The sequence below is a fragment of the Paroedura picta genome, chromosome 1 (assembly GCF_049243985.1).
Source record: "Paroedura picta isolate Pp20150507F chromosome 1, Ppicta_v3.0, whole genome shotgun sequence".
NCBI classification, from domain to species: domain Eukaryota; kingdom Metazoa; phylum Chordata; class Lepidosauria; order Squamata; family Gekkonidae; genus Paroedura; species Paroedura picta.
Genome location: NC_135369.1, coordinates 108,943,922 through 109,082,123, shown reverse-complemented (window position 1 = coordinate 109,082,123; position 138,202 = coordinate 108,943,922). Strand labels below are relative to the sequence as shown.

The 138,202-nt window shown below is 43.9% G+C and overlaps 1 protein-coding gene and 1 long non-coding RNA gene across 6 annotated transcripts; one reads left to right on the top strand and one right to left on the bottom strand.

The window, feature by feature from the left end:
* Positions 1 to 23,996: 23,996 nt before the first annotated feature.
* Positions 23,997 to 125,588, bottom strand: SGK1 (serum/glucocorticoid regulated kinase 1). 4 transcript variants are annotated; one of them, XM_077352254.1, is made up of 14 exons: positions 125,317 to 125,588; positions 92,701 to 92,916; positions 65,420 to 65,495; positions 30,014 to 30,089; positions 29,303 to 29,378; positions 28,868 to 28,972; positions 28,353 to 28,436; positions 28,105 to 28,236; positions 27,666 to 27,778; positions 27,259 to 27,382; positions 26,800 to 26,895; positions 26,345 to 26,500; positions 26,145 to 26,234; positions 23,997 to 25,284 (listed from the first exon to the last, which is right to left on the bottom strand). In XM_077352254.1, exons 1-14 carry the CDS (start codon positions 125,383 to 125,385, stop codon positions 25,117 to 25,119), a joined length of 1,581 nt encoding a protein of 526 aa, XP_077208369.1. In that variant the 5' UTR covers positions 125,386 to 125,588; the 3' UTR covers positions 23,997 to 25,116. The 4 variants fall into 4 exon arrangements, with proteins under 4 accessions (XP_077208369.1, XP_077208388.1, XP_077208397.1 ...); XM_077352273.1 differs by lacking the exons at positions 65,420 to 65,495; positions 92,701 to 92,916; positions 125,317 to 125,588 and adding an exon at positions 35,598 to 35,742; XM_077352282.1 differs by lacking the exons at positions 65,420 to 65,495; positions 92,701 to 92,916; positions 125,317 to 125,588 and adding an exon at positions 32,144 to 32,391.
* LOC143844728 (uncharacterized) lies at positions 30,587 to 91,571 on the top strand. Of its 2 annotated transcripts, none has more exons than XR_013234122.1 (3): positions 30,587 to 31,937; positions 66,051 to 66,133; positions 90,223 to 91,571. It is a non-coding gene; the product is annotated as an uncharacterized LOC143844728 (long non-coding RNA). The 2 variants fall into 2 exon arrangements; XR_013234115.1 differs by lacking the exon at positions 66,051 to 66,133 and adding an exon at positions 39,440 to 39,523.
* Positions 125,589 to 138,202: the final 12,614 nt, after the last annotated feature.

Here is a 138,202-nt window from a genome sequence, read left to right as displayed (position 1 = left end):
GGGTTGGAAATCATCGAAATTACAAGTGGTCTCTAGGTGACGAAGATCAGTTTCAGTGGAGAAAATGGCTGCCTTGGAATATGGTGGAATTACCCCCTGCTGACATAATTCCCCCCCCCCCTCCAAACCTTGCTCTCCCAAAGCTTCATCCCCAGATCGCTGGAATTTCCCAACCTAGAGCTGGCAACTCTAAAGGGGAACTGAGCTCTATATTTGGGAGATCTGTTGTGATTCCAGGAGATCTGCAGGTCCCACAAAGAGGATGGCAACTCCCAGAAGTAGAAAAGGAAGCAGGGAAAAGGGAGAGACTATGGGGGCTTTCAGGAAAGTAAAAAAGGAAATAATGGGGCAGGGGAAATTGAGATGCCTCCAGCAAGTCCTTGTGGATTCCCACTTGTTTAAATTGTATTCTTTAAATTGGTTGTTTGGACATTTCTGTAAGCCACTTTAAGTCCATGGCAGAGGGGCAAACAGCACAGAAATGCTTTGATAAGTATTTTGAAGATCTAAATAGTGGAAAGGCAGGATAAAAAATATTTGAAATAATTCAGTGGATTTACAGGTGGTTCTTATAGCATCGGTAATGTGTGATGATGCCCTTGTCTTTGACATTTTCATTTAACACTATCCAGAAGTGTTGAGTGGTAGGCAAGAGATACATGCAGATTAAATATGTTATGCAGAATACCAGTAAACACCAGCCTGTAAATGGTATGTGTGCTTGAATTTCTCAACATGTTTGGGCTTGTTGCTGCTTAATGACTGACTATTGTTCATTTCAGTTGACTAGTTTGTGAATACTACCCTTGTCTCCTTTAGCTTTCACCCCTTGTATAGCAGGCGGTTCTATCCCCTCCCACTAACAGTGTGTATATACAATATTATTCTGCCTTTTCTGTGCAACTGGCACAATAAAATAGTCCACATCATTTGCTACATTTTGTGGTCTTTGAATTACTTTTCATTATTATGTGTGTGCCTATTTAAGACACTTACAAACATCTCATGTACTCAAGGGCTCTTATAGCAATACAATAGTTTTTTGTAACACAAGGAGCTTCCATTGTTCATACAACACACTGCCAGCTTAAACAAGAAGGGAACATTTCCAAATAAACCTGTGTTTGTTTCCTTTGGATGAGATAATACAAGGGATGCAATAACAGGGGTGGTTAAAGTGCTGGGTAGGAGTGGGGAGAACCAGGTTCAAATTTCTTGGAATACGCAAGATCTGCAGTGTGCATGAATCAATAGCAGATGAAGAATATCCTACAAGGGCCATCAGATGAGATGTGTAGTTAACATATTTAAATTAGGAAGCTCATAACATTTTTCAGGTAATCTCCACCTGTGTCCTGGTTGGCTCCATTGGAGACTTCCTGCTCCTTTGAGCACACTTCCTCTCTGCTTTCACCACACAAGAATTAGCCAGACTGCTAGGTACTATGTCTCTCTCTCTCTCTCTTACAAAGTTGTTTCAATTCTCCATAAAGCTATGTATTCTTTAACTAGCCAGTGCTTCTCCCCTTGGCATATATAACTGCTGCCAACAAAATTCACCTCAGGTCCTTAGGCTGCTTGCACCACAGTCCTAAGACCATTTTGGTGGGACTAAACCATACTGAATAGACCTGAGTAGCTTGACATAGCACTATGATTCTTTCTTCTGTAACCCATAAGGCTGTTGCAAGGATAAGATGGGATACCCTAGGCATACTGTCCTAAGTGCCTAAGAGGAAGGGCAGAATAGAACTGTGATAGACTTTTGACACCTTTTCTAATAGTTACATTATTTACAAACTAGGGGCCAAGCCTGTTGCATTCAGGAATACAATGAGTACTAGATTCGGGGGTGTGTGTAGAAGAACTCTACAGATAGCCACCCCCTCCCCACAGGACCTGGAAAGGCAGCAGGCAGTTCTCACATGGCAGGGATCTGCAGCCTTCAAGCCCCAGAGGGAAATGAAAGGAGGAGGAGGTGGTCAGGGGTGGGGGACAGAAGGTGATTGGCTGGTTTCTGGCAAGCTGGTTGGTGGAGGAGGCACTCAGGGGTTCCTCCTCTGACAGCCACCCTGTAGGTACTCTTCTTTAGAGCTCTGTCCTTCCCTCCATTTCCTGAACATTTTCCTTTTCTTTCTTAGTTCCTCTTGAAGTTCTCTGTTCTTCCAAATAGGCTTCTTAGAGCTCCTGCAGTGTTTTCGTCTTTCTGGGATAGTCATTGATTGAGCATGGATTAGCTCTTGTTTGAGTAGCGCCCACCCTTCACATGCTCCCTTCCCTTCCAGCATTCCCGTCCATGGTATGACACTCATCATGTCTCTGAGTTTATTAAAGTTTGCCCTACGAAAATCCAACCTCTGCGTCTGGCTACAAGCTTCCTTGGCTCCCCATCTCAAAAGGAATTCTATGAGGACATGGTCACTTCCCCCTAGGGTCCCCACCTCCTTCACCTCATCCACCAACTCTTGCCTGTTGGTCAGTATTAAGTCCAGTATGGCTGATCCTCTTGTGGGTTCATCTACCATTTGATAAATGAAATTGTCAGCCAGGCAGGTCAGAAACTTGCATGACTGAGGACGCTTCGCAGAGTTTGTTTCCCAGCACACATCTGGGAAATTGAAGTCACCCATGATGACAAGGTCCTGCCGCTTGGATATTTTCTCAAGCTGCTCACAAAGTGCAGCATCCACATCCTCTCGTTGGTCAGGCGGTCGGTAGCAGACACCAACCACCACACTGTTTGTTTTCCCCTCACTTATTTTTACCCAGCCAGCTACTTCCCAGTCTTGCATCGTGCGATTCTGGTTAAGGTGGTTGAAAGGGCCACCGTGGACTAGCTCCTGGCATTAGGCTTCCGTCCTGGCAATAGGGTGGAGACAGTGTTGGTCACCTTGATGGATGATCTCCAGCGCCAGCTGGATCAGGGTGATTCATCCATCCTTGTGATGCTAGCTCTGTCAACTACATTTGATATGGTCGACCACAAGTTGCTGGCCAGTTGTCTTGCTGAGGTCAGGATTCAAGGGAAAGCCTTTCAGTGGCTGCACTTCTTTCTCTGGAACTGGACACAGAATGTGGCTGTGGGGGAAGAGTTGCCGTACTCCTATAAACTCCATTGTGGAGTACCTCAGGGGGTGGTTCTTTCCCCCACATTATTTAACATCTTTATGCACCCTCTGCCTCAGCGAACCCAGAGCTTTGGGCTGGATTGTTACCAATATGTGGATAACACTCAGCTCTATCTCCTCATGGACGGCAACCTGGACTCCCCCACCCAGATACATTTGCCAGATGTTTGGAAGCCTTAATTGAATGGTTAGAGCAGAGTTGCCAGAAACTCCACCCTTTCAAGACAGATCTAGCATCTGTTTGGGCAGGAAGGCAGTAGGGGTGCAATTGTGGCTGGGCAGGTAGGCAGTAGGGGTGCAACTCAACATCTCACCCTCAGCTAGGAATTTGGGAGTAGTCCTGGATGCCTCCCTGTCTATGGAGGCCCAGGTCACCAAAGTAGCACACTCAGCATTTTGCCATCTATGCCAGGCAAAGCTACTAGTGCCCTATCTGTCCTGCTTAGCCACAGTTATCCATGTAACAATCATTTTCAGACTAGACTTTTGTAACTTGCTCTACACAGGCCTACCCTTGGCCTTGACTCAAAAATTGCAGCTGGTGGTTGCAAAATGTGGTTGTTACGGTCCTCACAGGAACATCTAAGAGGGCCCATATCCAACCTGTGCTGAGGCAGCTGCATTGGTTGTAGGTTGCTGCCTGGGTCCAGTACAAGGTTTTGGTGTTCATCTTTAAGGCCATTCACAGCATGGGCCCCGCATACCTGCAGGACCACCTTATGCCTCTCCAGGGCCTTAAGTTCAGCGGGTATGAATTTGTTGGGGGTCCCTGGCCTGAAGGAGGTTCACCTGGCCTCAACCAGGGCCAGGGCCTTTTCGGTCCTGTCCCCTACCTGGTGGAATGAACTCTTGGGAGAGTTATGGGCCCTGTCGAAGCTTTCACAGTTCCTCAGAGCCTGCAAAATGGAGCTCTTCTGCTAGGTTTTTGGTTGAAGCCAGGGCAATGAAGATTGGGGCCCCTCACATAGGTCATCAGCTCCTCCTAGGAAGATGTTCCCTGAGAATTGCTTCCAGTTGATCTGTGAGCCTAGAAGGGGGAGAGAGTTTCGCCACTGAGGGACTTAATTGGAGATTTTAATATTGTTGTTATTATAGGGTTTGATATCTGTATTGTGAACCACCACGAGCTTTTTTGGGACTGGCAGTATAGAAGCTGAACTATGAATGAATGAAATTGAGAAACTTGTAGGAGAATACTTTAGCCTTCCAGGACATTCAATGGGTCTCCCCAATTAGCTATTTTATTGCCCAGGTATTTTAGAAATAGTGTGGGAGATTGGGTCAGGGAACAGGAACTTTTCTGCCTCTTCTGGACAGCAGGGAACGCTAGTTCTGGTCTTGATTAACTCTGAGAGCAAAACAAATTTCACATTAAGTTATATGATTCCTTTTATCCAAAAGCTTTTCAATGAATACTGAGCAACAGACAAGCATGTGTGAAGGAGTAGCTTGATTCTTTTCCTTGCAACCATTTGTTGTCTTGAAGCTACCTTCCAGTGTTTTTATATCTTCTTTATCTCTTTTCTTATTTTTGGAAAACAGCTTAGAAAGAATGCTAAGCAGATAAATGGGCAGCATAGTCCCACTGCCTCTTCTTCTCTGTCCAGTGGTCCACTCAACTTCTTTGGTTCTTCTCATGGCTTCTTAATTTCATATGCAGGAGTTTATTTCAGACGTGTGTCATAGCTGGGAAATTCATGCTTGGTGCGGTATTTTTCTTCTTGAGGCAGACAAAAAAAAAGAATTATGGTCCTCCACATAACATGTACTTTGTCATTTACCTTAGTCAGATCATCCAGTTCCTCTCTGTAATTATCAGTACATCTAACCAATATTTTTTAAAATCATGTTGGAAAGAAGACTATGCAATGAATAGCAGGAAGTAGCCATTATAGTGAGTCACTGTAAATAGCAACCCAGATTCTCCTCAGGTATCCAAGTTTAGAAAAGGAAGACAAAGATAGCTTAAAGAGATTGTGAAAGCTTAACACATTGTTCCTAAGAAAATGGATATGAGGTGTGTGTTTTCTTGAAAATCAGTTCTATGCATGCTTAGAGGCTCTCCTTTCTCCAGTCTGAATGGGGGTGGGGGAAATAATCCCAAGCATAATAAAGGCAGTACAGTTTCCCAGCTATGACACACGTCTGAAATAAACTCCTGCATATGAAATTAAGAAGCCATGAGAAGAACCAAAGAAACTGAGTTGCCAAGCACAAGCTTTGCATGCTAAATGTCTCAGGCTCCATCTTTGGCACTTCTAGGTACAGGAATTTAGGCAGCAGATCTGGGGGGATCATTTCCTTTTTTAAAATATATGTTTTAACTAGTAATCAAGCCCGCTGTATGAGTAATACAGCGGGCTCTAGGCACCCACTAGATTGTGGGAGGTCCGTCGGGCGGCGGGGCCTCCCCCGGGCGGCGGTCATTTGGCGGGCAGGGAGCCCCCAGCAGCCGCGCTCCGCGCGACTGCCGGGGGCTCCCTCGGGCGGTGGCCTGATGCGGTGAGAGGCGCTTTGCGCCTCTCGCCGCGTCAGGCCGCCGAGGTCTCCCTTGCGGCCGGCAGCAAGGGGAGGAACTGCGAGCCACGCGCAGCACGGCTTGCGGCTCGCAGTTGCTGGGGCTGGGAATCGGAGGGACCAATCGGCAGGCGCTGTGCGCCTGCCAATTTGTCCCTCCAATTGTCTGTTCTGAGGGAGGGTCCAATCCGGCCCCTCCTCATCACGGACACATCCTGCCTTAGAACCCCTTAACCATTTATTTAGTCCGTGGCGCCCGCGGCACCACGGGTGGTTTAAAGATGATATAAGAGCATAATATAAAGGTTATACATTCACTAGGGCAGTGGTCCCCAACCTTTATTAGGCTGGGGACCGGCAGGGCATCAGGCCGCGCCCGCGGGGACCGCGCCCGCGGGGACCGCGCCCGCGGGGACCGCGCCCGCGGGGACCGCGCCCGCGGGGACCGCGCCCGCGGGGACCGCGCCCGCGGGGACCGCGCCCGCGGGGACCGCGCCCACGGGGACCGCGCCCACGCTTCTGGCCGCGCATCTAGCCGCGCCCGGCCGCGCCCGCGAACCACGCCCGCGGATTGGGCCGCACCCGGAAGCCACGCCCGCGGATCGGGCCGCGCCTGCAGATCGGGCCACGCGGGCGCGGCCTGCACGGGCGCAGCCCGGCCCCGATTCCTTCTCCCCGCCCTCCCGCAGTAAGTAGCTTCCCGGGCCGCAAGCTTGCGGCCTGGGAAGTTTTTTACTGCGGGGGGGCGGGGAGAGGGAGCTGCGGCCCGGTGCCATGGCCTTCGCGGCCCGGCGCCGGGCCGCGGCCCGCAGGTTGGGGACCACTGCACTAGGGGGACCATTTTCTTTACCTGAAGGTCAGGAGGGCCACTGCCAGTCAGAATATATGCTCAGCTAGCTGACCAACAGTCTGAATTGGTATAAAACGTCTCCATTGCTATGCCTATGCATCTACTCATAGATTCATAGTGCTTACTTTACTGCCACCCATTTTGGAATTATGAGCCTTGAAGCTTTTTAAAAAAGTAAACTTGTTCCCTATTTTTTGGGAGGGGGGTTAGAGAGGCATGCTTTGTGTGTTAACTGGTGGGGAATTTTTTTTTTTTTTTGCTCTGCCAGGAAGATTTATCATGTAGTCATCGCTCCAAGCAGTTTGCTTCAAAAAAAAAAAAAAAAAAGGCCCATCCACAGGAGAAGTGAAAGGGAGGTGGATGCAAGGCTGGGCACTGGAGGCAGAGATAGCACTACTTCGGCTCTACACCTTTCCTTAGCGTGTGTTTGTTGGTTGCTCTCCTCTCGCTCCCACAACTAGCGCTTTAAAATGGATGATGTAGCTGCTGGTTTGCTGCTGGGATGCTGGATGCTGACGATATGTAAAATTCTAAAAATATTACATCAGCAAAAGGTAAACCTTTTACTATATTTTCCAGGTGCAGAATGGCTCCTGGTGTTACCTGAAATGTATGTCTGGAGACACATGTTAAGTGGGGAATAGCTTGCGAGAGGCCAGATAACTTAGCTTTAGGATCAAATTGCCTTGGTTTACCAGGTAATTATCCCTTTAAGAACTCACAGCAGGCAACAGATAAAATAAAATAAAATAAAACAGTAGTCTTTATTTAATAGAAATTTAATAGAAAGTAAAAAAAATAGACCAGCATATAACAGATGCAATAGCAATCTATCAGGTGGTGAAATCAAGGATTGAAAGGAATGGAGTCAGGGGAAGTGGGTCAATGGACAGATATATTTACCAATCTGGGCAAGGTAGGAAGGCAGAGCAAGACAACACGATGAAATGATGGGTGATCTAAATGGATCCAAAGTTCCAGAGTGGCAGGCAATCAGAAAGTGGGAGGGGGAGGGCAGATGTCCAGATAGCAATTTGGCTTGCCAAGGAATGGGGTTCTATACTCTGCTATCAAGGTGTATGTGCTTGAAACTGCATGTACACAATGTGGGCTTTCTCAGGTGTGAGACAGTAGGGAAATAGGTGCTGATAGGCTCAGGAGATGGGTATGGATGTGTGTTGATGGCTCTGAAGAAACCATCAGGGCACAATAGGAACATTCCAGGGGCTTCCAGCGACTAGCTAGCTGGATGGGGGAAATTCCCTTCTGGCAGATTGGTTTAGGATGAGTTAGAGGTGTAAGACAAAGAGTTGGACCAGGAAGCCTCTAGGCAAACTGGACTCTGCCAGCAATAGAATGGAGTGTGGGTAGGGGGGGATGAGGAAATGTAGAACCCATCGAGGTCTGCAGTTCAGTAGCATCTGTTGAGCTGAAATATAAAATGGAGTCTGGCCAGGCCTGTGTCCTGGCTGACAAAGGTGCCTGGCTTGGCTTGAGCCTAGACTGATGGTGGATGCTATGGTCCATTGGGCACTGTGTGCCAGTCCAGCGATGATGGGTGCCATTATACATAACACTGGGAATGTGTCCTTCTTTTCTCAATGTATATGTACCTAGTCCTGAGATTTTATAATCATGCCCAATATGGCAGTGGGTTTTTTAAACAAACAAACAAACAAACACTAAGAACATGAGCTTTGACCAAAGTCTGTGTGGTGCACTCAACTACATTTGCCCCCCCCCCCCCATATCACTTTTTCTTTGTGTTCCTTGCTGTTGTAATTGCAAGAGCCACTCTACCTTTGAAAATCATTTAAGCCAATTGTTTTCTGTTAGTGCTGAAGCATTCTCCATGCACAGCCTATTTCTTAGTTCCCAGAGTGACCCCAGCTGGTCAAAGTGAAACATGCAGAACTATTCAAATCAGAACAGAGGCGGAAATTCAGTGTGCTACTGATAGAAACACCTAACAGGACATTGACCAATAGCAGTTAGCAGAGATGGAAAAGCAGGTCTCACATTTGGAATACAGACAACAATATCTTGCTAATGGGAAGATTTTATCCCCCCCCCCTAACTGATGAATTCATTTGGGACTTGATGGCACAAACATCAAAAACAGCACAAGGGAGCTTATGCAAGCAGACAAGTCTTAACCCATTTCATTTTTATTTTTGTAACTAACCGTCTGACCATTGCCCTCAGTGTGTAATTCTAGCACATGAGCACACATGGAATACATTCTAAAATAAATGTATATGATTGATATCAACTAGCAATCAGGAGTAGTTCATCAATGCCTTAATGTCTGCAATTTCTGAAGCATGTGTATGTTCTTCTTTAAGCGCAGAGGCGCACACATGTTCCTGCATTGTAATACAGCAGAATCCTGTAATGTCAGTACAGATTGGGACCAAAATGCAACATACAAAACCTACAAATTGGGACACAGTTTCCTGACCTGTTCAAGTGGGGACTGTTCATGCAGAAAAGCCTCTTGTCAGATCTCAGAAATTAAGCAGAGTCAGCCCTGGCTGGTATTTGAAAGGCATTCTACCAAGGATTACCAGGCTTGCTACACAGAGGCAGGCAATGGCCTCGGAACATCTCATCTAGAACATTCTACAGGCCATATGTTGACTGTGACTTGACCCACCCAAACAAACAAACAAAAAGCCATTAGAGGATTTAACAGGTTTCTATCAGGAAAAGGCTGCCCTCTTTTTCTTATTGCTGCAGTGCCATGAAGTTCGTCTGCATAAACTACATTTTTAGATAATGAACTTCCATTAAAAGAAATGCAACTTGACTATATGCACACTCTGCTCTTCCAGCAGGCTCCCGGAAGACCCTCAAAATCCTGTGTTCTATTCCTATAACTACCCGTGCTCGCCTTGTCATTCTGTCAATCAAATTAACATTCCCCTGTAGCTTGATTTCAGTTTTAGAAAGAAGTTAGGAGGCCCAATCATGGAATCCTGCAATAACATGCAATTCAGTCTTAAGCTAATGTGTTTGAAAACTAATATATTTAGTTTGGCTGCAGCTCTAATATATTTAGATCTGGCTGCAGCTCTGGCAATTGAAACAAACCCTAATTTTTATCTGCATAATAAAGAGTTCTATAGGATTTCAGGGTCAGATGTTTGCAGCCGTAATTTGAATGGACGATTTTCTTCCAAGAAAATTTAATTCTAATTTTTACAGTCTTTGGGATTATTCTAAAGGAGGAGGAGAATTGTTATACTGTTCATTAACAAGGGTTTTTCTTTTTGGGAGGGGTAATTTCTTTTAAACTCTAAAATAATAGTTCTACAATAAATTTAAAGAACTATTATTGAGAAAATAATGTTTTGTGAAATGACCCACTGCCACTCAGGAGATGGAAAAAATGTTCTCTCGATTGCCAATTTGCCCTTTATGTTAAAACTAGGGGCAAAGCCCGTTGTATCCAAGAATACAACGGGCGCTAGAGCTTGGCAGTGGGAAGAGGAAGGGGAGGAGTTGTCCAGTCTGTAAGGGCATGGGGTCGAATGTGTGTGTTATGTGGGGTGTGGAGATATGGTTGTCAAGAACCTGTGGTGTGGACTGTTCGTTGAGTGTGGGAGAGGACTGACCTTTGGGAATTGTGGCATAGTGGTTACAAATGAGCTTTCTAGAGCCATGTCCTCAGATATGTGAAGGGAAAATCAGACTGGAGACTCTTCTTAGGGGGAGATTACATGGCAACCAATTCCTCCCAGTTCTGCGTCATTTCCCTTCTTGTGTGAGCTAGGCCACATTCACCAAAATGCCCCTCTGCCCTAATACACAAGGGGTAGTCACAGTACACAGGTGTCCACCCTTTTCCTTCTTTTCCATTTTTTTCACTGTTGATAAAATGTTATGTGCCCACATGCTTCTTTCACTGTTGCTCCTTAGAAGAACAGATTTTTGTACCCTATTGCTTACTACCCAAAGGAGTCTCAAAGCGGTTTACAAACACCTTTTCCATTGGTCTCTCTACAATAGTCAACTTGTGAGGTATGTGGGGTTGTGAGAGATCTGAGAGAACTGGGAATGGGACGCAGTGACCCAGCAGGCCTCAGGTGTCTCAAAGCATTTTCCAATCGTCTTCCCTTTCTCTCCCCATAGCAGACTCCCCATGAGGGAGGTGGGGTAGCAAGCCTCACAGGGAAGCTGGCAACCCTAAGAGGAAGACTCTTTTGTGCATCTAACCCCGCCTTTCTCATGATGTGCTCCACATATGAATTAAATAGGCAAGGTGACAGTATACAGCCTTGCTGAACTCCTTTCTCAATTTTGAACCAATCAGTGATTCCAAGTTCAAACTGCCGCACCATTGCACTCATTTCTCATGCTAGCAAAGTTATGCTCAAAATCCTACAAGCTAGGCTTCAGCAATAAGTGGACTGAGAACTTCCAGAAGTACAGGCAGGTTTTCGAAGAGGCAGAGGAACTAGAGATCAAATTGCCAACATACACTGGATCAAGGAGAAAGCTAGGGAGTTCCAGAAGAACATTTACTTCTGCTTCATTGACTATGCTAAAGCCTTTGATTGTGTGGAGCACAACAAATTGTGACAAGTTCTTAAAGAGATGGGAATACCATCTGTCTCTTGAGAAACCTATATGCAAGTCAAGAAGCTACAGTGAGAACCGGGCATTCCTTGGCAATGCCCTTCTTTGGGATTGAAATGTAAACTGACCTTTTCCAATCCTGGGGCCACTGCTGAGTTTTCCAAATTTGCTGGCATATTGAGTGTAGCAACTTTACTGCTGCTACACTCAATATGCCACTCACCTTTATTGAGTGTAGCACCTCTACTCATGGCATATACAAGGGATTTAGCCAAGAAAATAATGTTTGCTGGCCTAGAATCCATTAAAAACTTAGTAAGTGAAATATCTAGAAGAAGCTCATTTTGTTGGCATATAAATGGTTTGATCAATTTATTTCTCGCCTTCTTATACCATAGACATTCAAACTGAACATGCCTCACAGTTTCTATTACCTCTAAACCACAACAGATAATGTCTATCTGAAAACACAATGCCTAATATACAGCCAACAGAAATCAAAGATGGGAGCACATTTAATGTTGCTATAACTTAAATGTCTTCTCTTGTGAGGGGAATAGTGCTCAATGTGGCAAAAACGTAACACAACACGGGGGATGGGAATGGTGGCCTAGGATCACTATTGGAGCAGTCCAAAAACACCTAGTTTCTTTAAATGAAACAAAGTCTTCTGGGCCAGATAAATTGCATCCAAGGGTACTGAAAGAACTTGCAGATGTAATCTCTGAACCTCTGTCCATTATTTTTGACACTTCTTAGAGAACAGGTGAGGTGCCAGACCATTGGAGGCAGGCAAATGTTGTCCCCATCTTCAAGAAAGGGAAAAAGTAGGATCTGCGTAACTATCGACCCATCAGCCTGACATCTGTAGCTGGAAAATTTTTAGATCAAATCATCAAACACTCGGTCCTTAGCAGCTAGAACTGAGAGCTGTGATTTCTAAGATACAGCATGGGTTTCGCAAGTTGTCATGTCAGACCAACTTTATCTCTTTTTTTGAGAAACTGACTACCTTGCTGGATCAGGGGAATGCCGTGGACATAGTTTATCTGGATTTCAGTAAAGCTTTTGATAAGGTTCCACATGATATTCTTGTTGACAAGTTGGTAAAATGTGGGATGGATCCTAATTCTGTCAGGTGGATCAATAACTGATTGACAGATCGTATCCAGAGGGTACTTGTTAATGGTTCAGCATCCTCTTGGAGAAGAGTGACAAGTAGAGTAACCCAGGGATCTGTCCTGGAGCCTGTATTGTTCAACATATTTATAAATGATTTGGATGAGGGATTAGAGGGGATACTTATTGAATTTGCAGATGAGACTAAACTAGGAGGTGTAGCAAACAAAACTGAAGACAGAATCAGAATACAGGATGATCTTTATATATATATATATATATATATATATATATATATATATATATATATATATATATATATATATATATATTTCATAAAGGTAGAAATATAGAAATAAGACAGATAGTATAAGTTGTTAATACAAAGAACAATAAAATATAGTCTTCATTTGTTACACTTAACCCCCCTCCATTAAGTGTCCCCTCTTAGTTAAGCTTTGAGTTTAGGCTGGGAGGTACTGCGGAGATATACTTAATAACATAGATTCAGCTTACATAGGAAATCTATGAAGCCACATTAACTACACAATGGTATGAACTTTTGCCCAAAACTTATACACTTTTTCACATTTCCATCACATTTGAAAAAAGAAACCTACTTTATCACCACATTTCCAGCATTTGTTAACATAGTTTTTAGCAATTTTAGCAATCACTTTTGATGTCACATACCACCTATAAAACATTTTATACTTAACACAGTCAAAGAGCCTTCCTGAGAGATATTCAACACCATATTTTCAGATTTGAATTAAATACTTAACATTGAACATTTCTTGTAGAACAGTATGAACTTTGGCCCTATAACAATACACTAATAAATAAAAAAGAAAGAAGAAGAAGAACGAAAAGATTTTAAACATCTTGTTCCCCCTTCCCTTTGCTTCTCCTTTCCCTTCCCCAATCTTCTTAAGGGGGTCTCATATCAAGGCATACTGCACCTTGTTATTCCCGTAGACTTATATTCTGCCCAGTTAGACTTTGGCATAGAAAGTGCAGTTGTTCCCGCAGAATATTCACTGATGAATCTTGAGGCAGTTGCACCTCCTGGACTCCGATCCAAAATGTATCAGTACAATTTTTTTCCTGAGAATCTCCTTTAAATCGATTACTTTCAAAACAGATCCATGTATCTTTTGGTTGATTCTTGTGTACTGTTGCTTTGAAATAGCTGTATGCCTTTTTTAAAAGGGTGTCCTTTTAAAAAAAACCCAGAAGACCAAAAAACAGCACTATTAAAAACAGGGCAGTTCAAAACTAAAGCACTTTCAGCAAGTTGAATTTAGTATAGCCAAATAAGGTGTCCTTTAAGAGCTGGTCGCATATCAGAATTTCCTGGCACTAGTAAATGACGTTTTGAAGTCAGTGAAGCCAATAGTACCATCCTGGAGCAGAGTTCTCACGAGATCTCCCCAATCACAGCTCTTATCTCCGGAAACCAAAACAACTGCTGTAAAAGCTATTGCTAGTTAATCTAAGTCCTGTTCTTCTACTTAAGAAAATTAGCCTGCCCCAAATTGAGGTGGCTACTCAGGCAGAGAGAGTGGGAGGGAAAGAGAGAGGTGAAAAGCAGCCCGGCGCAGAGCCCAGCTCAGATTTATTACTTGCTGTTGTTTATAGAAGCGTTGATTAATGGCTTTCGTTGAGGCTGCCAGATGCTGTCCTCCACCCTGTCCACCACATTCACTTGCAGCAAATAAATCATAGAAGAGGGTTAAAGCAGTTTCTTTTAAGAGAGAGAGAAAGAAAAATAGTCCAAGAAAGAATATGGCAGTCGTCCTCTTGTCCTGAAACGCTGACAGCCTGTAATCCGGGGAGATAAACTCCCTAAAGGATTGGAGATGGCCCCAAGAGTTCACTAGGACTTTCTGGGTAGAAAAAATGAGGTGGTTTGTGTACCCCTCCTTTTTTCTGCCAATTGCTTCCACAATTGACCCCTGTCAGGCTCCAGTGATTACACTTCAATCCCCTCAGGATGACATCTTTAGCCACACACCCCGAATACAGGATGATCTTGATAGGCTCAAGAAGTGGGCTAAACTGAATAAAATGAAATTCAATAGGGACAAATGTAAAGTTCTGCATTTAGGTAGGAAAAACCAAACACACCAATATAGGATGGGGGAGACTTGTCTTGGCAGTAGCATGTGCAAAAAAGATCTAGGAGTCTTAGTAGACGATACATTGAACATGAGTCAGCAGTGTGACTTGGTGGCTAAAAAGGCAAATAGGATTTTGGCCTGTATCAAATGGAGTATCGTGTCCAGATCACGGGAGATGATGGTACCGCTGTACTCTGCTCTGGTTTGGCCTCACTTGAAGTACTGTGTTCAGTTTTGGGCACCCCAGTTGAAGAGGGATGAGACAAACTGGAGCATATCCAGAGGAGGGCAACAAAGATGGTGATGGATTTGGAGACCAAGACATATGAAGAAAGGTTGGGGGAGCTTGGTCTGTTTAGCCTGGAGAGGAGATGACTGAGAGGGGATCTGATAACCATCTTCAAGTATTTAAAAGAGTTGTTCTCTCTTGCCCCAGAGGGACGGACCAGAACCAATGGGATGAAATTAATTCAAAAGAAATTCCGTCTAAACATCAGGAAGAAGTTCCTGACAGAGTAGAGCAGGCTTCTTCGGTAGGTGGTGGGTTTTCCAGCTTAAAAAAAAAAAAAAAACAGAGGCTGGCTAGCCATCTGACGGAGAGGCTGATTCTGTGAAGGCTCAAGGGGGTGGCAGGTTACAGTAGATCAGTGATAGGGATGTGAGTGTCCTGCATAGTGCAGGGGTTTGGACTAGATGACCCATGAGATCCCTTCCAACTTTATTATTCTATGATTCTATGATTCTAAGGTTAAACAAGTATTTGGGGATTGTAAAGAGGGGGGGGTTCCCATATGGAGAGTAGAGACAACACACCTAGCTTGAAAAGATGATACTATTAATATCAATCTTCATAATCAATTGCTTGATAGTCTTATGGGCTAGGGACCATCCTAACTCAGAAGCTACTTTCTCTGGACATTGTATGGCATTCATTTTTTCTATTAAAGCATGATTTCATGGACTGGAGAAATGGCCATATTTCATATAATATAATAAGTTGGTATCCTCAGGTGACATTATTTAACTTTCAGATTTAATGTCAGCATTCAACAGGATGCTAACCAAGTTCCTGTCTAAGGGAAGTACCAGCTACAAGTTGGAGATCCCACAGATCTGACACAAGAATTGTATCAGTGGCCGATCCATAGTCTCATTTATCCTGTGGACCGAGATTGCTGCCCCATATAGTTGTTGAGACAATATCGTAGCGTTAAACACTGTAATCACTGCTGGACAGCTCTGTCCACCAGTCCTGTAGATAAACACAATATTGCTTCCCTAGAGCAGGCCATTGATGCCACCATAGCCTTACATTTAGGTTTCCAAGTTAAACACACATAAAAAATTACTTCCATATATTTAAAACATCCAACTTTCTATAGTTTATCAGTGTACCTGGGGAACTGCCACCTGGTGGCTGATTGTCTGGCTGATAGTGTGGTCCAACTGCTAGGCCAGGTCATGGTTGCCTCCAGCCCCAACAGATCCCTCTGGGGCTCCACCTAGGCACTTGGAGGCACTACTGCAAGCTGGCTGCATATCCAGAGACCTTCCCCAGCAGGCCTACAACCCCAAGATACCCAAGTCCTGGCTGGTCTCATACCCTGAATGCTGGCAGGTGGACTGCCTTGTAAGTATTGGCCCAGCAGATAAGGGGGGGGGGGATGAGATCCCCTGTGAGTCTCATGGGTCCCCACTTGGGTATTTTAAAGGGCAAAATAAAGTCTCATATGAATAGTTTCATAAGATATGTTTTGTCTTATAAAAAGGTTTATTTTCATAAATGTGAAATAAATACTTTTTATACAAATGGAAGTTTCAATTTATACTTTTGTGGTTATACCCCAAAGTCTTCCAATCATTACTTTGATCCTTTTCTAAAAACCGCTTTCCCCCATTGAAAGTTTGGTGGTTGTTAAAAGGTTATGAATTGATTGATTCTTTACACTGTGAAGAACTGAGCAGCACTCTTGGAGCTACCACATGATGTCGCTGTTTATCTGGCTTCCACTTTTGCTAACAAATTGACCAAAGTAAAATAACTCTAATAAACAAATGACATGATGAAAATAGTATTCTGCTAGTGATAATAGGACAAGTCTTTCTGTCACTTGATGCTTATATTTAACAGGTAATATTTTGGTCCTGGTGATGATAAACTAAATTACACTCATTTGCTAATATATTTAGTTTTTAATTAATGTATTAGCAAATTAGTAGAATTTAGTTTAATGGATCCTGAACATTTAAGAAGCACGCAGATACATTTTAAATTGTCTCCCTCTCCCATCCCTATTCCAGATGTTGATTTCCATTTCCCCAGAAGCTTGGGATAGGATACTTGAGAAGCATGGGGTAGCAGCTGAAGAAGCCTCAAACTGAGCAACTACAGAATGCATTTTCAACAAAAGTGGCACAGATTTTGCTGGGAGGGATGAAACTGCCACAAAGGAACATAGAGGGAGGACTGCCCTGAAAGAGGAATCCTCCTAGACCCCAGAATGCCCACCCCCAATCCCATGGCCTATGATTGATGTAGGCATCTTGGTCGCCTTTGGAGGACTACTCTAACAGTTTCCAATGTCTTGCTCAGGCTAATGCTGGCAGGCTGTTGGCTTCAATGAGGTTGACCACACATCCTCTAAACCAGTGGTCCCCAACCTTTTTATCACCGAGGACCACTCAACGCTTGACAATTTTACTGAGGCCCGGTGGGGGGGTAGTTTACTCCTCTACTCTCAACCACTGCCCTAACACTCTCTGGTCGCTATGGTAATGTTTAAACATCCCTTTAAAATAAGATACAGACATGCCACAACAATGAATATAAGGAACATTTTATTTTCATGGAAATTTTAACTCATGACAATGACAAATCAATGGGAACCCTGAGCTTGTTTCTCTGCAACGAGATAGTCCCATCTGGGAGTGATGGGAGACAATGACAACCGAAGTGTGTTGTAAAAGGCTGGGGGGATGAAGTAAAGGGCCGGGGGGGGGAGGCGTCCTTCGCGGACCACCTCCAATTAGTCGAAGGACCACATGTGGTCCGTGGCCCACAGGTTGGGGATCACTACTCTAAACACCTGCCTTTCGTGGCTCCTGAAAATGAGCGACAAGAAGATAGGAGGACCACTCCAGGAGTCTATAAATCCATCCCATTTTACAGGGACATTCACAGATGATCTGAAAAAGGTAGTTTGCTCTCTGCTGGGGAAAAAAATATTGGACCCATGGGATCCAGCCAATTACCCCCCATTTCATATCTCATGTTTTTGAAGAAGGTAATTGAAATGGCTGCCATGGACTAACTCTGCTAACATTCCTGGAGGAAGCATCAGTCCTGGATCCATTCCAGTTGGATTTCCACCCTGGCCAAAGAATCAAGATGGCTCTGGCCACCCTAATGGATGATCTTTGATGAAAGCTGGACCAAGTAAGGGCAGGACTGTTTGTGTTGCTTGACCTCACAGCAGCATTTGTTGTGGCAGACCATGAGCTTCTTGCTCACTGCTTCATTCATGTGGGAATCCAAGGGACTGCCTTTCAGTGGGTTACTTTTTTTCCCTCCATGGTCAAGGACAGATGGTTGTGATTGGGGAGAATCAGTTGCACTACTGCTAACTCCTTTGTGAGGTTCTGTAGGGTGTGCTTCTCTCCCCAATGTTATTTAACATCTTTATACATCTTCTCACCCAGCTAGTTCGGAGATTCAGGCTTGGGTGCCACCAATTTATGGATGACACCCAGTTCTATCACCTGATGGATAATCAACCAGATGCCCTTTGACTGCATTGGTCCAGTGTTTGGAAGCAGTGACAGAATGGCTTAAAGCAAGCTGCCTCATACTGAACTCCTCAGAGACAGAGGTCCTCTGGCTGGGAAGGAAGGGACCAGATTAGCCTAGGGTCGGGTGCAGCTTACAGTTGCACAGTCAGCTACTAACCTGGGAGTGATTTTTGATGCCTCCTTAATGATGGAAGCTCAAGTCACAAGAATAGCACAGTAGGGGGCCCCCACCTGAATTGGCTTCCAGTTGAGTTTCAGATCTGGTTCAAGGTTTTGGACTTAATCTTTAAGGCCCTACATGGTTTGGACCTAGCATATCTGAGGGATTGCTTCTCTGAATACATTCCCCAAGGAGCACTTAGTTCTAGCAATATCAACCATCTATGGATCTCTGGCCCTAAAGAAATATGCTTGGCCTCAACCAGAGCCAAGACCTTTTCTGCTCTGGCTCCTGCCTGGTGGAATGAGTTCCCCAGTGAAATCAGGCCCTGACAGAGCTTGCTGTGTTCCTCAGGGCCTGCAAGATGGAGCTCTTAGCCGGGCGTACCAATGAGGTCAGCTGAATAGCTGAATTGTTGGAAGTCATCCACAATTAATTGAGCCTCCCCCCATCCCCTGTCTCCCCATCCCCCGACTCCCATCTCCTAATGACCTTCCATGCTAGCGAAATTGCCATATTTTTAATTACTGTATCTACTACTGACTGCTGATAGCAGCTCAAATTATTGTTTTAATGCTTTTGAAAATGGTATATCATTATTGATGATAAAGGTAAAGGTTAAGGTATCCCCTGTGCAAGCACCGGGTCATGTCTGACCCTTGGGGTGACGACCTCTAGCGTTTTCATGTCAGACTCAATACAGGGTGGTTTGCCAGTGCCTTCCCCAGTAATTACCGTTTACCCCCCAGCAAGCTGGGTACTCATTTTACCGACCTCGGAAGGATGGAAGGCTGAGTCAACCTTGAGCTGGCTGCTGGGATTGAACTCCCAGCCTCATGGACAGACAGCTTCAGACAGCATTTCTGCTGCCTTACCACTCTGTGCCACAAGAGGCTCATTTATTGATGATATGTACAAGTCTTTGAGGGATGGTATACAAATCAATCAATCAAATAAGTTTAAAAACTTACTGGCAGAGTTTAAATATGAAACTATACAAACCACAGGTGACCTAGAAGAATAAAATAGTTTTATTAAGGAAAGAAACAACTATGTAAAAGAGAAAGGTGAGAAATAGTCCTGACTGACTGTTGTGGAGGGAATCAAAGATGAAGTTTGCACAATGGAGCCAATCACAACACAGGAGGAGATAATTTGAAAAACCTCAGGAAGTTCTTAATCTAAATATGCCAACTACATATGTCCCCCAATGCTCCCTGTATGATATTCTTCATATGCTGCCAAATCATGCCCACTACAGATCTTGCATATTCCAACACAACTGAAGAGGAGCAGAGAGTGGCCCAATTTCTGGCTCCTCCCAGGAACTACAGTGTAATCAGCTTTTTCATACTGCTACAAAAGCTTTGAACCCAGGTCACATCTCCCATGTGGGAATGGCTCCAGTGTGATGGTGCTACCCAGCACACCATACCAAGCATGTCATTCAAGTGGATCTGTTTACAGTCTGGAGTGGCGTAAGACCGAGATACCACCCCCTAACTGCTTCCCCTTGTCTGGAGACAATCTGTTCTGCAAAAAAAATAATAAAAAAAAAATTGCCCTATCCAGCCTGGTAGTAGAGAACAGTGGGAACAGAGCCTGCTTAATCACGATTAGACTAATCAGACTGTAGCCATAGATCCTTAATTTCTCAGTTCATCTGGGAAAAACATCTTGGTCCACTCACTGGTAGTGCAACCTACCTCAGAAGGTGGTTCTGAGGATCAGAAGGGGAGGGAAACTCAGGCATGCCATGCTGAGCCCCCTGGAGGGTTATAAAAAACAAAGTTTTTTTAAAAAGACAGGAAACAGTATTTCCATGTTATTTTTAAAATGTAATGTGTGCAAATGACTTTAATACTATGGTTTCTTAGATCTATTACAGAGAGCAGAATGAGTGCTAAACAATTATCGCAATATAGACTGCATTTTCCTAATTACTAAGCTAATTATCTGTAATGAACTGGAATAAATGTATGCAGTAAATACCGTTATCTTTGAAACCTGGCCTTTATTCCTACCTACTTTCTCTCTACATTTGGTCCAGACCCTTCCCCAGATTTCGGTTGTTGTCTCCCCCACTCCAGAAATTGATAAGCCCTGTGATAAGATCCACCACCACTTCCCCACAATATACAGTAGCCTAGGAAAGTTTTAAAATATCTTTCTCTCTCCCTCTGTTGCTCTTTCTGTCTTGCTTTTTATTTTTAAAATAAATGTGCTCTGTTGTTGGGGTACCTGCTTCCAGATTTTGTGGCCTGTATGTGGGAGCCATTTCAGAATTAAATGCATTGACAGTCTTCTTAAAATGCCTCACTTGCAGGAATGAGGTCAGCCTCTGCCTGTTTCACAGGAGAAGTTTCTCTCACAACAGGGCACCATTAAACGCCTTTCTTAATGCGTGTGAGGAAAAGGGTCCCACTCCCATGCTATGGTCTGAAAGCACATGATGCAGCAGCTCCACCTAAGATTACTATTGCCAGCTTTGGGTTGGAAAACACCTGGACTTTTTCTGGGCGGGGCCTGGGGAGGGTGGGATTTGGAGAGAGGGGGACTGCAGAAGGCTGCAATGCCCTCGAGTCTCCAGGGGAATTAATCTATATTGTCTGACGATCAGTTGGAATAGTGGATTTACTCAGTATTTGTATACAAGCATGCTCAGGAAACTGGGGTACTCTGGCTTGAATGCTACAAGAGAAACATGGGATATAAATAAATGAAAACAGGCCTACGAAGGAGAAAACTATCTTCCTCAGAGTACTGTGCAAAAGGCTGTGTCATTTTCTTCAGTCCCCGTTTTAAATTACCTCTTCCTATATCACTATGACAGATGAAGCATAATTATACAAAAATGCTTGAGTAAAAATATTTGGGGCCTGATCCAACTAACATAAGGAGTTGTCCTATTGCTTTCAATGGGAGAAAGGCAGCACCAACCCTTAAACTCTCTCCTCTGAAATCAATAGAATTTAAAAAGTACTTGATTAGGTTGTGTCTTAAGTGTGTCCCAACGAAATACCTACGATGCTCAAGGGAGGAGGGGGGATGGGAGATGCAATAAATAGCTTTCCTTTTTGCATAGCCTAGTTAAAGATTCCCCAGTGTTCTCTTTGCCAAACAAATCACAATTTTTTCCAGACATATGGTATCTTGATAGGCAAAGCTGCCGTTGCCAAGTGGCATAGATGACATTTATTGGGCCATAAGTTTCTTCTTGGGTTAATTGACCCTGCACATTGGGCCCACAATAATATACTGCAGCAGGAAATAGGCCAGTAGGTTCATTTAGAAATGGATAAGTGACACGCAGGAACTTTCTCAAGGTCACATACGGAGTTCCCAGCAGACTGCAGCCCAAGCACTGAAATCCTGTTGCGTTGACTCTACAAAAACATTTAATTTTACGAACTGTGCTCATTTGTGGCCTCCCCACTATTTTAAGAGACCTCCCAGTGCATTCAGAAACAAAGCCTTTTCTTTCCCTTCCTCTTTTGTCCTCTTCCCCTTTGCACCTGTTATTTTCCTCTCTTGGCTCCTGTTTTTGGCTAGCCACACTTGGGAGCCATAGAACTATATTGTCAGCAATCACAAACATGCACAGCTCCAGTAAATGAGATGGAGCCAGGATGGCTTCTTTGCCCAGGCTGTGGCTGATCAGTCCCGTTGTGCTTGTGAGGCTTATCTGGAGTCTGAAAGCTCCAATTGCGCTTTTCCAGAAGATAAAAGGCAATAAATGGCTTTGCTGTTCTATCAACTATACAAGTGCAATTGGAGCTTTCAAATGCCAGATAAGCCTTGCATGCACAATGAGACTGATCCTCAGTATGGACAAAACACCCTCATGGCTCCATTCCTTTTGTGGGAGCTGTAAGTGTCAGTGATTGCTGCTAATACAGTTCCATAAATGTATCTGGGTCAGCCACAGCACAACAGGTAACAGAAGCAGGAACAGACAAGAAGGAAAGATGTTGGAAGAAGTATAAAAAGAAGGGAAATAAAGGATGGAACGCTTTCCCCTGTTTTGTAATGCACAGGAAGGTCTTTTTTAAACTTCCAGAAGCGACACTTACAAGTTACCTTAAAGCAAGTGCAGGGGTGAAATAAGGGCTGGTATTAAGTACCCAGTAAGACAGTGGCCAAACAGATCTCTCCCATCTTCTCCTTTGAGCACTCTCCACACCAACGTCAAATAAGGAAAGTTACTTTCATCCCTGATCAACTGAATGCATACAATGAATATTATGCGTTTCTCTTGCATCAGAAAGGCAGTAGCAAGGCCAGTGGGTTAGTATGGAAGCAAATCAGCATCAAGTCAAGTCCATAACTTGAACTCAGCAGTGGATCAGAGGTGAATGGTATCATCCCTAGGCTTTTCAAACAGAGGGTCAATGAAATTTTAACACCTAATAGAATTTACAAACAGGGGACCTGCAAGGATTCTATAGTCTTGTACCCCACTGAAGTTCCTATCCTCCTCAGGCTCCAACTCCAAATCCACAGGAATTTCCCAACCTGGATCTGAGAACCATGCTCCCCTATCCCCTGCTGGTGACGAAGAGGGACCTGGCAACCCCAAGACATTTCCCCCAAGGAGCAGAATACTGGAAAAGAATGCGTATAGCCATGCAGGTATGCACCCTTTCCTGCAGTGATCCCCAACCTTTTTATCACCGGGGACTGGTCAACGTTTGACAATTTTACTGAGGCCTGGAGGGGGGTAGTTTTTTGCTGAGGGATGTTGCTGCCGCTGCCACCTGAACCCCTGCTCCACTTGCTTTCCCGCCGGCACCCCTGACTTCCCACTGGGGGGGGGGGTGCTCCCAGCAGCAGCTGTGGTGTCACGCCAAGGGGGAACCCCAGCCATGGCGGCCGCTGGACAACACCAAAGTTGAGCCAGCGACAGAGTTTCAGGGCAGCCCCCGAGGCAGCAACTGGGGAGGAGGAAGAGAAGGAGCTGCGGCCCGGTACCGACTGATCCACGAACTGGTACCAGTTTCCGGACCGGGGATTGGGGACCGCTGCTCTATAGCAGATGGAGTGACTTGCTTGTCTCCTCAAATGGCATTTGCTAATCTATTATCAACCACTTCCACAACACCCCTGCTCTGTGCTTGTGTCTTGGATTATATAGTGGGTTTGTGGGAAACAAACTTGAGAACAGATGGCGCATGATTCTGAAGCATCATCCAACATAAACATGTACCTGTTGATAGTTGTAATACGTATTACAAGGGTAGCAACCAGATCCCAGTTTTATCATGAAAGAATGTGCTAACAGAATCTTTGGACAATAGCTGCCCCAAAGGCACTTTCCTAGAAGCAAAACATCTTCCTTCTAGTATTTCCAGCATGGCCTAGCAGCAACCAAGCCACACCCACTAACACATCTGTCACTCATCACTCTCTCCAACTTGGCAGCTTGGAATCAGCACTATAAAATGCCAGCTGTTAAGATTAATTATTTTTACCAGTTAGAGGAAATTATGTTCCTAAGAGGTTTTCATGATAACTTCCCATTGCAATTTTTTAAACCAATAAACAAAGCTTTGGTAACCCTCTTGAATACAGTGTTCATCACTGTCCAATTGTTTCCCCCCCTTTATACACTAATTGCACTCTGTTATGGTCAAGAATAATTGCTGTGATGGAAAGAAGTCAAGATGTAATAGGAAGGGGACAGGGAAACCTTGCATTTATAGAGGAAGGACAGACATCATTTATAGAAATATTGTCCAAGTTTTTACTGCAAACCAATGGGTTTGGTCACAAAAATGGTACATATTATAACCATGTTAAGTACATGACAATGGTGATATACATTATAAGCCTTTTTTTCCTTTTAAATATACATTTAGCATTGCAACCAGCTGTACATGTCTTTCTCTTTTTACAATATTTACAATCAGGAATGCAAACATACCCCCCCCCCCCAAATAACCCCATAAATAATGCCCAATTTTACAGACAAGTAGAGGGGAGGGGATGAAATAACAGCTCTGGCAGACTGCAGCGGGGGCATTTTGGTCCATAAAACCCTTTCTAAAAATAGAAGTATTTATATATTTTTCCATAGCAGCAATGCTTTCTTCAAGCATCTTGGATACATTGTCAAAGCCCATCTTGATAGTTTATTATTAACTGTATAGTTTTTACATTTAAAAAATCATTATCTACACTTATTAATTTATCATCTTCCAAATATGGAAGGTAACAAACAATGCCCCACATTGTAGTGTCCTGCGAGTGTCACGCTTGACGCTTTTGAACTAAGTCCATCAGCAAATTGCGCATACCACACTCATACCATTGTCCACATAGCAAACCCACGCATACACACATGTGACTCAAGAATCACTCTTGTGACAGGAAAAGCGTTGGAGCTCACAAGATCTCATCAGAAAAAAGGCACATTTCGTAAAATCCTTATAACATCCAGAAAGAACTTCAAGCAAGGCTTTTCAAAATGTTTTCTCAAAAAAAACACACAACATAACAATGTTGTTCTTTATGCTTACAATCTACCTCAGTCTATGGCAGCAGTAGCTTTTTCTTCCTCCTTCAACCTCCAAAAGAGATAGCACCACTTTGGTGAGTGGGAAGAACCAGAACTGAAATGTTTGCATGTTCATTTAAAGGAATTAGGTGTGCTCTTCCAAACGACAGCAACAATAATCAAAACAAAACAAAAAAAGCTTCCAGCAAACAGTATTGTAGAAATTAAGGCTGCAAAGCTGCCACAGTGGGACGATGTGCAAAATTGTCCTCTTTCAAGATGACTGGACAACTGGCAGCTCAACCAGAAGGCCAACAGAAGAATCATCATTAAAAAGTAAAAAATAATGAGATTCACAAGAAAGAATCCATGGGGGGTGCATAGGAGAACCCCAGAAAAGCCTCTGCAGCCTCCTTAACGCTGGCAGTGATGAGTATGCTGTCTGGCGACTGGCCAATAGAGTTGGGGACAGGTTCCTCTGTAAACTCGGGGTCAAAGTGTCGCAGGTCATTGGGGCCACTCTGTAAGAAGACAAGGAGAGAAAATTCTCAGATCTTGACCTAAAGGGGGACTAGGTGGGTAGGAAATTATCCTTGGGAACCTTTTACCCATCTAATCATGCCCAGCTTAAAAAGCAAAAATTATGTTACTTTTCACTGTGTGACCTTAGCCCCAGTTCCATAGCACATGATCAAGTTCCAAGCACTCAACGTGGAATCCCAGAGCTGGAAGGGACCTCCAGGGTCATTAGTCCAACCCTCTGCACAGTGCAGGAACTCACAACTGTGAGTTGACCCCACTTTCATGGCCAAGTGATTCCCCCACCAAAAATTGCCAGAATCCAGCCTGGCCTGGAGAAAATTCACCTACCACCCCACAGGGGTGATCAGAATTCCCTGGGTATGCAAGAGGCAAACGCAGGCACATCCCTTCCTGCCCACCCACTCACAATCTGCCTAAATTCCTCATAGTGTTGGCATGTTGTGGTAATCTGCACATCAACTCCCCAGTCCAGTTTAGAGCATACATGACCAAAATGTACATTTGTTGAATTTTGTGGAATTCAATAGGGGTGGGCAAAGCTCAACTTGACCTGAGTTTTAGACCTCAAAGTAAGCCCAGCTGAATGCTGAGAACAAGGGTTCATCCACAGCAGGTCTTAGAGACCTCCCCGCAAACACTGACTCTCCTTTGCTGGACGAGGTGTTGCCCTAAGCTTGAAAAACACGACTAGCTATGAAAGCCTGCATGATTCTCCCCGTGAACAAGTGACTGCATAATACACACTACAAAGTGTACTGTTGAATATTTTTATCTTCAAACTTGGGCCCTAAAATATAAATAGAACTTCAAACATCCTATAATTAGCTGCAATACTTACCACATTGGGGTTAAAAGGGGGTGTAATCTTCTTATTAATGAGATCATCCCAGTTAATTGGGGAGAAGAAGATGTGATTCTTAATCTCCATCTGTTGAGGAAGCGGAAATTAAATCAATTCAGACAAGGGTAATTGAAGACGACTAGCATAGTCTAGCCTTTTTCCTACCCCTTCCCCAAACTCCCAAGGTTAATACTTACAAAATCTTCCTTGGCGCCCAGCCTCTTGGTTCTCTCCTTTTGCAAAAGACCTTCCAAAAGGTGTCGAGCAGAATTGGTGATATTTGGCTTCAGCTGCAGAGGCTTGTTCAAGATGTTGTCATACATTTCTGCGGTGTTTCGACTATAGAACGGAGGCTGTAAAGTGGAGAGGGAAAGGTCAAGAGAAACTGAATAGGTGATCCTAACAGTCACATGAAAGGGCCAGAGTGATGAATTGCATCCATAACAACATCCCAATAATTCCCTTTTTGCACAGAATTTGCTTTTGCTCAAGGCACAAAGATTTGCAGTAAGATTTCCAGGCATGGGTAACACAGAAAGTGTTAAAATCAACAACAAATCCCCAGTCTAGCTTCATCAGTTCCACCTGTCATGGTGGGTTAACTACAGAGGCAAACTCCACTGGCACATTAACATAATCTGTTTAAACTCACCAGTCCATAAAGCATTTCAAACAAAACTGCTCCAAGGCACCACCAATCAACAGTCCGGTCATAGGGTTGCTTGTGAAGGACTTCAGGAGCAAGGTACTATGCAAAGCAAGCAAGGAATGGAAGCATTAGACAAAATAGAACACCATGAAAAGACCAAGCCCTCCAACCCCTACACTTTAAATGCTCCCCACGGAAGAACCTGCAAAGATGGCCTAAGGACCAGCCCAGAACCCTGGAGAGAACGCCTGCTGCACAAATAACTTGTTCTGACAGCATTTCCCAGTCACTTGCTGCCTTCACAGGATCTGCATTTGCAGGATCTTTTAGTGTCATCCCAGCCCATAAATCAAAATGCACCTCAACAATGTCCCTCAGCCTCATCAGAGAAACCCCTTCTCCTTTCACGCACTCTGGGCATGTAGATCACTGTCATTTCAACAAGACAAAACTCAGCCTTACCTCAGGTGTGCCACAAAATGTGGAAGTTGTGCCATTGTGCTCTATGTTCTCCTTGCAGAGGCCAAAGTCAGTCAGGACAATGTGGCCCTGAGAGTCAAGTAAAATGTTCTCCGGCTTCAAGTCCCTGCAGCAAAAGAAGGAAAGGGGAAAAAAAGCATTGGTCGATCAGTCACAAGTCTTATAAGATACAATTAAGCAACCTACCAGTGGGATTATTTCTATGTACATAAGTGGGATTCCTCCACTGGTTCTTATGCATCACCCAGAAGAGAGAAAGCCTTTAAACTCTTGTGCTGCATTGAGTCCACCACCCCTGCCTGTCACCTGGAGAGTCTAACCCACAGGGTCCTAGGTCAGTCTCTTCCCACAGAAATTACACTGGCCCTGCAACCCTGTATTTTGCTTACCGATAAACAATATTTAGAGAATGCAAGTAGCCCAGTGCACTGGCTATTTCAGCAGCATAAAAACGAGCTCTGGGTTCTAGGAAGCAGCGTTCCCTCTGGAGATGATAAAACAACTGCAAGAGACAAAAGGGGGGGGGGCGGACACAATGTTACTAAAGCCAAAACTCTTTTTAACAATGCTTTGATTAAACGCATAGCACACGGCCAAAAAGAACAATTGTCGGAAATAGCCTAGTAAAGCTCTGGTTGCTTCCTGCTATTAGATGTTGGCAGGCAAGAGACACTGAATCTAGTAACTCCACCCCAGAAATCCCTTTCAAACGACATATGAAGAACCCCCACAGCACTGCTTAGTACACATGGCAAACCAATCTTTAGGGCAAAGGAGAGTTTTTAAGAGGAGTAATCTTTGGATTCTCCCCCCAGCTTTTTTGCTTACCTCACCACCATTGATGTAGTCTAGGACAAAGTACAGTTTGTCGGCTGTCTGGAAAGAAAAGTGGAGTCCTACTAGGAAAGGGTGCTTCACATTCTTCAGTAAGACATTGCGTTCTGACATTATGTGCTTCTCCTGGAAACAGGGAGAGGGGGAAAGCACCTATCAGTATCCAACAACACAACAGTCGGTCTGCCATCATTACACTCTGGCTTGGTGCATCAGTGCAAGCCGGAGACCCCGGTGCTCACCTCCTTCTTTTTCAGGATCGCTTTCTTCTGGAGCACTTTCACTGCATAGAATTGCTCTTCTGCCTTGTGCCTTGCTAGAAGGACCTGAAAGAGATCACATAATCGCTTAGGAGTGCTCCTGCAAGGGAATTAAGACACAAATGAAAGGAACTGGTCACAGAAACACAGGGTGGCCTTTTGTGAGGCAAGGCAGCAGGTTCCAGGCACAACCAGATAGACTGGCAGTGTGAGAATCTGTATCTACATAATGGGTGGGGAGCAATGCCTTAAGGCAAAGGGCTGGCCAACCCACTTTTCATAGCCCTTTGAGCCTTGTGTGTCAAAGACATTGGTTCCACAGAACAGTTTAATTTTTTTTAAACCTTCACTTTTAGAAACCATCCATCCCAACTTTCTCAAAGAATCACCCTGAGCCATTTTGCTAAAGAATCCACCCACTTATTAACAATCCTGAACACTCAGCCATAGATATTATAGCAACAAGGAAATGGACCACATGAAAAATAAAAACTTACCTTTCCAAAACTGCCTTTTCCAATAACTTTCAAGAAGTGGAAATCTGATGGTTTTGCATGAGGGTTAGACGAAGGACCAAGATTGATTTGCTGTGATGGACTGGGCTACAATGAACAAAAAACAGAAAGAAATCATTACTGACAAAGAAATACATGGAGGCAGATTTTTTAAAAGTTCTAAATATTATTTTCTATACAGGGGATTGAATTACAATGCTTATGTAACATTAATGGACCAAGTTCAAGACTTCCAAGTTGACACAGGCAGGTTTAATCAAAGAAATTATTCTATACAACAACCCATGCAATGTATTTCAAATGAAAAAGCAAACATCAAATAAAGGAACAGAAAAGCTGTTTTAAAAACTGTTTCTATTTCTAACACAGCAGACTCTTCTCTGGGAAAAAAGAATGCACACAAGAAAAGCTACTTACTGGAGGTGAAGGATTGGCATTCATAAGTTCAGGCTCTTGAGGCTGGGAGATTTTCAAAATAGATTGAACTTCAGGGCTGGAGAGATTAGACAGGATATTATTAGCCCAACAGCAGAAGGTGAGCAGTAGAACTGTGTCTCGCCGTTAGGGGGCACACTAACATTCTGATCGAGAGAGTTTCAGGCTGGCAGGCTCCTGAAACAGTTTATTAGGTTTCAGGCCAAGCCTAGACAGGAACAAACCCTTTGCAGCAAAGAGACTTGGATTTCCCCTTAATTAAGGGTCAGACGCAAAAGGATGGTCTTCAGGGAAAGAATCTAGACTTGCGTCTATTTCCCCATGTACTGGGCCCTAAACACAGAAACTGTGGCACATACCAATTTTATAGACTGTGGGCTTTTAAAAAGAAAAGTCAATTAACCTCGGCTCATTCCATAACCCTTTATGTTCATTGGAACTGTCCGATCTGAATACAATTAAACTGTGGCCCCAAGCCTAGGTAGTAAGTCTGAATGGGATGTTTAAGACCATGCAGCAAACAATTGTTTTTTAAAAACACGCACGTTGGTCTTAAAGGTGCTACCGGACTCTGATTTTATTAAGTTACCTTTTAGACATCCCTCTAACAGCCAGAATTAATCCTACATAACCTTCCCCCCCCCCCCTTTTCACTTTTGGGCACACCGCCTACATGATCCCAATGATACTTACTGCTTGCACGCATAGGAATTGGTGGCGATTTTTTGAATGAAGTCATTCAGCCCCATTCTCCTCTGTTTCATGAAAGCTGCGAATTAAAACAAAAAAAGTATTAAAACAGGCGAATCCCGCAATCTCATTTCGTTGATTTCTTTCGGTTTCCTTTCTCCCGTCACGATCCGATCACCCTCCCGACGCCAGAAACTTCGTGGGGGCGCGGGGACCCTCCCCAGGGGGCTGCTCGCCCTCCGCCCCGGCCCGTCCCCTGCTGCAGCCGCCGCGCGCTCACCGATGAGTATGGCCACCATGCCCCTCATCTTTGAATAGGTGAGCGTGGATCCCGAAGCTTCAGTTTTGACTGTCATTGCTGAGCTGGGCAGTGCGTCAGTCGGCAGCAATAATCCAAGCCGGCCACACGAAGGACGGAGGCGATCGGCTCAGCCTGCCCAGCCGCGTCAGGGGCTCAGGCGGCTCCGCGCGGAGAAGAAGGAGCGATTACGCCGCCCTCTCGCCCGCCGGAGCACTTTATACGCCCGCCTCGCCGGGGGAGGGGGGAGGCGGAAGAAGGGGAGGAGTCCGCCGAGAACAATGAGGAAGAGGCTCGCTCGCCACGCCTGGCGCCCGGAGTCTCCCCGGCTCCCCTCCCCGGATGGCGCAAGGAACCACGCAAGCCGGGGAGAGGCGAAAATGCCGGATCTGAAAGGTGGCCGCAGGGGAGCCGCCCCCACCCCTGCATTCCACGCTCTGCACATGGCTGAAAGGTGGCCGCAGGGGAGCCCTGCACGGCCAGCCCCCCGAGAAAGAAGACAGAGCCCCCCTCCCCCGGCGCCATTTCACGAGGCCCTTTCAGCCCGTTGCAATCAATGGGTTGAGACTGGTCTAAATCGGTAGAGGCTGGCACTGTTGATTCCCCCGCTTCCAGCATGCTTTTTCGGGGGGGGGGGGTGCAAAAACCCTTCCACTGGTGACCAAGTGACCCGGATTGCAACTTTTTAGCTTCACAAAAAGGCCCATTTTCCTAGCCTTGGCCTGCTCGACTCGTCTGATCATGACAAAAGCGTGCGACGCCCGACAGTCAGCTAGCGAGGACAGCGAGTATTCCGGAGCACGTACAGAGTGCTTTGCTTTTCGGAGCGCACCCATTCCAACCAACTTCCCTCCCCCACGCCTGAGGTCTTCCAAAGACCTGAGCGCCCCGAGGCGTCAGGGCAGTCCGCCCAGGCAAGAGAGATCCCTGGCCGGGTCACTCGACTAAGCCTTTGCGCGCCTCTTTTAGGAATTCGACGGGGGTCTGCAGGCAGCCGGGTCGAGCCGAAGCAAATGCCAAATGAAAGCCACGTGATAGCTTTGCGTGTTTTTTAAGTTAAGCTTTCGAGATGTACACAACTTTATGCGGCTGGATTTTCTTTTTTTAATAGAAACGTTCAAGTCACATGTTTGCGCGGGGTACTGAACGCCAGGAGGACTTGAAAATGTTTGGGAATACATCCCATCGAAAGTCCGCGTGACTTACGTCTGAGTAAACGAACAGAAAGTCTTGTAACTCTGTTTGATTTCCTTTGCACACTATTACGCAGAAGTCTTTGTAGAGAGGCGTTCTTTTGTGTCCTTGAAATCCACTGGCTTACGCGGGGAGGTAAATGGACTTCAACAGCACTCCTCTGGAGTAAACGCCGTAAGACTCCCAGTCTGCCTCAGAGCTGGCAAGTCTAGTGACGCCGCGGTCTTTCTCTAACTCCCCCCCCCCAGCCACTTCAAAGCCAGCGTCATGCAGTGAAACAGTTCCTGCTGGGGTCAAAGCCGTCCCGTCCCGGCTTATCAGATGCTATTGATTAATTGCAAAACAGCGTTGTACCAGCCAGCACGGACAGTTCGACAGGATGCTCCTAGGCTGCATTACCAATTCGCTTGCGACCGCTTCCCAGCTGCTCCCGAGGTATCCTTTGCCAAAGAGAGGCGTCTAGGGGCGGCGGGGGGGGGGGGGAGGTCTAAGCAACTCCGGGCACTTCCAATTACTATTAGTACCCAGGCTTGGTAAAGAGGAGGAGGATGTGCTGGCTCCTGTGGCTTCAGGCCCTTCAGCAACAGAAGCACGAGAAAGTGAAGCATCATCATTTTAAAATAAACATCAGAGTGTCTTACCAAAATCCCTTCCAGAATTAACAGCGTCAGCCAGTCCTTATGCAGGTCAAATCTGCAAAAGTCAGTTTGTGCTTGGCCTCTCAGTCAGAAAGGTGGCCACAGGATAGAGAGTGCCCTCGAAAAGAATTGCTGGGGAGCAAATCCAGCCTCAGTTTCCTGGGATGAAGGTTGATAAGCAATTGCCTTTCCTTCAATGAACTGCAGGGAGTGACTCAAGGGAAGGAGGTTTCCTGTCCGCTTTCTCAGTTCAATAAACAAGAGTCGCTTCAAGGCGATCAGCCGAGCCCTGGAAGGGACTGGCTGGCCGGAATATTTCCGAAAACGCCTTCTTAAAACGCTGGGCCAAAGAGGCATGACACAAACACAGAACCAGTCTCCTCTGGTGAAAGAACGTGATGGAAATCTCCATCTGTGCAAAAGCAGCCATGGGGGTGAAGCTGACTCGCCTTCAATTCATATTTTTTTATTTGCATAATAGTTTAAGAACACGATGTGCCAGAGTGATGTTATTTATTTATTTCTAAGCACGGTGCAACACGTGAGATTTGTTTAGGGACACTGCCTGGGGCTGACCTGCAGTGCGAGTGGCACGCAAAGGAGGGCTGTGTATTCCCATGAACATGGGGTGGGAAGGGCCAAAAGAGAGCCATTGGGGCCCAGCCCTATTCCTTCACTCCCAGCACTGTTCATTGTTGGGGAGGGCGGGGGGGGCTGCATTCCAGCTTCATTGTCAGTGGTTGACTACATTCCAAACCGGCTACATTCCACACCATTGGAAATGTAAGGGCCATTCCACACCCACCTCCATCCTGAGGAATCAATGAGGCCAGTTTTTACTCATCAGGCTGTGTGCTTTCTGATTGGCTTAAAATGATATTTTGAATGTAGTTAGCAGTCCTTCCAAGCTAGGATATGGCTTTCTGCACTCCCTGCAAACCACAATAATCTCTTGGGGTTTGTTTGTTTTGGTTTTGTTGGGGTTTTTGCCTTAGCTTGGATGGCGTCACAGATCCAGAGCCGCCCTATTAACATGAAAGGAAAAGGCCTGCAGGCATTTGCTTATTGTATCCTGAATTCCATGGGCTTTAATTTGGAGCAAGTGTGCAGCCTATAACTTCTGCCCTTAGCAGTTTAGTTTTTTTAATGACTTGGAATGGGCATGGAAATGCTCTCAGGGTCTTTTTTTTTTTTTAAGGTAGGCAGGCCTTTGTTAATAAATTCCGCTCTCCTGATTTCCTGCTCATGTTGTGTGCAAATGCGCAAGATAACATTTTGCAATGACGCTTTGCAAACTCGGATTGACTCGAGTGACTTGGCTGTATTACAAAACAACAGAAGGCAGCGTTGGACTAACAGCATCCAGAAATGCAGGCAATTTCCTGCATGTCAAATCCTTCCCCCTTTATCACCCCCCTCACTCCACCCAGTTAGTTTGTTAATTCAAGATGACAAAATTTGTGTTTTGGCTAATCCAAACCAAAAAGCTACTGAGACTGAAGCAACTCTACCTCAGCTGCTCACTCACTGAAAACACTGCAGCTTGTATCATTTTAAAAAACCCAACTCCCCACAGAGGAATCAATTCTCAATAATGACCTGTCCAAGTTTCCTGGACTTCTGATTTTCCCTAGAGGTTATCTTCCCTTGCAAGACCTGCAAGGCAGTTCCTTGAGACTGACCACCACAGGATTGTAAACTTCAGTGGGCAGCACATTCTCAAGCAGCCCACAAAGACAATGCACAGTTCCCTCTAATGCGCATGCTCCGCTCTAGTTGTCTCTTCCTCTCCTTCCATGAAGAGTGCCAATCACTCAGCCCTCACTCACCAAGCCCTTCAGAGGCAGCTGAGCCATCATTTGTTCGATCATTCAAACCATTCTTTAGTAGCCCGGCAGCGTTCTAAACTGCTTCACAATAGTGGAAAGCAGCTTCATGGGTATACTTCCTCCATCTAGGTAGTAATGCCAAAGGAGGAGCTGCATTAGTCAACTGTAGCCAAATAAATGAATAAATGAAGGGAGTGTTGCGGCACTTTAAAGACAAACAGGATTTTGTTCTTGCATAAAGTTTTGTGGGCCCAGAGGTGGAGGTCTCTGCCCAAAACCAAAGCAATCTGTTAGTCTTTTAAGGAGCCATCTGATTCCTGTTGCACTTCCTGTTCTGGTCAGGACAAATTACTATGAGATCTCCATGCTGTTTCCCTTGTGTGGCGCACTGATTTCCCCTTGGCTATTCCTAGGGAAAAGAATGAGCCCTGGGCAGTCTGTAAGGGATCTAAGTAATTGTTTTACCTATTTGCTGCACACTCAGCGCCAAAGACATGATTGGCATAGACGGCGATGATCCCAAAAAGGTGCAGAGCCCAGTAATTATGGGATATAGGGCATTTCCCAGCAGAGGAGAAGCTCACCATTTCCTGGAAGATCTGGTGGGAAGGCTTTCGCATGTGCTCTAGTGGCATTTGTTTACTTCTTGTCAAATTAAAAAGCTTTAACTGAACTGTCAAAAAAATCGATTGTCCCTCTGTTGCTGTGCTATCCACTTCCCTTTTGAACAGCCCTTCTCCCTTGTCCAATTGAGTGCAGCCCATATTCCTAGGCCAAGACCCCGTAGATTTGTAGATGGCCCATTTCTGCCCAGACCCAGATGATTTAGGCTAGCCAGAGCTAAGCAGAGTCAGCCCTGGCTAGCACGGATGGAAGACCACCAAGGAAGTCCAGGGAAGTTAGGCAGAGGCAACCACCCCTGAACCTCCCTGACATTGAAAACCCCATGGCAGGGGTAGTCAAACTGGCCCTCCAGATGTCCATGTCCTACAATTCCCACCACTGGCAGGGGTTCATGGGAACTGTAGTCCATGGACATCTGGACGGCCGCAGTTTGACTACCCCTGCCCCATGGAGTTGCCGTAAGTCAGCTGCTACTTGACAGCACAGCTTACACCAGGGCAATTTCTGCAATTGTAGCCAAGACATGCGGCATTCACAGTTTGTAAATACTGCACAGCCAGGTTCTTCTGCTCTTCCTTCTGAGTTTTCTTGGCAGCTGTGATGGCCCCTGAACGGATCCTGTCACTGCACTAAAACCATTTGATTTAGCCTTCATCTCTTGTCTTGAAACATCTGAGGGAACCAATGTTTCCTCTACACCCCCCCCCCAGCAGAGCAGTTCGCCCCCGGGCCCTATTACATGGAAGCAGAATAGAAGTGCTTGCAGTCTTCAAACAGATAATGGGCAGTGCACAGCTTCAGACTGCTGCTGAACAGTTGACAGGGAAAGCTGGATGGAACCATCTGTTTATTTTAAGAAATGTGATCAAACCATTATTAGTTAAAGAAACTCAACTACATTTTCCCTCATTGAGACAGCGGCTGTAAATGGTTATAAAGTGGTTTCCCTCCTAATGATTCTTCAGTCAGAAACCTTCTTCTTAGAAAATAACTTTTTAACCAACCTTTTAGAGAAGATTTCTCTTCTTTCCCTCTCATGTTCTCCCTCTTCGCTCTCCTTCAGTCCCAGCTCAGTACTGCAATGCTGCTACGTCCTTAGCTTTGGTTATAATCCCCAACACAACGTCTCTTGTTCAGGGCCGCCTGTCCCCACGGCAGGCGAGCGGCAAAATGAAAAACCGAGTCGATCTGCCTACCCATTTTATGAAGCTCGTATTTAAAGGTCATTTACATACAGAAGAAGAACTAAGGTTCAGCGTTAGCCACGCGGTTGCAACATAACCCTAAACCGTAACTGAAATCTGGCTGAAATCACCCGCTGATTATTATACACAGCATGCCCACACACACCCCAGTGCGGCAACGAGAAACGCAGGTCTGATGCATCAGCAGAGACAGGACCCCGGAGAGGCGTCCGGGACACCCCGTTTAGAAAAGCGTGGGGGGGGGAGGGGGAAAGCAGGGCCAGCTTGAAACGGGACTTCACTAGGGGGAGCTTTCTGGTGTTCTGTTTGCGTGCGGGGACGGATTACTGGACGGCTCAAGCGGCCGGTGCTCAAAACTAGTATGAGCAGGAGCGATGTCTCAGCGAAGCCGGTTTCAAAGAGGGCCTCGAACGTCCGTGCGGCGGGATCGCAGGGCGAAAGCTAGGCGACGAGGCATCCCCCTGCTTGGCGGGGGCTACTACGTCAATGCGGAGTCGGAAGCCGGCGGTCGTGCCTGCGGCTGGCTGTCTCCTGCCTTCCCCCTCCTCCCGCCCCCCCGCTTCCCGTTTCCCCTTTTTAGCGGCGGAGGGAGACGGCTGGGCTCCTGCCGCTGTGTCACTTCAGAGGAAAGGGTCGGGTGGTGGAGACTCCTTTTCCTCTCGACCGGGGCGGCGGCTGAAGCACGGCGGCGCCCCTTCCCACTCCTCCTGGCACCTGAGCCGCTTCCGCACAGGAAAGCGCGGCGTCCACAGCAGAGGGCTTCCCCGCCTCCGCCTGACGTCTCTCGCCTTGTCACGCTCGGCTCCTCACGGGCAGGCGGCGGCCCGGGCTTCCCTCGCCTTCAGCGCAGGGCACGCAAGGGGCGCTCGCGCTCCCTCGCTTTGCTGGCCCGTCCTGAGCCCGGCCCGGGGTTTGAAAGGGTCGCCTCTTGGTTGGTAACCCGCGGCGCCACAGGCCTAAGGACTCTCCGGCCCATGGTAGAAATCTACAGTTTAGATTGTTAGTATGCTCTCAGAAGCAATTCACCCCCCCCCCCCGGCTCTTTCCTAACGACTGGACTTTGGGGCAAAGGAGGATGAATTTCTCATCTGAGCAAAGCTTCCCTCTGCTCATTGCGGGGGGGGGGGTCAGAATGCGTGTACCCTCAGGGCCAGAGCTCCTAACAGTGCCCCAGCTGGAAGGTGACTGAGTTGAAATCTGTTCCACGAGGCTGGAAACTTCCTTCAACCTTCAGACTCTGCACATAAACTCAGAGCCCTTGGGGTGTGGCAGGAGGCTGGGTGCTGGGAGAAAGTTGTCTAGGCATAGGGGAGGGAGGAACAGCCAGCCAGCTGAAGTCACTGGGGACATGCAGCTTGTGGATCTTGAGGGACAAAGTATTGAAGCTGAGGATCTCCTCAGCCACATACGTAACACTACAGTACTCGGGAGATGAAGTGGTCTGGGCAGGGTGCCAAAAGCCTTAAGTATCTCAGGTGACCAAATAAAGCCCTGGTAAGCCTTCTGAACAGTAGGCATACACACACACACACACACACACACACACAGAGCCCCATATTTTGCATACTGCTTGGTCAGGCTTGCTATGTGAAACCCTTTATGTGGAAATGTCAGGGTTTGGATCTGGGACTTTCTGCACACAAAGCATATGTATATATATTTACTTGGAGACTGTGCTGGATGTCTCTCTGCTAATCACTGGTAGCTCAAATGCCTACTGGAATAAAATAGTCCAATACTATTAAGCCCAAATTGAAGAAGGTGGGGGACACATTGCTGAGAGATACATCTGTCTATTACATTTTATCCTGTCATTCTTCCAAGGAGACTAGAGTTGCATACATGCTTCTTCCTTCCCACCATAATCCTATGAGATAGGTTACAATGAGACAGAATAATTTGAAGTAGATGAGTTGTAGGGCTGAGATTGGCATATGACAACCTGCATAGGACTTCAATGTTGTTATTCCTATGACAGTGGGAAAGATGGCTGATGTTGGGGTGGAGAAAGAGGGAGTGAGAACATGGTTTAAGTAGAACAATACAGTCATGCAAAATTATTTCTAGTCCCCACTTCCTATCACCACTATAGTTGCTGTGAAACCAGCACTCTGTAAGTTCCCTTAACTACTTATGACTTCATAACAAGATTTTGTACACAAGTAAATTAGTCTTTAGGCTAGAGTTTGTTGATTGCTGCATTAGGGATTCCCAGCTTGTAGTGGAATTTCTGGACTCACAAAATCATCTATAGATTGAAATGGGTAGCTGTGTAGGTCTGAAGTAGCACAATAAAATCAGAGTCCAGTAGCACTTTTAAAACCAACAAAGATTTAACATATTATTTGATGTAACATAATTGATTTTTGCTATATATTCCCTGTCATGTAAGGAGTTCATAGTCTGAGGAAGAGTGCTTGCACTCAAAAGCTCACACCCTGAATAAATCTTTGTTGGTCTTAAAGGTGCTACTGGACTCTGATTTTAAAATCATACATGTGTGTTTAAACCTGCAATTAGAAAAGCCCAAATAATGGGGCCAGTTTTAGAGAGGATAAATATTTCTGGTAAAAGAGATAAATAAAAGAGGTAAAAGGATAAATATTTCTGGTAACAGAGCCTCTTGTGGCGCAGAGTGGTAAGGCAGCCGTCTGAAAGCTTTGCCCATGAGGCTGGGAGTTCAATCCCAGCAGCCGGCTCAAGGTTGACTCAGCCTTCCATCCTTCCGAGGTAGGTAAAATGAGTACCCAGCTTGCTGGGGGGTAAACGGTAACAACTGGGGAAGGCACTGGCAAACCACCCCGTATTGAGTCTGCCATGAAAACGCTGGAGGGCATCACCCCAAGGGTCAGACATGACTCGGTGCTTGCACAGGGGATACCTTTACCTTTACCTTAAATATTTCTGGGACCCCCCCCCCCCAGAAGAAAGGAAGGGAGGTCTTTTGTGGGGGAAAACAAGCTCTTGTGATGTTATATCATGAGATCTTGATCCCATTTTGGAAAATGAAAGGGGTAGTCACCCACTGCTGCAGGAGCCAGGCAGAAAGGGGAGAAGAAATGGTGACAATAGGGGGGTCGCACACCCCCCCCCCATGTATGAGGCAGGCCTGCAGAGGTGATGGCACTTGTGGGCAGAAGGGCTGGCTGACAAATGGCAGGTTAACAAGTGGGGAGTGGGAATCCCTCCCCCCAAGTCTCCTGTGAGTCTCATAGATTTCCCACTTGTATAATGCCATATTGGAGCTTTAGGGACAAAGCCAGCATTTCAAGCAGATATGTTAGTCCAAATATTTAGGATTTGTATAGGCAAATGTATACTCTACCCATTCCTAACTGTTTGGACTGGCTTATCTGCTTGAAACAGAACAGTGAGGATGAATACAGGAAATAGTTTACTTGTTTATGGAATGATGATGTTCTTATTTAAAAAATGTAACCCATTTCATTTGTAAAAGATATGGTTGCACATTTTAATAAAAGGAGATAACTGCAATTCTGGCAATTTCCTCTTTTTGATTTATTGGAAATCTTGCCACCATGTTGCTAAGAGGGTTTACTCTGAATGAAATTCTAACTTCCTATTTATTGCATGTTGTTGTTGTTGTTGAGGAATTAATTCCTTAATTTTCTTGCAACCAGATTCTGTACATTCCTGCTTCATGAATGTAGCTCACAGAAATTGGAATAGGAAGGGGATCCTTATGCAGAACAATATCACAGCAGGTAGTATTGCACCAGCAGCTTAAATTTGCACTAAAATGAGTGCCAGCATGGTGGCACATAACAATCTGTCTGTGTGCTATCCTCTCCTTAAAAATCTACGTTTTTAGATTCTAGGCTGGCTGGAGGAATCCTCTGTTGGTCTCTGCTAAAGATGAATGGCTGGTAGCTTTTGCCAACAAATAGAACCAAGAAAATTAGTGGTCTAATTATGGTTGCTAAGGTCTGGTCTGTCCCTGTCATCTGTTACTGTATAATTTAATTTCATATACAGTAGCTCTTATCTCTCAATCCACCTCTCACAGGCTTGATGTCTGAACCTCTGCAAAAGATCAATTTTAACCAGAATCTAGTCTGGCCAAAACAACAGGTTTAACCATGTGCAGACCCTAGAGTAAACATTATATGGATGTAAGTGAAGAATTTATTTCCCACAAGAATTTACTTTCCACTTGGTTTTAACTGGAATTTAATCATGATGATCTAATCTTAAAACCAATTCAGAATTTAATCAGGACACTCAACCTCAGAAACAACTTGGAACTCCATGATGAGCAACATCCTTTTAATTTGCTTTCAGAGCATCGTCTTTTGAGTAAGTTTTGCTGAATTGGCCCTGTTACATGGAAGCATGATTGCTAGATACTTTATTTCCACATAAATGTCTGTGTTATAGTCCCAATCATACTTTAAATGGAAGTAAATCCTTCTGAAACATGTAGAATTTATTTCTATATAATGGCCACTATCTAAAATGAGGATTAGATGTTTTTAATTGGATCCACCCAAATCAGTGGGTGTAAGCCTAACTATTTTGGCTTCTGGCCATTGCTGAGCTTGTGACTGCTGGACAACTAGACAGTTTTCTGGTAAGAAGAGTTGGTCACCCCCCCCCCCCCTTCCACTGTCTGAAGGAATCTCAAAGCAGCTTTCCTTCCTCTCTCCACAAGACACCCTGTGAAGTAGGTGAGGCTGAGAGAGCCCGGTCAGAACAGCTCTATCAATGCTGTGATGAGGCCAAGGTCACCCTGCTGGCTGCATTTGGAGAAGGGAATCAACCTTGGGCCACCAGATTAGAAGCCACCACTCTTAACCACTACACCAAGCTGGCTCTTTCCTGAATAAGAAGATAGGCCCTACTGAAGAAGCTACTGTAATCTAATTTGAGAGTTGCTTTCTCCCAAACATAGATCCAGGCCCTCTTTTATTTCACTTTTCTGCTAGGTCTATAGCAGCTTTACCGCATTGTCAATAAGAAGCTTTAATACAGGAGATTAGAGAAACAGGATCATAAAGTGATCGGCAACTGAACTAGAAAAAAAAGTAATTCCCCTGCTTGGAAAATTATAGCATTTCTTAGTGGCTTTGACTAGTAGAATACATCTGACAAACAATGTTTCTTAGTAAGATTCTTTCACTTTCATTCCAAAATCTATATCTTGGTTTTTGGCAGCTACTCAGACAAGTTTTCTTTTTCTTTTTACAAGGTACTTCCATTTCCCTCTGTGAATGGTTTTTGGTTCAGCTTTCTTAGATACTGAATTCTTAATATTTATATTACTTATTTGTATATTCATAGTCACCAAGTGAAAGAGGGAATGTCCAATTTCACCGTTATTGTTTATATGAGCATTGGAAACAATCTGCTACTAGAATAAGAAAAGAAACAAAAGATTACATTTTGAAAAAAAGTAATGTCAGGTAATCTATGTTAATATCTATTTAATGTAATTTAGCACCCATAACATCAGAAAGATGTATAATGCATAAAAATATGAGAAATACTCTTTATCAGGTGCTTTACGGTCTCCAAACTGAATATCCAAATTGAGGCCACATCAGAAGTGGTCCTTGTATGTTTCCTGCATGCAACTATGGGGACCAATTAAGATCAGGGAAATGATACAGAGGGGGGAATTAAATCCCCTTCTCCCCATGTCATGATTGCATTACCATCAACACATAACTAAGAAAGAGGATAAATCCTCAAAAAAAGATGTTGATTTATATCATAGATGCAAATTTTCACATGTTTGTTTGTTTATTTATTTATTTATAGTTCACCTTTCTCACAGAGACGCATAGTAGATTACACATCGTGAGTCAGTACAATCAACAAAATGGGGTATTCAATAACCAATGTATTAGGATTTAAACCCCCTTCAAGGATCGCTGCCTTGTTGTGGCAAGGGGGCTTGCGTAGTTCAGTGAAGCTATGAGCTATGCCGTGCAGGGCCACCCAAGACGGACAGGTCATAGCTGAGAGCTCTGACAAAAGGTGATCCACTGGAGAAGGCAATGGCAAACCACTCCAGTATCTTTGCCATGAAAACTCTATGGACAGTTCCAATAGGCATAACGATATGACGCTGGAAGATGAGCCCCTCAGGTCGGAAGGTGTCCAATATGCTACTGGGGATGAGCAGACGGCTAGTACGAGTAGCGCCAGAATGAATGAAGCGGCTGGGCCAAAGCCGAAAGGACGCTCAGTTGTGGAAGTAACTGGTGGCGAAAAGACAGTCCGATGCTGTAAAGATTTTTATTCCATAGGAACCTGGAACGTCAGATCCATGAATCAAGGCAAGCTGGACGTGGTTAAACAAGAAATGAGAAGACTGAACATCGACATTTTAGGAATCAGTGAACTAAAATGGACAGGAATGGGTGAATTTAATTCAGATGACCATCAGGTATACTACTGTGGACAAGAATCTCGCAGAAGAAATGGAGTAGCCTTCATAATCAATAAGAGAGTAGGAAAAGCAGTCTTGGGATACAATCCCCAAAATGACAGAATGATCTCAGTTCGAATCCAAGGCAAACCATTCAACATCACAGTGATCCAGGTCTACGCCCCAACCACTGCTGCTGAAGAGGATGAAGTTGATCAGTTCTATGAAGCCCTACAACACCTTCTAGAAGCAACGCCCAAAAATGATGTGCTTATCATCATGGGGGATTGGAATGCTAAAGTAGGAAGCCAAAAGATAACCGGGATAACAGGCAAGTTTGGCCTTGGAGTACAAAATGAAGCAGGGCACAGGCTGGTAGAATTTTGTCAAGAGAATACAATGGTCATAGCAAACACTCTTTTCCAGCAACCCAAGAGACGACTCTACACATGGACATCACCAGACGGTTAACACAGAAATCAGATTGACTATGTGCTCTGCAGCCAAAGATGGAAAAGTTCTATCCAGTCAATAAAAACAAGACCAGGAGCTGATTGTGGTTCAGATCATGAGCTTCTTGTTGCAAAATTTAGGCTTAAATTGAAGAAAGTAGGGAAAAGCACTAGGCCACTCAGGTATGAACTAAATCATATCCCTGACGAATACACAGTGGAGGTGACAAATAGATTTAAGGAATTAGATCTGATAGACAGAGTGCCTGAAGAACTATGGACGGAGGTTCGCAACATTGTACAAGAGGTAGCAACTAAAACCATCCCAAAGAAAAAGAAATGCAAGAAATCAAAATGGCTGTCTGAGGAAGCTTTACAAATAGCTAAGGAGAGAAGGGAAGTGAAAGGCAAGGGAGAAAGAGAAAGATACACCCAATTGAATGCAGAATTCCAGAGAAAAGCTAGAAGAGATAAGAATGCCTTCTTAAATGAACAGTGCAAACAAATAGAAGAAAACAATAGAATGGGGAGGACCAGAGATCTTTTCAAGAAAATTGGAGATATGAAGAGAACGTTTCATGCAAAGATGGGTATGATAAGGGACCAAAATGGTAGGGACCTCACAGAAGCAGAAGAGATCAAACAAAGGTGGCAAAATTATACAGAAGAACTATACAAGAGCGAGCTTAACATCCCTGATGATCACAATGGGGTAGTTACTGACCTGGAGCCAGACATCCTGGAATGTGAAGTCAAATGGGCCTTAGGAAGTCTGAGAAACAATAAAGCTAGTGGTAGTGACAGCATTCCAGTTGAACTATTCAAAATCTTAAAGGACGATGCAGTAAAAGTGCTACACTCAATATGCCAGCAAATTTGGAAAACTCAACAATGGCCACAGGATTGGAAAAGGTCAGTTTACATTCCAATCCCAAAGAAGGGCAATGCCAAAGAATGTTCAAACTACCGCACCATCGCACTAATTTCTCATGCTAGCAAAGTTATGCACAAAATCCTACAAGCTAGGCTCCAGCAATATGTGGACCGAGAACTTCCAGAAGTACAGGCAGGATTTCGAAGAGGCAGAGGAACTAGAGATCAAATTGCCAACATACGCTGGATCATGGAGAAAGCTAGGGAGTACCAGAAGAACGTCTACTTCTGCTTCATTGACTATGCTAAAGCCTTTGATTGTGTGGAGCACAACAAATTGTGGCAAGTTCTTAAAGAGATGGGAATACCAGAGCATCTTATTTGTCTCTTGAGAAATTTATATGCAGGTCAAGAAGCAACAGTGAGAACTGAACATGGAATCACTGACTGGTTCAAAATTGAGAAAGGAGTTCGGCAAGGCTGTATACTGTCGCCTTGCCTATTTAACTTGTATGCAGAGTACATCATGAGAAATGCGGGATTAGAGGAGTCACAAATTGGGATCAAGATTGCAGGGAGAAATATCAACAACCTCAGATATGCAGATGATACCACTCTAATGGCAGAAAGTGAAGAGGAACTAAAGAGCCTGTTGATGCGGGTGAAGGAGGAGAATGCCAAAGTTGGCTTGAAACTCAACATCAAGAAAACAAAGATCATGGCATCCGGCCCTCTCAATTCCTGGCAAATAGAAGGGGAAGAAATGGAGATAGTGACAGATTTTATTTTCCTGGGCTCCAAGATCACTGCAGATGGGGACTGCAGCAAAGAAATTAAAAGACGCTTGCTCCTGGGGAGGAAAGCTATGGCAAATCTAGACAGCATCCTAAAAAGCAGAGACATCACCCTGCCAACAAAAGTGCGTTTAGTCAAGGCTATGGTCTTCCCAGTTGCAATGTATGGCTGCGAAAGTTGGACCATAAGGAAGGCCGAGCGTCAAAGAATTGAGGCTTTTGAACTCTGGTGCTGGAGAAGACTCTTGCGAGTCCCTTGGACTGCAAGGCGAACAAACCAGTCAGTCCTAGAGGAGATCAGCCCTGACTGCTCTTTAGAAGGCCAGATCCTGAAGATGAAACTCAAATATTTTGGCCACCTCATGAGAAGGAAGGACTCCCTGGAGAAGACCCTAATGCTGGGAGAGATCGAGGGCAAAAGAAGAAGGGGACGACAGAGAATGAGGTGGATGGATGGAGTCACTGAAGCAGTAGGTGCAAACTTAAATGGACTCCGGGGAATGGTAGAGGACAGGAAGGCCTGGAGGATCATTGTCCATGGGGTCGCGATGGGTCGGACACGACTTCGCACATAACAACAACAAGGATTTAAAAGTCTGGAACCAACTAGAAAGAACTGAAGCATAGCATAAATATTAACATGACACATTAAGCAGTACAAAAATTAAACAACAAGAACCTAGTTACAATAAGCTATACACAGCAGTATAGCACAATCCCTAATAATTTACCCAAGTAAGTTTGTGCAGTGTAATTACCTGCACAGAAAAGCTCTTTTGAATAACCCAGGTTTGCAGGAAGCCAGGAGAGTGGGACCTTTCCTGACCTTCATGGGCAGGCCATTCCTTAAGGTAGAAGCCACAATGGAAAAGAAAGCACACATATGAGCAGTTGTTGATAGTGCCCTTTGGCAGGCTGGCACCTACAGAACTTCCTATTGACATGACAAGAGTGAAATTATCATGGCAGAGCATGGGGGGGGGGTCTCATAAATAAGAGGGACCAAGGCCATGAAGAATTTCCTATGTGATGGCCAGTAATTTAAACTGAGCCCAGTAACAAATTGGCGGCCAGTGGAATGTTGATCTCCTGCCGAAGAATTGCAGCATTCTGGACTACTTTCTCCCAGCTGATATTGAAGGTAGATGAAAGTAAAGTACATTATTCTAGAGTGCATTAGTCTAGTGGTATGGATCCAGGTGGCCAGCTCAGCTGGGGTAGGCTGAATTGATAGAAAGCATTTTTGAAGCATTAATTTGCTACTATAGCAATAAAGCTGGATCCAGTATAACCCTGAGTCAGCAAGGGTTCATTGAACTCCATCAAAAGTGGAGAGAATGCTGTCTTTCAAGGCCTGTGCTTTCCCAGCATTCATTGCCTCTGTCTTTTGGGGATTTAGTTTCAGTTTTTTAACCAGTTACCTACTATAGTCAGGCATCAATCCAGGGCCTCTTCCACATCACCAGGACATTTGGATAAAGATATATAGTGCTGAATATCATCAGCATATTGACAGCTGAATCCAAAATTGCAAATGATTTGTCCTTAGGGCAGATAGAATGATGCCCTGTAGAATTTCACAAAATGTCCCACAGCGATGACAACTGGTTTCCAACAGCAACTTTTTGAGTCTGATCCATGAAGAATGACTTGAACTAGATCAATGCACATCTCCTGATAACTTCTTCTGTGTACAGGTGCCTTATTATTATTATGTATGAGATTTCTTACCTGGTGCTCTCATAATAGACTCACAGTTATAACAAGAATAAATCCCCAATACATAAAAACCATAAAACCAAGTCCCAACCTATTCTGTAGATAAGAAAAATACCCCCCTCCACCTCCCATGCCCCTCTCCATCAGCGGCCCAGTCCCCAGGGATGCTGATAGTTCTGGGTTGGGGAGGGGCCCCTGCGACCCATGCCCTGGCCGCAACCAAAGACCTGGTGGAAGAGCTCAATTTTACAACCACATCAAATGCGGCTGACTGATCTAATGTTATGAGAATGGCCAAACCACCCATATCAAGCTGGCGCCAGAGATCATGCACCAATGCAACCAGCACCAACCCCACCCCATGGCCAGGATGGAAGCCTGAGTGGTATGGATTGAAGACTGAAGATTCTGCCAAGAAAGCTAGGAGCTGATCCCCAGCAGCCTTCTCTATCACTTAGTAAGATGGCATGATATATTGTATCAAAGGCAGCAGTTAAGTCCAATAAGAGCAACAGAGTAGCTTGTTCTTTGCCTACACTCAGATGAAGGTCAGCAGCTAAAGCTAACAGAGCTAACTCTGACCCATACCCTGGCCTGAAGCTAGACTGGAAAGGGTCTTAGGCAGATGAATTATCCAAAAAGCTTTGGTGTTGGCCCACTACTGCTCTGTCAATAAGTGTATCCAGAAAGGGTAGATTAGGATCAGCAATAATGGGCTACATCATTTTTCTGTAAGGATGGTTTTTTAGTAGCAGATAGATAACCACCTCTTTGAATGGTCAAGGAAAGATGCTCTGAGTTAGTGACTGATTTATAATTATATATACTAAGGGTTTATTGAGGTGGTCCTTGCATGCTTTTAGCAATCAATAGTACAAGCAGTAGCCTTCACAGATCTCAGGATTTTGTCCGCATCCATCACAGAAATTGGATCAAAAAGATCTATAAATAGCCCAGGCAGTATATTAGGCCTTTGGTCTGGTGTATCTGTGTTGCAACTGACATGCAGATCAGAGCATATTCTCAATATTTTATCAGCAACAAACTTGGTAAATGTAACAAAGCTGCCCCTGGAACATTAGAAACTCAGAGTTAAGCATCAGCAGATGCTGAGCTACCTTGAACATTTGGGATGAACCTGAACTAGCTTATACTATATTAGAGGAATAACCTGTCTTTGTCTAACCTGGGTAGCTGAAGCTAGCCTGATCTTGTCAGATCTCAGAAGCTAAACAGGGTTGACCCTGGCTAGTATTGGGATGGGAAACTTCTAGGGCAGTGGTCCGCAACCTTCTTCAAGCTGCGGACCGGCGGTGGCGGGCAGCTGCAAACGCGCATGCGTGGCACTCTCGCACATGCTGCACGTGTGTGGGAGTGCCACACATGCGCATTTGTGGCCACGCTTGCGCATTGCGCATTGCGCATGCACGACCCTACTTTCCTCTCCCCCCTCCCACAAAAAGAAGCTTGCCAGGCCGCAAGCTAATCGGCCGCTTTTGCGGCCGATTTGCTTGTGGCTTGGGAAGTTTCTTACTGGGGGGGGTGGCGGGAAGAGGGAACTGCGGCCCGGTGCCAGGGCCTTCGCGGCTCGGCACTGGGCCGCGGCCCGGTGATTGGAGACCCCCGTTCTAGGGAATACCAGGATTGTGAGAAGGAGGTGGGAAATGGTAAAACATCTCTGAACATTTCCCCTTGAAAACCCTACTGGGTTGCCATAAATCAGCCATGACTTGACAGCAAACACTTAACAGCATCCTTTCTTTGCTGCTGTCACTGCTGTCATGGCTGCTTTATATGTCCTACAATGAGAACTATAACATGATCTGTTAGAATCATTACGATTTCTCCACCAGCAGCATTTTAGATGTCTACCAACCCTTATCAGATCAACCAGTTTTGTGGAAACCTGAGGGACTGAGTTACATGCCAAGGGCAAGAGAGGTTGAAGAGGCAACCTTTTCAATAGCTGCAAAAACATTTCCATGGTTACAGTATGGCCTCAACACAATATATGTTTGGAATCCTAACACAACATCCTCCAAGTATTCTGGAATCTAGGATTCATGAGCCTCCACAGGCAGACCATTTTAATTGACCCCCCTCCTATGCAGCCTCCTTCACCTTGGCTTCAAGTAGGCAATTTAGGTACTAATGCTGTTCATTATGGTGCTAGATGAACGTAGGCAACATGAACAGTCTATCACTCAAATGCTGAGCTATATATTTCCTGTCATGTAAGAAGATCATAGACTGACAAAGGGTGCTTGCACTCGAAAGCTCACACCTTGATTAAATCTTTGTTGGTCTTAAAGGTGCTACTGGACTCTGATTTCATTGTGCTACTTCAGACCAACACGGCTACTCATTTGAATCTATCACTCAAATGTTTACTGAAAGCTTCTTAAGCACATACAAAACAGTACTTTGTCAGATTTTAATCAACAAAAGAATGTGTACACTTCAGAAGAAAGGGCTTTTAAAAAGAAGAGGACTGTCCTCTGAAAAAGAGGACATTTGACCACCCTAGGCCAAATTTGCAGTTCAAATTGGGGTCCATGGTTATTATTCCCTACTCAAAACAGGAAAATCAATCATAAGTCTTTGTTGTTAGTTGCAAAATCGTGTCCGACCCATTGTGACCCCATGGACAATGATCCTCCAGACCTTCCTGTCCTCTACCATTCCCCGGAGTCCATTTAAGTTTGCACCTACTGCTTTAGTGACTCCATCCAGCCACCTCATTCGCTGTCGTCCCCTACTTATTTTGTCCTCAATCACTCCCAGCATTAGGCTCTTCTCCAGGGAGTCCTTCCTTCTCATGAGGTGGCCAAAGTATTTGAGTTTCATCTTCAGGATCTGGCCTTCTAAGGAGCAGTCAGGGCTGATCTCCTCTAGGACTGACCGGTTTGTTCGCCTTGCAGTCCAAGGGACTGGCAAGAGTCTTCTCCAGCACCAGAGTTCAAAAGCCTCAATTCTTTACCCTCAGCCTTCCTTATGGTCCAACTTTCACAGCCATACATTTCAACTGGGAAGACCATAGCCTTGACTAGATGCACTAGATGCACTTTTGTTGGAATGCACTTTTCTTGGCATAAGACTTAGAGGATCATAAGTCTTAGAGGATCTCAATTTGACCCTAACTAGGCCAAAATAATTAATTTTATTCATTAGATATCTTTTTTGTATGGTATATGCTAATGCAAAAAGTTACTGACTCAGACAAAATCATTGCCAAGTCTCATTCTTCTTATGAAATTCAATACAGTTCATGGCTTCTTGGTTGGTTGTAGCCTATCTTTGAATTTACCATATTTCCTGAATTTGTCCTTGCTGTGGTAAACTTCTATGGGAAGTTTATTATTGCTCCTGATATACGACCAAGTTTAAAATGTAATAAATACCTCATAGTCTGAAAGGAACTAATCGGTTTATGTAGCCAGATGAATCATAGTTATGCTGTCTGAAGGGGCTTGAAAGACAGTGTAATGAAATGTTCCCAGCTTTATCTGAAAACAGATCACCTAAATCCCCTTCTAAATATCAGAAACCCCACTTCTTAAGTACCTCTGTAAGCATTCAATTGAGCTTTTGTAACCATTTTGGTGACCCTAGACTATTGTTCAAACATGTATTACATGGATATCTGCCAAGCTGCACTTTTGTTTGAAAATTCATGCAGGTCCTTCAGCCTATTTGAGGTCATACTTACGACAGACCTATCACACAATACTGAGAGCATTGACCCTGTTATTCAATTAATGTTTGGTTTTGGATGTTGCAACCACAACTTGTATAAGTGATTATAGTAGTCTGGGCCAATTACCTTGGCTGCACTGGCACAATTGTGTTAATACTTCCATTCATACTGTAGTGTAGCTTATTAAAAATGATTATCATGCATATACAATTGTTATGCATACCATTAATATGTTAAAGACAAACTGATTTAAAACTGTGACTCTACCAGCATTTCAGTTGTGAATTAGAAGAACATAAAGGCATCCATAATGTTATTACCTGGGATCTTTCCCTCTTCAGAGTAAGAAGTATTGAGTTGGATCTAATGAGTGGTCAGTGGAAGGCTTTGGCATGTGCATAGGAACAACTGTGTTAGTTCCACTTGATCTGGGTTCCCAAGGTGGCGCACATCCATGCCGATGGTGATTTCATGGGGATCGTGATTCCTGGGGTCAGAACAGACTGCTGGCAGAGGGGAATAGAGGGGAACACAGCAAAGATCTGTACTTTCTGAGCCAGTGGATATCTGGCCAACAGTCTGGATGTTTTGCTCTGTCCTTGATCACCACTGCTTTAATTGAAATTATAAGAACTAACAGGTTAAAACAGAGATAGCAAATTTCAAAAAAGTTCCATCAGTAAACCGATGGTTTCTTAGGAGCTAGAGATTATAAAAATAACTTGATAGAATCTGGGAAGACTGATACCCATTAGCTTGTTTCAATTATTACTGACAATGTGTTGCCTTTTAGAAAAAACTGGACAGTTTAATTTACTCCTTAATTTATCAATCTGTATTACAATTAAAATATTAACCATCAACTTGTTTCAATTATTATTGGGAATTTGATGCCTTTCAGAAAAAAACTGTTTGGAAAGTTGCATTTATTCCTTAAATTATCCAGCCATATCACAATTTAAGAATAACCGTTTTAAAGAACAATGTGCTGATAAAAAACACAAATTATACTTTTTCTTGTACTTTTGTTTTAAAAAAGGGAACCCGAATGTTTAAATCTTTTTTGAAACTCAATGAGAATAGTGGGCTAGAAACGAAGTTAAATAAACAGTATGGAAAGTTCACGTAGGTGTGGTTTTAGGACCCAACAGTTCTGGTTCTGGTTGCACATTCGTATCCATTTACTCCAATGAATATCATGAAATTGCAGTAATATAACAAGCCCTGATGAAGTGGTCTGCCTCTCCATACAAGTGTGCCCTCAGTAATTCTTTGTTAATAAATCAGTCTTCCTCTACATTATATTCTTAGATTGCCATAGAAGAAAAACGCATAGTTAGCTTAATTTGCATTTTTATTAGAGTGGTAAATGTCAAATGTAGTTAGATAGGTCTGGGGCTAATTAGGGGTGGGCTTAAGTTCAAATTTAACAGGATGAGATCTGTGATAATCTTGCAACAAATTTTAATATACAAGCAGCCATGGCGGCCCTCAATTTGGTTTAGGGCTATGACGAGGCTGGGTTTAACCCTTTCTCTTGTGCCAATTACTCGGAACTGGTATTTGACCCATTAAGGGGGACAAGGAACTATAAACAACATGTATGTATGTATGTATGTATGTATGTATGTATGTATGTATGTATGTATGTATGTATGTATTTAGATTTCTATACCGCCCTTCCCTACAGCTCTAGGTGGTTATATATACTATCAGAGCCAATATACCAATACGAGTCATAGGTCCCAGTATCTTTCTTTGCTTGGTTCTTAGATTTAAGGACACCCCTTTTGGTCCTGGAATGTTTTACAATATACCTGAGACTGGGACTGAAAAACAAATGTGTAATGACCTTTCTTTTTGTGCAGTGGTGAGTTGTATTTCCTTTCTTCCAATATCTCAAAAAGCCACTCGCACTGAGATTTTGGTAATATACAATTTATCCTTAATTTCTTAATTAGGTTCAAAATGAATGAACAATCAACTCAGGTAGACAGCTGTATTCATTTTAAATAAGACCTTTCTTGACCCAGGGATGTATGATGGGAAAGAAATTCTTTGATCGTCATTATTTCCATCCACACATTTGCTGTGCTATTGTGTGCATAATGAGAGTTTTAAACACTGCATCATCTGTGCTGCCATTTAATTTTCAGGAAATGATCACATGCTGCTACGTACAATGCACACAGGGACTCGGCTGCCAACAGTAATTATCTCTTGGCAATCGTATTTCCCACCACAGGATAGTTGAAATGAAAAGGATGAGAAATGTCTTGGACAAATTGATTCCACTATTTAAAGATTTCATTATCATAGCACAATTTGAATTTCATTTGCCTGTATGGAATTGATGTTCCTGTATCCCACCTACAAATATAAGCTGGGATGGCAAAATGGTAAGAGGATGGATTGGTAGAAGAGCACTGGGAACACTTGCCTCCAGAGTAAGTTATCTATCGGCTAGGTTATATCATATGTTGCAAGCTGGAAACAAAAGAGCCGGACCTGAAAGTGATAAAATATATTTAATTATAGATCCCTCAGTGGCTCATGGCCAAAGATCAGCTATATTACAAGGAGAAACTGGCAGTCTGTGAAAAGACTTTGTTAGACCAGTGGTTGTCTCTTCAGGTGTCTTTGCTATTTCTGTAAAGGGACATGAAAATGCATCCCTACTAGAGCAGCAGCAGTCTGGGTGAGAGTGGCAGCTGCCCCCACCAGTCTCAGCAGTGCTTTGCTGCTGCTACTGCTCCGCCCACATTGCACCTCCTTTCCTCCATTGTGTGTTCACAAAAGCATAACATGACAATGATATCACCGTGTTCTCCCATAGTCCAGCAAATCCCTTCCCCCCACACTCCCTGTCTCAGTTGAACTGCAGTGTAAAGCTACAGCCCAGTTCAGGGGAAGGGATAGAAAAAGAAGAGTAGGTTTTTATACTTTGCTGTCCTCTATCTTAAGGTGTCTCAAAGTGGCTTATTATCTCCTACCCTTCCTCTCCCCAGGTGGGGCTGAGAGGCAGGCAGGGCTGAGAAAGTTCTGAGAGAACTGTGGCCGGCCCATGGTCAGTCAGCAGGTTTCATGGGAAGTTGCAGGGAGGGAGTCCCTGGGCTGAATTAGATGCTCACACCATATTGGCAGTAAAAGGCCACAGCTTTATTTTAATGGAACACCTTCAGGTGGTTAGAATAGCAGAAGGTTGGGAGCCGTAATGCAGTCAACCAACTGCCTATACCCCAGTAGTGGCTTGCCAATCCCTGCCCAGTTCCCAGCTGGGAACACAGGCCCTGCAAGCTGCTGATATCCCTAACCAAGGGAAGTGTCCACCCAGGATGCTAGAAGAGGCACAAACCCCCTGTCCCAGGCAACCTGGCCCTGTGAAACCTGTGCCTCCCCCAGCTGGGTTTGACCTGTCACTTCCTTAAGGAGGCCCCCTGTTGGGGAGTTTTGTCTACTCCCCACCAAACTGGCTTCGCCCCCTGTCAATCTGTAAGCTGTGACATAACAATGAAACCATAACTGCAACAACCCGAACTGCGCCATGACCCAAAGCCAGCTGGCCCCCAAACCGGGCTATCAAGCCTAATTATCCAAGGGAGGGTGGGAATCCCATCCGTATCTTCCTGGTAAGAGGAAGGCTGGCACATGGCACCAACTGCACCTGTGCCAGCATCCTCCCTGTCCACCTATCTCAAGGCATCAGGTTGCTATTCCAGCCTCGTGCACCTCCTTCCCCCTCCCCCCACATCTTTTCATGCCTGCCCCTCCTGCTTCACCTGGCTGTTTATTCTTCAGATTGGAGACTATGGCTCTTGACCCTGTGCTGGCTCTCAGGCTGCCCCCCCCCCCCAATCCACTTAGTGGCTCTGGGTACAGCATTCAGGTGATGCTCTGCCAATAGCTCCCCCACAGTTTCCCTTCCAAGTTGGATGAAAAGTGGTCTATATCAGATCAGGCTCAAACAGAAAAATACAGCAGCCTGACAGTTTCCCCCAAATTGAGCATGGCATCATCCAAATGCTCATAAATACTTTGGGGTCTTTTCGGTGCCCATGTGTAGATTCCTATGCTGAGGCAGCTTAAATGGTAAGAAGTTCATTATTATAACTTGTCTTTACTTAGTAGGCCATCACATGCCAGAGGCCTGAATTCAAATACGCTTGCTCTCTGTTTCCACAGTCCATCAAAACTAATGCTATATACATGCATCAGGAAGAAAAATGTACGCAGTCATGCATGAATGTATGTCTGTTAGTCAGAGAAGAAGCATTCTTGAAGTTTCCACTGCAGCAGCTTGCAAAGCAAAAGAGTCTAGCTTCTAAATTACAACACACTTTCCACTATGCCATACTAGCCCAGATATCATGAATCTTCTGGTACTAACAGAAGCCTATGTGGGTTATTAATTACTAGGGGCTAAGCCTGTAACGTTCAAAAATACAACAGACGCTAGATTGGGGTGGAGTGGAAGAACTCTGTGGATGGCCTCTCCCTCCCCCCAGGACCTGGAAAGGCTGCAGGCTGGAGGCCTCCGGGAAGGAACTCACTAGCAGAGGCAGCTCTCACACAGCAGGGATCTGCAACCTCTGAGCCTCAGAGGGAAGTGAAAGGAGAAACTGAGGAGGAAGCGGTAGATGGTCAGGGGTGGGGGACAGAAGGTGATTGGCTGGCTTCTGGACAGACGGTTGGAGGAGGAGGCACTCAGGGGCGGGACAGCCACCCTGAGTGGGTGTTAAGCGCTGAGTAGCATGTAAGCCATGAGACACGCTCCTCCAAGGCCTTACCAGAAATATATTATGTGGAACAGATTGTTAATTAAAACACCCTGCTGCAGAACTACACATTAGGGCAGCAGAGGGGTCACATGACATGCAAAACAACCCGCAAGTCATGGTCATAGTTGCAATTTCATAATATATTTCTGGTAAGGCCTTGGAGGAGGAGCATGTCTCATGGCTTACGTGCCACTCAGCACTTAACACCCACTCATGGTGGTTGTCCCACCCTTGAGTGCCTCCTCCTCCAACCCACTTGCCTGTCTGTCCAGCAGACAGCCAATTGCCAATTTGGAAGGAGTTGGGAGTAGGGGCTTGGGGCCTAGAGCATAGATCCAAACAAGTTACCCAAGCTGGCCATTGAAAATTAATCACTATGTCAAAAAATTAATCACTACACCTGCCATGAAAGAGGTTGGGTCAAGAGGGATGGAATGCGTTGCCTCTGCAGGGGCTTTGAGCAAAATGGCATCCCGTGGTATCGTTGAGCCTGATGGCTTTATGAGGCCTATCATACTTTCTGTCTTCCTAAAAATATGACAGCTCCAAATGAAACCAGGAGCTTTGTTTACTGAAAATAATCCTGCCTATGAACAATTTTTCCAATCTCTCTGCCAACTAAAATGAGGATTCCTGCAGAGGTGACAGGAAGAGCCTTTAGTGAAAATAACACTGGAGTATCAATTCAGAGATATTGTTGGGAGTGGGGGTGGGGTGGTTTCCAAGATATTTTGAAAATTCCTAGCGGGCTCTAGCCATGTTGAAAGGGAGATGTGTACTTGCCATATATATGGGGATTTTAAGATCAACCTTGGATCCAATTCTAATAATGTTAAAGAGGACTTTTATTAGCTATACGTCCACTAGAACAGCTTTTGATGTTATGGAAATGGGGGGTGGGGGACAACAAGAAATGCAAGAGACCCCTATTTCCTATCTCCCATTTGTAGAAAGAAGCATCACAATTCCCTTCCCCAGGGAACCATGTATGGTAACCCCATGTTGGGAGCTGTGGTTTCATCATGTATACACACACACACAATGCATATATTATGAATAAAAGTGCAGGAACAGGAAGGACAAGATCATAGCTCCTTCTGCCCCCCCCCCATACAAAGATGGAACTCTGTGATGCAAAGATCCAAGAACATCTGTTGACTGTCTCTATTTCTTCAATAATATATTATATTATATTAACTTCTATCTTTCCTTTTGCTTATTAGAAACTGACACTGGGATTTCTAGAAAACAGAAAGGGAAGGGAAAAGAAAGAAAACCAAATTGTAAAACAAACTAGGAACCAAAGAGGTTGAGAGGTATAAAATTATTATAAAAATATATCAAATACACATTTTATTGCACAGTGCTAAAGGTAAATTAAAAACAATGCATTAAAATCTCAGTAGAAAATTTACAAGGGACACAAAATATGCCCAGATAACAAAATGAACTATAATAAAATGACCAAACACATTTCGATTCAAAATGGATCTTCTTCAGAGATCAATTATATATTTACACATACATAAATATCCATAAAGAAAACCCAACTTTTTACATTCAGGAAGGTTGACTAATAGTTTGTTCTATACAGAGGTGCCAACAAATATTCTGGGTTTATATTATGATGGACAGAATTCATGATCACCAGGTAGATAAAGGTAAAGGTAAAGGTATCCCCTGTGCAAGCACCGAGTCATGTCTGACCCTTGGGGTGATGCCCTCCAGCGTTTTCATGGCAGACTCAATACGGGGTGGTTTGCCAGTGCCTTCCCCAGTCATTACCGTTTACCCCCCAGCAAGCTGGGTACTCATTTTACCGACCACGGAAGGATGGAAGGCTGAGTCAACCTTGAGCCGGCTGCTGGGATCGAACTCCCAGCCTTATGGGCAAAGCTTTCAGACAGCTGCCTTACCACTCTGCGCCACAAGAGGCTCCAAGAAATAATTGGAGAGATTTTCCTTCATTCGTGGAAAGGTTTACAGCAGTGGTTCTCAACCTTCCATGGGGTCGCTCTGTTGCTAGCCGCAGTGGCGGCAGTGGTAGCAGGTGCTTGGCAGCGGCGGCAGGCAGAGGTAGCAGAACCATGGCACTGGCCACCTCCATGCTGCCTCGTGCACTTGCACCACTGAAGTTGGGGTTGCGGCACCAAAAGGTTTGAGAACCGCTGATTTACGGAAAGGCACCAGGTAGATACCTTTCCGTAAATCAGCGGTTCTCAAACCTTTTGGTGCCGCAATCCCAACTTCAGTGGTGCAAGTGCACGAGGCAGCATGGAGGTGGCCAGTGCCATGGTTCTGCTACCTCTGCCTGCCGCCGCTGCCAAGCACCTGCTACCACTGCCGCCACTGCGGCTAGCAACAGAGCGACCCCATGGAAGGTTGAGAACCACTGCTGTAAACCTTTCCACGAATGAAGGAAAATCTCTCCAATTATTTCTTGTACTTCACAGAAATCCAAACATTCTCCACATAAAAGTCACATACCAGCCATTCACATCTGGGAGTGAAATTCTGTATTAATTGCTCTGGGGCAAGGGTGTTCTCCCGATTATTCAGTGGTCAGTTAACTTCAAAGTTGAGTTGGAAGCATAAGATGCAAACATTATCAAGTAGCCTGAGGAGCAAACACTCCTCTGGAGCTGTAGGACTATGAAGTAAAACAGCCTGAAGCCAAAGCTTAATCCACTGCTAACTAGTCAAAGTATCTACACACAAGCAAAATGTTAGTGAGTGAGAACTTACTACAGAATGATCATATTTATTTAAATGGTACACGTTTTTTTGAAAAATATGGTATTTGGTACCAACATTTCTTTGGGATGGGTAGTGGGGACAAATAGGTTATGCCTCTAAAGAGAATGACCAGGTAGTTTGGGGGTTGAATGTTGGTTAAAATGTATATTTTAAGTTTTCCTTTGATCCTTTCCAAAGCCTAGTGATCAGACAAAGACTGAAGATTCTGTAATAGGCTTACATTTATAGAGCTTATTTGGATCAAGACCATGGTGTGTAGGGAGATAATGATAGGCCCCAAGACAGACTCTTTGTTGCGCAAGGAGAAATGCAGCTGAAAACATCCATATTTATTTATGCTGCACTGTAAGAAAGAATAGCTAGGCAAGAGGAGCCTGCTGACTAGACATAGGCTAAACACTGGCTCTATGAGAGGTCAGTGTCATCCAAGACAGTGGTCCGCAACCTTTTACAGGCTGCGGACTGGCAGCAGCAGGGAGGGCGATTGCCCGGCATGCTCAATGCGCATGTGCGGCTGAAAACATGCATGCGTGAAAGTGCAGTGCATGTGCGTGCCCAGTCGCACAGGCGCATTGTGCGTGTGCGGGCCTGCTTCCCTCTCCCCCCCTCCCACAGAAAGAAGCTTGCTGGGCTGCAAGCTTGCAGCCTGGGAAGTTTCTTACTGCGGGGGGGGGGGCGGGGAGAGGGAGCCGCGGCCTGGTGCCAGGGCTGCCGCGGCCCGACAGCTGGCCGCAGCCTGGTGGTTGGGGACCACCGATCCAAGAGGAAAGGATTAGGGGATTAGAAGACAGCATTATTACTCTGACCCAAATTAAGAAAGGGGAGGAGTTCATAGACCAGAGCTGTGCAACTCGGAATAAACAGGATACAACCAGTCCTGAAGAGGATAAGGGGATTGACCTCAATACGGAGCCTCTGCAGACAGTTCGGAAAAAGACTCAATGGCGTAGAGCGAGACGGTTCTCGGGGCCTTTGGAGCTCCAAAATAGATTTCAGGCCCTTGCAGAGGAGGTGCAAGGGCCTGAGGTCTGAGGAGGTGTGACCTCTATTGTGGGGAAGATAATGGAGCAGATATTAAACAGAGCGATCTGCAAACATCTGGAGGACAATTTGGTGATCCAAGGAAGTCAGCATGGATTTGTCTCCAACAGGTCCTGTCAGACCAACCTGGTTTCCTTTTTTGACCAAGTGACAGGTTTGCTGGATTGTGGAAATTCGGTTGATGTCGTTTACTTGGATTTTAGTAAAGCTTTTGATAAGGTTCCCCATGATGTTCTGATGGATAAGTTGAAGGACTGCAATCTGGATTTTCAGATAGGTGGATAGGGAATTGGTTAGAGAACCGCACTCAAAGAGTTGTTGTCAATGGTGTTTCATCAGACTGGTGGGAGGTGAGTAGCGGGGTACCTCAGGGCTCAGGGCTCGGTCCGGTACTTTTTAACATATTTATTAATGATCTAGATGAGGGGGTGGAAGGACTACTCATCAAGTTTGCAGATGACACCAAATTGGGAGGACTGGCAAATACTCCAGAAGATAGAGACAGAGTTCAACGAGATATGAACACAATGGAAAAATGTGCAAATGAGAACAAGATGCAATTTAATAAAGATAAGTGTAAAGTTCTGCATCTGGGTCAGAAAAATGAAAAGCATGCCTACTGGATGGGGGATACGCTTCTAGGTAACACTGTGGGGCTTTTTGCACGGCTTCAAAATAGCACAATGGTTGCTAATTGAAAACGCTACTAATTTGCCTTAACGCACGACGTCGTCGACAATCTGCAACACTCCTGAAACCAATCAGCAAAAAGCGCTTCGTTGTAGCGCTTTTAGGGGAATCCCAAAAAGTGGATTCACCCTCCGGAAAGCGATACACTCCTGCAACCAATCTGCAACAGTAGCGAAAAAGACCTGTGCTTTCCCATTGTTGCGGTTTCTTCAAAGTCCCTCCTCCTGAGCCTGTCCTCCAAACTTCCGGCGAAGCGATCGCCATTTTTTTTTCCCCGAGCGAGTGGAGATCAACGCACCGGCGAGCCTCCGTTTAGCCAGTGAGGCTTCCCAGGCTGCAGTCCCTCCTCAGAGCTGTTTACAGTCACAAGAAGCCCGCAGAAGCCCGTTTGCTGATGTATTTTCCCTTTATTTTTCACACTGTTTCGGCTGAAAATCGCGCCCGTGGGGGGGGGAGGGGGGATTTTTTTTCCCACTCCGAGGCAGCATGGCCACGATCAAATGACAGCTCAAACAGAGGCTTCCCGGCTTCAGTCCCTCCCCTTCAGTCACTAAGCACACACATTTCACACACACATTTCACACACACATTTCACACATTCCATTCAGCCGAAAATCGGGCCCGTGAGAGGGGGGGGGATTTTTTTTTTCACTCTGAGGCAGCGTGTTAACGATCAACCGATCAAACGACAGCTCAAACACCCCAGGCAGCTGGATGGGTCTCTCCGTTGCAACGAATCTACCCAGATTCGTTACAATGGGTCTGTTTTTTTTTTTTTAAACCTTCCTTAAAGGGAAAGGGGCTGTTTGGGAGCATGCTAACGGCTGCCCATTGGCTGCTTGACGGCCAGGGGCGGGACGAGCTTGGCAATAGCGCTTCCTTTCTAGCGATTTCTGCCGAGACCGGAAGCCTGTGGGAAACGCTAAAAAACGCAACTGATTCCACTACAAAGGCAGGTATGCATAACGACGAATTCCACTATTTTAAATGGCGATTTTTCATTCCGCAAACAATTTGCAACAAAGATCCCCGTGCAAAAAGGCCCTGTGTGTGAACGAGACCTTGGGGTGGATTGTTTACTAAACATGAGCAGGCAGTGTGATGCAGCGGTAAAAAAGGCGAATGCCATTTTGGGCTGTATCAACAGGGGCATCACATCAAAATCACAAGATGTCATAGTCCCATTGTATACGGCACTGGTCAGACCACACCTGGAGTACTGTGTGCAGTTCTGGAGGCCTCACTTCAAGAAGGACGTAGATAAATTTGAAAGGGTACAGAGGAGAGCGACAAAGATGATCTGGGGCCAAGGGACCAAGCCCTATGAAGATAGGTTGAGGGACTTGGGAATGTTCAGCCTGGAGAAAAGGAGGTTGAGAGGGGACATGATAGCCCTCTTTAAATATTTGAAAGGTTGTCACTTGGAGGAGGGCAGGATGCTGTTTCTGTTGGCTGCAGAGGAGAGGACACGCAGTAATGGGTTTAAACTACAAGTACAACGATATAGGCTAGATATCAGGAAAAAGTTTTTCACAGTCAGAGTAGTTCAGCAGTGGAATAGGCTGCCTAAGGAGGTGGTGAACTCCCCCTCACTGGCAGTCTTCAAGCAAAGGTTGGATACACACTTTTCTTTGATATTTTAGGAAGCTTTGGGCTGATCCTGCGTTGAGCAGGGGGTTGGACTAGATGGCCTGTATGGCCCCTTCCAACTCTATGATTCTATGATTCTAAGAGACTTTTTGGCTGTCACAAGAGTGATGCAATTAATCTGCACAAAGAAAGGGCTGGGCCATCTGCTCTTTCCCTGACCCCAGCACAATGAGGATAAAGGAATTGACAGCTGGTGTTTAACCTTTTCAACAACCTTACACACCTGAAATGTTAATGTTTCTTCCCAATTAATTTATCCCATTGATAGCTTATTCTTGTCCTTAAGGTAAAGGTATTCCCTGTGCAAGCACTGAGTCATGTCTGACCCTTGGGGTGACGCCCTCTAGCTTTTTCATGACAGACTCAATACGGGGTGGTTTGCCAGTGCCTTCTCCAGGCATTACCATTTTACCCTCCAGCAAGCTGGGTACTAATTTTACCAATCTCGGAAGGATGGAAGGCTGAGTCAAACTTGAGCCGGCTGCTGGGATCGAACTCATGTATACATATACATGCAGGATGTATGTGTTTTTGGTGTAATATCTGCTGCTAGCAAGAGCAACAAAGTGATGGATTCAGTTACCCACTCCCCCAGTGGGCAGAGCTTCACACAGAATGTCACTGCCTGACCACCCTGCGCCACAAGAGGCTCTTTTCCTGTCCTTAACTGCTGGTATATGAAGCTCCCATTATGAAAGGGTCTGACACGCCTAGAAATCCCTCCTGACTCAAAATGCAGATGTGGACAATCACCAAGACTCACCCAAAACACTGTCAACTCTGGAAGTCCCCCAATGAACCCATTAAGGTTTCTTTATCAAAGCCTGGCTCACCCAGTAGCAAAGTCTTCTTTTCTTTAGTATTGCCTGATTAATCTCATCATAAAATTGTTACAGGGCTGTCCTAGCCCTCAAGTTACAAAACTGGCTAGAAAAAAGGAAATAGAAAGTAACCACCTCTGTTCTCATGTTTGGCTTTCCATGCATGAAACCCAGCTTGCAGAGGGGCTGCTATTTCTTCTGGACAGTTTCTACCTCTGCCTAAGATTTTTGGCCACATACTCCGTCCGTATATATCAGTGGGACGAATAGATTTAAAGAATTAAGGAATTAGATCTGATAGACAGAGTGCCTGAAGAACTATGGATAGAGGTTCACAACATTGTTCAAGAGGTAGCAACTAAAACCATCTCAAGAAAAAGAAATTCAAGAAATCAAAATGGCTGTCTGAGGAAGCTTAACAAATAGCTAAGGAGAGAAGGGAAGTGAAAGGCAAGGGAGAAAGAGAAAGATACACCCAATTGAATGCAGAATTCCAGAGAAAAGCTAGAAGAGATAAGAATGCCTTCTTAAATGAACAGTGCAAACAAATAGAAGAAAACAATAGAATGGGGAGGACCAGAGATCTTTTCAAGAAAATTGGAGATATGAAGAGAACGTTTCATGCAAAGTTGGGTATGATAAGGGACCAACATGGTAGGGACCTCACAGAAGCAGAAGAGATTTTTAAAAGGTGTCAAAATTATACAGAGGAACTATACAAGAGCAAGCTTAACTTCCCTCATAACCACAATGGGGTAGTTGCTGACCTGGAGCCAGACATCCTGGAATATTTCTTTTATTTTTACCGTTCCACAGGAACGGTTTACAGATATGAATATTGTGAGCAAGCTACCCTGTAGAAGTTGCAGTAATATAGTATTCACTGATTTGTTAACCAGATTGTGTCTCCCCTGTCCTAATAAAAATTTTATTCACATACATTATGGGAACAGCCATTTTGATTTAATCTTGCTGAAGGCTAGCAATATGGAATCTACCCCTTTCATGTGAATAATATATGGCTCTGCTGCTAAATTTTATCTAGTAGTTAAAGGAACTTTCCTTAAGAATTTTCCCCCTTCATGTGTCCTATGTCAGCTGACTCCTTGGAAGGCAGACTGGGATGGGGAAAGCTCATGCTTTTCTGATGGCCCTGAGGACCAAGTTACCTCATGTGAACAAAGCCTTAATGATTTCAGAATGCAACCATTTCAATTAGACACAGCTCATTAAAGTCCACCCACTCTAGCCCCTATCAACTGAAGAGTTACAACGGCAGAGCCCTCAAGCCAATTCCTGTACTTTTATAAAAATGCTAGAGTGGGGTTCAAGCGTGATAAGCTGGATGGGCAATTAAACAACGACTGGTTCCAGTGTGCTTAAGTTACCATTAGACACCAACTGTGCCTTATCAACCCCAGAAAGATTCCCTTCAGATATCACTTTCTTCAACAGATTTTCACACTTCTACATTTTTTTGAATAGTACAAGCTTGTGTCGGGGCCAACTCTCTCACTGCCAGATCCCTTCCAGCATTAACAGCTATGTTAAATTTCTAAGAGGCACACTGAACTGTGACAAGTGTTTATCGCTATTATCCTATGCACATTTCCTTGGAAGCAAGCACTATGGAAAAAGATTGGTGGGTAGCAGTGTTCGCTTGAAGTAGCAGAACAAAGTTTGAGTCCAGTGGCACCTTTAAGACCAATAAAGTTTTCTTCTGGGTATATACTTTTGTGTGCATGCCCACAAAAACTTATAACCAGAACAAAACTTTGTTAATTGGAAAGGTGCCACTAGACTCAAACTTTGTTCTATGGAAAACCATAAGAGTTACTTCCTAACAAACTGAGGATTGGAGCTGCATGTAGCATTACAACATGTCACTAAGACTGACTGCCAATGTTTGTTTGCTTAATAGAAAATTTAATCTGCAGCAATCAGCAGATGATAAGATTTGTCTCCATGCCAGTGAACAATTTTACCTGTTGCTTTCTGCATAAGAAATCTCTATTAAGAGGCAGGAGGAGGTTAATCCAGTTTAATTTTTTTTTAATTTCTTGGTCGCTCTCTTTCTCAGCCTCAACTCCTTGTTTGCAATATGTGGATAAAATGCAAGACTATTTCCGCATGAGGAATATGTTCCTGGACAGCCTTTGAATGTTGATGGCTTTTAGAGCCCCCTCCACATGATGTCGCCTGCATCCCAAGGCGCCCTCCCCTTTCCATTTCCTGCTCTGGGTATTTTTTTTTAATGGCACAGTCTGTGTTGCAGTGCGACTGCAAACCTACATTGTCAAAGTTGAAATAACATCTTCTTTAAAGTGTCCATGGGACAAAACACAGTCCATTTTCTGGAGGTGGGGAATGAGCTGGGAAAGGGGGGGGTGATCGGGCAGCCTTCTCCTGATCATACAGGAATCTGAGCACCTTGCTTTTAATCCAACCATTAACACAAAATGTCTTTTTGGGCTCCAGGGACCATGTGCAGCCTTCTCACAACTTGGGCAGGCAAAAACAACCCCTTTTCTGTTTTCTGGAGGTGGGAAATTAGCTGGGAAAGTGTGTGTGCGTGTGGGGGGGGGGGCTGATCGGGCAGCCATCTCCCAATTATACAAGGGTGTGAGCACTTTGTTTTTAAGCCAGCCATTAACACAAAATGTCTTTTTGGGCTCCAAGGACCACGTTCAGCATCTCAGAAATCCACCCAGACAGGAATAAAGTCCCAAAGAATAGGAATCCCAAAAGGGGGGAGGGGAATGCTGTATAGTTCTGACATTTCTCCATAGCAATGCAGCAGTGTTGATATTTTAAATTTAAAAATGCATCTGTGTTGTGGCATTACTGCATAGCAGGACGGAAGTGCCTTTAAAAATAATTTTGGTGTCTGTGTGTGTGTGTGTGGAGGGAGTTCCAGTCCACAAGAGAATTGCTGTGCTGTGATTGGTGGCTTGCTGTGATTGACAAGCCAAGGAGCGGAGGGAGAAGTTCGGCTTGTTTTCCCTTGCAGCCTTGTCAGGAGGCAAAAAGCTGTGACATGGCAGAGGGAAAACTCAAAAGGGGTCTCCCCATGAGGAGGGCTGCAAATGTGACAATTATCATCCTGTGTTTGCAAGCATTTTACTCCTCCATCCAGAAATAGTCCAAGTCTTCACAGGCATTAGATGACTCCTGAAAATGGAGGTGGCGAGAAAACATTTTTCTGTTTCATGGTTCAAAAAACATGGGTAGTGTAAGAAGACATGCTGGTGTCTATGCCTACTACCTTGGTTGGGGAGTGGGGAAAGGAGTAAGGGGGGGTCTATTCAGCCAGCCCCAAGCAGGACATTCCTGGCCAAGCCTCAGGACTGGGTGTGGTCAGGTCTCTCCTTCACCATGCCATGCAGAAGTGCATGGTAGCCCCAGTGTGTGAGGTGGCCCCCAGGCTGCAGTGACCCCAGTTGGGAATGTAGGCTATCAGATCTCTGGTATCTCTGGGACTTTTCTCTGTGTCCTTACTGGCCACTCTGCCCATGGAGATGACTTTGGATTTGGATGTAAAGGGTGGGAAGGAACATGTTTTCCAGTTTGATTTTGGAAGTCTATCAATCTCTTCATCTGTTAGGTAAGGCAAGCCTGGCTCCCCAGAACAAAAATAAATTAAAAAATGGGGCACAACATGGTGGATAGGACTGGCTGTGATTGGTGGTGCATGCTGTACACTTAGCAGTGGAAAGGCAACACCATCCACCGTTGGTGCTATAGATGTTTTAACGCTTATGGAAAGAAAACAACAAACAGAATACTACAAGTTCAGAAGTGCCATGTATCATTAATTTCTCCCCAGTTAGCAGCCCTATTTATTAAGCAGGATACCTCAGAAATCTGAAAGGCTACTTTGAAACCTCAGCCCTCATCCTGTTAAAAAAAATGATGTTATCTTTTAAAAACACATTATGCAAAGGTATGTCCTTACCTGAGTCCTCATTTGCCCAGAACGTTCTCTGATCAGGTTGAGCCAACAGATCTTCTTTACTGTAGAATTCTTTCATCTATAAAATATAAGGAACAAAACATAACTCACAAAATTGTATTATTGTTTGAAACATAGCATCAACACTTTGCCACTCCAAGGAAGCCTATAAAATCACAGGAGGAATGAATGAGACATTCACTGTAGTGTAGGCCTCCATGCATCAGGAAACGTGACCCGAGTTATTATTTCTATTTAAAGATTACAAGCTGCCTTTACAGTGTTGGGGCAGATCTAATCTTGGCACTGTTACTTCCTGCACCTACTTAGCTGTTATGTTATGGCCAAGGGAAAGGAAAAAAACCCTCAGTGGGATGGGTGTTGTGTGCACACACATGTGACTGGGGGAGTGGGTAACTGAATCCATCACTTTGTTGCTCTTGCTAGCAGCAGATATTACACCAAAAACACATACATCCTGCATGTATATGTATACATCTTTATATACCAAAGAGCCAGCTTGCATTCAACTTGATATGCATTGCCTGTAACATGAGCTAAGTCTCTGTGCATATACAAAGAATACTCTGCTGTAAATGGGACGGTAAATGAATTGTCTCTGTGTTCATCACAGCTTATGAACTGGGGGAGTGAAGGCCTTGGAAATTCCTGAGATCTGCCCTCAGAGGAAAGGACAGTAGAATCCTGGAGTCTAAGGTATATTCATGTATATTAACATTGGTTATTTTGGTGGTACTTAGGGTTACCAACTTTTAGACGGGGCCCGAAGATCCCCAGAAATCACGATTGGACTCCAGGTGACAGATATTTGTCTCCCTGGAGAAAATGTCTGCTTTGAGGGTCAGACTGTTATTACATCCCACTGAAGTTCCTTCCCAACCCTCCTAAATCAACCATCAGTCTACCTGCAGCATTCTGCACTAGCTGCGGGCTCCAAATGCTCTTCGAGGGTTGTCCAGTCCGGATGTAATTAAGGCATGGGTCATTGTGACAAGATCTGACTGACCCAAGAACAGGCACAGTTGATGCACCAGCTGAAGCTGGATAAAAGCGCTCTGAATCACCACAGCCCCCTGGTTTTCTAAGATGACTGCTACAAATGTAGCTTTTCAAAGGGAGTAAAACCTCATCTTGGGCAAGAAAAATCTGAAGTTCTTTTTACTAACCCAGAGAATCTCTGTCTTGGCAGGACTGACATTTAGCTTTTTTGTCTTCCTCCAGTCCACTACTGACTCCATAGACAAGTTCATTAACAGCTTGGGAATAAGATGGGAAAGAAAGGACAAGCTGCATATGATCTGCATATTTATTTATTTATTATTTATTTATTTGGATTTTTATACCGCCTATTCTTTGCAGCTCTGATCAGTTTACATTGAAACATTACCTAACTTTACATGGAACATATGAACAACTTTCAAACAACTTTCAAAACATTACAGCAATTCAATGCCTCATTATTTCCAACAATCATCTTAATAGTATAAATAACAACATTGGGAGGTCAGTTATTGCAGTCATGGGAGGGTGTCTGGGGGGACCAGCAGGTGTTCCGGGATGGTCGGCTTCAAGCGAATGCCTGGTGGAGGAGCTCCCTTTTGCAGGTGGAACTGTGGAAGGTCGGGCAGGGCTCTGATCTCTTCAGGGAGCTCGTTCCACCAGGTGGGGGCCAAAAACGAGAAGACTCTGGCTCTTGTTAAGGACCGGCACACTTCTCTGGTGCCAGGGATCCGTAGCCAGTTGGAAGTGGCAGAGCACAAAACGCTTTTGGCGGTATAGGCAGGGAGGCGGTCTCTCAAATACACTGGGCCAAACCGCGTATGGCTTTAAGGGTGATTGCCAGAACCTTAAGCTTAATCCGAAATTCAACTGGGAGCCAACTGGGAGCCAGTTGAATTGGTGACAATGCTGACAGTGCTGACAATTTGTGACAATGCTGCCTCATTCTTCACATGTGGTAGAACAAGATCCCACAATGAACTGGACAGAAGAGGTTGCCTTCCAACTTCAGTGTAAAATTGGGTGCAAATGTGATTTAAGAAATTTATCCTAAGATTGAGAGATCCCTATTGAGCCAGTGCTGTGCAGGGGTTCGAGTGCTGGACTAGGATTCAGGAAGTCTGGCATGAAGTTCCATTCACAGAAATTAGGTGAAGTTCATAAGGATTGATTACAGGTATGGCCCACCTGCTTACTGAAAACCAGAGTGAAATAGGACAATGGAATAATGTGATGTGTTCTTAATTTCTTGTGGTTTGTTAATTCTGATTCCCACACAAAAATAAGGTGATCCAAAATGTACGTTGACATGATGCCAGCCTCATCTGACCTCAGAAGCTAAGCAGGGTCAGGACTTGGGTAGAAGGCCATGAATGAAGATTCTGCAGAGAGGGGCAATATCTAACCAACTCTGCTACTCACTTGTCATTTTGGAGAAAGGTTCTGGGTACCATTGGAGGTGGGTGAAATGAGAAACCAGCAGCATTGAGTGAGGGAGAGGCTATCGAGGGTAGCTACTTCTGAACTGCACTCTCTGCAGACAAGAGGTAATGCCTCCTGAAGTCTTCTAAAAACCTGCTGTTTCGATAAGGTGAACGCAATCCAGGTCTGGCTCTTTGCTTTGGAGAAAAGGAGTTTTTAGAAAGAAGCAGGAGAATGCCAAGTAACATACCAGCAGGAAGAAAGATGCCTTTGGGCACCATATTGTAGAGCATTGGTCTATATAGATCAAAACTGTTGCAACATTGTCGTTTATTTGGATAGCAGATTCAGTCCTCTGCATTAGACATTAACTCCCATTCTAAATTTCTGATATTTGCATGCCTAGCAAAATGTTTTTTGCTAATTGGCTGGCACTTCTGCTCTGTTTTGCAGGGATCTTCTATGTTAGGGTATTAGTTTAAAATATTTGCTCTAGAAAACAGACTTTCTGTGTGCATCTTGGAACATAAAAATCTATCTAATGGTATTTTCCTGCTTTAGTTTTCATTAGATATTTTCCAGGCTAGTCTGGAATCAGTCTGGTTGATCGGGAAAATTGCTCAGCATTAACATTTGGCTCTTGCCTTCTTTGTAGTTTTCTGGCACACTTAATCTGCAGCAGACAACTGAAACTGTTCAAATATTTCACAATGCAAGCTAGACAATGTACAAAACTCCTACATCATCAATTGTGTGGAGACCATGAAGAAAGGAAGGTTTTAATACCCCATTGATCTCTACTTTTAAAAGTCCCAACCTGGCTTACAATTGCATTCCTTTCCTCTCTCTACAACAGACACCTTGTGAGGTAAGTAGGGCAGAGAGAATTCTGAGACATCTGTGACTGGCCCAAAGTCACCCAACAGAGCTCATGTGGAGGAGGAGTGGGGAAGAAAACCCAGTTCTCCGAATTAGAGTCTGCTGCTCTTAACCACCACACCAAGCTGGTTCTCATAAAACTTCAATATGGAATGCCAATTTTTCCCAGTGAATTTCTCTTTGACCTACAGAACCAGAATGTAAGTGCCTATGCAGTCACTTGATTGTTCTTAATGCACCTCAGTAGTGATATAAAGAACCTGAGGGTCACTAATTGAATAAGTCAAGGAAAGCTATTTCCTCTATACCAGTATAAAATCCTGTACCCTACAACTTCCTTTGTTGCAAAACACCTGTGACAAAATACATCTGCTACATCTGTGAAATACATAAATTGTACCTGAATTTCAACATCTCCTAGGCCAGTGGTTCTCAACCTTCCTAATGCTGTGACCCTTTCATATAGTTCCTCATGTTGTGGTAACTCCCAACCAACTCACAGAAATTAAATCGAAACAGACAAATGGCGTGAAGATCCATTGTTCATGATTGTATATAAATTGTTCCCCCCCCCCCAGGGTTTCTCAGTTCAGTTCTGCCTCTTGTCCCACCATGCCGATCTCGCTCTTTTCCACTGCTCCAGACAGACAAACGCTCTATCTCGATCTACCTGCAAGACTGTTGTGGGGATGGCATCCCTCCCCCCTTCTGGCGAAGCTGCTTGCCCTGTCGCAACCCCTCTGAAAGGGCCGTTCAACCCTCAAAGGGATCCCGACCCCCAGGTTGAGAACCACTGTCCTAGGCTGAAGAAATGTCAATGTTTTGTTTTGGGCAAGATGGGCTTCTTGGGTTGTTTTGGACAAGCACAAGGGATTTCCAGTTTTCAACATAATCACTTTACATCCAAAGTTCAAATGGAAAGTCATATGCCTGTGTGCAAGGCTTCCATTGCTTCAGTCCACATACTTAATAAGGGGCAATGTCAGCTACTTATGATAAACTTAGAGTACGAAAATAGTTCTTTCAGTCAGACATGTAATTTAATTATGTCATCTTTTAAAGAATATTGACAAATATTATAATCAAACACAGTCCAGCTCCTTAAAAACTTATGCCTCAAAGATGTATTCAAATCAAAACTTGTAATTCGTTTTACTGAGATTTTCCACTCAGATTTCTCTCTCTTTCTCTTTGAGTTAGCTATTACAGTGTGAAAAGGACAGTCTCATCACAAGCCTTGAGGCAAGTGTACTGAAATACAGTAAAGTACACGAGTTCTTTCACACGGTTGTTGTATAAGTGCTAATAAAAGCTCTGGAAGAGTTTCTGAAAGTTATTACTAGCGATAAAGCTCAAAGCCAGCAACAAAGCTAAGACAGCAGGTCCATCATGAGCTATACACCAAGTCTGGCCAAGCCCCAAGGCAATCTATATGCCTCCATTGCTTCTATGGTTAAAAACACAGTTACACATTAATAAACTATAACCTATTATTCATAGGTGTTTCCCCTCCCTTTCATTGTGCCTGTACATTGGGTTTTCTTTTATGTACTGCACTGGTTTTTCTGAGAGTAGTTTTGTGCTGGTTTTCCTCCTGATTTATTTCCAAGATGAAGGTAATTCAAAAGTACACAAATTCTGTCAGATTTCCCCTCACCATTTCTCCACCCCTTGAAGGCCACCCCCACCCACAATGAGGTAATTTTTCCTGCTGCACATCTTCTGCTATCATCTCCCCTTCATCAGTGTATAAGTTACATTTTAGGGGTATTTTGAAAAGTGGGATGAATTTAGTGACATGAAACTATCGCTAGACTTGGATTGCTGGAAATTTTTTTTGACAGGAACAGCTTTTAAAGGGTTTTTTTTTTGCCGCGGTAGTGGTGCTCTGCAATTCTAAATGTGCTTTAACTCTCTGAGGAGCCTCTTTGAAAGCTCTGAAAGGGGGGAGGTCAAGATTGGCATCCAGCTGTGTGCCACTGATTGTCCAGTAGTAAGTGCAGCAGCTGCCAATCATCACCTGTGTGTGCTTGTGTGCATGCACCGCCCCCCCCCCAAACAGGTTAGCAAACATTTTCCCCCAAATTATGGCATTATTTCCCGTTTTCAGCAACCCCACAGATCCCCTATTGATTTTTCTGGGTTCTGAGCATCTCTACATTCTTATTTGTTCAGGTCAGGTTAGTGAAGTGTGCAGACATCAAGGAGAAGAGGACTTCCATGAGAACAACATATCCAACAATCTTGGTCACAGTATGTTTTACTTCACTATTCCTGTCCCTGCCCCCTTCCCAAGGTTTTAAAATTCATATCTAGTAAATTACTGGCCAAACTATGCTAGTGCAGCAATGTATTAGCAAAAATGCAGTGCTTTTAATTTTGAAAAAAAAATCTGTACCCAGGCAGTCTTCCTAAGCAGCTCACTTTAAATGGCCAAGCAAGCATCCAAGATGGTGTCTGCCATAGTGGATGGTTCAATGTGAAAGTCTCTGAATGCATTGTCATTGGTGAAGTAAAATAAAAAAGGGCCATTGCCACATTTCAACCTGTTTCAATCTGGATTCTGTCCAGGCCATGGAGTAGAGACAGCCCAATCATGCTACACACTTAAAAACCTAATACAATGTTTGGTTTTTCTCATCGGTATGTAGAATATATAGTCCATGGAGAAAAATCAAAGGAAAAAGAAAGGTGTGGCAGGCACAAACAGCATTCGAAATCAAGCCCTTTTCAGTGAGAATCAGAAATAAACAGTGTGTGGATAATAGACCTGAGCCTGTGTGCCCAGGCAACATTTTCTGTACTATATTTCTTTCTTCTTTCAACCAAAGTTTCACAAATGTAGCCATGCTAGTCTGCAGTAGAAGAGCAAGATTAAAGTCCAGTAGCAGCTTAAAGACCAACTAGTTTTCTATGGTATAAGCTTTCAAGTGCTTTAATAGCTTATGCCAGGGGCCTTTCCGCACAAGGACCAGTGTTGCATTTGTAGTGGAATCCAGTAGTGTTTCATTAGTTCCCCACAGGTTTCCGGTCTCACAAAAATCGCTAGAAAGGAAGCGATTTTTTCTGTGCTTGTTCCCGCCCCTGGCCCTCAATCAAACGAACAGCCAATGGGCGGTTGTTATCATGCTCCGGAAAAGCCCCTTTCCCTTTAAGCACAGGTTTAAAAAAAAACAACATGTTGTAATGAATATGCCTTCATTCTTCCTAACATAGAGACCCATCTAGCAGGCGTGTGAGCTGGCGAGTCATTGTTACCATGCTCCCCCGAGTGAAAAAAAAATCCCCCCCCACACACAGGGGTGATTTTTGGCCAAAAATAAAAGGAACTTGCAAACAGGGGGCTGTGTTGTGCTTGGGGACTTAGGGGAGATTTAAAGCACTGTGCAGGGACTGTAGCTGGAGAAGCCTCACTGGTTCTTTGCTTTCCCCGCTCGCTCTGAGGGAAAAAAAATGGCGATCGCTTTGCCGGAAGTTCGGAGGAGAGAGACAGGGGTGGGACTTCGTTGCAGCCGCTACATTGAGAACACACAGTTCTTTTTTGCAAGTGTTGCAGGTTGTTGGCAGGAGTGTAGCGATCTTCTGAGGGTGAATCCACTTTTCTGGAATCACCGGAAATCGCTACAACAAAGTGATTTTAGTGCGAGTGTTGCAGGAGTGTTGCAGATTGTGTGCGATGTCATGCGGAATGGCAAATTAGTAGCGTTTACTGTTTGTAAACTTTGAACTCGTGCGGAATGGCCCCAGGCTTTCTCAACAGGGGTATTGTGAAACCCTGGGGTTTCTTGATGGCCCTGGAAGAGTTGGTTACAGATTAGTTGGTTATGAATTAGTTGTTACACATAATCACACACACACACACACAAATCTATAACAGCTTTTGCTGTTATAATAATTGAGCAGAACCCTCCTAAGCAGGCCCTGTCTAGACTTTACTTCTGGCCTGCAAACCGGTCATGCCTACCCCCACCAACCTGGCCAGGGGCATTCTGGCACTATCACCACCAGTATGCCCCTGCCTGCCACCTGGGATGGAGGTTGGTGGAGCTACAGGGCAGGGGGGTGTGTGTGCAGGAGGCACAGAGTCCAACTGTAAACTGGTTTAGAAAAGGTGGCTTAAACCCTGGACATTTTGTTAATCTTTAAGGTATAACTATTGTCTTGAATCTTGCTCTCAGGAGAAAACACAGTCCTGCATGTGCTTGCTATTTGGAATACAATTATCCTTGACTAACCAGTCACTTCCTGAAACCCTGAATGATTTTGGCATCTGTGTAACCTCATGAGTATATTTCGATGGTATGATAAGCACATCCTTTCACTTCTAGTCATTGTAGTGTTTCTATGCTGGCCACAGATCAACCTGTTCAGCTAAATCAGTGTTTCTGAATGTTAGGTGCACAACTAAGTTTGCCTTCAGAAATCACAGAAGCAATAAATAACTTCCTCTCTTTTACCCAGTAACCTAGGTGAGTGGCTGAACTCTATCCTAAGAGCCTGGAGCAATACACTCTTGGCAGCTTAAGTTCAATGCCCATGAATTAGCCTTAGGCATTTTGGGGAATGGGGTGAGAGAAGAGTCTGCAGAAACCCTCCAAAAATTTACAGGTGTATGTGGATGGGAAGTTATATGTATTATAAGTTTTATAAATATATATGTTTTATAAATAGATCTACAAAACAAAGTTTGATTCCATTAAAACCAATGATGTTTTATCCAAGATATATAAGCTTTTGTGTGCAAGCACACATCATCAGATACAGTCCCATGCATACAAAGGAGGGGGGAGGGCCTAGGAACAGCCAGGACCAGGGCCTGGGAGGGAAGGGACACAAGCTCTGGGCTCGCCAGTGCATGGGGAGGAAGACTGCAACCCCTGCCAGTGTTCCTTCATGCCCCAAGAACCAGGGCAGGGGGGGGGGAGGAAGTGAGTCCCTGCCAGCACTCCCCCGGCCCAAGAATGTGCGCTGCAACCTTCTCCGGCCAGCCCAAGGTGAGGGGAGGGAGAGAGGAGGTGAGCCCCTGCCAGTGCACCCACCTGCCCCAAGAAGGCACACTGTGGCCTCTCCAGCCCTTGGTTGGCCTGCCCGGGGTGAAGGGAGAGTAGCGCCTGTTGTGCTTTAAATTACAATTACTATTTTGTTAGAGAGTACCATTATGCAATGTACTTTTTAACAAGGTGGGTTGGAGTTGCGAATTTTCAGGGTAGGTGCAGTTCTTCAACATGGCAAAAGTTGCACATTAGGGCTGTTTTGACTCAAGAAAATGGTGTGGGGAGGGAAATCACCTGGTGGAGTGTGCTGCCAGTAGAGATCTGGGCCCTTAACTTAAGTTAGAAATTATATTCAGAGAGATGGTTGGAGCATTTATTACATTTTAAATAAGAAGTTAAATTTTAACTGTTTATTCTTTTAAAAACCATGTAAGACAGCTTTTTACATACTGTTAACAGAGAGGCGTTCTACAATTCTAATAAATAATTAAATTAATAAAAAAATAAATACTGCACAAAAGATAAATAATATGGGTATATTATGTTAGAGTGGTCAGTCATAGCTGATCCATAAGCTCAATCAGGGACATTGGGTTCATACAGTTATCACAACACAACCCCAGCTGCGTGAGCTATAAGATGATAGTTACTTCACTTGTAATTTGGCAATATGATGACATTGTTATTTAAGCCACAGGATGTGAATCAATAATTAAAACAATGTAATGCATTTACTTGTAGTATATATTTATACTTGTAGGCTAAATAGTATTGTTGACTCCTTTAATCCATAACCTTTCTTTCCTCAGGAAGAACCACTGACACTCATTCACTTAAAACTATGTATGGATTTCTGTATGAACTGAACTGATAAATTATGAACTCTATGAACTCAACTGATAATGTGCCTGCTAATATATTTCCAAATAATGTGAGTTATTTCCTGATATGTCAGGAAATGATCAATTGTTTCCACAGACAATCTCAGTTGAATAACGCCAATTTTAAGTGGGTTTGCCTTATTAAAAAGTTTACATCTGCACAAAATCTAATGTATCTTTTTCATGATGATATAGGTTAATCTGTATGTAGGATTAATGTGGGCTGGTGGGTGGAAAATTCTGTTTTGAGGGGAATGTAGGATAAACAACTGGGAAGAAATGTATAGTATTCTTTAAAATGTCTCTCTGGATGTGGATGATAAGGAAGATATGTTTTCTCCACAGGAAGGAATACAGGTTCTGAAACTGGAATATAAACTAGATGTATTTTCAAGACTATCGTTGAAAATTAGCATTAATGCACCTCAAAACATAAACATATTTTATAGATATTTGATCTGATTATCAGAAAAACATGAGGAAACAAATTTAATAAAATTTCATCTATATCCAGTGTATCAGATTTACAAAGTAGGCATTAATTAAGAAGAGCATCCCACTGTTACGTTTGAACAATGTGCACTAATTGTACAATCCTATGCAGAATACTCCAATAAGCTTACACAAGAATAACTCTGCATAGGAATGAAGTGCAAGTTACTGGAACTATAAATTACTTGATGGTCTTAATGGGATTTTCAGATTTTGTTATATTTTGTTATATTATCAAACATGTTTGTCCTAAGAAGTAATTATGGCATTTCTAAGCAAAATGGGAAAGTATAAATATAATAAGTAATTATAAATAATAAATTAATAAGGAAGCAAGCTGCATTTTAAACCCAGTGCTTCAAGTATGGTTAAATTAGTAAAACACAAAGAAAGTAAATGATCAGGAAATTAGTCCAGGCTACACAACAATTCTCACAAGGACACAGCAATATAAACTGAAAGCCAGTGTGGCGTACTGGTTAGAAAGATGGACTCTACCCAGGGAGATCTACTCTCAGATTTCAGCTGAGCTATGACACATTGTTATTGTCATTGTCATTATTATTATTTCTAGCCCATCAGTCCCACAAAGGCTCATGGAGGGTTACAATATACAAAAATCCCCAATAAAATTATCCCTAAAAATATAAAATACAACATCGTCCACACAGATCCAAGAAATACCATGGTGGAAAAAGCAACTAAAACCCCACCCTCACTTCATTGCCAGAATAGTCACTGTCTCTCAGCATGACCTAAAACATATGTTTGTTGTGGGAATAAAATGGAAGGAGAACTTATTTATGTACTTATTTATTGATGTGGAACATCTACTGCCGTGCTCCCTACAATGGAAATGTAGACGGATGTGATGTCCATTATCCCGCCTTAGGGAGCATGCCAGTGGATGGCTGGCAGCAGAGGTGGTGGTGATGGAGCAGTGAGGCCTAGCACTGAGGTGTGCTCGTTGCTCTGGCTGCTGCTGCTGCCAGTCCTTGAAGGCCGCTCCCACCATCCAAGGAGCAGCCTTGGAAGACTTGCGGGGCTGGTAGCGGCAAGCATGCTTCAGAGCTGGGGTTCGCTGTGCTGGAGCCACCTCTGCTAGGCTTCCGAGGTCGCTCCTGCACTCCAGAGACCAGGAGAAGCCTTGGGAGGCTGGTGGGGCTGGTGGAAAGTGCGCATTGGCACTGTGGCTTGCTGGGCTGGTGCCACCTCCACTAGCCTGTTGAGTCCTCTCCTGCACTCTGGAGAGCGGGAGAAGCCTTGGGAGACTGGTGGGGATGGCAGCAGCAAGCACGCTTCAGTGTGGGCCCTAGCTGCTGAGGCTGCGCCAGCTGCCACACCCAAGAGCCATGTGCACAAGTCGTGGGGGGGGTGGTGGAAGGGAGGAGGGAGTGGGCAGGGGACAAGGATTCTCGCCCCTTACATAGTTGTTCCACATAAGGGACGAGAATCCATGTCAGTTGATTTATTTTTTCATTCACTCATTTCCACAATGGGGACCCAAAGTGAGTTATATCGTTTTCTTTTTCATCTTATATTTGTGACACTGAATTCCTTGGAACAAAGGTTAAAAATCTGAGAATTATCCCCCCCCCAAGTCTTTTAATGCAAATTTCTGAATACAGTTATAATAGTTCTGTTGTTCTGAAGAGTCAGTCTCAGTGCTAAATGCTCTTCAGTTGCACAAGCTAATATTGACCTCTCTATCCCACATTATTTCTGCCTTCTTACATTCCATTTGAGAGGAGGTAGACGAGACCCGGTCTACCCCACGGGTAGTTGCTTGCATACCTCAGTGGAAAGATTCTTCCAGTTTGGTTTACAAAGTTTGGGTGCAGTCACTGCCTATTTGCATAGACAGTGACTGACCTATCATACTTAAATATGAGTCACTCAAGAGACACATACTCTTTGTAATGACATTAATTCTGTCACGGGGTGGGGAGAAAGGGAACTGCTGATGGGAAGGGGAAGAACGCCAGCTGCTTGCTACACAGTTTTATGTTGTTCTTCAGAATTACACGTAATTTTAGCCTGCCCATATGCTGACTGTTCCTTGCCATTCCACATTTGAAAACTCTTCTGTGCTCCATGTTTCTGACTCATCTAAATAAATATTATCCATAATAACCGTATATCAGTCCATTACCAATCTGTGAAAGCAGCACTATATTTAGATTCAATCCTTGGCACAAAACTGCATCCCTGCCCTATCACTGGGTCTTTCTGGGCTTCTCTTTCCCAGCTATTCTAATTTAGTAAAAGAAGAGATTGCATAACATCCCCCCTCCCCTAAGAACCTTAAGTAATAGGTGTGTAATAGCTGGGGGAAGCCATCTATTTGGCAATCTGTAGAGTATCTGCTGCTCTACCAGTGAACAGTGACTGTCTCCAGTAGTTAGCCATCAGGGCAACCAGCACTGTTTTACCCCATGACCAGGCCAGAGCCAAGACTGGGATTGATCCCAGACTGAAGCATCATTGAGGTAGGCTAGCAATGGGTCCGCGTATGCCCCCCAGAAATGCTAATGCGAGATGGGGCAGTAGTTGGACAAGTCCTGTGGAGACAGGGATGTTTTTTTCCAGCAATGGGTGGACTACTGCCTCCTTCAGCAACAAGTGCAAAATGCTACAGCCTGCCACGTGGTGATTGCTGACAGCCAGTCCTGTGCTCCACTGGCTGGTGACTTTTTTAGTCCCAAGATAAGGTGCTGACTCTTACATGAGAGAAAGAATCTACACACAGGCACTCACTTTTTAATATCTCTGTTGAGAGCCCTGCTCTAAGTACCCTGATTTTAGAAAGTTAAATTTTCAGTGACACTGAAATATGTGAAATAGCATTCCCCAAGAGGATTGTATTCCTTCTTAAGGGCCTCTAGACACTACTATGAGGATACCTATTCCAGAAAGCCTCAGATTAGATGGCAGGAAGAATTTGGATGTCATGCTTTTAGGGTATTTATCCTGAGATAGCAATGCTTATATCTGAATGCACAATTCTATTTTTATCTGTTGTGCTGTGACCTCTACTCTATACAGATAAAATTGTTCTTTCTTATCAGTTTGAAAGCTAGATCAAGAGCCCTTAATCTTGCAAGTAGTTGTTGACTATTCAGTTCAACCCTGATTCCTGCCTTGAAAGTATGATCAAATCACTTGAGGTTGTGGGTGTAGGAGTTGCCTTATCAGGATAATGCATTTTGCACCTATGCCCTTTCTCCACAAGCAGAATGGCTTGATTCGGAAACAAAAATAAGCATAAATAAGTGATATCAGATTGCTGTTTATGTTAGTATAACAAAACAAAATATGAGTCCAGAGGCACTTTAAAGAGCAACAAAGTTTTATTAAAGATATACTAGGGACAAAGCCTGTTGCACTCAGGAATACAATGGGTGCTAGATTGGGGTGGGGTGGGGTGGAAGAACTCTGCAGATGGCCTTTCCCTCCTCCAAGGACCTGGAAAGGCTGCAGGCTGGAGGCCCCTAGGAAAGGAACTCACTGGCAGGGGCAGCTTTCATGCAGCAGGGATCCACAGCCTCTGAGCCTCAGAAGGGAGTAGAAGGAGGAGGGGGTAGTCAGGAGTAGGGGATGGAAGGCAATTGGCTGGCTGCTGGATTGGAGGAGGAGGCACTCAGGGGCGGGACAGCTGCCCTGAGTGAGTGTTAAGCATGAGTGGCACTTAATCCATGAGACCAACTCCTCCTAGCCTTACCAGAAATATACTATGTGGAACAGATAAGCTTTTGTGTGCATGCACATGAAAGTTTATATCTTGAATAAAACTTTCTTGGCCTCAAAGGTGCCACTGGACTCAAACTTTGTTCTTCTGCTTCAGATCGACACAGCTCCCCACCTGAATCTATTTTAGGTTAGTATGACAGCATGTTCATACAAGCACATATGACAATCTTCTCCCACATACACATTCCCATAGGCTCTAGATTCCATCCAAACCACATTAGTGCAATATTTATTTCAACAGTTTGTCTAATCATTGAGACTGGTTAGGAAATAGCCTGAAGCTATGGCTGCAAAGCTGAACTTTCCATTTGGGAGGGTGACTTGCTAACTTAAATGGTAATTTAGATTTTTGCTAAAACAAATAGATTCACCTCTTTTGTAGCCAACTGTAATCGTATTTTTAAAATGAACTCTAAAAGACACAAGCTGCATATTCTAATTGCTTATCCAATTGCACAATTAGCTATTTTTGAAAACTACTTTTTCTTTTCAGTATAAAGGAGAAAAACAGCATACAAAACCTGTTTGTCAAAACAAGGAACAACAACAACGACAATATCGAGTAGTTGCAGAGATAGACATGGGGGGGGGGGGGAGAAAGAGGCAGAAGAGGTATATGCACATCTATAAAATGGCACAGCCACGAGTACTGTATTTTAAATCTCCCAAATCCAGAAGCCAGCTGAACTTTATGTTCCTCGTATGATATGACACTTCTCGCTTTTTTATTATCCCTTTTCAAAAACTTGCTTTCTCAAGAAGCTTTTTAGCACAACCCCTTGATCCTAATCCTGTATTAGAATTAAATCAGATATTACTATCAAAGCACTACCTAAGATCCTCCTGCTATGGAAAGTTGTGATTTTGTCTGAAACTGGTACTGGTCATATGCTATTACATGCTATAATTGTGAAAGGGCTGTCCAAATGAGTGGAAACAGTGCTAGGCAGATAACTGTATTTTAAATTAATTCATAGCCAGAGAAGTCAGTTGAGAGCTTCATGTTATTCCATCTGTTTGTATATAAAGAAACATAACCACATTTTAAGGGTCAAGTTGGACATCAATATGTTATTCTCTGACACCTTTTCTGCATCTGGGCTGACGCGTGGGCTGCCATCAGATGTTTGGACTGGGGAAAGTTGCCCCGCCTTTTCCAGGGTCTATACAGGGGAGTATCTTCTCCTCTGTACCCGGTCCACCCCAGATTTATGCCTCTGGATGAGGCAGCTGTGGATGTGATGTTCCACTGTGCAGTAGAAACACCCTTTTTGTCCCTTTCGGGATGCCATATTTGGCAGCAGGAGGGGAGGAGTCGGGTTAGGACAGCCTGCCTCTTCCTGCCAGATGGGCCCTGGCCTGACATAGGACCCAATGATGCCCGTGGCAAGGCCGTGCCCTGGGTGGTCCCAAGCTATTGTTGACGTCATCTGGAAGTGGGTATTAGCCCCGTGATCGAACAAGTCCTGGCCTAGGCCAAATTCTTCATATGGAATAGGTCTTACTGAAGCAGATCACTATTATTTCCATTTTAAAGATGGACAGATAGCAACTAGCTTGGAATATATCCAGAACTAAGCTGTAATAGGAGCTGGAAACCATCCTGACAGTCTCATTACTGGGCAACAGCAGCACTTGGACGCCAAGAATCGTAAATATTTCTTTTCACATTTCTAATCTCTGCTGTAGAACTAGAAACTACGTGATGTTGTTGATCTATTTTGAAAGTGGGTATAATTACCAGATTTCTTTTTCTGGATTATTATTAAAATAAAATTAAAACTAAAAAAATATCCTTACAACAGTTAATATGGGAAGATTTATTAAAAAATCTAAATAGTGTTGTGATAGACAGGAGGCTGCCCCACCCCTGAAGGGGAAAATGGCCTCTCGCTTGAGCCTACGGGAGTGCTGCTCCAGCGTGCAATGACCTTTCAGGAGTGGGGGGATGGACTGCCCCAGGGAGAGGGCAGTGAGGAGAAGAGCTCTGCTTGGTAGTGTGGCAGTGTGGTTTGGCTCTACTGGCAGAGAATAGAACACCTGATTGTTAGGCCTGTCTCCGGCAATTAACAGACCTTGTGTCCTTTAGTCTTACTCTTGGGGAAGGGCAGGCTGGTGTGGGTGGAACCCTGGGTGTGTGTTAGAATTCAGCCTGGTGGCTAGTCAATAAAAGCCTCATAGTGCTGGAAAGTATTTAAGAAAATTCATCTACTCTCTGATGCCTTAACTAGCTTAAATGTATGTGCCTTGACTTGATTTCTCCTTTGTCTGCCAGGAGGCCCATGCTGCTGATCTGTTCCTTGAAACCTACTTGCAAATAAATAAATCTTTGTTGTTTATATACGCTTCCTGCCTCCGTGACCTCCATATTGTAGTTGTGCACCCCAAAACTTACCTCACAGCAGTGAACCCCAAAGCCTAGATACTGGTAACTGTGGGGAAGGTTTATAGATTAAAATAAACCTGGTATCCCCAAAATCATAGGAGGCTGTGTGGGCCCTCTCAGTTGATAGAAATGGCCTGTCACAAGGGTTTTAGCTCACATTATTGTAGGATGGGTTTAAACTATAATAATTTGCTAGGAATGGAAACTGATAGTCAGAGAGTGGGCAGTAAGCCCACAAGGGGAATCAGATCTCTCCACAGTGCCCTGCTTGTTTTTCCAGAGATATCTACTGAGTCACTGTTAGACTTTTTGAGACATACCTTCTTTTAGCTTTGCTTTTAATTTCCTTTGGATTCTGCAAGTCGACTCTAACCTTTCTGCATTTGGGCTTTCCTCATTTCCCAGGCTAAAATTTGTGACACACTTTCTGCACTGAAAGGCAGCCTCCCATCATGCTTTGCTCCCTTCCCCTTTTCAAAAACTGAGTTTTTTGCAAAATGGTGTCTGCTTGCACTTTGGTTTTCATTGCATCACTTAATTCTACCATCCTGTACCCTTAATCACCTCTCCACTCCCCCCCGAAGTGTCCTGAATATAATTCGAAAAAAAAACCCCTGTTACAACATTATAACATTGCTGAGCGAAACTAATTTTTAAAAACTTAGAAACAGCATTGTAACACAATCAACCCATTTTTTAAGGCAGATTTATTTGAATGGAGAAAGGGAGGGGGAGGAAGGGAGGGAGAGGTAGGACGCCAACAAGGAAAGGGGCATACCCAAATCAATCGAAATGGCGGGTGTAGGGGAAAACTCAATTGCATGTATTTCCACATTGGGAACCCCTGAATTAGACCCTGATTGAAAAGATGGGGATTCTTTTACTTGTGAGGGGCAAGTGAGGGGGCAATTTGGGACTGCACCTGAAGAAGCCAATTTTAGTGCAGAAACAGATGGAAAATTTGACCCTTTAAAAATGCAAATTTGAACAATACTGCTAGTGCGGAAACAGAGACAGAGGGCCAAACTTTGTATTAAATGCAGCCTCAAAGCCCTACCCCCTTCAAGGATCGCTGCCTTGTTGTGGCAAGGGGGCTTGCGTAGTTCAGTGAAGCTATGAGCTATACCGTGCAGGGCCACCCAAGACGGACAGGTCATAGCTGAGAGCTCTGACAAAAGGTGATCCACTGGAGAAGGAAATGGCAAACCACTCCAGTATCTTTGCCATGAAAACTCTATGGACAGTTCCAATAGGCATAACGATATGACGCTGGAAGATGAGCCCCTCAGGTCGGAAGGTGTCCAATATGCTACTGGGGATGAGCAGACGGCTAGTACAAGTAGCGCCAGAATGAATGAAGCGACTGGGCCAAAGCCGAAAGGACGCTCAGTTGTGGAAGTAACTGGTGGCGAAAAGACAGTCCGATGCTGTAAAGATTTTTATTCCATAGGAACCTGGAACGTCAGATCCATGAATCAAGGCAAGCTGGACGTGGTCAAACAAGAAATGACAAGACTGAACATCGACATTTTAGGAATCAGTGAACTAAAATGGACAGGAATGGGTGAATTTAATTCAGATGACCATCAGGTATACTACTGTGGACAAGAATCTCGCAGAAGAAATGGAGTAGCCTTCATAATCAATAAGAGAGTAGGAAAAGCAGTCTTGGGATACAATCCCCAAAATGACAGAATGATCTCAGTTCGAATCCAAGGCAAACCATTCAACATCACAGTGATCCAGGTCTATGCCCCAACCACTGCTGCTGAAGAGGATGAAGTTGATCAGTTCTATGAAGCCCTACAACACCTTCTAGAAGCAACGCCCAAAAATGATGTGCTTATCATCATGGGGGATTGGAATGCTAAAGTAGGAAGCCAAAAGATAACCGGGATAACAGGCAAGTTTGGCCTTGGAGTACAAAATGAAGCAGGGCACAGGCTGGTAGAATTTTGTCAAGAGAATACAATGGTCATAGCAAACACTCTTTTCCAACAACCCAAGAGACGACTCTACACATGGACATCACCAGATGGTCAACACAGAAATCAGATTGACTATGTGCTCTGCAGCCAAAGATGGAAAAGTTCTATCCAGTCAATAAAAACAAGACCAGGAGCTGATTGTGGTTCAGATCATGAGCTTCTGGTTGCAAAATTTAGGCTTAAATTGAAGAAAGTAGGGAAAAGCACTAGGCCACTCAGGTATGAACTAAATCATATCCCCGACGAATACACAGTAGAGGTGACAAATAGATTTAAGGAATTAGATCTGATAGATAGAGTGCCTGAAGAACTATGGACGGAGGTTCGCAATATTGTACAAGAGGTAGCAACTAAAGCCATCCCAAAGAAAAAGAAATGCAAGAAATCAAAATGGCTGTCTGAGGAAGCTTTACAAATAGCTAAGGAGAGAAGGGAAGTGAAAGGCAAGGGAGAAAGAGAAAGATACACCCAATTGAATGCAGAATTCCAGAGAAAAGCTAGAAGAGATAAGAATGCCTTCTTAAATGAACAGTGCAAACAAATAGAAGAAAACAATAGAATGGGGAGGACCAGAGATCTTTTCAAGAAAATTGGAGATATGAAGAGAACGTTTCATGCAAAGTTGGGTATGATAAGGGACCAAAATGGTAGGGACCTCACAGAAGCAGAAGAGATTAAACAAAGGTGGCAAAATTATACAGAACAACTATACAAGAGCGAGCTTAACATCCCTGATGACCACAATGGGGTAGTTACTGACCTGGAGCCAGACATCCTGGAATGTGAAGTCAAATGGGCCTTAGGAAGTCTGAGCAACAATAAAGCTAGTGGTGGTGACAGCATTCCAGTTGAACTATTCAAAATCTTAAAGGACGATGCAGTAAAAGTGCTACACTCAATATGCCAGCAAATTTGGAAAACTCAACAATGGCCACATGATTGGAAAAGGTCAGTTTACATTCCAATCCCAAAGAAGGGCAATGCCAAAGAATGTTCAAACTACCGCACCATTGCACTAATTTCTCATGCTAGCAAAGTTATGCTCAAAATCCTACAAGCTAGGCTCCAGCAATATGTGGACCGAGAACTTCCAGAAGTACAGGCAGGATTTCGAAGAGGCAGAGGAACTAGAGATCAAATTGCCAATATACGCTGGATCATGGAGAAAGCTAGGGAGTACCAGAAGAATGTATACTTCTGCTTCATCGACTATGCTAAAGCCTTTGATTGTGTGGAGCACAACAAATTGTGGCAAGTTCTTAAAGAGATGGGAATACCAGAGCATCTTATTTGTCTCTTGAGAAATTTATATGCAGGTCAAGAAGCAACAGTGAGAACTGAACATGGAATCACTGACTGGTTCAAAATTGAGAAAGGAGTTCGGCAAGGCTGTATACTGTCGCCTTGCCTATTTAACTTGTATGCGGAGCACATCATGAGAAATGCGGGATTAGAGGAGTCACAAATTGGGATCAAGATTGCAGGGAGAAATATCAACAACCTCAGATATGCAGATGATACCACTCTAATGGCAGAAAGTGAAGAGGAACTAAAGAGCCTGTTGATGCGGGTGAAGGAGGAGAGTGAAAAAGTTGGCTTGAAACTCAACATCAAGAAAACAAAGATCATGGCATCCGGCCCTCTCAATTCCTGGCAAATAGATGTGGAAGAAATGGAGATAGTGACAGATTTTATTTTCCTGGGCTCCAAGATCACTGCAGATGGGGACTGCAGCAAAGAAATTAAAAGACGCTTGCTCCTGGGGAGGAAAGCTATGGCAAATCTAGACAGCATCCTAAAAAGCAGAGACATCACCTTGCCAACAAAAGTGCGTTTAGTCAAGGCTATGGTATTCCCAGTTGCAATGTATGGCTGCGAAAGTTGGACCATAAGGAAGGCCGAGCGTCAAAGAATTGAGGCTTTTGAACTCTGGTGCTGGAGAAGACTCTTGCGAGTCCCTTGGACTGCAAGGCGAACAAACCGGTCAGTCCTAGAGGAGATCAGCCCTGACTGCTCTTTAGAAGGCCAGATCCTGAAGATGAAACTCAAATACTTTGGCCACCTCATGAGAAGGAAGGACTCCCTGGAGAAGAGCCTAATGCTGGGAGCGATCGAGGGCAAAAGAAGAAGGGGACGACAGAGAATGAGGTGGCTGGATGGAGTCACTGAAGCAATAGGTGCAAGCTTAAATGGACTCCGGGGAATGGTAGAGGACAGGAAGGCCTGGAGGATCATTGTCCATGGGGTCGCGATGGGTCGGACACGACTTCGCACATAACAACAAAGCCCTATTTCAGGCTGCAAAGCCGTGTTGGAAAGGTGACTGGGAAGTGAGAAACAGCAGGTGGCAAAGAGTTAAGAGCCCTTTCTGTCTGCTACAGTTTCAGCCTGACACCAATTCTGAAGTGTTTTTCCCCCCTTTTAAATCTGAAACAGAGACATTGGGCTATTGATAATGCGTGTGTCTAGTGTTATTTAAATGTTGGTTTGCTCTGATCAACAAAATAAATTCACATGTTTTTACTAACTGGGATTTCATCATTCTAGTGCAGCGGTTCTCAACTGCCGTAATGCAGCAACCCCAACTGCGGCGGCGGCGGCGGCACATGCTTGCACAAACAATGATCTGGAGGCAACCAGTGCCATGGCTGTGCCACCACCGCTGCCACTAACCTGCCTGGTGACCCTGTGGAAGGGGCCAGGCGACCCCACTTGGGGTAGGGACCCCAAGGTTGAGAACCACTGGACTAGTGGGTTGTGACTCTGTCTGTCTTCTGTTCTTATGGACTGCCTTTCTTGCTCTTTCTTTTGTCAAAATGAATCCCAAAAGCCAAGACAGCCCGACCAGCTATCTCTATATTTAACTCTTAACCTGGCCCCATCTGCACATATTAAAATCCAGAGAGTGGAGCCCTGGACAGACAAGACAAGTCTTTGAAGACCCAGGTTCAAATCCCATGGTGATTGATAAAGGATCTTGGTCCAATCATACACTAAGTGAAGAGTGAAGGAAATGGGGAAAGTTTACAAAATGGGGGCAGCTAGGAGGGTGATAAAGAAGAAATTGTTGGGGGAAAGGGATACAGGAGAGAGTCTTTGCAGGTTCCCCACTGGTTGGCATCACACAATTGGTCCAGACATTTCCTGGGGAGATTCTGCCAGGGGGAGGGAAAGTTGAAGACATGAGAGCAGATAATGGTAGCCTTGCTGTTGGGGAGGAGGGAGTGAAGGAAGCAGAAAAAGAAGAGTTACTTATTGGGCTTTTGAGGGAAAGGAAATAAGAAATAATGAGGAAAAGGAAAAAGAGATGCTTCTTGCCAGTCCTTATGGGTTGGTCCCCCACTTGCTTTATTATACTTAGGACCCAAAACAGAACAGACCTTTGGATCTTGTAGAGGGTCTGTGTGTCTCTTCTAAGTTAATAAACTGAGAGTCATGCCTCTCAGCTGCCATTGATTCAACTTCTCTGAAATCACGGTTTGTGGCATCATACAGAGCTATTTTGGACATTCTGAAAGAATCCCCTGTTTGATAAAACACTTTATAAACCATTTCATAAGCTAAACAATGTTGGAATGCAAAGCCCCTTTGAATGACACTGTACCAATTTGCTGAGAGTAACTTTCCTGGTTACTTATAAGGCAAGGTACACCTTTCCATTAATCAGAAACATACTGGAAGTTATTAAATCTTTAAATCAATTGGCTTTAAAGGATTACAAAAAATTGAGTTTTTCTCTATTCCTTCCAAGCATGACTTACAAATGTACTTTTACAAATTGTATGTCTTTATGATCATGATTATCATTACACTGATTGGAGAAAGTGTATTGTAAAGGGAGTATACATTTCCATGCTAATCCAAGAGCTGCATAGCAAGTTCTGAGAGAAACAAAATACATCTACATTCAGCTAAACACAAAACTGGTATTCAAACTTGTTTTGCCAGCTCCTTCAAAACTAGGTTACTTACTGTTATGTAATGTGCTCCTGGCTTTTGCTTTGCAAGTCAATTTGCCAGTCTGATAGGTTGTACACAAAATAATTGGCAATGTTGACTAGTAGCCAAGGGACCCAATCCAGGAACAGATGTGCATAAGCACTTCCCACAGTCCCAGCTCAGAGCTAAACTATCAATTAAAGAAGTCTTCCAGAAGTAATGATGATAGGAGACAGGAAAAACCCACAGTAGCCATATTTGTGAAGTGGTTCAACTGTGTCACAGAGGTTGGTACTATGTAGGAATGACTGCAAAACATCACTCTGGACAGTTTTTGACATTGAATCTTGGTCTTCCAAACCCTGTCATTGCTTTTTAGATTGATATCTGCTCAATGAGAGATCCAATAAGCTGTCTGAAAAAGGTCTGCATTTGGGTGGTTTCTGACATTTTTTTCTCTCCCAGTATCCTAAAAGAACAAGGATGTTTTTAAAAAAATGTTTATTGGATATGCACTCTGAGACTCCATGATTCCAGAAAAAGAATAGCCACATTAGCCACAGAAATAAAAAGCCTTTTATGATAACTAACTATAGACCAGTGAGTCTGACCTCTATTGTGGGGAAGATAATGGAGCAGATATTAAAGGGAGCGATCTGCTAACATCTGGAGGACAATTTGGTGATCCAGGGAAGTCAGCATGGATTTGTCTCCAACAGGTCCTGTCAGACCAACCTGGTTTCCTTCTTCGACCAAGTGACAGGTTTGCTGGATCGTGGAAATTTGGTTGATGTCGTTTACTTGGATTTTAGTAAAGCTTTTGATAAGGTTCCTCATGATGTTCTGATGGATAAATTGAAGGACTGCAATCAGGATTTTCAGATAGTTAGGTGGATATGGAATTGGTTAGAGAATCACACTCAAATAATTGTTGTCAATGGTGTTTCATCAGACTGGAGGGAGGTGAGTAGCGGGGTACCTCAGGGCTCAGGGCTCGGTCCGGTACTTTTTAACATATTTATTAATGATCTAGATGAGGGGGTGGAGGGACTACTCATCAAGTTTGCAGATGACACCAAATTGGGATGACTGGCAAATACTCCAGAAGATAGAGACAGAGTTCAACGAGATCTGAACACAATGGAAAAATGGGGAAAAGATGCAATTTAATAAAGATAAGTGTAAAGTTCTACATCTGGGTCAGAAAAATGAAAAGCATGTCTACTGGACGGGGAATACACTTCTAGGTAACACTGTGTGTGAATGAGACCTTGGGGTACTTGTGGATTATAAGCTAAACATGAGCAGGGAGTGTGATGCAGCGGTAAAAAAGGCAAATGCCATTTTGGGCTGTATCAACAGGGGCATCACATCAAAATAACAAGATGTCATAGTTCCATTGTATACGGCACTGGTCAGACCACACCTGGAGTACTGTGTGCAGTTCTGGAAACCTCACTTCAAGAAGGACGTGGATAAAATTGAAAGGGTACAGAGGAGCGCGATGAGCATGATCTGGGGCCAAGGACCAAGCCCTATGAAGATAGGTTGAGGAACTTGGGAATGTTCAGCCTGGAGAAAAGGAAGTTGAGAGGGGACATGATAACCCTCTTTGAGTATTTGAAAGGTTGTCACTTAGAGGAGGGCAGGATGCTGTTTCTGTTGGCTGCAGAGGAAAGGACGTGTAGTAATGGATTTAAACTACAATGATATAGGTTAGATATCAGGGGAAAAATTTCACAGTCAGAATAGTTCAGCAGTGGAATAGGCTGCCTAAGGAGATGGTGAGCTCCCCCACACTGGAAGTCTTCAAGCAAAGGTTGGATACACACTTTTCTTGGATGCTTTAGGATGCTTTGGGCTGATCCTGCGTTGAGCAGGGGGTTGGACTAGATGGCCTGTATGGCCCCTTCAAACTCTATGATTCTATGATTCTATGTTTATTGATTTATTCTTTTTAAAAAATGCCTCTCCCCCAATATTATTTCAGTAGGTTTCTTCCAGACAGACCCTGCCTTGTTTGACTTGCTTCCTGGTGTCTATCTAAGAGCTGGCACAATTGGTAGGCTTGCTTAGAAACTGACAGAACGATACTAAACAGAGATACACCAGTCTAAGCTCACTGAAACCAGTGAATTTAGACTGGAGTAACTTTCCTTAGGATTGAACTGTGCTAATGTTAAAGAGCAGAGCATAATGAGAAAGGGCATGGGAAAGAACTGACTTCATGTTCAGATGCAAAAAATATGGACCAATTCCCACCCAGTGTTTACAGGTAGATGGAGAGATATGCATAATTAGTCCTTCCAGGTCTGCTTTTAACTTAAGGGAGAGGTCATCCTATGTATAGAGATTTGATCTTTTTCTTACCTCACCTTGTGTGTGTGCTTATTTATTCTATTCTTGGAAGGCAGATACCCAAGATGGAGCACACAAAGAGCAACCTAGATTTAAGTTGTTTACCACCTCTAGACCCAATTGGCATCCCTTCCATCTTTCATAAATGCAAGAAGAAGAAAAAAACTCTGCCTTTGTCCACAGATGCTAATCTTGGACCAATCAGGCAAAATCTACATCTACCCATCCCAATCAAAGTGCCTTCTGCCACACATTGCAAATAACTGATTTGCCCAGTCCTACAATCAGGCTCCGGCCAGGAAGGTTCCTGGTCATACAACTGTATTTTGGTTGGGTGGCACATATGTCAGATGTGTCCCTCACTGGCCCCAGGAAATAGAAAATTAAAGTACAGTGCTTATCTCACAGAGCAAATATGCCTCTTTAGCAAAAAGCAAAGGTAGTGTCATTGGAAATGGCACCCTTCTGAGGTTATGGAATACAGTTATATTTGACGTGCCCTTTGATGAGTTAGTTTCCAAGTGTATTTTCCTCATATCTTGCTTCTGTTTAAGCAAAACAAATCTTAGTGAAATGAAATCCCCCTGCACACATAAAACAGGTAATGGTATTTCTACACAGTGCAATTGCACATCATTGGGAAGTGTGTCAATATTTCATCCATGACGGTATTTATTTTATTTTACTTTGTTTATAGTCCATCTTTCTTGCTGAGACTCAGAATGGATTACAAGATGCAGAGAACAATTCAATCAGATCACACAAGACACCTAGTAACGCAGCAACAGAACTTGGTTTACAGAATTCAAAAACAACAGAAGACTTTTTAAGGCCTGGCATACCATAATGCAGAAAGTGGATTAAAAAGGTAGACGACAATGCAATAAAAACAAGGTCATAGGTACAATAAATGTACAATAAACATTGTAATAGGCTAGAATCCTCTTCCCTTATGAAAGAGTCCATCTGAGCTGCTCCATTCTACTACAGTTCTAATTGTTTTATAAAAATTCCCTGTTTAATATTTCTGTTTAGGGCTGATAGTACACTATTTCACCCTGGTCAGTGTCTGCTCGGATACTCAAACAATGAGTAACTAGAAGCTGCCAACCATGGTGGTGTCCTAAAGATCTGTGGTAGAGGTGAAAATACCACAGTGACTCAAATCAGTTCTGCCCCAATCAACCAAGGTGGGATTCAAGTGGGTAGCTATATTGGTCTGAAGCAGCAGAACAAATTTAGAATCTGGTGGCACCTTTAAGACCAACAAAGTTTTATTCAAGGTATGAGCTTTCGTGTGTACGGACACATTGTATCTGATATCTTGAATAAAAATGTGTTGGTCTTAAAGGTGCCAATGGACACTAAATTGGTCCATTAAGGTGGGAAACAGCCTTGCAATTGGCTGGGCTACATAGTTGCTAAATTGACTCAGTCAACTCCCCATTAGGATAAGATTATACTAAGGGCAAGTACTTTATATATTCCTATTCCTATTGTGGGGATGCTTCCATGCTTGAGTGGAGAAGGATGGGGCAAGCAACTAGTCTCTTTTAATTATTTCTTTCCACAACTGGGAAAGTGTCTGCCATTAATTACTAACTTTGACATTTTTTTTTCTCCACTATTTTTGTGAACCACACCTGAACCTAAAGGATCGATTAGCTTTTTAAAAGCAAATAATTATCATACCGCATAATATGGAAGTTATGACACAGTTTAATAATTTGCTACTAATTTACTTTTACCTTATATATGTACTCTTTCGATCCTTGTTCCACTGTTTGAGAAAGAGTGCTTGCACTTGAAAGCTCATGTCTTGATTAAATCTTTGTTGGTTAAAGGTGCTATTGGACTCAAACTTTGTTGTGCTACTTCAAACCAACATGGCTACCTACTTGATCCTTCCTATTCCTCTGCATGTGAAAGGTGTCTCTTGAGTACTTAATGTTTAAATATAGCATCAGCCTCTGTTCTCAATAAAAGTATTCCTTAAGCAACCTGTGTTCTTCTCTTTTGTATGTTTAAACTCTGCCAACATCTTTAGCCCTGTCTGCTGATCCTCCATGAGCAATGATGCTGTACTTTCGCAAATGTCCACGTATGCTGCTTCCCTAAAAGGCCACTTCTGTGAGGCAAGACTGCAGATTGTAATTTCTTCTTTGAACTTCCTTTGCTGACTAAACAACCTTTAGCAAAGGGAAGAAGACAGCAATGGGGTGGGGGGGGGGGACGATTCTCATTCAGTTAAATCTCTTCCATATGAATGTGCAAACCTAATGAAAATCAGTTATTGAGAGCCTTCCATGTGATTGCTGTCTTTAACTATTTGAAAGGTTGTCACTTAGAGCAGTGGTCCCCAACCTTTTTATCACCGGGGACCGGTCAACGCTTGACAATTTTACTGACTACCCTGGGGGGGCGTAGTCTTTTGCCGAGGGACATCGCCGTCACCACCTGAGCCCCTGCTCCACCTGCTTTCCCGCTGGCGTCCCTGACTTCCCGTCGCCCGCTGGGGGGCGCTGCCAGCAGGGGGTTGAATTAGATGGCCTTTGTGGCCCACCTCTATGATTCTGTGAATCCATTCTAACCCTAGCTGGATCAGACAAGTTTCGCTGTTTCAAATAGTGGCCATTCCATTGCCCTGGAGGGTCAAGAAACATGGCATAGAGCTCCACTTTTGCCTACTACCACTGGTACTCAAAGGTTTTCTGCATCTGTATGAGGAGGTTCCCTTTAATCACTCTGGCTAGTAGTCATTGACTGACTTAATTTCCACGAATCTGTCAAATCCCTCATTAAAGTCATCTGAGACTGTGTTCGCCACCATGTCCACTAACAGTTAATATAGTTTACAGTTAATGACTGTGGTAACTGTAAATGTCACAACTGTAGTGATCCCTGTATGGTGCATCTATCTATGTAGATAATAATCAAGGAAGTGATTGTCTCCATCACCATGTCCTCTAACAGTTAATTCTATAATTTAATGACTCATTGAATACAGAAGCACTTCCAGAGAAACACAATTTGGATGGCTTTATTCTCAGGACAGGACTTCCAATTCATTTGGATGGAGCAGTGTAATGATTGTGGTAACTATCAATGTCACAACTGTAGCGATCCCTGTATGGTCTGTCTATGTAGATAATAATCAAGGAAGAGACTCGCTTACTTTGCAGTTTCTGTGGCCTTCCCAGGAACATGCCTCTGTGTCCTGAGGGACAATTCCTCTTTGAAAAGCATGGTCACTGAAGCACATCTGACACAACGGAGACTCCATTTCTGCCTCGCCTTGAGGTATATGCATCACAGTGGACCCTGGGTACTTGAGGCTGCTTGTCTGATGCTTTTCCATGCTAACCATTGGGCTCTTAATCCATCTCCGTACCTAAAAGTACATAAATACACAAAAAACACTATTGGTTATTTCCGTCTTATGAATTTGGTCATTTTCATTCTGAACAAATTGGGATTTGGATTGGGACGAATAGCATTCTGACTTGGCTTTGAAGAATATATAAGCCTCAGTAGTTAAACTGAGAATGAGGGAGGGCAAGCGAGTCACAATCAGCAACAGTATGGCTTTGTCCACAATGGGGGAATGAAGCCATGCAACCACTGCAGCAGCATCAAGAAGGCTGAGAACATGCAGGATCTACAACCGTGGGCACCTGGCCCAGCTGCTGCTACTGCCACCCCCATTCCTCCTTTTTTTCAATTGGCCACACACAAAATTACAACATGGCAGTGATTTCAGCATACCACAGCCTGGGGAACCTTCCTTTCTCCTGCTTTTCCCTTCTGTTGCCAGGCAGCACTTGCTAAAGCACTACTCAGCTGGGAAAGGAAGAACACCTTTGAGGGGCTGGAAATTGTGGGAAGAAATCATAGAGCTGGAAGGCACAATGCAGGAACTCACAACTACATGCCCACCCACAATGACCCCAATTTCATGCCCAAGTGATCCCCTCCACCAAAAATCTCCAGAATCCAGCCTGGCCTGGAGGAAATTCGCCTACCATCCCACAGTGGTGATCAGCAATTCCCTGGGTATGCAAGGAAGGGCCAGAGAGACAAACACTGGCACATCTCTTCCTGCCCACCCACTCACAATCTGCCTAAACTCATAAATGTGGAACTTAGCTCTGTACCTTCCCGATAGTGGTTGCAGGTCGAGTTACCATCTACAACCACCCTTCTGTTTTTTGCTATCTTACTTATTTATCTACTTCATTTATACCCCAACTTTTCTTCCCAATAGGAACCAATAGTGGCTTATATTGTTCCCTTCTCCTCCATTTTATCATCACAAGAACCCTGTAAGGTAAGCTAGGCAGAGCGTGCTTAGCTGGCCCAAAGATGCCCAGTGAGCTTCCAGCGGGATTTGAATCTGGCTTTCCCAGATCCTAGTCTGACATTCTAAATTAGGGCTGCTAACCTCCAGGTGGGACCTGGGGATCTTCTGGATTTATGTGTCATCTCCAAACTAAAGAGATCAGTTCCCCTGGAGAAAATGGCTGCTTTGGAGGGTGGACTCCATATCATTATATTTCACTGAAGTCCCTCTCCACTCCAAATCCCGCCTGCTCCCTGATCTACCCCCAAGGTCTTCAATTAATTTCCCAACTCAGAGCTGACAACCCTACTCTAAATACACCATGGCTCTCTAGTGATGAAAGAATTCAATTATGAAAGTCCACAGGAAAGATGGTAAGATAACTTGTGAGCAAGAGGCTTGAGGACGAAGTCAAGCCTTGAAGACAGGCCAATCCCTGTTTACCCCCCGTCCACCTACACATAATACTCATAGTTCCTGTTTTCATTCTTATTCAGAAAAGTGAAAGTGGACTGAGGAGGGCCTGTGAAACTGGACCTCGTCCTCCTAGGGTTACTGAACTGATCAATGAGACAAGCACTTGATGATTTACGATAGCATTATGCATGTAGCCTCAGATCTATAGCCCATTGACCCACAGCCCAGACAACTTTCAGGCTCTGCCAGTGGTGTCAGTTAGCACAGAATTTAGGAACGTTTGTTTGGCTGTAAGTACAGTTGGAGTCACGCTCTGAAGTAGGAAATGAACTCTCATGAATCATCCTGCCTATTGTCTCAGCTGTGAGAGTACAGCTTGGCAACTGGTTGCCAAGGATGCATGGTAAACAAATACTCTGAGAAGCAAGTTCCTTTGGTGACTCTGAGATGAGCTGCTGAGTCCAAATCCATTGCACAGTGCAGACTTTTCGGAAACCATAAAAACAACCCTCTCTATGGACACCAAACAAATAAGGAGGTTCATCTTCACAGGAGGTGTGCCTGTCATTTTTCTGTGGTGTCTCTCTTTGTATGTTTTTTTTTTAAACCTGAAGGGCTGCTTGCTTATGCTGATTGGTTTAGGGTGTTGCTGCTTTGATGGTTCAATGAGTTTGCAGTCCTTTTGAGCCCTTCACAAGCCCTTGCAGATGAGCACATGACTCATATAAAGTCTGCACGTTTCCAACAAAACTCACATGCTGACAGGGTAGAATTCCGACTGAAATAATTTTTCCATGATGCAAACTGCAAGGCATTTTTGATCCAACTGCTGTTTTTACAATTCCAACATTCTTTAATAGGGTACAAAGTCTGGGTTTTTAAAAAACGTTCTATTGATTCTGGGAGGAGGAGGGATTCTTGCATTAAGACTGTTTAAAAATATACTTCTTGTTTCAGTTTTTAAAAATCAAACAAAGAAATGTTGGCAGGTCTTTATACTGATTTTGCCAAAGACCAAGTCTCAGACTATTAAGTACATCTTTAAATGTGAACCCATGGATATGTGTTTGGACATATTATTCCCTTCAAAAGGGGGGGGCATTTCTTGGATGGACTTATTGTCCTGTTTGAGTCATGCTACCAGAGAAGCATTTGCTTTTGCTGTGATGGGTTAGATCAGAGCCTTATTAATTCTGCTTTAGACCAAATGAAAATTTTCTCTGATGACATTAAGTAGCCTTACTCTCATACATTTTCAGTATGGCTTTTGTTATTTTCTTTAAAATATGTATTATTTGAAACAGGATCTTCTCAAACTTGGTTGTCCAAAGCTTCTTTAAAAAAAAAACATTTATGTGTTCCTCCAGTATAACTGGCTCTCTCAAGCCCAGAAGCTAGACCAATACTGGCTTACTATAAAACCACTTGGAATGAACCAGCTCATTGTTTTTCCAGTAAGAAAGATGTGTGATCCAGTTGGTCCCAGAAGCAGTGCTGCATTCATCACTCGTGGGCAATTGCGGACCCTGCCTTCTCGTGCATTACAAGTTTAGTCCTCTCCTGTATAGCAATCTGCTCTAGGTTTCCATAGGGGAAAAAGCCAGAATACAAATGAATTAAATAAGCAAGCAAGCGAATGAATTAATGTGATCTGTACCCATATCATTTTTCTAGGATATGGATCACATGGTGTGATCCCATGAGTATACTGGAGTACAGATTTGTGCAAATGACATCAAGAATTGTTGGAGGTCAGCAGGGCTACCCTGATTCCTCCTCTACACGTGCTGTTTGAATGACTTACTATTCATATTCAGGTACACTAACTCTGTTCAGGCATTTAAAGTGAGTGACACGAGGGGGTTATTGGCATCATTTCAGATTTTTTTGTCCTTGATATTTCCATTTATTTATTTCAAATATTCTTATGCTGCCTCTCTATCCAAATAGGGTCCCCAAGGCAGTGAACATCAAAATATTAAAACATCATTTATTTAAAATAAGACCATAGAAAGAACCCTGCTGGATCAGACCAGTGGTCCATCATTCTATCTCCTCCAGTATAACTGGAGTGGTCCAGCATTCTATCTCCTACAGTGATCAACCAATAAGAACTCATTGACATGCAAGCCCACATAACAATGCAATAAAGGAGGAGGACCAATAAGAGTTACAGGAATATACTAACCAAAACAAGACAAAAAAAAGTCTTCAGCCTGGTAGCAGAAGATGACAACAGAATGTGACAAATGAATCCTGCTGGGGAGGGAGTTCCAATGCCAGTGCTTTTCCTGAATTCCAATGATATCCAGTTTTTGATTCTATCCCCTTTTGCTTCCCATCATGGTCATCAAGTGAAAATATATAGTCTTCCATCTCAAATTGCTGTTGGAGGAGGAGGGAAGGGTGATTCCACCCCCCCCCCCAATTCAGCCCTCTCATAACAGATACTTACTTTGCACACACACACCCCCACACACATACATTGTTACTGGGAGGTCAACTGACCCACAGAATCAAAATTTGTAAAGCCACAGAAGGTTTCAACAGGAGGAGAAAAGCAGAGAGGTTGCCTTCTTCTCATGTGACTCAGCCCACACTGCTTAGGATCCAAGCTACAGGTTCTCAGGAGGGCTCCCAGCCAGCCAGCCAGCCAGACATCCTGAGTTTCAGCTTGGTGGCTGGATCATGTATCCTGATAGCTTTGATTGCACTTGTCAGTTCCATCGAATAGTTGTTTATATCCAAACAATAATTAAATGTTTTCTTGGCTATATAAAAGTTTAAGACTACTGTCCTTAAGCAGTTGTTTATTTATTTGTTTATTTGTATTAGCTTTTATGAACCACCACTCCTGGACCCAGCCTGCTCATGGCGGTTTACATTCAGTCATAAAAACCCAACTAAATACAATAAAAATACAATATAAATAATGGCAGCAAGATCCCATTTACATCCCCCTATCCATACCCAGAAACAAGCCCCTATTACCACCCTAGCCACTAACCCTAGGGGGTAACTTTTGCCCAGATGTCCAGCACATAGGGCCAATACAGGGAGGGACCTGATCTTCCTGGCCTGGCCTCATCCAAATGCCTGGTGGAAGAGCTCCATCTTGCAGGCCCTGCAGAACTGTGAAAGCTCTGCCATGGCCCTTAGCTCTTCTGAGACCTCATTTTACCAGGTTGGGGCCAGGACTGAGCAGTCCAAGGCCCTGGCCCTGGTTGAGGCCAGGCGTACCTCCCAGGGACCAGGAACAACCAAGAGATTCAAATCCCCAGAGCAAAGAACTCTGCGGGGAGCATAAGGAGAAAAGCAGTCCCTCAGATAAGCAGGGCCCAGGCCTCAGATGGCCTTTAAGGTAAGAACCAAGATCTTAAATCTGATCTGGAAGCTAACTGGTAACCAATGTAGCTGCCTTAGCACTGGCTGGATATGGGCCTTCCAGGATGACCTTGTGAGGACCCTAGCAGTCCCATTCTGCACCAAGTGCAATTTTGGGATCAGAGATAAGGGAAGACCAATGTATAGCGAGTTACAGAAGTCTAATCTGGAAGTGACCATTGTGTGGATCACAGTGGCCAAGTGGTCTGGGGACAGGTAGGGTGCTAGGATCCTCAGTGCAGATGATAAAAATGGCTATTTGTAGTCAATGGGACAAGAACTTGGAGCTGAATAATGGACACTACAGGGCTATCCTAAACTAAGTTTAAGTCCACTGAAGTTAGTGAGCAGAGAATGTTGTAACTCTCATTAGGTTGTTACTGTAAATGACTGAGACAATTGTTATTGCAGAGGGATGGATGGTGAAGTCCACAAAGAGTAGAAAAGAAGAAGAGCTGGGGTTTTGTACCCTGCTTATTATTAACTGAATGAGTCCTAACACAGCTTACAAATACCTTTCCTTTCTTCTCCCCACAACAGACAGGTGAGGTGGGTGAGGCTGAGAGACCTCATAAAGAGATGTGCTTTATGAGAACAGCTGTAAGAGAATAGTGACTTGCCCAGGGTCACGCAGCTGATTGCATGTAGAGGAGTGATTACAGCCTGCCCCTCCTTAACCACTCCAGATTACAGCCTGCCCCTCCTTAACCACTCCAGATTACAGCCTGCCCCTCCTTAACCACTACACCATGCTGGCTCTCTGTTCCAAATTTCTGCACAAATATTCATCGCATCCAACTGATGTAGATTTGCCGATCCTGCGGCTGGAATCAGCAAAAACTGATAATATTTGCTTAGGCAGGGTTCAGGGTCACATGTGTTCTGCCAAACCATATGTGGTTTGTTGCTTTAGTAGAAGTAGTTGAGGTTTCAGCCCCATGAGCAGCTTCAAATGACCCTCATAACCCACACAAAAGTTCTTAAGGCTGAATTTGGCCAAAAGTTCCTGGCAGCTGAACAAATGTCAAAAACTCTTGCCTTGTGAAGGTGGAGATAATGGGCACTTGGTATACTTGTTAGCAGCCCTGGGAGCTCTCCAAAATGAAACCTACCTTGTATTATAGTTATCTTAAACAATTCAGGAAAACATGGAGCTATTATTACTGGAATACACAGTGGAAAAAGTGGATAACGTAACACTGATATTTGTCCAACAGCATTTACAATGTAGACTTGAAGTTCTAAGGAAAAGTACTGACTGGCCATAATTTGTTGCATCAAAGCCAAGCACAGATATCTGGAGGGAAATTACTACAGCTGTGCTTGAACTGAAAGCTTCTGAGAATGGGCTACTGCTATATCACTGCTGGATCTGCCAATTGAATTGAATTCTCATAAGAACAACAACATTTAACTTTGTGTAGGGAAGTTCTTATAACTTTCTCAGCATGATAGGTTACTTCTGTCAGAAGAGTTTGTGTTGTTGTGAAGCACTTATGCAGTGGATTCACAACATACTCCACCCACAAGAATAATTCCGGAGGAGTAGCCATATTATTCTTCAGCAGAGAAACAAATAAGAATGATGTCCTTAGAGCAGGGGTAGTCAAACTGCGGCCCTCCAGATGTCCATGGACTACAATTCCCAGGAGCCCCTGCCAGCGAATGCTGGCAGGAGCTTCTGGGAATTGTAGTTCATGGACATCTGGAGGGCCGCAGTTTGACTACCCCTGCCTTAGAGACTATTACTCTCCAGGATATGCTTTCATGGATGTCTTCAGAGGCAATGAGTAAGCTGCCATATCATGTGGAGGTGACAGAAAGTTAGTTAAATTGCATTATGGTGACCCCATAAAGGTTTCAAGGTGGTTTGCCATTGCCTACCTCTGTTTAGTGACCCTGGACTTTCTTGGTGGTCTGCTCATACAAATAATAACCAGGGCTGACCATGTATAGGGTCTGAGATGTGTTGAGATCACACTAGCCTCAGGAATCCAGGTCAGGATGCCAAATTATATAGGGTTAAAAAAAAACAAACGAACTAGCTGCACAGTGAAGGAATGATGAATTACGGGAAGTACAGTCTGTAAACTGCCCAGAACCATAAAGAATGGGTGGTATTAAAAAAAATCCTAATTAATTGGCCGCAGGCAAAGGAGCAACTGCGAGCCGCATTGCGCGCGGCTCGCAGTTGCTCCGGTGGGGACTCGGAGGGAACAATCGGCAGGCACGAAGCCTGTCCAGAGGAAGGGGCCAATCGGCACCCTTCCTCATCATGAACACATCCCACCTCCCAAACCTTTATCCTTTTATTTAGTCCGCGGGGGTGGGACCAGAAAGGAGGTGGGTGCCTCTCCTTGGCACCCCAGGGCTTACAGTGCCAGGTGGCCTCAGGCAGTGTCAAGGTAAGTGGACACTTCCTCTTGGCACCCCAGGTGGATACTTCCCTATGGTGGGAATCCAGGGGCAAGGGGACCTGCATTCCCGGCAGGGGAACTGGGTGGGTTCCAGGGTGCTGCTGGATCTTCCTGTGGGTGGGATCACAGCAGCAAGGAGACCTGTGATCTCAGTGGGGATCTGGATGGGCTCCAGGGTGCTGCTGGGGGCTGAGTTCTTGTGGTCTTCTGACTGCAAGTCAGGCTTCCTCTTCCATGCTGTGTCAACACTCCTGTGGAGTATTAATAAAACTGTAGCCTTGTTTAAGCCAACAGAAATGTGTGTGTGTCTTCCTTGAGCCCAAAATGCCCTCCTGCAAGTCAATAAATAATAAGAGGTAATTTTTTTTGAAAGATCCATTCTTCTCCTGTCAATTAACTCAAGTGCATGTAATTCAGATATGGAGCAGTTAAGGCAAATGTATAAGATTAATATCTGATTCCGCCCAGCCAAATCAGAGAGTCATCGATGATTAAGTTCAGCCTACGTTAGAACAGTGCAAAACACAAACAATCTCCTTTGCTCAAAAGGCAGTTGAATCAATGACACTTTTTGGAAGTACAGAGTTAGTCTCCTGGGTGCATAAGTATTTATAAAATGTTAATTTGGATTTTCTTCAATAGTTTCTATGGGCAATGGTCTTGGGTTTCTTTGGCTGTTGTTGTGTTTGAATGTATGCTATCTAACCATTCTAATCTTTAAGCCTAGCAAACTGCCAGATGTATGATTAATGGAGCTTTGACTGATCACAAGATTCTCCCACCTCCATTCACAGCTTTCTCTGCTAAGTAACAATAAACAATAAACATGTGGTTTGTTTGCTTGTGGCATCTGTTGGTATGAGCACATTAAGGGGATCCACTCAGGTCTTTATGCTTGAATTCATAAATCCATCTCATTCACAATAACCAAGAACAACAACTCTCCTGAGAGAACAATGGCCCCATGTTCCAGCTGTTATCAGAGGGAATAAGTCAGTCTAGATAACTGTTGTGTATATGGCCTTATTCAGATGTTGCCTCAGGAATTACAGAGAGGGGCGTGGAACTGTACCCACTGCCACTAAACCCCAATTTGTCTTAGGTTGAAGTCAAAATCCTGTATACAGACAGAGTCTTTGCATGAACCTATATCTGCATAACAGCTGGAGTTTGGGACTAGAACCAGTAGATATGCGTCCATAGTCCTTTTCCCATGTTCATTATGCATGCAAAGAACCAACTGAACAAGGCTGAACACAAATTACAGCCCTGAGCACACCCACATGGCACTAGGCCCTATTGAAACTAAAGGGTTATTTAAAAGGAAACATATATAGGATCAGGATGTAAGTCACTTTCTGAGCTATCTGTATCTCAAAAGAGCAACTAGAATACAGTGCTGTTTAAGGCAGAACCTGAGAGAGAGGGGGGGGGAGGGGAGGGGAGGGAAGTAGGCAGATATGGAAAAGAGGGAAATGGGTTTGTGGGTGTGAGAGAGAGAACAGGTATGAGGATAAAGAGTCCTGGTAGATGAGTAGCTAGGAGAACAATCCTATGCAGAGTTACTTAGAAACCTTCTCAACTATTCAATGGGCTTATTTCAGGAAAGGTATTCTTAGGACAGCACCATAGGTATTTGTCGAGCAGGAAAGGTTATGTTCATTCCGAATACTTCAGTCAAATTACTGACAAACACATGGTTTATATATTTGGGGGATGTCCTAATTGCTTGTAGCTGCCACGTGACAAGTACCTGTATCAGGAGCTCAAAGATATTTGCCTTCTTTCTTGATCCTGCACCAAAGTGAGCTAGAAGAAACTTGCTTTTAGTATGAGGTTGTTGAGAAATATAACCTTCTGCTTTAGAAAGTCAGGTGATGTTGATTCACAGCACAATTATAGGCATGCCCATCACAAGACTCCCAGGCCTCTTTGATGCTGTTTCATAATCTATGATTTGTTTTCTTGGTTAGCAGGATGCAAATATGTTGGCCCATTTTCTGAATATCAGAATGGATACTGCTGATCTAACATCAAGTTGATCTCTTCAAGCCCTCATCACTGATTCATGTTTCTCTGTCTCACCCCATTTATTTTTATAGCTTTCTACATCCACTTCTTACTTTACAGTATATCAGTCTGAACATGAATATTCATTTTCCCTCCAGACAGTAACAAATACCCTATTTGTTTCTAGGCCTGATGGCTTATCTATGTGTTCTGTGTCCTAGAAATATCAAGTGTTTCTTCCCCCTTCTAGTTACTGTCCACTTGATCCTTTCCCTCCTTCCTGTGACATTATCAAATCACACCTCAGACCCCCAACTTGAATTTTTGCTAATGTAAGGTAGGCATTGTATGCACAGGCCACAGAAATCACAGAAACTCTAATGACAACTGTCCGGAAATCTACTTTAATGCCTATGGAAAAAATTGTCTGAATGAAAGAGGCATTGTCCAAGCTGTGTACAGTTGGTTAATTAGACAGGCTGATTAATGTTCATGTGGTGGTTTATATTACTTCCTTCTGTTTAGTTTTGGCATTTTAGTCTGTATTGTCCGCCTGGAAAAGTAGCACTGTGAAAACATGTTCACCAGATAACAAAAGCTACTGTTTCACTCCAAACCGTATGCCTTGTCACTTGGTTAGCTGATAATCACATCTCTTTCCAGGGGAAATAAAACACCAAAATAAAACAAACAAAAAACAAAACCCCAAACACCCACACCCTTGGCTTGTTCTGGTCTCAGGAATGTGAACCTTCAAAAAACTCCTGAGACTAAATAATAGAAGTCAGTGTGTTCATTCTGGCCTTGACTTGAGGTAAAAGGATTTTTTCTCCAACCACTTTGACTCCCTTATTCCTCTCCCCCACCTGCAATTATAGCGAACTGCAGTCATGTGCATCTGGTTGCTGCTATGCGTGAACTGTGGAGTGGGTCATTAATCCAGCACAAAACTTTTCTAAATCTAAAAGCATGCCTGTCCCTGACAGTATTATTGGAACAAGGCAGCAACCCTTAGTCCTGAATTACCTCCCCGTCCCCAGTGAAATCCTCTTGCTTGAAGCATATGTACAGGAACGGATTGATTAGTCCAATAGCAGGTACCTCCGTACAATTCCTGCTAGAACATAAATCTGCTAGCATCTCCGCAAGTAGAAAGTTGGGGGGAAGCGAGTTTCCAGACAGGGAACTTTGCTGCCCCATCTCCCTTGCGGGAGCACAAATCTGAGGAGTACAAGATGCATCAGGCCAAATGCCACCCTCTGCAGGAGTAGGAAGAGGCTGGGCAACCTGCCCTGGCTCAGACTCCATCTTGCAGTCCAGCATGAAACCTCCAGTGCAGAAACTGTCTGAGGCTATGAATCAGGCCTGAATCCTTTAAGTGTATACTAGAGGCAAAGTCCATTGTACCCAGGAATACAATGGCCATTAGGACATACGTCTGCACTGTGACCTTCCTGGGTTCTGCCCCCCCCCTCGAGATCCAGCATGGTAAAAAGGTTAAAGAGTAGCAGACTCTAATCTCAAGAACTGGGTTTGATTCTGGACTCCTCTTCCATATGCAGCAATCTAGGTTGCCGACTTCCAGGTGGGGGACTGGAAACCTTTGGGAACATGAAAGACGGAATGAAAGAGAGAGAATGAAAAAAAAAAGAGAGAAAGAAATGTGTGTGTGGGGGGGGGGAAGAGGAAGGAAGGCATCAGTTCTCCTGGAGAAGACAGCTGCTTTGGAGGGGCACTGGTCTTCCTAACCCCATATGACAGTGTCTGTATAGGTCCCCACTGTCCCCACATTCCCTTCCAGCCTCACATCATCCAAAGGCCAGGCTGGGAAGGCTGGAGGGGGATGGGGTGAGCTGCCAGCTTTCTCCCTCCCATCTTCCAAAGGCTGCTCAGGGAATGCCATAGGGGATGGCCTGCCTCCTTTTCACACACCCCCATCTCCCAAAGGGCAGGCTGGGCAGGGAAGATCATGGGGGTGGGCTGCCTTCTTTCTGCCCCATTCTACATCTCCCAGAGGATGGTTCAGGCAGTAAAAGCTGTAGGGGGGCTGCCTCCTTTCCACCCCCTACCCCACATCTCCCAAAGGCCAGGCTGCTCGGGGAAGGCCATAAGGCTGCCCCTTTCCCACCCATCCCATCTCCCAGAGGGTAGGTTGGGCATCAAAGACTATGTCCTTCCTGCCCCTCTACATCTCCCACAGGCCAGGTTATTTAGGGAAGACCATGGGGTAGTGTGGGCTATCTCTTTTCTGCCCCTCCAACATGTCCCAAAGGCCAGGCCAGGAAAATCATGGGGGGCTGCCTCCATCCCACCCCCCACATCTCTCAAGGGCAAGGCTGGGTGGGGAAGGCTGTTGGATCCCCAGCCCCTCTGAGGAGAGGGAGGGTGGGGGAAAGCAAAGACTGCTCTGATGGCCAGCTGCAGGACCATGGGGAGGTATTCTAAGCCCAGGCCCTGTTATTGTGGACTCCTCAAAGGAAAAGCCTTGCCAGGAGTTCGTAGCTTAACCCAAGCCTCAGCTGGATGAGAGCTTAGCCCAGCCAAATGTTCAACAGGTAGAGAGCTCTGTTCAGCAGGAAGGAATGGAGCTGCAGACAAACCAGGGCTTAGATTCCAAAGTTGTTGCAGGAACTCTGCATTCCTCTGCCCATCCCCAAGCTGCAGCTCCCTGCTTTGTCAACCCATCTGGCTCACCTGAGTCAATTAAGCAATGCTAGCTATGTGCCAGAATAGATATCCAGTCTAAAAGGCACCATCCCATGTTAGCAAGACAGTTGCTGACTGTGGAAGAATGTGAGTCTTCACAGAGTGAGGACTGAGAGGCTGCTGACAGTCTATATTAATTTGAGACTGTGAGGCCTGAGTTGTGGACTTGCTACTTTTGCTGGTGCCCTGGACTACCTGAGTGAACTCTTGATTCCCTAGACTGAGTTAAGACATTCATTGTATTCTGTCTGTCCCTTGGCATTCTGTTTTTGAAGTACTGATTCTCTCTGTCTTCCTGTGTCAGCTCATTTGTGCTTCTTTCCAAAAAAGAGCTGAAATCTGAGACCAACACAGGAGGCAAAGGAAGCAGTTGGCTTCCTCCCTTGCCTTGGGGAGATGGAGAGTGGGAAGAGACTGAGGATGGGGCAACTTACCAGCAGCAGAGCCTTTTAGAGAGGCCGGCACCTCTTTTACCTGGCAAGCAGCAGGAAGAGGAGGACAGATAAGCCCATGACTGGCCCTAATTGGGAGAGTGCTTTCTCCTGATTGGCGGCACACTCCCAAGGAGGGCCAATCAGGTAGAATTGTCAACATGCAATTTGAACTGATTGGCCTTCATTGGGACAGTGCTCTCTCTCTCTCTCTTTCTGCATGCAATTTGAATCTATTGGCCTTCATTGGGACGGCCATGGAGGGCCAATCAGATAGGGAATGAGTTGTCAACTTGAACTTTGTTATGCTTAGTGATACTTTGCTGTAAAAAGATGGAACTGTCTGAACAAGTTGCACTCCTGGTAGTATGCACAACTGCTTTGTTGAATGGGGAAGTCTAACTTACTTAAAGAGTTACCAGTCAGTCACTAGTGTCATAAACCTACTTTCACTGAACTGCTCATTTGTTTGCACATGATTTTTCACATCCTTACACAAATGAAGATGGGAAGACTCTTGTCTAAGTCAATGAATAATTAAGGGTGACTGAGCAAAGTTGGATGGGTAAATTAGAGAACAGCATGCTTGTTTCAATAGAATCACTGCCTGTTTTAATGTAACACCCCATTGCTACACATGTTCTCATAGTGCATTATGGGACTCGGAAGACATTGTATTGTACACGCAGAAGCACAAGCTGTTCCTAACAGAAGCTTTAGAAATGCTTTTGTGCTAGATACAATGTGGGCACAAACAGCAAATCCTATTCCATCCTAAGCATTCCACTTACTGCCAAATTTTCGGTGCTATATGAAGGTTGAGTAGATAACCCATAATCCAGGCTTCTGCAGTTTATGGCCCACCAAGCTGAACCCAGCTCAATATCCATCAATGACAGCCTACTATGTGGTCAATAACTCCCAGTTTTTGTTTCCTCCTAGGTATTGCCTACAACTACATGTGATATCAAGTTGTCTGGCAAGCTACAATGTATGACTGATGGGCTATATTCAGCTGGTTGATCATAAGATAACGCGGAGTCCTTATAACTTGTGTATAAAGTGCTATCAAATCACAGCAACCCTATAGGATTATCAAGACAAGAGATGTTTTACCATAACCTAACTCTGCATAGCAGCTCAAGACTTTCCTGGTGGTCTCCCAACCAAGTACTAACTATGATGACCAATCCTGATTAGCTTCTGAGATCATACAAAATTGAGCTAGCCTAGGCCATCCAGGTCAGGGTCATCATGACCATTCTGCAATTCACACACACTGGATAATGCACTTTCAATGCACTTAAAAGCAGATTTCCTATTTTGCACAGGAAAATTCAGTTGTAAAAGCACACTGAAACTGCATTATCCGGTGTGTGCAGAATGGTTAGTCTCTTTTTCAAAAAAGCCATCCATCGCTGTGTTTTACATTGCCAGGCCAAGAATATATGTTCAATTAATCTGTGTTAAATGATATTGAATATGAAAGAAACCCCACAGCCAGCAAAATTGGCCATTGGTTCATAATTTATCTTTTGTAGTACTCATCAGACATAGCCAGGCATGTCACTGACGTATGAGAAGCAGCATTAATATTACACAAGCATGCGTTCAGATCTGAACCTCAGAATTTCATTCACCTGTACAGATTATCCCAGAGATTATCCCAGATTTAGGGTGGGGGGATAGAAAAGATAATTTAAATTGCATCGGGGCATAGGATTGTGATGTTTGTCAGGTAGGAATATTCAACCACCCCAACACCATGTCCTCCATAAAAAACAGTCTGATTAGATAAGTTCTTATGATTCCAAGCTAAAACTATCTCAAAAAACCTCAGAAAAAAATTAGTAGGAGACACAGAAACAGCAAAAGCCCAAACATCATTTGAATCTAATTCAGTAGCATAAGCTTTGGCAATGGCAACAACAAATTATTCCAGAAGTGTACATGATATAGTGTCTCCTCAGTCTGATATTTCCCCATCCACACACCATGGTTGTATTTACAAGGAACATATTGTCTGTTCTTAAAATTCCTGATACGTTTACAAATCCCTCTCTGGACCAAAGAATACAAATCCTGTGCCTCCATTGTAAGGGAGGTATCAAGGATCACACCCAGATTCCTGGCTGATTGTACAGCCATCAGCTGTAGGCAGGGCAATAATTCTTCCTTGACCCACTCCATTCTACCTATAAACAGAACCTCTATCTTGGAAGGGTTGAGTTTCAGGAATTATACTTGAGCCAGACTGTCACAGCTTCAGCAAATGTTTGGTGTAGGGGAGTCTGACTGGCCATCCATCAGGAGTTAGACACCCTAGCCTGAATCTTCTGAGTAGTTGGTCTAGAGGGCACATGAAGATATTACATAACATGGCAGAGAGGACCATGCCCAGTGGAACTCCACAGGGGAGCTGGTAGCAACATGATCGATTATCTCCCAGAGTGACCCTTTGCCCTCAGCCCTGGAGAAAGGAGATCAGCCATTGAAGAGCTGTACCCCATATTCCAGCACTGGTGAGGCAGTGAAATCTGAGAAAAGCCAGGGGATCCACAAGGTGCACAAATGCACCACAATGCTGTGTGTAAGCAGTAGTGTTGTCAGGATGAATTGGGAGACATCAGGTTGAGATTTCCTCTTCTAGGGGAAAACCCAGAAGTCGTTAGGGTAGCCCTAGAAATCATAGTCACTCTAGGGATTGCCAGAAACATTATGGTTCTAACATAGACATTCTGGTGATCCCTAGAGTTACCCTACATCACTTCTGGCCTTTCCCTGGAAGTGACATATCAACACAGCCTTATGTCTCCATTTAAAAAATAATAATTCTCCTCTGCTTAGAGTATGAGTGGGCAATTTGGTCTGCTTGCAGGAGGTCTTTTGCTACAAATGGAGGCCTGGCAGCCCTGGGAAGTGGGGAAGGGGAGAACCACTTTTCAAAAGCACTGAAAAGACACAGTAGCTGCTATGAGGGGGGAATGCCGTGCAGAATAAAAAATACTGTGGTGGCCTTTCTGTGGTGAAACCAGCTATACATGAAGAAATTAAAAAAAAAAACATCCTTTGGGGCAGATTTTTGTGAGGTTTCCTGTCATGCATAATACACCCTGGACTGTTTGAACAAAGGTTATCTGTACAGGTCTCCTCTACAGAGGTGCATCACTAAGGCACTGCCTTTTTTGCATGCCATGCATGTTACTCCTACTGTCTGCACTTCCTCCTTGCAGCACGTTCATCTTGATATGGCTACTGGAATGGTCAATTCTGCTGAAATTAGCCCCCCCCCCCAAGGCACAACTACAAATCTGTACAGTTTCTGAGTGACTTGGAAAGACCTTGACAGTCGTGAGGCGGAAGCATATAAACCCTACATACCAAATGGCCCATCCTCATTCAGGACAGGTGGGGCTAGTGGTGCAGTGTTGCTCTTTGATCTATGTGCATAGTCCGTATACATATGTGCCATGTGTGCAGTGCAATGTATTGATGTATGCATAGGAACAATACATACCAGTATCTGCAACAAGACTATTAGGGAATGTTGCCCCACAGGCAAACACAGATTTAGTTATAGGAAGCAATTTAGGAGTGAACTCATGTTTTACTTTGCTTGCTTGAAAGCTTTAGATTAACTTCAACTTCTGAAACTGCTCCCTACATGTTCTGTTGGCAAATAACTGTAAACCACTGCCTTTCTACACCTCAGGCAAGCCGGTCAAAACTGGGAGTCAGGCTGGCAGATGATAAGAGCCAATAATCCACAGTCAGCTCAGGAATTAATTTGAAGCAATGGTCTCCTCAAGGCCATCTTTTCTGCTCCACTAATCTGGTTAGGAGCCAAAGTAAAAGGTGGATGTGATGAACAAATCCACCTGCCAGGAAGAAAGCCAAACTGAGATATATTTCCCCCCTGAGAGGATTAGGGAAGGGACAGAGTACATAAACTAGAGACTCAAGGAGGAACCAGCACTAAAAGCATTAAAGGACACATTCAACAACACTGTAAATCAAAGCTACAAACCTAGTCATTAAAAGTGTAGCTATTCCACACCAACCCCAGGGGAAACATAACCACTGACATTATTCACCAATGAGCCTTTGTCAAAATGCAACATACGGACCATAAGATAAACAGCAGGCCCAAAATAATAATGAGCAGAGAGGCTACTGTTCTTCCCAGAGGGCTCTGTTGACTCCTTTTCAGCAGGGTTTAGACTGACTTGTTAATCTTAATAACCCTGCTCTCAGCGTTGTGTTTCTGAAACACACAAAAAAATATTAGGCTAAAAAAAAAAAACCAACCTCAGATTGTTTTTTGAATGCTTACACCTACTTTCCTTTAGGTGGGTGGCTTTGCAGGTCCCAGTTCCCCCTCAGTCCCTGGGAGCGTAGGAAGGGCTCCCACTGGGCCCACAAAGGCCTGACCCATTCTTTTTCAGAGTGGCCAAGGCTTCCGGGGGCGGAGGGCCAGCTTAGAGCCGCACCCCTCCCTTCAACCTGGGAAGCGTCAGCAATGCTGAGAAAGGTCGCACTGGGCCTCTGGGGGCCTAGGGGGAGCCCTGGGAGGACCCAGCTCCACCCAGTCCCTGGGAGCCTCGGTAACGCCCATCTTTATTTCTATGTGAATAGTCACTCTTTTCATATTAAGGGAAATGGAATCCAGCTTTGTTTGAGTCAGTGAACCTGACTTGAGAGCAAACTGTGGAAGGAGAAAAAATGCCTGAACCAAAAGCCATGTGTCTGGGTAAAGAAAGTAAACACTAACACCCTAAGGTTCTTTCAAATTACCACGGAACCACATATTTTTGTAGCAATAATTCTCAGTGCTTGCCTTGGGAAGAGCACCCAAGGTATAACAATCTGTGCCTTAGCCCTGAGGGGAAAGTAGCTATTACTTAGTTACTTTCCTGTGGGGACAAGATTACTGATAAACATGGTGACCATCTCTAGTTTGAGAATAAATGTTTAGAATAGAGATCCAGATAAATGCTTGACACCTCTGAAAGTAAAATAGTGGTGGATCCATCCTAATGGTGGAATCTGATGCTGTGCTTTTTAGTAGGCTGGGAGGGAGGGGTAGGATGTGACTGGTTACCCAACACAAGTGCTTATCTTTTTCCTTTTCAATCAGTTTGGAATACATTTTTAAAAGGACTTGATCCAGATGAAAGTGGACACCTGAGTGAATTAACTGAGGCAAGTCTCTTTAGGGAGGAGCATGTTTATGCAAGAAAGTTGTTAAGAATCTCAAATCTATTGATGGCTTTTGAAATGCTGCAATTGCTGCAGGCCTAGCTAGACAGACCAAACAGTCCTGGTGGAACTTCTGTGTTTATTCGCATTTACAAGCAGTGTAGATAAGCAGCCAGAATGTAGCCAGTCAGAGTTAAAGATGCATGGAATTCCTTGGGAAAGTCATTAGGGAATGCTTGCCTTACAGCTGTGGTTGCGTCTGTTCTTCTCCACCACAGTTGCCCTCCAGATACTAGTTGGTATTCATGAGATGCTCTTTACAGATTCTCTTTGAACCCATTCTTCAGCAAAGGCAGCCAGATATTTCACAGTGTTTATTCCTGCCTGTTCCCAGTAAAAATAAATGTGATATCTCTCATTTGAAGAACTGGCTGAACACAAACAACCCAGCCCAAGGTCAAGTTCTGTTGATTTCTAGAAGGTGGAATGGGCAGGGGCTTAAAGTACTTTCTGGTGGGCCAAACATGACCCAACTAAAGGTCAGACTAAAGGAATTACTTCATTTGCCATGTTCAGAGCTCCTAAATATTTTGGCTTTACAAATGGAAACTATGCAGGGGCCAGATTCAGAGTAGGGCAGTTGGTAAGATTACCAAGTTGACGTTGGGAAGTTCCTGGAGATTTGGGGGTTGGACCCCCTGGAAGCTGGGGTTGGGTAGGGAAGGATCTCAGCAGGTCATATTGCTACAGAGTCCATTCTCCAAAGCAGCCATTTTCTCCATGGGAAAACTGGAGATCAGTTATAATTCCAGGCCCCATCTGCAGGTTGGCAACTCTAAGAGGTGGTAATCCTTTCTCCCATACCACTTTCCCAACCTGAACTTCAGCAAAATGGTACAGAAAGAAAGAGTTAACCTCCCCGCAGGTTCCCACGTGGCCGGGGTTTTTGTTGTTTGCTTGTTTTGTTTTACAAAGGAAAAAGGCTGGAGAGCTCTATCTCATCTATTTCGGTGGATGAGATAAATTTTACAGCCCTGCCTCAAACATTGGTAGGTGCAACAGGCAGACTTGTGCATGGGCAATTCTAGTGAGATCTTCTGGGTAGAACAAAGGAGTGGTTTTGCAAAGAGGCAAGAGTGGAGGGGGAGGAAGAAGAAGAAGAAGAGTTGGTTCTTATATGCCACTTTTCCCTACCCGAAGGAGGCTCAAAGCGGCTTACAGTCGCCTTCCCATTCCTCTCCCCACAACAGACACCCTGTGGGGTGGGTGAGGCTGAGAGAGCACTGATATCACTGCCCGGTCAGAACAGTTTTATCAGTGCCGTGGCGAGCCCAAGGTCACCCAGCTGGTTTGCATGTGGGGGAGTGCAGAATCGAACCTGGCATGCCAGATTACAAGTCCGCACTCCTAACCACTACACCAAACTGGAGGCATTTCCATCAGTGGTTTTCAGAGTTAAGAAAGACATGTATAGCAGAGAAGTGTATGCACACATGCAGATACATGCTTGGGCTTACTTTCATTTGGAGAAAGATAGTAATTCAGTCTTTAATTTCTTTTTTAACACACACCTTGCAAGCTAAGAGGATATGGGGAGCTGCCACACAGGTCCATTTTTGAAAAAGCTGACCATTCTACCTTCTAGATAGGGGCAACAAAGCTCTACTCCCCCTGGTCAACAAAGCAATGATCTCTTAGGGCCATTTCGCACGGCTTCAAAATAGCACAATGGTTGCTGATTGGAAACGCTACTAATTTGCCATAACCCACGACGTCGTAGACAATCTGCAACAATCCTGAAACCGACCCGCAAAAAGCGCTTCGTTGTAGCGCTTTCAGGGGAATCCAGAAAAGTGGATTCACCCTCCGGATAGCGATACACTCCTGCAACCAATCTGCAACAATAGCGCTAAAGACCTGTGCGTTACCATTGTTGCGGGTTCTTCAAAGTCCCTCCTCCTGAGCCTGTCCTCCAAACTTCCGGCGAAGCGATCGCCATTTTTTTTTCTCCGAGCGAGCGGGGATAAACGCACCAGCGAGCCTCTTTCTGTTTAGAGGCTTCCCTGGCTTCAGTCCTTCACCTTTAGTCACTAAGCACAAACCACATAAAAGCCCGTTTGCTGAAATAAAGTCCCTTTATTTTTTACACATTAATTCAGCTGAAAATCGGGCCCGTGAGAGGGGGGGGGATTTTTTTTTTATCACTCGAGGCAGCGTGCCAACGATCATACGATCAAACGACAGCTCACATTAGGCAGCTGGATGGGTCTCTCCGTTGCAACGAATCTACCTAGATTCGTTGCTATGGGTCTGTTTTTTTTTTTAAAAACCTTTCTTAAAGGGAAAGGGGCTGTTTGGGAGCATGCTAACGGCTGCCCATTGGCTGCTTGACGGCCAGGGGCGGGACGAGCTTGGCAATAGCGCTTCCTTTCTAGCGATTTCTGCCGAGACCGGAAGCCTGTGGGAAACGCTGAAAAACGCAACTGATTCCACTACAAAGGCAGGTATGCATAACGACGAATTCCACTATTTTAAATGGCGATTTTTCATTCCGCAAACAATTTGCAACAAAGATCCCCGTGCGAAAAGGCCCTTAGTCATCAAACAATGAAAGCTAGTTTAATGTCCTGCCCAAGAGGAGATGCCTTGCTGGGTTAAAACTTGCTGGACAGTTGGATTCTAAAGGTGCTTTCACACACCCCAAATAGCACACATTCAATCCACTTTCAATGCACATTGCAACAGGATTTCGCTGTGTGAAATGGCAACATCCACTTGCAAATGGTTGGTGAAGTGTACTAAAATGCTGTTATTTAGCATGCATGAAAATGCCCTAAGTAAGCATGCAAAGAGTATCATCGAAACCCCTGAGAAAACTGCAGCACTTCAGGCCCACTCTTTTAATCAACATGGCCAGATACCCTTCCCTGCAGGTTCCTGCAAATGACTCTTTCAGAGTGTGTCTGCGGGTGGGGCGAGCACTGATTCCTCCCTTCAGGTGATCTTGCAGCTTGTTTGCCTGCAAGAACAATGCCATGGTCTATTTGACAGTTTGCAGCATAAGCTGTGGAACTGCTCTGGGATTTCATTTTGATGTCCTCTGACCTGACATGCACATGTCTGCCTCAAGGTCTGCAGTTTCAGAATGGCGACCAATGTGAGTTTACAGTAGCAGTGCTGTGCTTATGCTCAAGTAGGGTTGATGCTCAACAGAGGGTTGGCAGGTCCAGGTTGGTCAATAACTGGAAAATCTGGGGATGGAACTGGGAGGGTGTAGGATTTGCAGTGGAGGGACCTCAATGGAGTATAATGCTATGGAGTCCAACCTCCACAGTAGCCATTTTATCCTGGAGAACTGATCTCTTCAGATGACCTGTAATTCCAGGGGGACCAGGGGACTGGTATCCCTAAAAATGCCAATCCCCTTCCTGGTGCTAACACAGATGACTAATCATCTCAAACCATATCATACCTTGAATCAGAGGGAGAATGGAGGCAGCAAAGGAGCAGCCTTAAGATGAATTGCAGAGAAGGAAGAAGAGTCAAACTGGCTCTCAGGGAATCTTGTTACTAGCATTTGCCAACTCAGGAGGCATATAAGCCTAATCAGGACTAAAGACCTAACTGAAAGTAGGTAAGAGACAGAGGAAATGGACACAGGAGAGAGGAAATATTTTTAAAAACAGGAGAATAAAACATCAAGCATACTACTAATGTCCCTGCCCTAGCAAGACCAAAATGGTCATTCTATCACTACTAAATATTATGCAAGGGAAGTGCTCCCTTTATTGTTTGAGTATTTAAAAAAAACTAGCCTATGTATTTTTATAGATTTCAGATTTTTCTGCACACCTGAGGCATTTGCCAGGTTTGTCAAAATATCCATATTGTCTGTTCACTGCTTCAAAGTGCACTCCCCACAAGTACCTCTGCCTGCCTAGCTATTGGAGGTATCTAAGAGAGCAATATGCCCACCTTCTGTCCGTGATGCTAGGGAGGGTTTGCCAGTGCAATTTATGCACTGGCAAGAAAAGGACTTATGGTTCTTTGGCTGCTGATGATCCATTTCCAATCTAGTCTTCAGGACAGAGCAAGTTGTCATCCCTCCTCTACAGAGTTCTCACATTCCCTCCTGGTTTTGTGTCCTTTATTCAGTTCATTTACACCTTGCCTTTGGGACCCAAAGCAGCTTAAATGATTTCCTCTCTTCCATTTTACCTGTGAGGGAGGTTAGTCTGAGAGTGTGTGACTGGCTCAACCAAGGTCACCCAGTGAGCTTCCATGGCATGAGTGGAGATTTGAACCTGGGTCTTGTAAGGCCTGACACTTGTAACCCCCACATCACACTGGCTTTGAGACTTTGGAAAACATGCTCCACTTTTTCATCCACTGTTTGTCTGATGCTCATGGTCCATTGTGTGTCTGTTTTAAACAAACATTCATGACAATGTCTAACTGGGGATGTTGTTAATTTCTCTGTATTCCTCATTTCACCTGCTTTTCACCCCCTATCTCTTAGCCCATGGGACACCTAAAGCATATGCCCTGCTTAGCACAGGGGATTAAAGGGATTCTTCTAAGTCTGATCTAAAGAGATGCTGGTTTACTTTCCCTAGTAGCAGTTAAACTTCAATGAGTCCATGGCTTGGTCTCAGAAAAACCCTCTGCATTTTATTTGGATTGTAGCTCACTAGATTTTTACTCTTTGGGAATATGTTTTAAATGTTATTCACTATACACAAGGAACAAAAAAGAATGCCTCTACTTTTATAGCTCTAGATATTTAAAAAAATAGGCAACTGTCCCAGATCTTGCTGGCATTTTTCAGATTTTTCTCTCCTTCTCCCATGCGAAAAGCCATTATCATCCTAAAGAGGCTCATTCGCACAGGATTCTTGGATCTGTTCCTGGCTCTGTAGAAGTAATATTGCAAGAAGCAGAATGTAAAGCATCCCTCTGATGATTTATACTAGAAATAGCACTTAAGCCACATAAAGTCAGGTCCAAGTGTTTCTTTAAGGGAATTAAATACTGTTCTTGTGCTTCAGTATGCAGTTAACAAAGAAGCAAATAATTTGGTCCACTTCCGAAGTTGCCTCCTTCACTCAAACACGGTCTTGAGTTTACTCCTCACTTCCAGGGATGCTGCTGCTTGCAGGTTTCTTTTTCTAATTTGCATGCCAGTCAATATTTTGAGACAGGCCAAGCCCCAGAAATGGCTTTTAGTGGAGGAGATAAGGTGACAGGCCATGGCTGGGCAGGGCCACATACTTTGCATGCAGAAGGTCCTAGGATTCTTTCACTGTTTCCTGGAAAATGCCTTTATTCCAAATTTCTCTAATTATTTATCATTCTAGCCTTTATCAGACTAATACATAACTGTTCTCTGTGGGGAACTCCTCTCCCACAGGCTGTTCCCTGTCTGGTCATGATACCCCCTTCCCCAGGCTTTCCTCCCTACCAGGACCTTAAGCAACTCAGGTGGCTATTTTCAATCATGAAAACAGTGCAGTGGCAAAGAGGTCAAGTCTTTTCCCTTAAGTCACAATCCTTAGTACCCCCCCCCCCCCCCCATTTTGTGTAGCTGCTATCAGACCAAATAAAATATCTGGAGTTCCAGTAAATAACTGTAGTGTCACTTTGTCCTGATGGAGTCCTTACACTGGGGGAATGTGCATTTACTGCTTCACTTGTCATCTGTTGGTTAGTGAAAACAGACTTCGTAACATTTATGAAACTCCACACATGTCCTTCTTCTCATTCTCTTTTCCTTACTCGGTGTGGTTAGGTGTCACACCAGATTATTTCTTGAAAGTTGAAGTGGTCTGTCACAAGAAGCTGTCCAATAAATGTTTGTGGGCCTTTGAGATGCAAAGGCAAGGGGTAGAATCAAATGGAGGACTTCAAAGCCGCTTTTCATTAAAGGCATTTGACAGCAGTCTGAGCAGATGTAGTGCTACAGATACAAGAAGCAGCGGGATGCCTACATCTCAGGAGCCTCTGCAAATGCATTTCAGCTGTTCCCCATTGTCTATTGACCAGATCCCACTAAGAGAAAAATGAGTGCACTTTTGTCATGCCTTGGTGTCAGATCTCAGAAATCTTATTAGAATCAGATCATGTCACAGAAATGAAAACTTTAAGTTTAAGTAATATAGGAACTCTATTAATAATCTGCCATCCAGCAAACAAACCAAACAAACCAAAGCGCTACAGGGTCAGAAACCCCATGGCCATACGAGTGCAAATAACAAATCACTGGTAGAATTGTCAGATTGCAACCTGTAGTAGTGCAGCAGAGATGTACACAGTCATCATAGCTCCTGCTTATGTCTAGTCTAGGTCCTTTGCCTTCTTTTCCCCCCTTCAGCTTTAGCAAGTAGATTTTGTTTCACATCACAGCATGCAGAGAGTGGCTGATGAGAAGGTCAATGCAGTGGGAGTTACAGTGGCTGTTACACCACCTCAGGATGTTAAAAGGACAGGCTGCAGCCCTTCATTGCAATCTGTCAACCTTTACTGTTGATGCAGAACTCAGCTGAGCTATACCTTCTTTGTCATAAGGCTTGTTAGGTGGCCTTGGGCCAATCATATTCTCTCTCTCTCTCTCTCTGCACTAAGCCCCTTGGAAGAAGGGTGGAGTAAACCTCCAATCAATAGTGTTCTAGGAAGTTTTGAGTTGTTTTTGCATACCGCAGTCCTGGGGGTGGAGCACATTAAATGGCATTTAGGAGATCATGCACCTGGCTTTCTCCTGAAGGATTTCCTCAGCAACTTTCATCCATGTACATGAAAGCAAAAGGTTGTCATGAATGAATGGGGATTGCCTCTAAGCAGCATCCTCAGTCTTTGTCCTGACCTTTTTCCGTACTCTGATTAACCATGGGTGGAAAGAGGAAAGAAAGTTTTGGTGAGGGATTAAGATCAGCTCATCTGAAGTAGAAGCCTGCACACTCCTCTGACTCTCATTTAATGAATCTTGTTAGCAGACCTGGATTTTAACACAGTAGAAGTGTGCAAATAGATAGTTCCTGCTCTTAAATGAAATTTGTTTTTAGTAGATATTGAACAGCAATAACTTTCCATTATATAGCTCTCTTTTTCTGGTTGAACAGTCTATTGACTTTAAGACCTAGACAGGAATGGTATCACCAGAGGCTTTGCGCCAGCTGCAGGCTGGAGTTTGACCCGGGGCAAGTTGCCCTGCCTCTTCCTGCTCCTGCATGGGGGAGCATTTGGCCTGGTGCACCTCATCCACCCCGGATTTGTGCTCCGGGAGCAGCAAAATTCCTAGTGAAGAAATGGTTAGAGAGTAGCCCTGTGGGTTTGCAGTGGAAAAGCTAGATTGGAATACAGGAGCACCTTAGAAAACAACAACGTTTTGACTCTATACGTTTTCCAGAGTCCAAGCTCTTTTCTTCAGATATTGTCAGCTTTGACTCGTGAGAGCTTATACTCCAAAAATCTTATTGGTCTCAAGGTACTAACGGACTCAAATCTAACTAGATTGCCAGTATCACTGTCATTGAAGCTAAGTGGAGCCCAGCTGATCCCATGATGATCTCAGCCGGCCCAAGGGAAATGTGGAACTAGGAAGAGAGCACTCTGGGCACAAACTGGCAGAGTGGCAGTTATTCAAAGTGTAACCATGCCCCAGTTGGTACAATTTTGTTAGTGCAGCTTCAGTGACAAACTATGTTGAGCTATGGATTCTAGGTGAGATCCAGCCTCAAATTCCCCCTCCACAGGCTCTGCCCACAGATGTCCAGGAATTCCATAGGGTAGAGGTGGGTAACTTAGTAGCTACTGGTTTACAAGACAGTAGAGTTGTTTTATTAAGGGAGTCACCTCAGAACTGCCAGACATAAGTGAAACCCACAGATTTAGAATATGAATAGACCTCCTTCAAAACTGGCTCTTTCATAATTGAAAAGGTTCTGATAGCAACTTGGTGGTATAAATTCTTGTCTGCATTCTTGAATTGAACAATACTGGGCTTGATACTTGGTCCTTCTATAGGTATAGCTCAAGCTATACCTCACCACCAACTCCACGTGTCCAAAGCTGACAAAGTGGGTGTTCAAACTAGGTAAAAAGTGACATGAAATCTCCTTTTGAATTAGTGCTTCTAGTAACTAAAGTGGCTTAAAATTTCATCCCTAAGCATAAAGCGTTTATCTTTACTCTTCATCTTCTCAGTAAAATCAAGCATAGCTAGATAGGTCCCAAATTTGCTGAAAAATCTTCCAATGTGACAGTATGAAGCCAGTAGTAGGGAAGTCAGTCACAAGAAAGCAAAGCACACTAACAATTTACTGTAACTGGGACTGCTTTTCTTGCTCATTCTAGAACAGGGACTCCAATAACTCAATTCAATTAGCAGTTCCTTTCTTCTACCTAAAACTACTAGATGTCCACATACCTTTGTTTGCATCATGTTTGAAAAGGCACACGCAGAGAAGGGCAATACATTCAAGATTACTGCTTCAGGGTGCATATAAATTATGAACTGCATATTATTTCTCTTACAATCTTATGCATATGGTTTCAAACAACATGAAATGGCATACATTTATTTCCTTTAAAAACGCAGCCTGCTTGCTGAAGTAGATTTTATTGCTTACCTCAGATAGTTTTTTGTTCATTTCATCTCTGATCCAAAGCTGTTCAGAAGTAGAAAGGGAACAGTGGAAGCCATTTCTATAAATACAGCATTACATAATTCTCAATTTAAAATGATGCACCGTGTATCTCTGTATTGGATTATGTGCAGCCAGCCTCTCATTTCAAGTCATGTCACCGGTCCCTGGGTGAGAGTCAACACTATGTTGACTGAATTTGAATCTCCATCTTTCCATGGAAGCTTACTAAGTGACCTTGGGACAGTCATTTTTTCGCCTTTAGCCTATCTTGACAGGGTTGTGGTTGTGAAAATAAGTGGAGAAGGGGTAACAAAGTTGTAAGCTGCTTTAGAAGAAGAAGAGTTGGTTCTTATATGCCACTTTTCCCTACCCGAAGGAGGCTCAAAGCGGCTTACAGTCGCCTTCCCATTCCTCTCCCCACAACAGACACCCTCTGAGGTGGATGAGGCTGAGAGAGCCCTGATATCGCTGCTCGGTCAGAACAGTTTTATCAGTGCCGTGGCGAGCCCAAGGTCACCCAGCTGGCTGCATGTGGGGAAGCGCAGAATCGAACCTGGCATGCCAGATTAGAAGTCCGCACTCCTAACCACTACACTAAACTGGCTCTTTAGGGCTTCACTGAAGCAAAAAGCTGGATATAATAACTAAATAAATATAGCATTTGCTCTCTGTTATGACTGCATTCATATTGTACTGGCGTGCTAATGCTACATGGGCAGGAATCAGTAGATGTGGCATCCTAACTCAGGGGTAAGTGCTGTTTACATGTATTGCTTTTAAACTGGTCTAATATTTAGCTCCTATCTTAAGAGTATTGTAGAAGAAGGATTGGTTTTTATACTCTGCTTTTTACTACCTGAAGGACTCTCAAAGCGGCTTACAATTACCTTCCCTTCCACAGAAAGCACCTTGTGAGGTAGGCAGGACCGAGAGAGTTCTGAGAAAACTGTGACTGGTTAAGGGTCACCCAGCTGGCTGCATGTGGAGCACTTGGAGGAGGGCAGGATGCTGTTTCCATTGGCTGCAGAGGAGAGGACACGCAGTAATGGGTTTAAACTACAAGTACAATGATATAGGCTAGATATCAGGAAAAATTTTTTCACAGTCAGAGTAGTTCAGCAGTGGAATAGGCTGCCTAAGGAGGTGGTGAGCTCCCCCTCACTGGCAGTCTTCAAGCAGAGGTTGGATACACACTTTTCTTGGATGCTTTAGGATGCTTTGGACTGATCCTGCGTTGAGCAGGGGGTTGGACTAGATGGCCTGTATGGCCCCTTCCAACTCTATGATTCTATGATTCTAAGACTGGAGAGTCAAACCTGATTCCCCAGATTGGAGGCCACCGCTCTTAAACACTACACCAAGCTGCCTCTCAGACTGCGAATGTCCCGTGGGATTTTCCTCATCAAGATTATACAATGGGATGTATCAGATACGATTTACACACAGTCAAGTTATTTGTATGGAAGTTGCAATGGTTGCCTTTCCCCTTTGTGTGTGCTGCACACCTTATGACCATAAACAAAGCACCACTTAACATTAAAGAGATCAGGTAACTACGTTAAAATATTAAACTTCACCAAAATAATGTATTTTGCTATTTGATTTGATTCAGATGATGCATCAACATGCAGCACTGATAGCAAAAACTCAGCCAACAGGCATCTTTCCCATGAGGTATAATAATCACAGTTCTAACAAGTGAAAAATCACTTGATCCTAAGGGAGAACTGAACTGGTCAGATGGCCAGCCTAGATAGAAGGGTTAGGCTTATTCAGTCAGCTCATTTATTTGTATAAAACTATTGATTGTCACAGAAGTGCTTGATTATTAAGGTGATGGAGTGGAATTCGTGAATGCTGTTAACTGCTTGTTGTTTTACCCTGGTTTTCTTTTTGTGTCTGGGTAGATTAGCTTCCCTCAGCAGTCTTCACAACAGTCGGTCCTCTCACTGTATATGTTCACAAGGAACAGAACAGTAGCTCTAGCTGCTACTGGGGATTGGCAGGTTTGTCAAAGGACTTGGGCCGATCCACAACCCAGACAAAGGCATACAGTTTTCATGTCTCACACAGAACTGGTTTCAACAAGAGATAGGAGCTAACGTTCAGCACATTCCTATCAAAATTAATGTCATTTTGAAAGCACGCTGGCTGGAATACACTCCAAGTTTTCCAGGTTTTCAAACTCTTATTATCCCACAATTTGGATTTATGACAGTCAGTGTAATATAGGATCAGACATGAGTAGGGAGACATAGACTGAGAGCCTCAGCTGCTATGAAACTGACTGGATGATGAGGAGTCAGTTTCCCACTACAATCTATTTCACAAGGGTATTGGATGAAAAAATAGAGAGGAAACTACCAATGCTGTTCTGAATTCCTTGAAGCAAGGATGGAATCAAAATCAAAGACTGGAACTTTTCCAGTTACAATTATGGGATCTTCACTGCAAAGAGTCACTTACTGTCTAAAAATCCTCTAGTATGAAGTCACCTAAAAATTCATTTAATGGATAAAAGTGACTAGACCCAGGATTACTAAATTCAGACTTTCTCAAGATTTGGTCTCTTCCAAGTAAGTTCACTTTGACCGTTTCCACACTGGGAACTTTGCTGCCCCAGCTCCCACGTGGGAGCACAAATCCAGGGTAGACGAGATGCACTGGGCCAAATGCTCCCCTGTGCAGGAGCAGGAAGAAGCAGAGCAACCTGCCCCGCTCAAACTCCAGCCTGCAGCTAAGCATGAAGCCTCCAGTGTGGAAACAGTCTTTTATGATATCCATTCTTTAGTGGTTGTTTTATTTCCCATGAGTCCTTTTTGTGAATTGTCTCGATGGTTCCCTAGGACATATGTGCTCTAGCTGTCATGTTCTCATTTATAGGTTTGGCAAAGTTCATTATATGACTGGCCAACTGTAAATAGTTTGGATTCTGTAGCCACCTTATAGGTTAGCTTCTGCAACCAAAGTCTGCCATCCCTGTATTATTTGCAGATCTAGAAAGAACTCTGGCTGTCATGGGCTTGTTTGGTATGTCTGACTTGTATGTTAGCTAGAATATTTCATTTCCCCATATCACTCATGACAATAACACCTACCTGTCTCTGGCACAACAGATAAACCACACCTTTCTTACAGTACGGCACATTTGAATGCTTAGATGGAACTCAGAAGGTGATTCCCTCATCCTTGTGTCTTGGCAGCTATGAGCATTCTCTGGAGATAGTTTTCTTCATTAAAACATTTTCAAAGTGCAATCTAATTAATTGTAAGGAACACTCGTAATAAGTATAAACTTTTTGATATTCACCTGTATGCTAAAACTGAAAATGGATCAGAATCACAAATATACATTTTGGTTTGAGGAAATTCTGCAGCTAGGAGTGTTAGACCATATTTCAGTGGGACAAGTAGAGATTTCAATGTGGGGAGGCACAGGGAAATATCTACAGCAAGGTTTAATGTGACCAAAGCTCTTTTCTTGTGGCTACTTTGTTTATCATGTGATAACTGCAAAAAGGACAGTCCACGCAGGACAGTCACCCCTGTGATTTTACAGCAAAAATAGAATTTGGCATCTGCACCAAAATATCCCATACATTTAACTCTTCATAGCAATTGAGTGCTCACTATTGGGTTTCTGCCCATTACAGGTGCCAGAGTCATATTGCTCAAAGCAAGGGAGCTTGTGCCATGTGTCAATTAGTGTTGCTATACACATTTGAGCTTTGCATAGCATGCTCCTACATCTGGCATTTCATGGCCATTCATATGATTATTTAAGCTTTGTTCTCTCTCTCTGCCCGATTATGCACGGGATGGCAGTGCTGGGCTAGCGTTCGCACGTCAGTGGGGCAAATCCCCACAGATGCACGATGTTGCTGTCAGCCCAGCCCCCACTCAGTCCTGGCAATAGGGCCTCTGATGTCCCATGGGAAGGGAATGCTGATTTTTCAGCATTCTTTTCCTTACCATGGGTGCCACTGGTGCCCATGCTGGGCCGGGCCCATGTATACCTGTGTCCCTGAAGGGACACAAAATGCCCCGTTTGGCTTTGCAGCATCGCAGGGCCACAAGGGGCATTTGTTGACCTCCATGAAGGTTTCGTAGTGTTGCCACGCTACTCCATCTTTGTGCAGGGACACATCCCACCCCTCTGCTGTCGCCGTCACACAGCACGGGGGAACCTGACTGCCCTAGAGTTGTGTGTGCGCACACAAAGCTCAGGGGATTTTGGTCCCTTTGCATACATGGGAAGCATGTTGCCCCACTGCATTTAACAGTGCATAATAGGCCTCTCTCACTCGCTGTATAGTTAGTTACATATATATCTGCCAATGTAAAACTTGAATAGAAGAAGAACCCAGCAACTGCATGAAAAGGTTTCTGGTTCATGAAAGCTTATGTCACAATAACTCTATTAGCATTTAAAGTGTCATAAGACTCAATCTTTTTTTCTTTTCTTTTTTTTACATAGAACCAGAGAATCTTGATATATAACAGACCATTGGAGTGGGAAGAACAGATCATATCATCTACTTTACAGACAGGGGACTCTCTCCAGTCTGCCATTTGATGCATTGAGAGTGTTTTCCTCTGCTTATCATTCAGAGCTCCTAATTTATGCTATGGGAGTTTAGGGGAGCTGAGCAGAGGTACTCTCTGTTCAACAGCTGGATTAAACAAAGTGTCATTTTCCATTATATAAAGCAGAGAAAAAGGTGAATGGGAATGGATGGATGAATGAATGAATGAGTGAACAAAGTAGCATGCACAATTTTACTCCCATTCATTAAAAAGAATCTCTAGTTCCAATCATTCAGAAAAAAAAAATTCACCAAGGGACTAGGTAACACCTGCTCCATCTGCCATACACAGTCATTCGTGTTCCAGCCTTATTTTTTAATATATATAAATACCAGTATTTCCACCACAAAGGACATTTGTTGCTGGTCAATTAGCAGCATTTGTTGGGTTGGAGGATCCCTGAATGACAGTGGATGCTGCTGAAGTACTAATACAGAACTATTTATAGGCACCTGTGTACAAGCGCGCATAGAAACAAACACACATAGCTCCATAATGGCATAATCAGCCAAGTACCACACTAAGGCACCTTCTGTTTCATCCACAATAAGCTGCAATTATTTTGACATACCAAATGAAGCAAAAGATATGAGAAGGACTCAGGGATTTCAGAGAAGTGACTATTTCATTATTCCATGAAGCAAACTGCCTCTGTTGGGAATGCATTGACATTCAGAGGACGGCTATCGACTACATTATAGACCATGTCACAGTTTCACCGAGCCTGTGAGCAGCTTTCCTGGAGAAGACGATGAATGGAGTGGCTATAATGCAGCACTTTTGGAGATGTGAATGGAAAGGTTGGCGATTGGTCACATTAGGTAGTCATGAGAAAGGGTGACACCCAGCCAAAGGTGCTGTAATGGCTCTGAGCTGTAATCCCAGAACCACTTGTCACTGTCGATACCTCAGCCTTGTATTGACATTCATGTCACAATGCTTTTTCTTTCCCTATCGCTGGCTGGTAGATTAGATCACATTCCCATTTCACAGAAAGAGCAATCGAAGTAGGTCACCAAGTGCTCCCAGTTTCATAGGCGGAATGGACGGGGAAGAGAAAACAAAGAGAGAGACTGGCCAGGGTAAGTTAATAGCTGGATGATTAATATTTTAAAAGCTTTGCTAGGTCAGAGCAAAGGTCTATCCAGTCCAGCATTCTGTTTCTTGCAGTGGCCAGCCAGATGCTTCTCACATGATCATAACTGAGATGAGGAAAGCAACTCCACTTCTGTGTTGCTTGATGCCAGCATTTGAAATTCACAGGTATACTGCTTCTGAGCACAGAGGTTCCATTCTTGCAGTCATGCCTAACTGCTGTTGCAACCAGAGTCCAAACCCCAGTGCTATATGGTGCACCACATCACCTTCCCTGTTTGTGTTCAAAGCTTATAGATGACAGACCATTTGGATATGCACACAAAGCTCTGTGCCATGGTCTCCAAGTGATTGCATACATGCATTCCTCACCAAATAACAATTACCTATTAGCACTGTCACTGTTCACCTTCCCTTTAAAACTGGTACAGTAGTAGGATCCCTCCGTACAGTGTTCAGGCTGTACGATGTCAATGGACAGGACTTAACAAAAAGCCTGACATTCTTTTTCCAACCATAAACACAGCCATGAAAGAACAAAGCGTATGCTAAGAGCATCCTTACCCTCTTTTTGAAAAACTGAAAAGCAGAACACTTCTTGACTGGGAATCCATTCATGTCTTTGTTGACCATTTTCCTCCAGGGAGGCGTCCACAGTGATAGATCCAGGGCAGGTCTTGGTTAGTTAGTGCATCTGTTTCCCTCAGCGTCCCTTCTGGAGATGGTTAATGAAGACAGACTAGCATCGGGAAGGCAGCGGAGACCGAGAAGCTCAGGCAAGATTGAGCTTCCACACATCCATTCTGCTGCACTGGCTACTGCATCAGTGGCGGAGACAGCAGCTGCTGCCTTCCTGGGTCCGTCCCCCCCCCCCGCCCAGCTGCGTTTAAAAAAACACCCCTTTCATTCATCAGCTGAATGGCTGTAAAGCCCGGACAGGTAGCAAATCTCAAGTTGATTAAAGCAAACCGACAGAGGAGGGGTTTTGTTTTGCCTTCTACTGTGTGGCTCTTCCTCCTTCCTCAGCAAAGCAGCCTAGCGGATTCCTTTTGCTCTCCTTCAGGTGATGGTGTGTGATTCACTGCTGCTGGAGACGAGAGATGGGTTGACTGTGCAAGTTCCAGAGGGAGATGCAGTTTAACAACAGCAGCAGCAGCAGCAACAGCCCACAGAGAGAGAGAGAGGGAGGGAGGCAGGGAGGGAGGGAGAGGGGGAGGCATAGGCAGCAGCAGCTGAGCAAAAATAAGAGTGCAAATGATGGAAAGGAGGACTCAGGGCACGGAAAGAGCCCAAGGCAATATGTTTCCCAGGGGAAGCTGATACTGAGAAGCCTTGCATTATAACAAAGGCACCTCAATTCAAATGGGGGCAGAGGGAAGAGCGACCTGGGAGAGAATATGCTATGAATGTTCTTTATAAAGACAATCTATCCTGTTAGTTTTCAGCAAACATAAATGGACAAACAGATCTAATTTGAAAAAAGGTCAACATAGCTCATGTGACAAGATAAAATATATGGGGAAAGGATCCTGAAAGTTTTAAGAAAAAAAAGTGTAGTTTTTTTTTAAACATACATTTTCCACAGTGATGGCATGGGAAGGTGCTTACTATATCTGATGTATTTCGGGAGGGCAAATTTGTTTGCCAGTCCCCAAGTCCATCCCCCACCCGGCATCAGTGTGAAATATGAATAAAGTCGTTCTAAGCTCATGCAGACCATTTGCCTGCTCACTAGTCAGTGATCACACAAGCTGTCTCCACTCGTTTTGGGCCTTTCCAGAAAATGTATATTGAAAATGCGCATTTGTTCTTCGTTTGCTGTGCTTCTCTTTTGGGAATATCATATTTTCCTACTGGGGAAAGTGTTTCTCTCATAAGCAAGCAGATTATCTGCAGCCTGGGGTCAAGCATCTTGGCTCTCTCCTCCATCTCTATATTTCCTCCATGTTGTGACCTTAATGTAGACAGTCTTGGTTAGGTTTTCTTCAGTTTTTTGCAGCTATGGGTCACAGCCACACACTGTTGGATACTGCAGTATTAAGACCCTATTTAATTATTTGCAACTGGTTTGTCTTGTTCACACAGGAAAACTCAGTGGCAAATATAGATGATATCCAGTAGTGTATGGATGCAACCTCAACAACCTCAAATATGCAGATAATACCACTCTAATAGCAGAAAGCAAAGAGGACCTAAAGAGCCTCTTGATGCGGGTGAAGGAGGAGAGTGCAAAAGCTGGTTTGAAACTCAAACTCAAGAAAACGAAGATCATGGCATCCGGCCCTCTGAATTCCTGGCGAATAGATGGGGAAGAAATGGAGGTAGTGACAGATTTTATTTTCCTGGGCTCCAAGATCACTGCAGATGGGGACTGCAGCAAAGAAATTAAAAGACGCTTGCTCCTGGGGAGGAAAGCTATGGCAAATCTAGGGCAGAGTCTGCACTTACTTTGTTTATTCCATTGTCAATCCTGTTGAATTCAGATCAATGAATTTGAACTAGGGTCTTCCTCTTCCCCCCCTCCCCATTGAAACAGGAAAGTGATCTGCACGTGGTTAGGGAGGCTCAGAAGAGGGGGGGGAGGCAAATGGAGACTCTTTCTTTGTTTTCTTGAAGGGGGGGGAGAGAGGATCCAAGAAGTCAGAGGAGGGAGGAAAAAATCCTTCCTTTTCATGAAGGGGGGGGGAGGATCAAAGAAGGCAGAAAAAAAATCCAAGACTGACAGAAGTTGAGAGAAATTAGGGGCTTCTCCTTTAAGATTTGTCACACGACCACCTGTGGCCATCACAGGTTCTCTACCACGGAGGAGAGCCCAGATTCAAAACAATGCGATTTTAAAATATACTGAGGTTTAAAAGCACTCTAAGATATCACACAATAAAGGTAGGGTCACTCCGGATCAATCCTGCTTGCTGCAGAAGGAAAATTTAAATCGCCCCAAATCAAAACGGAAATCGCATTCTGTGTAGAGGGCAGGGACTGAATCGACCTGGGATTGGAATAAAAGCTCCGTGCAGTTTACACCTAGGTATCCCCTGTGCAAGCACCAAATCATGTCTGACCCTTGGGGTGACGCCCTCTAGACAGCATCTTAAAAAGCAGAGCACCCTGCCAACGAAAGTGTGTCTAGTCAAGGCTATGGTCTTCCCAGTTGCAATGTATGGCTGTAAAAGTTGGACCATAAGGAAGGCCGAGCATCAAAGAATTGAGGCTTTTGAACTCTAGTGCTGGAGAAGACTCTTGCGAGTCCCTTGGACTGCAAGGTGAACAAACCGGGCAGTCCTAGAGAAGATCAGCCCGGACTGCTCTTTAGAAGGCCAGATCCTGAAGATGAAACTCAAATACTTTGGCCACTTCATGAGAAGGAAGGACTCCCTGGAGAAGAGCCTAATGCTGGGAGCGATTGAGGGCAACAGAAGAAGGAGATGACAGAGAATGAGGTGGCTGGATGGAGTCACTGAAGCAGTCGGTGTGAGCTTAAATGGACTCCAGGGAATGGTAGAGGATAAGAAGGCCTGGAGGATCATTGTCCATGGGGTCGCGATGGGTCAGACATGACTTCGCAACTAACAACAACAACAACAATGGATGCAACCAAGATCACAGAATCACAGAATCACAGAATCAGAGTTGGAAGGGGCCATACAGGCCATCTAGTCCAACCCCCTGCTCAACGCAGGATCAACCCAAAGCATCCTAAAGCAAATCTAATATATGTGTGTAATATAGCAACCTTGTTGAAACTAAGCAGGTATGGCTTTTGTCAGTGGTTGCATGAAGAATTTCCTATGTAGATTTCAAAGTTCCACGATGGAATAATATAGTAAATAAATAGACCACCCCTACCCATCAGGGAAAGTATAACTGACAAGGCAAAATTGATAAGTGGCTTCTTCAGATTTTGTCTTGAGATGAATGCATTTCAGTTCTTCTATAGCTTTTAAACATTGAAATGATACACATTTAAAAATGTCAAATTCTGCATCCTATACCGGATTACATATGCATGCACAGCAAACATCTAGAGGCACAGAATGTATACAAATCTAACATTTATATCTTATTATCCACGCCTTTTTAGGCACATATGAAGGTCCTTGGTCAGGTGACTGAGGGTGAACAAACTGAAGCTTAATCCACAAAATGGAGGGAAGAAGAGTGTTTGCCTAATGTTGATTTACCAGTTTTAGTTTTGAACTTTCTGTAGTAGAGCAAGTTAAGATCTTAGAGGTGGTCCTGGACCTAACCTCACTAATGGACAAACAGATCAGTGGTAGCGCTGTTGTTAAGAGTGCCTTCTTTATATTACATCTAGCTTGTAAACTTGTCCCTTATCTAGATCCTGCTGATCTGGCGATGCTGATCCACGCTACTGTAACCTCCAAACTGAACTACTGTAATTCACTCAGTGAGGGACTGCCTTTGAAGATGCCCTGGAAGCTCCAGTTGGTGAAGTATGCAACAGCAAGGCTTCGTCAACTACTCAACATGCTCAGTTCCAGTGCCATGCCATGTCACTCATCCTGGCCACTTATTTGCTTCTGGAGCCAATTCAAAATGCTGGCTATTGTCTTTAAAACAATTCAACGCCTACCACTTTCATACTTTTAAGGACATCTCTCAGTATGCTTCCCTGGGTCAGTTAAGTTCTTCAGATTGTCCTCTTCCCCATTGCTAGCAGCCTTCCTTTCCTAGTAGTGAAAGTTCTATAGAATTAGAGCAAAGAGGAAGGCCTTTGCAAAAGGCACTGCCCATTGGAAAATCACATTGTTAAAAGAGCAGATGTTTAAGAAATATTCTGTCTTTAGGTCTAGTCACACAAACAGAAGGACGAAGCTGTTTTGATTTTGGTATCTTACTTTGTGCACCAGGGTATGCACAATTCTCTCAATACCTAAAGCTGCCATCTTGAGTGAATAGAGTATGTATTTTCCAGTTTCACTGCTTGTGAATGGAATACTAAATTATTCTTTTCCAAAGCTAGGGAATATGCATGCTGTTTCCATTCCCACAAAATAACTAACACTCCTATGATAGGATCACATATAGCAGGCTCTCAAATGAAGTAGTATTGTCAAAAATATAATGACTGAAAAGGTCTTCATTGGATCTGGTTTCTGATTAAATGTGTTAAGGAATAGGCTGTACCAAACTATAATGTTAAAAACAGCCACTGCTAATCACATCGAGTCAGTCTTTTTTTGCCTTTTGCCTCTTATTTTAAAGGTCTTTGATTTAGTTGGACAAAGCCTTAATGTGTCTTACCTCAGCTATTTCCCCTCCCCCCTGTAGATTAAGACTATTGTCCTTAGAAGAATTGTTTCATTCCTCTCTGCCTGTTTTGTGAATTAAATGCTGGCTCTCAATCCCAGGCCAGAGATCTCTGATGTGATTCGATGGAAGCTATGATCTCCTCTCATTATGTTTATGATTAGCTTCCCAGATGCCACAATTCCCTCTTCCTTGAGGCTTGACAGACCTTTTATTTCTTCCCTTATACTTTAGTGTATCTTAGTAGAGAAGTCAGAGTGCTGTTATAGCAGTTAATATATTTGTTTGTGATTGGTGAGGCTAGATTCAAGTTCTCACTAGGCCATGAAGCTCACTGGGTAACTGGGTAGGTGACTATCAGTGTAACTTGCCTTTCAGGATTGTTGTGAAAATTTGTGGAGTCCTGTGTGTGATGGTCAGAGCTTCTTGGAGGGAGGGTTAGAGGATCATTCAGTCAAAGTACCTGGCTCTCTTCCACCACCATGCATTCAGTCTATGCAATCTTCATATGATTTGGCATTCAGAAACAACATAAAGGTTATGCTTCCTAGCTTTATAGCATGATCTCTTCCAGTAGGTCCACCAAAGTTATTCAGCCTAAGTACTTTTGATGGCCTACTTGCACAGTTATTGATGTTAACCAGGTATGACTCACTGACATCATGAAAGAGGGAAGGGGAACCCCAATTCTCTTCCACTTTGCATAAGCTTCCTGGTTTGATCATTTGGAGCCATTTGTTCCTGATGACAGGTGAATGGCTATTTACAAACAGTTCACTTCAGTGTTTGTTAGTTTGAAAATTAGTGCTTCATTAAACAAATATTAACATCCTGTTGATGTCTCTTGCTTGTGTTTGGACAAATTTGTCATGGGAGGTGTTCTTGGCAGGTCTTCTGTTTCTTTGCCCATTTTAGAACAAACTTTCCCCCCTTTACCAATACAAGCCTTGGTGTGGTACGTATAGGAGGAACAATTTTCCATAAATACTTGCACAAATTGAGCTCCTCTGGTCAACTTTGGCTCCATGGTGTCCTTTCAGAGGATGGTTCATTTCTTCTCTACTATATCTAAGACCATCTCTGTCACTTGGCCAATTCTTTGGACTGATCTATGAGAAGACATTTAGAAGATACATTCCTTGCTTATTCTTTGGAAGGAATATAAGAAGCATGGAGCCAGTTTTGCTGGTAAAAAAACACATAAAATTAGCTGAAAGCAGAACCATACAGGGCAAGGGTCCAGCTGGAAAGCAAGGTCAACTGTCTAGATGCTAGATTAATAAAGTTCACCTTCATATTTTCCTGATACTTTCTCAGACTGTGAATTTATAAATAGATTATTACAATACACACATAAGTCTCTAACAGTGAAATCCTCAGCAGTGTTACACGAATCAAAGTCAATGGACGTCATTGGGATTAGAAAGGTGTAACCCTGCCTAGGATTGCACTGAACACTAATCTCCATAGGAATTCACCCTTTAGATATTATTCTGGACTTCCTGCTTCAATAAAAAAGAGAAACATAAAACTATCTTTGTGCAGTGGAATCTGAGCATTCTTGGTACAGCTTTTTTTCATTCTGAAAGCACCTTTGAAATTCTGACAGAGGGTGGTGGGCACAACTATAACGTGGTTGCTGCAGGAGGTGGAGCCAAAGACAGAATGTCAGGAAATGAGGTCATGCATAGCTCTAGTAGTAACATTTCAGGCAGAAGTTCTGTTTAACAAAATGTCTTTTAAAATTAGCCATATCGTTTAAAACATTTTCTTGCATACACACAGTTTAAATTGCTACACAACAGCAGCAATGCAAGCATTTTAAAACATAAAATATTCATATGCGTAATTCAAACATCAGATGTCTTCTTACAATGTTCTATTCCTGTTTGTGTTCACTCTAACACGTACAGCATGAGTTCCCAGTTTTTGCAAATGCATCATTTATTGCCCATCATCTTAGGTTATTGACAAAGACTGATGGACCCAAACTTGGCTTTCGTTTAAAGTACCAGATACACAGACATAAACAGAGGTGTGGTGATTTATTCAAATAAGCCTTCTAGTGTCTTCATGAAGAAGAAGGCACATAAGAGGGAATTTCCAACATTGTGACAGGCGGAATCTCCGCCTCTGGAGGGATTAGTAGAGAAGCAGTTAGAGGAAAGAGCTGCCACATGAGAAATGTGAAGCAATAAGAGGAGTCTGGTTTTTCCTGGTTTTGTTGTGATGGTAATATACACCAGTCACACACAGCAGATCTAAAACTCTTATTTGTTGGCTATTAGGAGTAAGTATGTGTTACAGTTCAAAACTTTGCCAACACTGCAGTTCACATGGAAATAGTGAAAACCCCAGACAACTTTTGAGAACTACCCAAAAGCATGAAGTAGTGATAATGAGTGTATAGAGTCATCTAAATATGTTCACTAACATTCACTTTGTATGCCAGCCTTGTGGAGCCTGTGGACATTTTTGCAGAAGAAGAGTTGGTTTATACACACCAGTTTTCACTGCCTGAAGGAGGCCCAAAGCGGGTTGCAATCACATTCCCCCCCTCCCCCACAACAGACACCCTGTGAGGTAGGTGGGGCTGAGAGAGCTCTGACAGGACTGTGACTAGCCAAAGTCACCCAGCTGACTGCATGTGGAAGAGTGGGGAATCAAACCCACCTCACCAGATTAGAAGCCACCCCTCTTAACCAGTACACACTCCCTAATAAGGAAGTGTATGCCCCCAGAAAATAGCTGCCTTGGAGTAGGTAGAGCCATTTACAAAATGGCTACAATGCAGGATTGGTCAATCACCAAAAAAGGTGCCATGCTAACCCTAGTTCGATGATAGAAGCAAATGCTTCTGATACAAAGGTGATGCCATCTGGTTTTTTTTTTTTTTAAAGCATCTCCTCGACCAAGGAGAAGGACGATGGATAGGATTGACTTTTTGCTTAGGGGAAGAGGTACTGTTTGGTTTCAGTTTCCAGAGAATGGAAAGATTTGCTCTCTGCATGGCCACAGGGAAAGGTTGCCCTGTCTGGAAAATTTTTAAAAATCTGTGCTGCACCTGTCTGAAATGTACTCAGTGTTTTGTTAGTCAACTAACAGGTAATGACCCAAAGTTCTCAGGGTTCCACTCAAAACTCTTTGGAGTTTCGCCTCAAGACTGAAGAAACAGCCAGGAGACAGCTTAGTGGGTATCATGGCATCCATGGCTTTGCTTGTTGATGACGATGTATGCCTAAAAAGCTATAACATATTTGGGCATTCATAAAATATATCTAGGATTAGCACCATTGATATTTCCCTGGGGGGGGGCATTTTTGCAAGACCATCAGAACCAGAGCAATGTATAGAGTGCCCAGTATTACACTGCAATCCAAGGGTCTCCAGCAGAATCCAGTGCAATTCTGCTAGGTGCTTAGCAGAACCTAGTCCCAACAGGACTGATGTGAAGTACAGAATCACGATCCAAGCAAGGGGGGGATTGCAAGTCCAAAGCAACCTGTTCAGTATACAGAACGCCCAGCAGAACTCAGTGCCACTGTAGCAATGCAAGTAAAAGAGGATCCCTGCAGTACAAACTGAAAGAAGGAACATTTTTGCAAGCCCAGAACAACCAATTATAATGTACAGAATACCCAATAAAACCCAGTACCACTGTGGATCTGCAAGCGTCAAAGAACTGATCTCAGAACAGTCACAAGAAAACCAAGCAGGAGGGATTTTATAAGCTCAGCACAACCAGTTACAATGTGCAGACTGCCTAGCAGAACCCAGTGCCACTGGCATTAGATGCTTAAAAGGACTGATATCAAATCACAGATCCATGCCTGGGATGGGGGATTTTGCAAGCTCTGTGCATGAAAATAGGAAGGGGGGGACCTCTGGAAACTGACCGGAATAGTTTAAAATTGACAACAGTGTTTCCAAGGCTGGTAAATTCTATCACCCTGTTGCTTTGAAGTTTGGTAAACATTTTGTTTGAATGGAGACAGTTTGTCTCAAAGTGTATCTATTCATGAACCTCCACCAACTGATGAAAAGTTCATGAAATACAAATTGGACAAAATTCATTATGAACTTTAGTTCATGAGCCAATTTGTGCCCATCTCTAGTGGTGATTAGATACAAGGCATTTTCTGGGATGGTACCTTGCCTTTGGAACAACCTGTTTTCTTTTAGGCCTCAGGCCAAAATATATCTTTTAACCTAGGCTTTTAATTAGGAGTTTTGTCTTTTCAATGGTTAAGTTCTGTTTTGTGGATGGCTTTTATACTGTTTATATCCAATTGTTTGTTTTTAATACTGTGATTTGTTTTTACTTGCAAATGGCTCGAACTGCACTCTGAAGCAGAAGCATAGAATTATCTTAAATAAATAAACTGGAAGAAAATTTGGTTGTTTATTGATAGGCAGTATGCCGAGTACATCATGGGAGAGCAGATTAAACTTTACAGGAACTCCAGGGGTTGTGTTCTTCTAATTATGTCAGAATTTGTCTTCAAATAGCCTTGCCTAGAGAGGCAAGGTAATGGAAGGTCATTATTACCTCAGCCTGTTAATTACATTTCCTTGCTGTATCCAGAATGACCAGCCAAGGTTACATTTAAAAGGAGATTTATTTAGAAAGTTCATCAATCTTAGATTGCCCCCACACCTGTGCATGCTCCGTGTTCATTTCTAAAAACCATTCACACAAAGAACTTCATTCACCAACAGTTCCTCTGGCTTACCAGATCCCTCATCATATAGACTCTGACAGTCAATTCTGATTGTAAATGAATGTTGCTCTCTCCACAGGCTGCTGCAACTCAGCTTCATTCATTTACTGCAGTGAGTATGTGATCGGTCTGCAATGGGCTCCAGCATCATTTAGATTTTCAATGTGGCTGACAAATAGAAAGTGGGCAGAAATAACCCTAACAAACAGATGGATGTGATGGAGGAAATAGGAGTAAGGTGCTAAAGATGAAGGGAAGCATACCACTATAATATTATACTAAGAAAGAGCATATTACAGAAATATTTATCTTTATTCATAGTGTCATCTTGGATTGCTTCATGTCCCCCTAACTTCAGAGGAAAAACCACAAAAGAGTGGGTTCAGGCTCTCATTCCCAGTTCTGGAAAACTACTTCTGTCTCTCCCTGTACTTGGCACCATTAATGGTTATTTTTCAAAGCCAGGTTAAGATTTTTTTTAAATTTCAGCAAGTTTTTAATTAAGTGATTGCCCACTCCTGAGGTGGGGGTAGGTTTTTGTTGATGCATGGCATGATCACAGAAAAGAAGATTAAATATTACAGGAACTCCAGGAGTCATGTTGTCTAACATATTAGAATTTGTCCTCATTTTGAAATGGACAGTCCAGTATTTTCCCTTTTGCCCAGGAAATAAACTGAGAAAATACTAGATATATAAATGTTTGATATTTTCTAGTTAATAAGCCTGTAACTGCTATAGCCAAGCTCCAGGCATGTGCTCTTTCTTTCCTCTGTAGCTTGATAAAGCCACATCACCCCTGTCTGCTTGTTCTGTTTTGTGTCCAGCAAGGCTTGAAAGGAAGTGAATCTGTCCCTCAGCAGCCCAACAGGATGCTCCCACAGAAATCCTATTTGTTTGACTGAAGAAAGCTGGAAAGGGAAATAAAATAAAAATTAAAGTGGAAGCTATGGCAAAACATGCGCGACCCTTGAATACATATCTACATTTTATTATGAGTCCTCTGGAGAACATGATCAGGAACTTTGACAATTTTCACATGAGGAAATGTGCAATAGCATTGGCAGCTTTGTCCCGCCATCACACACCCTTCATCTCTCTATTTCCTGCTCCAAGTAATTTTTTTAAAAAATGGCACAGTCTGCATTGCAGCACAACTGCAAACCTACATTGTCAAAGGTAAAATAAAATCAAAAGTAAAATAAAATCTTCTTTAAAGTGTCTATGGTCTTTTTGGGATCAGACAGCCCTTTTTCTATTTTCTGAAGATGAGAAATGAACTGGGAAAGGGGGGGAATGGGTGATCAAGCATCCTTCTCCCAATCATACAGGGGTCTGAGCAGCTGAAACAAAATGTCTTTTTGAGCTCTAAGGACCATGTCCAGCCATCTCACAACTTGGACAGGCAAACACAGCCCTTTTTCTGTTTTCTGGAGGTAGGAAATGACCTGGAAAAGAGGGGGGGGGCAGGTAATCAGGTGACTTTTTCCTGATCATACAGGGGTCTGAGCACCTTGTTCTTAAGCCAATCATTAACACAAAATGTCCTTTGGGGCTCCAGGTACCATGTCCAGCCTTCTCACAACTTGGTCAAGCAACACCAGCTCTGTTTCTGTTTTCTGGAGGTGGGAAACGAGCTGGGAAAGAGAGGGGGTGATTAGGCAGCCTTTGGCCAATCATACAGGGGTCTGGGCATCTTGTTTTTAAGCCAGCTATTAACACAAATGTCTTTTTGGGCTCCAGGGACCATGTGCAGTATCTCAGAAATTCAGCCAGCCAGAAATAAAGTCCCAAAGAACAGGAACCCCAAAGGGGGGGGGATGTTGTATCGTTCTGATGTTTCTCTAAAGCAATGTGGCAGTTTTGATTTTTATTAAAAATGCATCTGTGTTGTAGCATTATTGCAGTGTAACGCAGAAGTGCCTTTTAAAAAAAATAATTTTTGAGCTGGTGTGTATGTGTGTGTGGGGGGGGGGGGAAGAAAGTTTCAGCACATGTGAAAACTGCTGTGTTGTAATTGGTGGCTTGCTGTGATTGACCAGCCAAGAAACAGAGGGAGAAGTTTGGCTTGTTTTCTCTCACAGCCTCATCGGGAGGCAGAAAGCCATGATCGGGCAGAGAGAAAACACGGGAGGGGTCTCCCCATGAGGAGGGCTGCAAATGCAAGATTTACCATCCCACATTTGCAAGTAGGAAGTCACTGGTGTTTTAACCCTCTGTGCAAAAATGGTCTTAGTGTTTTTGCTTTTCGAATGCCACATAATAGCATTATAAAGAAAACTTAACCTATTTTAATTTTTTAATTAACTGATTGTCTGCTCCTGAGTAATCCCTAGCCCCAAGGAAGCACACCTGGCCTCAACCAGAGCCAGATTGTTCTCTGTTCTGGCTCCCACTTGGTGAGATCTGGGCCCTGTCAGAGTTAGCAGAGTTCCCGAGGGCCTGCAAAATGGAGCAGTTCCTCCAAGCATTTGATTGAGGCCAGTGAAACTGCCATAATCTACGGGCTCTCCAGAACCCTTCTCCCGATTTGACCAATCTCCAGGGTTATGGTTGAAATGTTATTAGTTAAATAGCAAAAAAATAAATATTCAATGTTATTGATGTTATTGTTGATTGATACAGTTACTAATTCATGTTGTATATTTTAAATTGTTTTTCATGTTTCCTGTGAGGGTGGTATAAAAATGTAAGGAATAAAAAAGGAATAAAAATAAATGTAAGAAACATTAGCTTTGTATATTGAATTTCTGCCTGCTGCAAAACTATTTAAAACCCAGAAATGCCAGTGTATATTTGTATGTACTAAATAGGAAGAAAGTGTGCGGTAGTAGTGCTTAGCATGTCATGCTAAGTGGGTAGTTCCTAGAATTGCCAACCACCTGGACAAAAATGTTATCCCTTTAATAGAGACTTAATAGGATCATATTTATTTCTAAGCCACTGAATGCTCCTACAGCTCATTTCTACACATAAGCCTCTATTACAGGACAGGGCATTTTTCTTTTTTATTGTGTGTATATTTTTGGTGAACATATTTTTATCAATTGTGTCCAGTACTTCTGTTGAAACCATCTGGCAGCCCTATCAACAGGTTTGCCTACAAAGGCAAGTTTCCATGGTATTCCATTTTAGATTGCTGGAACTTTTTACAGAGCCCTCAAGCAGCTTAACAATTTGTCAGCATTTATTCCACTATACTGGAACATCAATCAGTGAGCTGATGCCTCCCCCCACCCCTCTTCCAATTATTAAGAAGCTCGAGGGCTGAGTACCATTAAAAGTGGCCGAGTAGAAGAAAAAGCTTCATCTTGGATGTCCAGCTGCAGCAGGAAGCAGTTTCCAACAACATCCCAGCACTGCCAAATCACCAGAATGGAAACATGAGAGAGCCAGAAATGACACAGATACTGGAAATAGGAAGAGTTAGCATCCAACACAGAACAGAGATCCAGGCA

Excerpts from the sequence above, each read along its gene's own strand:
- SGK1 (XM_077352254.1), bottom strand. The coding sequence starts at position 125,385 with ATGGTCAACAAAGACATGAATGGATTCCCAGTCAAGAAGTGTTCTGCT. Across the intron at positions 27,383-27,665 it reads TCTCTAAATATTGTTTATCG|GGACTTGAAGCCGGAGAACA; the intron begins GTAAGCAAAATA and ends CTTTTGCTGCAG. Across the intron at positions 26,501-26,799 it reads TTGAAATGCTTTATGGACTG|CCTCCGTTCTATAGTCGAAA; the intron begins GTGAGTTTAAAC and ends TCCACTTTACAG.